Source organism: Electrona antarctica (assembly GCF_951216825.1).
Source record: "Electrona antarctica genome assembly, chromosome: 8".
NCBI lineage: Eukaryota > Metazoa > Chordata > Actinopteri > Myctophiformes > Myctophidae > Electrona > Electrona antarctica.
The window spans coordinates 39,705,066-39,819,490 of NC_136789.1; the positions used below are offsets into that span (position 1 = coordinate 39,705,066).

A 114,425-nucleotide genomic window follows, 5' to 3' on the forward strand; every position below is an offset into this window, starting at 1 on the left:
TGTAAAATTCTCAAATTTGAAAGCACTATATTTCTAAAACTATGAAACATTTCAAAGATTCCTTTTCAGGCAAACATGTCCACCGTAAGATGAACCTAAGTAGGCTTGAATGGGGTTTCTAGGTGTAAGTATGTAGGACTAGTAGCATGCCAAAGTTTGTGCTATTGCCATTGAGAATGCATTGGGCGTTAAAGTTAAATAACTCAGAAACTACAAAACATTTCAAAGTAAAAAGTTCCAGCATGTGTCTCCACAGTAAGCTGAATTATAAAACGTGTGAATGGATTTTCTAGGTGAAAGTGATTTTGACGTGCCACTATCTGCCATTATAAATTTCTCACATTTAAAGCACTATATTTCTAAAACTATGAAACATTTCAAAGATTCCTTTTCAGGCAAACATGTCCACCGTAAGATGAACCTAAATAGGTTTGAATGGGGATTCTAGGTGTAAGTATGTAGGACTAGTAGCATGCCAAAGTTATAATTTCTTTCGGACGGCATACTATAGCATGTCGTTTTTCGTGATTTTGGACTATTTGAAAAAAAGATGAAAATCATGAAAAAACGACATACTATAGTTCATGGCTTCGGACAGCATACTATAGCATGTCGTTTTTCATGATTTTGGAGGATTTGAAAAAAAGATGAAAATCATGAAAAAACGACTTACTATAGTCCATGGTTTGGGACGGCATAATATATGATGTCATATTTTCATGATTTTGGAACACTATGTCAGAGCCAGGACTTGAACCTGCAGCCTCGTGATTACCAGGCAGGCTCTGTACCCAGTGAGCCACTGTGCATGCTGTTCTTAAAAGGCCGAATAGATAATGACAGAAGAGCCAGAGACTTGTTTCCATTGTGGTTCATAAACATTCGAGCGTCTAGAGATAAACAACAGCAAAAGAAACAATAGACAAATCTCCTGTTATTTTATTTTTTGTATTTTATTTTTGTATCAATGTTGTACTCAAAGGGAACAGCAGACTGTGTTGTGGCAGGTAGCAAGTAGATCAGTGACTTAGCACACTGGCTGCATGATCTGGAGATAGTGGGTTCAAACCCCACTCAAATCTTTAATTGCCAAAATCTGCCATTGACCCCCATTCTCAATTTCTCAAATTTAAAAGCACTATATTTCTAAAACTATGAAACATTTCAAAGATTCCTTTTCAGGCAAACATGTCCACCGTAAGATGAACCTAAGTAGGCTTGAATGGGGTTTCTAGGTGTAAGTATGTAGGACTAGTAGCATGCCAAAGTTTGTGCTATTGCCATTGAGAATGCATTGGGCGTTAAAGTTAAATAACTCAGAAACTACAAAACATTTCAAAGTAAAAAGTTCCAGCATGTGTCTCCACAGTAAGCTGAATTATAAAAAGTGTGAATGGAGTTTCTAGGTGAAAGTGCTTTTTTGACGTGCCAATATCTGCCATTGAGCCCCATTGTAAAATTCTCAAATTTGAAAGCACTATATTTCTAAAACTATGAAACATTTCAAAGATTCCTTTTCAGGCAAACATGTCCACCGTAAGATGAACCTAAGTAGGCTTGAATGGGGTTTCTAGGTGTAAGTATGTAGGACTAGTAGCATGCCAAAGTTTGTGCTATTGCCATTGAGAATGCATTGGGCGTTAAAGTTAAATAACTCAGAAACTACAAAACATTTCAAAGTAAAAAGTTCCAGCATGTGTCTCCACAGTAAGCTGAATTATAAAAAGTGTGAATGGAGTTTCTAGGTGAAAGTGCTTTTTTGACGTGCCAATATCTGCCATTGAGCCCCATTGTAAAATTCTCAAATTTGAAAGCACTATATTTCTAAAACTATGAAACATTTCAAAGATTCCTTTTCAGGCAAACATGTCCACCGTAAGATGAACCTAAGTAGGCTTGAATGGGGTTTCTAGGTGTAAGCATGTAGGACTAGTAGCATGCCAAAGTTTGTGCTATTGCCATTGAGAATGCATTGGGCGTTAAAGTTAAATAACTCAGAAACTACAAAACATTTCAAAGTAAAAAGTTCCAGCATGTGTCTCCACAGTAAGCTGAATTATACAAAGTGTGAATGGAGTTTCTAGGTGAAAGTGCTTTTTTGACGTGCCAATATCTGCCATTGAGCCCCATTGTAAAATTCTCAAATTTGAAAGCACTATATTTCTAAAACTATGAAACATTTCAAAGATTCCTTTTCAGGCAAACATGTCCACCGTAAGATGAACCTAAGTAGGCTTGAATGGGGTTTCTAGGTGTAAGTATGTAGGACTAGTAGCATGCCAAAGTTTGTGCTATTGCCATTGAGAATGCATTGGGCGTTAAAGTTAAATAACTCAGAAACTACAAAACATTTCAAAGTAAAAAGTTCCAGCATGTGTCTCCACAGTAAGCTGAATTATAAAAAGTGTGAATGGAGTTTCTAGGTGAAAGTGCTTTTTTGACGTGCCAATATCTGCCATTGAGCCCCATTGTAAAATTCTCAAATTTGAAAGCACTATATTTCTAAAACTATGAAACATTTCAAAGATTCCTTTTTAGGCAAACATGTCCACCGTAAGATGAACCTAAGTAGGCTTGAATGGGGTTTCTAGGTGTAAGTATGTAGGACTAGTAGCATGCCAAAGTTTGTGCTATTGCCATTGAGAATGCATTGGGCGTTAAAGTTAAATAACTCAGAAACTACAAAACATTTCAAAGTAAAAAGTTCCAGCATGTGTCTCCACAGTAAGCTGAATTATAAAAAGTGTGAATGGAGTTTCTAGGTGAAAGTGCTTTTTTGACGTGCCAATATCTGCCATTGAGCCCCATTGTAAAATTCTCAAATTTGAAAGCACTATATTTCTAAAACTATGAAACATTTCAAAGATTCCTTTTCAGGCAAACATGTCCACCGTAAGATGAACCTAAGTAGGCTTGAATGGGGTTTCTAGGTGTAAGTATGTAGGACTAGTAGCATGCCAAAGTTTGTGCTATTGCCATTGAGAATGCATTGGGCGTTAAAGTTAAATAACTCAGAAACTACAAAACATTTCAAAGTAAAAAGTTCCAGCATGTGTCTCCACAGTAAGCTGAATTATAAAAAGTGTGAATGGAGTTTCTAGGTGAAAGTGCTTTTTTGACGTGCCAATATCTGCCATTGAGCCCCATTGTACAATTCTCAAATTTGAAAGCACTATATTTCTAAAACTATGAAACATTTCAAAGATTCCTTTTCAGGCAAACATGTCCACCGTAAGATGAACCTAAGTAGGCCTGAATGGGGTTTCTAGGTGTAAGTATGTAGGACTAGTAGCATGCCAACGTTTGTGCTATTGCCATTGAGAATGCATTGGGCGTTAAAGTTAAATAACTCAGAAACTACAAAACATTTCAAAGTAAAAAGTTCCAGCATGTGTCTCCACAGTAAGCTGAATTATACAAAGTGTGAATGGAGTTTCTAGGTGAAAGTGCTTTTTTGACGTGCCAATATCTGCCATTGAGCCCCATTGTAAAATTCTCAAATTTGAAAGCACTATATTTCTAAAACTATGAAACATTTCAAAGATTCCTTTTCAGGCAAACATGTCCACCGTAAGATGAACCTAAGTAGGCTTGAATGGGGTTTCTAGGTGTAAGTATGTAGGACTAGTAGCATGCCAAAGTTTGTGCTATTGCCATTGAGAATGCATTGGGCGTTAAAGTTAAATAACTCAGAAACTACAAAACATTTCAAAGTAAAAAGTTCCAGCATGTGTCTCCACAGTAAGCTGAATTATAAAAAGTGTGAATGGAGTTTCTAGGTGAAAGTGCTTTTTTGACGTGCCAATATCTGCCATTGAGCCCCATTGTAAAATTCTCAAATTTGAAAGCACTATATTTCTAAAACTATGAAACATTTCAAAGATTCCTTTTTAGGCAAACATGTCCACCGTAAGATGAACCTAAGTAGGCTTGAATGGGGTTTCTAGGTGTAAGTATGTAGGACTAGTAGCATGCCAAAGTTTGTGCTATTGCCATTGAGAATGCATTGGGCGTTAAAGTTAAATAACTCAGAAACTACAAAACATTTCAAAGTAAAAAGTTCCAGCATGTGTCTCCACAGTAAGCTGAATTATAAAAAGTGTGAATGGAGTTTCTAGGTGAAAGTGCTTTTTTGACGTGCCAATATCTGCCATTGAGCCCCATTGTAAAATTCTCAAATTTGAAAGCACTATATTTCTAAAACTATGAAACATTTCAAAGATTCCTTTTCAGGCAAACATGTCCACCGTAAGATGAACCTAAGTAGGCTTGAATGGGGTTTCTAGGTGTAAGTATGTAGGACTAGTAGCATGCCAAAGTTTGTGCTATTGCCATTGAGAATGCATTGGGCGTTAAAGTTAAATAACTCAGAAACTACAAAACATTTCAAAGTAAAAAGTTCCAGCATGTGTCTCCACAGTAAGCTGAATTATAAAAAGTGTGAATGGAGTTTCTAGGTGAAAGTGCTTTTTTGACGTGCCAATATCTGCCATTGAGCCCCATTGTACAATTCTCAAATTTGAAAGCACTATATTTCTAAAACTATGAAACATTTCAAAGATTCCTTTTTAGGCAAACATGTCCACCGTAAGATGAACCTAAGTAGGCTTGAATGGGGTTTCTAGGTGTAAGTATGTAGGACTAGTAGCATGCCAAAGTTTGTGCTATTGCCATTGAGAATGCATTGGGCGTTAAAGTTAAATAACTCAGAAACTACAAAACATTTCAAAGTAAAAAGTTCCAGCATGTGTCTCCACAGTAAGCTGAATTATAAAAAGTGTGAATGGAGTTTCTAGGTGAAAGTGCTTTTTTGACGTGCCAATATCTGCCATTGAGCCCCATTGTAAAATTCTCAAATTTGAAAGCACTATATTTCTAAAACTATGAAACATTTCAAAGATTCCTTTTCAGGCAAACATGTCCACCGTAAGATGAACCTAAGTAGGCTTGAATGGGGTTTCTAGGTGTAAGTATGTAGGACTAGTAGCATGCCAAAGTTTGTGCTATTGCCATTGAGAATGCATTGGGCGTTAAAGTTAAATAACTCAGAAACTACAAAACATTTCAAAGTAAAAAGTTCCAGCATGTGTCTCCACAGTAAGCTGAATTATAAAAAGTGTGAATGGAGTTTCTAGGTGAAAGTGCTTTTTTGACGTGCCAATATCTGCCATTGAGCCCCATTGTACAATTCTCAAATTTGAAAGCACTATATTTCTAAAACTATGAAACATTTCAAAGATTCCTTTTCAGGCAAACATGTCCACCGTAAGATGAACCTAAGTAGGCCTGAATGGGGTTTCTAGGTGTAAGTATGTAGGACTAGTAGCATGCCAACGTTTGTGCTATTGCCATTGAGAATGCATTGGGCGTTAAAGTTAAATAACTCAGAAACTACAAAACATTTCAAAGTAAAAAGTTCCAGCATGTGTCTCCACAGTAAGCTGAATTATAAAAAGTGTGAATGGAGTTTCTAGGTGAAAGTGCTTTTTTGACGTGCCAATATCTGCCATTGAGCCCCATTGTAAAATTCTCAAATTTGAAAGCACTATATTTCTAAAACTATGAAACATTTCAAAGATTCCTTTTCAGGCAAACATGTCCACCGTAAGATGAACCTAAGTAGGCTTGAATGGGGTTTCTAGGTGTAAGTATGTAGGACTAGTAGCATGCCAAAGTTTGTGCTATTGCCATTGAGAATGCATTGGGCGTTAAAGTTAAATAACTCAGAAACTACAAAACATTTCAAAGTAAAAAGTTCCAGCATGTGTCTCCACAGTAAGCTGAATTATAAAACGTGTGAATGGATTTTCTAGGTGAAAGTGATTTTGACGTGCCACTATCTGCCATTATAAATTTCTCACATTTAAAGCACTATATTTCTAAAACTATGAAACATTTCAAAGATTCCTTTTCAGGCAAACATGTCCACCGTAAGATGAACCTAAATAGGTTTGAATGGGGATTCTAGGTGTAAGTATGTAGGACTAGTAGCATGCCAAAGTTATAATTTCTTTCGGACGGCATACTATAGCATGTCGTTTTTCGTGATTTTGGACTATTTGAAAAAAAGATGAAAATCATGAAAAAACGACATACTATAGTTCATGGCTTCGGACAGCATACTATAGCATGTCGTTTTTCATGATTTTGGAGGATTTGAAAAAAAGATGAAAATCATGAAAAAACGACTTACTATAGTCCATGGTTTGGGACGGCATAATATATGATGTCATATTTTCATGATTTTGGGACACTATGTCAGAGCCAGGACTTGAACCTGCAGCCTCGTGATTACCAGGCAGGCTCTGTACCCAGTGAGCCACTGTGCATGCTGTTCTTAAAAGGCCGAATAGATAATGACAGAAGAGCCAGAGACTTGTTTCCATTGTGGTTCATAAACATTCAAGCGTCTAGAGATAAACAACAGCAAAAGAAACAATAGACAAATCTCCTGTTATTTTATTTTTTGTATTTTATTTTTGTATCAATGTTGTACTCAAAGGGAACAGCAGACTGTGTTGTGGCAGGTAGCAAGTAGATCAGTGACTTAGCACACTGGCTGCATGATCTGGAGATAGTGGGTTCAAACCCCACTCAAATCTTTAATTGCCAAAATCTGCCATTGACCCCCATTCTCAATTTCTCAAATTTAAAAGCACTATATTTCTAAAACTATGAAACATTTCAAAGATTCCTTTTCAGGCAAACATGTCCACCGTAAGATGAACCTAAGTAGGCTTGAATGGGGTTTCTAGGTGTAAGTATGTAGGACTAGTAGCATGCCAAAGTTTGTGCTATTGCCATTGAGAATGCATTGGGCGTTAAAGTTAAATAACTCAGAAACTACAAAACATTTCAAAGTAAAAAGTTCCAGCATGTGTCTCCACAGTAAGCTGAATTATAAAAAGTGTGAATGGAGTTTCTAGGTGAAAGTGCTTTTTTGACGTGCCAATATCTGCCATTGAGCCCCATTGTAAAATTCTCAAATTTGAAAGCACTATATTTCTAAAACTATGAAACATTTCAAAGATTCCTTTTCAGGCAAACATGTCCACCGTAAGATGAACCTAAGTAGGCTTGAATGGGGTTTCTAGGTGTAAGTATGTAGGACTAGTAGCATGCCAAAGTTTGTGCTATTGCCATTGAGAATGCATTGGGCGTTAAAGTTAAATAACTCAGAAACTACAAAACATTTCAAAGTAAAAAGTTCCAGCATGTGTCTCCACAGTAAGCTGAATTATAAAAAGTGTGAATGGAGTTTCTAGGTGAAAGTGCTTTTTTGACGTGCCAATATCTGCCATTGAGCCCCATTGTAAAATTCTCAAATTTGAAAGCACTATATTTCTAAAACTATGAAACATTTCAAAGATTCCTTTTCAGGCAAACATGTCCACCGTAAGATGAACCTAAGTAGGCTTGAATGGGGTTTCTAGGTGTAAGTATGTAGGACTAGTAGCATGCCAAAGTTTGTGCTATTGCCATTGAGAATGCATTGGGCGTTAAAGTTAAATAACTCAGAAACTACAAAACATTTCAAAGTAAAAAGTTCCAGCATGTGTCTCCACAGTAAGCTGAATTATAAAAAGTGTGAATGGAGTTTCTAGGTGAAAGTGCTTTTTTGACGTGCCAATATCTGCCATTGAGCCCCATTGTACAATTCTCAAATTTGAAAGCACTATATTTCTAAAACTATGAAACATTTCAAAGATTCCTTTTCAGGCAAACATGTCCACCGTAAGATGAACCTAAGTAGGCTTGAATGGGGTTTCTAGGTGTAAGTATGTAGGACTAGTAGCATGCCAAAGTTTGTGCTATTGCCATTGAGAATGCATTGGGCGTTAAAGTAAAATAACTCAGAAACTACAAAACATTTCAAAGTAAAAAGTTCCAGCATGTGTCTCCACAGTAAGCTGAATTATAAAAAGTGTGAATGGAGTTTCTAGGTGAAAGTGCTTTTTTGACGTGCCAATATCTGCCATTGAGCCCCATTGTAAAATTCTCAAATTTGAAAGCACTATATTTCTAAAACTATGAAACATTTCAAAGATTCCTTTTCAGGCAAACATGTCCACCGTAAGATGAACCTAAGTAGGCTTGAATGGGGTTTCTAGGTGTAAGTATGTAGGACTAGTAGCATGCCAAAGTTTGTGCTATTGCCATTGAGAATGCATTGGGCGTTAAAGTTAAATAACTCAGAAACTACAAAACATTTCAAAGTAAAAAGTTCCAGCATGTGTCTCCACAGTAAGCTGAATTATAAAACGTGTGAATGGATTTTCTAGGTGAAAGTGCTTTTTTGACGTGCCAATATCTGCCATTGAGCCCCATTGTAAAATTCTCAAATTTGAAAGCACTATATTTCTAAAACTATGAAACATTTCAAAGATTCCTTTTCAGGCAAACATGTCCACCGTAAGATGAACCTAAGTAGGCTTGAATGGGGTTTCTAGGTGTAAGTATGTAGGACTAGTAGCATGCCAAAGTTTGTGCTATTGCCATTGAGAATGCATTGGGCGTTAAAGTTAAATAACTCAGAAACTACAAAACATTTCAAAGTAAAAAGTTCCAGCATGTGTCTCCACAGTAAGCTGAATTATAAAAAGTGTGAATGGAGTTTCTAGGTGAAAGTGCTTTTTTGACGTGCCAATATCTGCCATTGAGCCCCATTGTAAAATTCTCAAATTTGAAAGCACTATATTTCTAAAACTATGAAACATTTCAAAGATTCCTTTTCAGGCAAACATGTCCACCGTAAGATGAACCTAAGTAGGCTTGAATGGGGTTTCTAGGTGTAAGTATGTAGGACTAGTAGCATGCCAAAGTTTGTGCTATTGCCATTGAGAATGCATTGGGCGTTAAAGTTAAATAACTCAGAAACTACAAAACATTTCAAAGTAAAAAGTTCCAGCATGTGTCTCCACAGTAAGCTGAATTATAAAACGTGTGAATGGATTTTCTAGGTGAAAGTGATTTTGACGTGCCACTATCTGCCATTATAAATTTCTCACATTTAAAGCACTATATTTCTAAAACTATGAAACATTTCAAAGATTCCTTTTCAGGCAAACATGTCCACCGTAAGATGAACCTAAATAGGTTTGAATGGGGATTCTAGGTGTAAGTATGTAGGACTAGTAGCATGCCAAAGTTATAATTTCTTTCGGACGGCATACTATAGCATGTCGTTTTTCGTGATTTTGGACTATTTGAAAAAAAGATGAAAATCATGAAAAAACGACATACTATAGTTCATGGCTTCGGACAGCATACTATAGCATGTCGTTTTTCATGATTTTGGAGGATTTGAAAAAAAGATGAAAATCATGAAAAAACGACTTACTATAGTCCATGGTTTGGGACGGCATAATATATGATGTCATATTTTCATGATTTTGGAACACTATGTCAGAGCCAGGACTTGAACCTGCAGCCTCGTGATTACCAGGCAGGCTCTGTACCCAGTGAGCCACTGTGCATGCTGTTCTTAAAAGGCCGAATAGATAATGACAGAAGAGCCAGAGACTTGTTTCCATTGTGGTTCATAAACATTCGAGCGTCTAGAGATAAACAACAGCAAAAGAAACAATAGACAAATCTCCTGTTATTTTATTTTTTGTATTTTATTTTTGTATCAATGTTGTACTCAAAGGGAACAGCAGACTGTGTTGTGGCAGGTAGCAAGTAGATCAGTGACTTAGCACACTGGCTGCATGATCTGGAGATAGTGGGTTCAAACCCCACTCAAATCTTTAATTGCCAAAATCTGCCATTGACCCCCATTCTCAATTTCTCAAATTTAAAAGCACTATATTTCTAAAACTATGAAACATTTCAAAGATTCCTTTTCAGGCAAACATGTCCACCGTAAGATGAACCTAAGTAGGCTTGAATGGGGTTTCTAGGTGTAAGTATGTAGGACTAGTAGCATGCCAAAGTTTGTGCTATTGCCATTGAGAATGCATTGGGCGTTAAAGTTAAATAACTCAGAAACTACAAAACATTTCAAAGTAAAAAGTTCCAGCATGTGTCTCCACAGTAAGCTGAATTATAAAAAGTGTGAATGGAGTTTCTAGGTGAAAGTGCTTTTTTGACGTGCCAATATCTGCCATTGAGCCCCATTGTAAAATTCTCAAATTTGAAAGCACTATATTTCTAAAACTATGAAACATTTCAAAGATTCCTTTTCAGGCAAACATGTCCACCGTAAGATGAACCTAAGTAGGCTTGAATGGGGTTTCTAGGTGTAAGTATGTAGGACTAGTAGCATGCCAAAGTTTGTGCTATTGCCATTGAGAATGCATTGGGCGTTAAAGTTAAATAACTCAGAAACTACAAAACATTTCAAAGTAAAAAGTTCCAGCATGTGTCTCCACAGTAAGCTGAATTATAAAAAGTGTGAATGGAGTTTCTAGGTGAAAGTGCTTTTTTGACGTGCCAATATCTGCCATTGAGCCCCATTGTAAAATTCTCAAATTTGAAAGCACTATATTTCTAAAACTATGAAACATTTCAAAGATTCCTTTTCAGGCAAACATGTCCACCGTAAGATGAACCTAAGTAGGCTTGAATGGGGTTTCTAGGTGTAAGTATGTAGGACTAGTAGCATGCCAAAGTTTGTGCTATTGCCATTGAGAATGCATTGGGCGTTAAAGTTAAATAACTCAGAAACTACAAAACATTTCAAAGTAAAAAGTTCCAGCATGTGTCTCCACAGTAAGCTGAATTATAAAAAGTGTGAATGGAGTTTCTAGGTGAAAGTGCTTTTTTGACGTGCCAATATCTGCCATTGAGCCCCATTGTAAAATTCTCAAATTTGAAAGCACTATATTTCTAAAACTATGAAACATTTCAAAGATTCCTTTTCAGGCAAACATGTCCACCGTAAGATGAACCTAAGTAGGCTTGAATGGGGTTTCTAGGTGTAAGTATGTAGGACTAGTAGCATGCTAAAGTTTGTGCTATTGCCATTGAGAATGCATTGGGCGTTAAAGTTAAATAACTCAGAAACTACAAAACATTTCAAAGTAAAAAGTTCCAGCATGTGTCTCCACAGTAAGCTGAATTATAAAAAGTGTGAATGGAGTTTCTAGGTGAAAGTGCTTTTTTGACGTGCCAATATCTGCCATTGAGCCCCATTGTAAAATTCTCAAATTTGAAAGCACTATATTTCTAAAACTATGAAACATTTCAAAGATTCCTTTTCAGGCAAACATGTCCACCGTAAGATGAACCTAAGTAGGCTTGAATGGGGTTTCTAGGTGTAAGTATGTAGGACTAGTAGCATGCCAAAGTTTGTGCTATTGCCATTGAGAATGCATTGGGCGTTAAAGTTAAATAACTCAGAAACTACAAAACATTTCAAAGTAAAAAGTTCCAGCATGTGTCTCCACAGTAAGCTGAATTATAAAAAGTGTGAATGGAGTTTCTAGGTGAAAGTGCTTTTTTGACGTGCCAATATCTGCCATTGAGCCCCATTGTAAAATTCTCAAATTTGAAAGCACTATATTTCTAAAACTATGAAACATTTCAAAGGTTCCTTTTCAGGCAAACATGTCCACCGTAAGATGAACCTAAGTAGGCTTGAATGGGGTTTCTAGGTGTAAGTATGTAGGACTAGTAGCATGCCAAAGTTTGTGCTATTGCCATTGAGAATGCATTGGGCGTTAAAGTTAAATAACTCAGAAACTACAAAACATTTCAAAGTAAAAAGTTCCAGCATGTGTCTCCACAGTAAGCTGAATTATAAAAAGTGTGAATGGAGTTTCTAGGTGAAAGTGCTTTTTTGACGTGCCAATATCTGCCATTGAGCCCCATTGTAAAATTCTCAAATTTGAAAGCACTATATTTCTAAAACTATGAAACATTTCAAAGGTTCCTTTTCAGGCAAACATGTCCACCGTAAGATGAACCTAAGTAGGCTTGAATGGGGTTTCTAGGTGTAAGTATGTAGGACTAGTAGCATGCCAAAGTTTGTGCTATTGCCATTGAGAATGCATTGGGCGTTAAAGTTAAATAACTCAGAAACTACAAAACATTTCAAAGTAAAAAGTTCCAGCATGTGTCTCCACAGTAAGCTGAATTATAAAAAGTGTGAATGGAGTTTCTAGGTGAAAGTGCTTTTTTGACGTGCCAATATCTGCCATTGAGCCCCATTGTAAAATTCTCAAATTTGAAAGCACTATATTTCTAAAACTATGAAACATTTCAAAGATTCCTTTTCAGGCAAACATGTCCACCGTAAGATGAACCTAAGTAGGCTTGAATGGGGTTTCTAGGTGTAAGTATGTAGGACTAGTAGCATGCCAAAGTTTGTGCTATTGCCATTGAGAATGCATTGGGCGTTAAAGTTAAATAACTCAGAAACTACAAAACATTTCAAAGTAAAAAGTTCCAGCATGTGTCTCCACAGTAAGCTGAATTATAAAAAGTGTGAATGGAGTTTCTAGGTGAAAGTGCTTTTTTGACGTGCCAATATCTGCCATTGAGCCCCATTGTAAAATTCTCAAATTTGAAAGCACTATATTTCTAAAACTATGAAACATTTCAAAGATTCCTTTTCAGGCAAACATGTCCACCGTAAGATGAACCTAAGTAGGCTTGAATGGGGTTTCTAGGTGTAAGTATGTAGGACTAGTAGCATGCTAAAGTTTGTGCTATTGCCATTGAGAATGCATTGGGCGTTAAAGTTAAATAACTCAGAAACTACAAAACATTTCAAAGTAAAAAGTTCCAGCATGTGTCTCCACAGTAAGCTGAATTATAAAAAGTGTGAATGGAGTTTCTAGGTGAAAGTGCTTTTTTGACGTGCCAATATCTGCCATTGAGCCCCATTGTAAAATTCTCAAATTTGAAAGCACTATATTTCTAAAACTATGAAACATTTCAAAGATTCCTTTTCAGGCAAACATGTCCACCGTAAGATGAACCTAAGTAGGCTTGAATGGGGTTTCTAGGTGTAAGTATGTAGGACTAGTAGCATGCCAAAGTTTGTGCTATTGCCATTGAGAATGCATTGGGCGTTAAAGTTAAATAACTCAGAAACTACAAAACATTTCAAAGTAAAAAGTTCCAGCATGTGTCTCCACAGTAAGCTGAATTATAAAAAGTGTGAATGGAGTTTCTAGGTGAAAGTGCTTTTTTGACGTGCCAATATCTGCCATTGAGCCCCATTGTAAAATTCTCAAATTTGAAAGCACTATATTTCTAAAACTATGAAACATTTCAAAGGTTCCTTTTCAGGCAAACATGTCCACCGTAAGATGAACCTAAGTAGGCTTGAATGGGGTTTCTAGGTGTAAGTATGTAGGACTAGTAGCATGCCAAAGTTTGTGCTATTGCCATTGAGAATGCATTGGGCGTTAAAGTTAAATAACTCAGAAACTACAAAACATTTCAAAGTAAAAAGTTCCAGCATGTGTCTCCACAGTAAGCTGAATTATAAAAAGTGTGAATGGAGTTTCTAGGTGAAAGTGCTTTTTTGGCGTGCCAATATCTGCCATTGAGCCCCATTGTAAAATTCTCAAATTTGAAAGCACTATATTTCTAAAACTATGAAACATTTCAAAGATTCCTTTTCAGGCAAACATGTCCACCGTAAGATGAACCTAAGTAGGCTTGAATGGGGTTTCTAGGTGTAAGTATGTAGGACTAGTAGCATGCTAAAGTTTGTGCTATTGCCATTGAGAATGCATTGGGCGTTAAAGTTAAATAACTCAGAAACTACAAAACATTTCAAAGTAAAAAGTTCCAGCATGTGTCTCCACAGTAAGCTGAATTATAAAAAGTGTGAATGGAGTTTCTAGGTGAAAGTGCTTTTTTGACGTGCCAATATCTGCCATTGAGCCCCATTGTAAAATTCTCAAATTTGAAAGCACTATATTTCTAAAACTATGAAACATTTCAAAGATTCCTTTTCAGGCAAACATGTCCACCGTAAGATGAACCTAAGTAGGCTTGAATGGGGTTTCTAGGTGTAAGTATGTAGGACTAGTAGCATGCCAAAGTTTGTGCTATTGCCATTGAGAATGCATTGGGCGTTAAAGTTAAATAACTCAGAAACTACAAAACATTTCAAAGTAAAAAGTTCCAGCATGTGTCTCCACAGTAAGCTGAATTATAAAAAGTGTGAATGGAGTTTCTAGGTGAAAGTGCTTTTTTGACGTGCCAATATCTGCCATTGAGCCCCATTGTAAAATTCTCAAATTTGAAAGCACTATATTTCTAAAACTATGAAACATTTCAAAGATTCCTTTTCAGGCAAACATGTCCACCGTAAGATGAACCTAAGTAGGCTTGAATGGGGTTTCTAGGTGTAAGTATGTAGGACTAGTAGCATGCCAAAGTTTGTGCTATTGCCATTGAGAATGCATTGGGCGTTAAAGTTAAATAACTCAGAAACTACAAAACATTTCAAAGTAAAAAGTTCCAGCATGTGTCTCCACAGTAAGCTGAATTATAAAACGTGTGAATGGATTTTCTAGGTGAAAGTGATTTTGACGTGCCACTATCTGCCATTATAAATTTCTCACATTTAAAGCACTATATTTCTAAAACTATGAAACATTTCAAAGATTCCTTTTCAGGCAAACATGTCCACCGTAAGATGAACCTAAATAGGTTTGAATGGGGATTCTAGGTGTAAGTATGTAGGACTAGTAGCATGCCAAAGTTATAATTTCTTTCGGACGGCATACTATAGCATGTCGTTTTTCGTGATTTTGGACTATTTGAAAAAAAGATGAAAATCATGAAAAAACGACATACTATAGTTCATGGCTTCGGACAGCATACTATAGCATGTCGTTTTTCATGATTTTGGAGGATTTGAAAAAAAGATGAAAATCATGAAAAAACGACTTACTATAGTCCATGGTTTGGGACGGCATAATATATGATGTCATATTTTCATGATTTTGGGACACTATGTCAGAGCCAGGACTTGAACCTGCAGCCTCGTGATTACCAGGCAGGCTCTGTACCCAGTGAGCCACTGTGCATGCTGTTCTTAAAAGGCCGAATAGATAATGACAGAAGGGCCAGAGACTTGTTTCCATTGTGGTTCATAAACATTCGAGCGTCTAGAGATAAACAACAGCAAAAGAAACAATAGACAAATCTCCTGTTATTTTATTTTTTGTATTTTATTTTTGTATCAATGTTGTACTCAAAGGGAACAGCAGACTGTGTTGTGGCAGGTAGCAAGTAGATCAGTGACTTAGCACACTGGCTGCATGATCTGGAGATAGTGGGTTCAAACCCCACTCAAATCTTTAATTGCCAAAATCTGCCATTGACCCCCATTCTCAATTTCTCAAATTTAAAAGCACTATATTTCTAAAACTATGAAACATTTCAAAGATTCCTTTTCAGGCAAACATGTCCACCGTAAGATGAACCTAAGTAGGCTTGAATGGGGTTTCTAGGTGTAAGTATGTAGGACTAGTAGCATGCCAAAGTTTGTGCTATTGCCATTGAGAATGCATTGGGCGTTAAAGTTAAATAACTCAGAAACTACAAAACATTTCAAAGTAAAAAGTTCCAGCATGTGTCTCCACAGTAAGCTGAATTATAAAAAGTGTGAATGGAGTTTCTAGGTGAAAGTGCTTTTTTGACGTGCCAATATCTGCCATTGAGCCCCATTGTAAAATTCTCAAATTTGAAAGCACTATATTTCTAAAACTATGAAACATTTCAAAGATTCCTTTTCAGGCAAACATGTCCACCGTAAGATGAACCTAAGTAGGCTTGAATGGGGTTTCTAGGTGTAAGTATGTAGGACTAGTAGCATGCCAAAGTTTGTGCTATTGCCATTGAGAATGCATTGGGCGTTAAAGTTAAATAACTCAGAAACTACAAAACATTTCAAAGTAAAAAGTTCCAGCATGTGTCTCCACAGTAAGCTGAATTATAAAAAGTGTGAATGGAGTTTCTAGGTGAAAGTGCTTTTTTGACGTGCCAATATCTACCATTGAGCCCCATTGTAAAATTCTCAAATTTGAAAGCACTATATTTCTAAAACTATGAAACATTTCAAAGATTCCTTTTCAGGCAAACATGTCCACCGTAAGATGAACCTATGTAGGCTTGAATGGGGTTTCTAGGTGTAAGTATGTAGGACTAGTAGCATGCCAAAGTTTGTGCTATTGCCATTGAGAATGCATTGGGCGTTAAAGTTAAATAACTCAGAAACTACAAAACATTTCAAAGTAAAAAGTTCCAGCATGTGTCTCCACAGTAAGCTGAATTATAAAAAGTGTGAATGGAGTTTCTAGGTGAAAGTGCTTTTTTGACGTGCCAATATCTGCCATTGAGCCCCATTGTAAAATTCTCAAATTTGAAAGCACTATATTTCTAAAACTATGAAACATTTCAAAGATTCCTTTTCAGGCAAACATGTCCACCGTAAGATGAACCTAAGTAGGCTTGAATGGGGTTTCTAGGTGTAAGTATGTAGGACTAGTAGCATGCCAAAGTTTGTGCTATTGCCATTGAGAATGCATTGGGCGTTAAAGTTAAATAACTCAGAAACTACAAAACATTTCAAAGTAAAAAGTTCCAGCATGTGTCTCCACAGTAAGCTGAATTATAAAACGTGTGAATGGAGTTTCTAGGTGGAAGTGATTTTGACGTGCCACTATCTGCCATTATAAATTTCTCACATTTAAAGCACTATATTTCTAAAACTATGAAACATTTCAAAGATTCCTTTTCAGGCAAACATGTCCACCGTAAGATGAACCTAAATAGGTTTGAATGGGGATTCTAGGTGTAAGTATGTAGGACTAGTAGCATGCCAAAGTTATAATTTCTTTCGGACGGCATACTATAGCATGTCGTTTTTCGTGATTTTGGACTATTTGAAAAAAAGATGAAAATCATGAAAAAACGACATACTATAGTTCATGGCTTCGGACAGCATACTATAGCATGTCGTTTTTCATGATTTTGGAGGATTTGAAAAAAATATGAAAATCATGAAAAAACGACATACTATAGTCCATGGTTTGGGACGGCATAATATATTATGTCATATTTTCATGATTTTGGGACACTATGTCAGAGCCAGGACTTGAACCTGCAGCCTCCTGATTACCAGGCAGGCTCTGTACCCAGTGAACCACTGTGCATGCTGTTCTTAAAAGGCTGAATAGATAATGACAGAAGAGCCAGAGACTTGTTTCCATTGTGGTTCATAAACATTCGAGCGTCTAGAGATAAACAACAGCAAAAGAAACAATAGACAAATCTCCTGTTATTTTATTTTTTGTATTTTATTTTTGTATCAATGTTGTACTCAAAGGGAACAGCAGACTGTGTTGTGGCAGGTAGCAAGTAGATCAGTGACTTAGCACACTGGCTGCATGATCTGGAGATAGTGGGTTCAAACCCCACTCAAATCTTTAATTGCCAAAATCTGCCATTGACCCCCATTCTCAATTTCTCAAATTTAAAAGCACTATATTTCTAAAACTATGAAACATTTCAAAGATTCCTTTTCAGGCAAACATGTCCACCGTAAGATGAACCTAAGTAGGCTTGAATGGGGTTTCTAGGTGTAAGTATGTAGGACTAGTAGCATGCTAAAGTTTGTGCTATTGCCATTGAGAATGCATTGGGCGTTAAAGTTAAATAACTCAGAAACTACAAAACATTTCAAAGTAAAAAGTTCCAGCATGTGTCTCCACAGTAAGCTGAATTATAAAAAGTGTGAATGGAGTTTCTAGGTGAAAGTGCTTTTTTGACGTGCCAATATCTGCCATTGAGCCCCATTGTAAAATTCTCAAATTTGAAAGCACTATATTTCTAAAACTATGAAACATTTCAAAGATTCCTTTTCAGGCAAACATGTCCACCGTAAGATGAACCTAAGTAGGCTTGAATGGGGTTTCTAGGTGTAAGTATGTAGGACTAGTAGCATGCCAAAGTTTGTGCTATTGCCATTGAGAATGCATTGGGCGTTAAAGTTAAATAACTCAGAAACTACAAAACATTTCAAAGTAAAAAGTTCCAGCATGTGTCTCCACAGTAAGCTGAATTATAAAAAGTGTGAATGGAGTTTCTAGGTGAAAGTGCTTTTTTGACGTGCCAATATCTGCCATTGAGCCCCATTGTAAAATTCTCAAATTTGAAAGCACTATATTTCTAAAACTATGAAACATTTCAAAGGTTCCTTTTCAGGCAAACATGTCCACCGTAAGATGAACCTAAGTAGGCTTGAATGGGGTTTCTAGGTGTAAGTATGTAGGACTAGTAGCATGCCAAAGTTTGTGCTATTGCCATTGAGAATGCATTGGGCGTTAAAGTTAAATAACTCAGAAACTACAAAACATTTCAAAGTAAAAAGTTCCAGCATGTGTCTCCACAGTAAGCTGAATTATAAAAAGTGTGAATGGAGTTTCTAGGTGAAAGTGCTTTTTTGACGTGCCAATATCTGCCATTGAGCCCCATTGTAAAATTCTCAAATTTGAAAGCACTATATTTCTAAAACTATGAAACATTTCAAAGATTCCTTTTCAGGCAAACATGTCCACCGTAAGATGAACCTAAGTAGGCTTGAATGGGGTTTCTAGGTGTAAGTATGTAGGACTAGTAGCATGCCAAAGTTTGTGCTATTGCCATTGAGAATGCATTGGGCGTTAAAGTTAAATAACTCAGAAACTACAAAACATTTCAAAGTAAAAAGTTCCAGCATGTGTCTCCACAGTAAGCTGAATTATAAAAAGTGTGAATGGAGTTTCTAGGTGAAAGTGCTTTTTTGACGTGCCAATATCTGCCATTGAGCCCCATTGTAAAATTCTCAAATTTGAAAGCACTATATTTCTAAAACTATGAAACATTTCAAAGATTCCTTTTCAGGCAAACATGTCCACCGTAAGATGAACCTAAGTAGGCTTGAATGGGGTTTCTAGGTGTAAGTATGTAGGACTAGTAGCATGCTAAAGTTTGTGCTATTGCCATTGAGAATGCATTGGGCGTTAAAGTTAAATAACTCAGAAACTACAAAACATTTCAAAGTAAAAAGTTCCAGCATGTGTCTCCACAGTAAGCTGAATTATAAAAAGTGTGAATGGAGTTTCTAGGTGAAAGTGCTTTTTTGACGTGCCAATATCTGCCATTGAGCCCCATTGTAAAATTCTCAAATTTGAAAGCACTATATTTCTAAAACTATGAAACATTTCAAAGATTCCTTTTCAGGCAAACATGTCCACCGTAAGATGAACCTAAGTAGGCTTGAATGGGGTTTCTAGGTGTAAGTATGTAGGACTAGTAGCATGCCAAAGTTTGTGCTATTGCCATTGAGAATGCATTGGGCGTTAAAGTTAAATAACTCAGAAACTACAAAACATTTCAAAGTAAAAAGTTCCAGCATGTGTCTCCACAGTAAGCTGAATTATAAAAAGTGTGAATGGAGTTTCTAGGTGAAAGTGCTTTTTTGACGTGCCAATATCTGCCATTGAGCCCCATTGTAAAATTCTCAAATTTGAAAGCACTATATTTCTAAAACTATGAAACATTTCAAAGGTTCCTTTTCAGGCAAACATGTCCACCGTAAGATGAACCTAAGTAGGCTTGAATGGGGTTTCTAGGTGTAAGTATGTAGGACTAGTAGCATGCCAAAGTTTGTGCTATTGCCATTGAGAATGCATTGGGCGTTAAAGTTAAATAACTCAGAAACTACAAAACATTTCAAAGTAAAAAGTTCCAGCATGTGTCTCCACAGTAAGCTGAATTATAAAAAGTGTGAATGGAGTTTCTAGGTGAAAGTGCTTTTTTGGCGTGCCAATATCTGCCATTGAGCCCCATTGTAAAATTCTCAAATTTGAAAGCACTATATTTCTAAAACTATGAAACATTTCAAAGATTCCTTTTCAGGCAAACATGTCCACCGTAAGATGAACCTAAGTAGGCTTGAATGGGGTTTCTAGGTGTAAGTATGTAGGACTAGTAGCATGCTAAAGTTTGTGCTATTGCCATTGAGAATGCATTGGGCGTTAAAGTTAAATAACTCAGAAACTACAAAACATTTCAAAGTAAAAAGTTCCAGCATGTGTCTCCACAGTAAGCTGAATTATAAAAAGTGTGAATGGAGTTTCTAGGTGAAAGTGCTTTTTTGACGTGCCAATATCTGCCATTGAGCCCCATTGTAAAATTCTCAAATTTGAAAGCACTATATTTCTAAAACTATGAAACATTTCAAAGATTCCTTTTCAGGCAAACATGTCCACCGTAAGATGAACCTAAGTAGGCTTGAATGGGGTTTCTAGGTGTAAGTATGTAGGACTAGTAGCATGCCAAAGTTTGTGCTATTGCCATTGAGAATGCATTGGGCGTTAAAGTTAAATAACTCAGAAACTACAAAACATTTCAAAGTAAAAAGTTCCAGCATGTGTCTCCACAGTAAGCTGAATTATAAAAAGTGTGAATGGAGTTTCTAGGTGAAAGTGCTTTTTTGACGTGCCAATATCTGCCATTGAGCCCCATTGTAAAATTCTCAAATTTGAAAGCACTATATTTCTAAAACTATGAAACATTTCAAAGATTCCTTTTCAGGCAAACATGTCCACCGTAAGATGAACCTAAGTAGGCTTGAATGGGGTTTCTAGGTGTAAGTATGTAGGACTAGTAGCATGCCAAAGTTTGTGCTATTGCCATTGAGAATGCATTGGGCGTTAAAGTTAAATAACTCAGAAACTACAAAACATTTCAAAGTAAAAAGTTCCAGCATGTGTCTCCACAGTAAGCTGAATTATAAAACGTGTGAATGGATTTTCTAGGTGAAAGTGATTTTGACGTGCCACTATCTGCCATTATAAATTTCTCACATTTAAAGCACTATATTTCTAAAACTATGAAACATTTCAAAGATTCCTTTTCAGGCAAACATGTCCACCGTAAGATGAACCTAAATAGGTTTGAATGGGGATTCTAGGTGTAAGTATGTAGGACTAGTAGCATGCCAAAGTTATAATTTCTTTCGGACGGCATACTATAGCATGTCGTTTTTCGTGATTTTGGACTATTTGAAAAAAAGATGAAAATCATGAAAAAACGACATACTATAGTTCATGGCTTCGGACAGCATACTATAGCATGTCGTTTTTCATGATTTTGGAGGATTTGAAAAAAAGATGAAAATCATGAAAAAACGACTTACTATAGTCCATGGTTTGGGACGGCATAATATATGATGTCATATTTTCATGATTTTGGGACACTATGTCAGAGCCAGGACTTGAACCTGCAGCCTCGTGATTACCAGGCAGGCTCTGTACCCAGTGAGCCACTGTGCATGCTGTTCTTAAAAGGCCGAATAGATAATGACAGAAGGGCCAGAGACTTGTTTCCATTGTGGTTCATAAACATTCGAGCGTCTAGAGATAAACAACAGCAAAAGAAACAATAGACAAATCTCCTGTTATTTTATTTTTTGTATTTTATTTTTGTATCAATGTTGTACTCAAAGGGAACAGCAGACTGTGTTGTGGCAGGTAGCAAGTAGATCAGTGACTTAGCACACTGGCTGCATGATCTGGAGATAGTGGGTTCAAACCCCACTCAAATCTTTAATTGCCAAAATCTGCCATTGACCCCCATTCTCAATTTCTCAAATTTAAAAGCACTATATTTCTAAAACTATGAAACATTTCAAAGATTCCTTTTCAGGCAAACATGTCCACCGTAAGATGAACCTAAGTAGGCTTGAATGGGGTTTCTAGGTGTAAGTATGTAGGACTAGTAGCATGCCAAAGTTTGTGCTATTGCCATTGAGAATGCATTGGGCGTTAAAGTTAAATAACTCAGAAACTACAAAACATTTCAAAGTAAAAAGTTCCAGCATGTGTCTCCACAGTAAGCTGAATTATAAAAAGTGTGAATGGAGTTTCTAGGTGAAAGTGCTTTTTTGACGTGCCAATATCTGCCATTGAGCCCCATTGTAAAATTCTCAAATTTGAAAGCACTATATTTCTAAAACTATGAAACATTTCAAAGATTCCTTTTCAGGCAAACATGTCCACCGTAAGATGAACCTAAGTAGGCTTGAATGGGGTTTCTAGGTGTAAGTATGTAGGACTAGTAGCATGCCAAAGTTTGTGCTATTGCCATTGAGAATGCATTGGGCGTTAAAGTTAAATAACTCAGAAACTACAAAACATTTCAAAGTAAAAAGTTCCAGCATGTGTCTCCACAGTAAGCTGAATTATAAAAAGTGTGAATGGAGTTTCTAGGTGAAAGTGCTTTTTTGACGTGCCAATATCTGCCATTGAGCCCCATTGTAAAATTCTCAAATTTGAAAGCACTATATTTCTAAAACTATGAAACATTTCAAAGATTCCTTTTCAGGCAAACATGTCCACCGTAAGATGAACCTAAGTAGGCTTGAATGGGGTTTCTAGGTGTAAGTATGTAGGACTAGTAGCATGCCAAAGTTTGTGCTATTGCCATTGAGAATGCATTGGGCGTTAAAGTTAAATAACTCAGAAACTACAAAACATTTCAAAGTAAAAAGTTCCAGCATGTGTCTCCACAGTAAGCTGAATTATAAAAAGTGTGAATGGAGTTTCTAGGTGAAAGTGCTTTTTTGACGTGCCAATATCTGCCATTGAGCCCCATTGTAAAATTCTCAAATTTGAAAGCACTATATTTCTAAAACTATGAAACATTTCAAAGATTCCTTTTCAGGCAAACATGTCCACCGTAAGATGAACCTAAGTAGGCTTGAATGGGGTTTCTAGGTGTAAGTATGTAGGACTAGTAGCATGCCAAAGTTTGTGCTATTGCCATTGAGAATGCATTGGGCGTTAAAGTTAAATAACTCAGAAACTACAAAACATTTCAAAGTAAAAAGTTCCAGCATGTGTCTCCACAGTAAGCTGAATTATAAAACGTGTGAATGGAGTTTCTAGGTGGAAGTGATTTTGACGTGCCACTATCTGCCATTATAAATTTCTCACATTTAAAGCACTATATTTCTAAAACTATGAAACATTTCAAAGATTCCTTTTCAGGCAAACATGTCCACCGTAAGATGAACCTAAATAGGTTTGAATGGGGATTCTAGGTGTAAGTATGTAGGACTAGTAGCATGCCAAAGTTATAATTTCTTTCGGACGGCATACTATAGCATGTCGTTTTTCGTGATTTTGGACTATTTGAAAAAAAGATGAAAATCATGAAAAAACGACATACTATAGTTCATGGCTCCGGACAGCATACTATAGCATGTCGTTTTTCATGATTTTGGAGGATTTGAAAAAAATATGAAAATCATGAAAAAACGACATACTATAGTCCATGGTTTGGGACGGCATAATATATTATGTCATATTTTCATGATTTTGGGACACTATGTCAGAGCCAGGACTTGAACCTGCAGCCTCCTGATTACCAGGCAGGCTCTGTACCCAGTGAACCACTGTGCATGCTGTTCTTAAAAGGCTGAATAGATAATGACAGAAGAGCCAGAGACTTGTTTCCATTGTGGTTCATAAACATTCGAGCGTCTAGAGATAAACAACAGCAAAAGAAACAATAGACAAATCTCCTGTTATTTTATTTTTTGTATTTTATTTTTGTATCAATGTTGTACTCAAAGGGAACAGCAGACTGCATTGTGGCAAGTAGCAAGTAGATCAGTGACTTAGCACACTGGCTGCATGATCTGGAGATAGTGGGTTCAAACCCCACTCAAATCTTTACTTGCCAAAATCTGCCATTGACCCCCATTCTGAATTTCTCAAATTTAAAAGCACTATATTTCTAAAACTATATGAAACATTTCAAAGATTCCTTTTCAGGCAAACATGTCCACCGTAAGATGAACCTAAGTAGGCTTGAATGGGGTTTCTAGGTGTAAGTATGTAGGACTAGTAGCATGCCAAAGTTTGTGCTATTGCCATTGAGAATGCATTGGGCGTTAAAGTTAAATAACTCAGAAACTACAAAACATTTCAAAGTAAAAAGTTCCAGCATGTGTCTCCACAGTAAGCTGAATTATAAAAAGTGTGAATGGAGTTTCTAGGTGAAAGTGATTTTGACGTGCCACTATCTGCCATTATAAATTTCTTTTTAAAGCAACATTTAAAGCACTATATTTCTAAAACTATGAAACATTTCAAAGATTCCTTTTCAGGCAAACATGTCCACCGTAAGATGAACCTAAATAGGTTTGAATGGGGATTCTAGGTGTAAGTATGTAGGGGTCAGCCTTTCGCTTTCCGTGATTTTCACAATTTTTTCAAATCCTCTGAAATCGTGAAAAACGACATACTATAGCATGCCCTCCGAGACCATGGACTATAGCCTTTCGCTTTCCGTGATTTTCACCATTTTTTCAAATCCTCTGAAATCGTGAAAAACGACATACTATAGCATGTCCTCCGAGACCATGGACTATAGCCTTTCGCTTTCCGTGATTTTCACCATTTCTTCAAATCCTCTGAAATCGTGAAAAACGACATACTTTAGCATGCCCCCCGAGACCATGGACTATAGCCTTTCGCTTTCCGTGATTTTCACCATTTTTTCAAATCCTCTGAAATCGTGAAAAACGACATACTATAGCATGCCCTCCAAGACCATGGACTATAGCCTTTCGCTTTCCGTGATTTCCACAATTTTTTCAAATCCTCTGAAATCGTGAAAAACGACATACTATAGCATGCCCTCCGAGACCATGGACTATAGCCTTACGCTTTCCGTGATTTTCACAATTTTTTCAAATCCTCTGAAATCGTGAAAAACGACATACTATAGCATGCCCTTCCGAGACCATGGACTATAGCCTTTCGCTTTCCGTGATTTTCACAATTTTTTCAAATCCTCTGAAATCGTGAAAAACGACATACTATAGCATGCCCTCCGAGACCATGGACTATAGCCTTTCGCTTTCCGTGATTTTCACCATTTTTTCAAATGCTCTGAAATCGTGAAAAACGACATACTATAGCATGCCCTCCGAGACCATGGACTATAGCCTTTCGCTTTCCGTGACTTTCACCATTTTTTCAAATCCTCTGAAATCGTGAAAAATGACATACTATAGCATGCCCTTCCGAGACCATGGACTATAGCCTTTCGCTTTCCGTGATTTTCACAATTTTTTCAAATCCTCTGAAATCGTGAAAAACGACATACTATAGCATGCCCTCCGAGACCATGGACTGTAGCCTTTCGTTTTCCATGATTTTCACAATTTTTTCAAATCCTCTGAAATCGTGAAAAACTACATACTATAGCATGCCCTCCGAGACCATGGACTATAGCCTTTCGCTTTCCGTGATTTTCACAATTTTTTCAAATCCTCTGAAATCGTGAAAAACGACATACTATAGCATGCCCTCCGAGACCATGGACTATAGCCTTTCGCTTTCCGTGATTTTCACCATTTTTTTAAATCCTCTGAAATCTTGAAAAACGACATACTATAGCATGCCCTTCCGAGACCATGGACTATAGCCTTTCGCTTTCCGTGATTTTCACAATTTTTTCAAATCCTCTGAAATCGTGAAAAACGACATAGGCCTACTATAGCATGCCCTCCGAGACCATGGACTATAGCCTTTCGCTTTCCGTGATTTTCACCATTTTTTCAAATCCTCTGAAATCGTGAAAAACGACATACTATAGCATGCCCTCCGAGACCATGGACTATAGCCTTTCGCTTTCCGTGATTTTCACCATTTTTTCAAATCCTCTGAAATCTTGAAAAAACGACATACTATAGCATGCCCTTCCGAGACCATGGACTATAGCCTTTCGCTTTCCGTGATTTTCACAATTTTTTCAAATCCTCTGAAATCGTGAAAAACGACATACTATAGCATGCCCTCCGAGACCATGGACTATAGCCTTTCGCTTTCCGTGATTTTCACCATTTTTTCAAATCCTCTGAAATCGTGAAAAACGACATACTATAGCATGCCCTCCGAGACCATGGACTATAGCCTTTCGCTTTCCGTGATTTTCACCATTTTTTCAAATCCTCTGAAATCGTGAAATACGACATACTATAGCATGCCCTTCCGAGACCATGGACTATAGCCTTTCGCTTTCCGTGATTTTCACCATTTCTTCAAATCCTCTGAAATCGTGAAAAACGACATACTATAGCATGCCCTCCGAGACCATGGACTATAGCCTTTCGCTTTCCGTGATTTTCATCTTTTTTTCAAATCCTCTGAAATCATCTATGAAAAGGAAACACAATGAGCAGAACATTTTAATAAACCATGTAAATACAACAAATTGAGCAGAGCACTCCAGGGACTTGAACCCCGTTCTGGAAAACCAGAAGTACCACACCAGTGCCTTAGTTTGTTTTGTTGTAATTTACAGGTCCATTATTTTCATCTTTTTCTCAAATCCTGCAAAATCATGAAAAACGGCATGCGGTCCGAAACCATGGACTATAGTAGACTATAGCCCATGATAAAAAATGATGACCATGGACTATAGCCCATGGTCTCGGAGTGATTTTCGTCTTTTTTTCAAATCCTCAAAAATGATGAAAAACGGCATGCTATAGTATGCCGTTCAAGATGGGCTATAGCCAATGGGCAAAAATGATGAAAAACGAGGATTTGAAAAAAGACGAAAATCACTCCGAGACCATGCACTATAGCCCATGGTCTCGGAGTGATTTTCGTCTTTTTTTCAAATCCTCAAAAATGATAAACGTCATGCTATAGTATGCCGTTCGAGATGGGCTATAGCCAATGGGCAAAAATGATGAAAAACGAGGATTTGAAAAAAAGACGAAAATCACACCGAGACCATGGACAAACGGCGTGCTATAGCCTAGTATGCCGTTCGAGATGGGCTATAGCCCATGGTCAAAAATGATGAAAAACGAGGATTTGAAAAAAAGACGAAAATCACTCCAAGACCATGGGCTATAGTCCATGGCCTCAGAGTGATTTTCGTCTTTTTTTCAAATCCTCAAAAATGATAAACAGCGTGCTATAGGATTTAGTCCTTGGTCTCTGAGTGATTTTCGTGTTTTTTACAAATCCTCAAAAATGATGAAAAACGGCATGTATAGTATGCCGTTCGAGATGAGCTATAGCCCATGATCAAAAATGATGAAAAACGAGGATTTGAAAAAAAGACGAAAATCACTCCGAGACCATGGACAAACGGCGTGCTATAGCCTAGTATGCCGTTCGAGATGGGCTATAGCCCATGATCAAAAATGATGAAAAACGAGGATTTGAAAAAAAGACGAAAATCACTCCGAGACCATGGACTATAGTCCATGGCCTCGGAGTGATTTTCGTCTTTTTTTCAAATCCTCAAAAATGATAAACGGCGTGCTATAGTATGCCGTTCGAGATGAACTATAGCCCATGATCAAAAATGATGAAAAACGAGTATTTGAAAAAAAAAATCTTTTTTCATCAACCATGAACTAGTATGTTGTTTTTTCATGTCGTTGAAAACCATGAAACCATGAAAACCAATGCCAGACTAGGCCCACCTAGAGCATGATATGGTTTTCAATTTCACATACCAAGTAGCCTTTTGGTAGGCTACTTGGTTAAAATGTATTTAAGTGCCACCCTTTTTCCAAACACTTTTGATTAGTGCAATCATACAGAGTAGGGTAATCTTTCGGTTGCAATTGTAACTCATTATGCGTACATTTTATTTCCCAACTGTGTGTGTTTGCGTGTGTGTGCGTGTGCGCGTGTGTGAGAGAGAGAGAGGGTGGGGCCCCTGAATGAACCCGTTTTCTCATTTAGTGAAGTGGTGGCTTGCTCCCACACAGAGGAATGCTGCTCCGTTACGTAAAACACACAGTAAAATCCTCAGCGTGAATGTAACTCTGAGAGTGTACAAATGGAACCACATGGACCTGTGAGGGCCCATGCGGTTCCATTTGTTCACTCTGAGAGCAAAGACTGTGGATTTTCCAGCGCTGTACTAGAGGAGCAGCCGTTCCTCCACAGAGTCACTATAAAAAGACACATGAGTCTTCCACACTTAATCTATCTTAATTCCATCTTTATGCCAGTTGGAGCCTGTAGACCAAAGAGTGATGAAATACACAGAGAGTTCGAGGACACCGTGGATTTAAAACAAGGAAGTGAAGGTTGCCTTTTGAAACCATGGTTGTAACCTTCATTGGGGATTAGGAACAGGCAATGTCAGGACTTTGGCTGATGCGGAACAGCATTTATAGAGCCAACAGGTTTACCGATTTTGGTACTGTAGTTAATTCTATCTGAAACTCTGAAGTGCATTGATTCCAGTTAATGACCACATGTTGCCAACAGTTACTGTGCATCTTAAACCTTATCATCCCTATTCCGGGGGCGAACATTATTTGCTAAAAATAGCCGATCTATGAGCTCACAGCACATTGTGATCTATTTTAGGGGTAGAGATTTGGGTGTAGGTAGCTAGGACGATCAGAGATCTAGGGGTTTAGGGGTAGAGATTTGGGTGTAGGTAGCTAGGACGATCAGAGATTTGGGTGTAGGTAGCTAGGACGATCAGAGATTTGGGTGTAGGTAGCTAGGACGATCAGAGATCTGGGTGTAGGTAGCTAGGACGATCAGAGATTTGGGTGTAGGTAGCTAGGACGATCAGAGATCTGGGTGTAGGTAGCTAGGACGATCAGAGATTTGGGTGTAGGTAGCTAGGACGATCAGAGATCTATTTTAGGGGTAGAGATTTGGGTGTAGGTAGCTAGGACGATCAGAGATCTGGGTGTAGGTAGCTAGGACGATCAGAGATCTATTTTAGGGGTAGAGATCTGGGTGTAGGTAGCTAGGACGATCAGAGATGTGGGTGTAGGTAGCTAGGACGATCAGAGATCTATGAGCTCACAGCACATTGTGAGCTATTTTAGGGGTAGAGATCTGGGTGTAGGTAGCTAGGACGATCAGAGATCTGGGTGTAGGTAGCTAGGACGATCAGAGATCTGGGTGTAGGTAGCTAGGACGATCAGAGATCTAGTGTAGGTAGCTATAGGACGATCAGAGATCTTGGCCTAAAAATAACATCACAGAATCAAGTGGCATGCAGTTATATGTCGGGCTCCCCCACCCAGAGTTAGTGTCGAAGTGTCCTTGAGCAAGACTCTAGTCTAAACCCCGAAATTGTTCAGTGGTTGCCAGTTGGTGTGAGAAGTGAGGACGCTGGTGTTGACTGTTCGCCGATGGCGCTTCACCTCCCAATGTATGAATGAAGGGACCATTGTAAAGCGTTTGAGTAAGCACTCTATAAAATGCAATACATTAAGATATTCAGGTAAGTTTGGTAGTTTTAATTCAGACGAGACGTTGACAACCACAACCTCTAAAATATGTAATGGCAAAACAGTCTTTTTGTGTACTATAAATGGCATGGTTTGAGAACCAAATGGACCATTACGGGTCAGTAACTCTAACGTAATGGTCAGAGTTTGGACACTCTCATATAGTTCAATTAACACGAGGAATTTACAGTGCAGATATCGGATTATTTGAGGAAGGGCGCTGGTAGAAACTGTCTGTCTGTTTTGAAGTGCCCAGGTAACTTTCTTTTCAGAGTTTACTGACTGTGGTCCCAGAGATAATAACAGGAATTGTATCAAGGGGACTTGAAATGTAAAATGTAGAGAATCGTGACTGCAGTGATTAAATGACTCATACCCTGGACTGATCGTGACTGTGTGTGTGTGTGTGTGTGTGTGTGTGTGTGTGTGTGTGTACTCTGCTTGACAAACAGTGGATGGCATGCACGCTCCGTTACAGCTCGTCCCTGTCGGGTGGAAACCTCATATGTCCAAAGCCGTTACTTTTCAGGATTCACATTCCAAAATAGCCAAAGTAGCAAAATCGGCACGGTCGAAACGCATTTGTGATGCTTTTGTGTGAAGCTGTAGTATGATTAAGTAGGGTGTTCATTTACAGAAAAAAAGCATGAAAAGATAAAATATGGAGATAAGAGGTTTCTGTCCTATAACGGGATATACAGTAGACAGTAGAGTGGGTAGAAGGTCTCCCCAGATGACCTGTTGTACGGCGTCAGTCGCTCAGCTTGTGCTGCCCTCCCTCCTATGCTTTTATAGGCTATTGGATGCGGCAGAATGCCTTTCCACCCGCCACATTTTTGGCCGTGTCAAAATCACACAGCATGAAACCACTTAACTCCTATATTCTTAATTGACCTGGGGTCCCCCAGGGGTATGCAATCCCCCCCCCCCACTATACCAAATCTTTGTTGAAAATAGACAGTACAAGCTCAAAAACACGCAGCAACTCGCCACACGCAGCAATTGGCCGCGTCACGACACTGCCTGTGGAGACTGAAGAGACACACGCACGCACACACATCTTTCTCTTCAAAGCCACCTGCATCAAAGCCTGCTTGTACCTGGCAGAGGAAGAGAACGCATGTGTATGTGTTAGTGCGCGCATGAGGGCTGTGTCGCTATTCACTCATCCACATAATGTCTAGACTGCTGGCTCAGCACGCCAAGCCGTCTTCCATATGCCCGCCCACACACCCACCCACCCACCCACAGGTCTAGTCTGTCTGTCAGGCCAAGTAAAGAGTAAAGGTTAAGGTTAACCCCCTTAGCTGAAAGACGAAGCAGAGAACCCTACTACCGTACATGTTGTATGCAATTATGTTGCAGATTAAACTTTTTCATAGACTTGTTTAACACTACTATCAGTGTTGGTGTAAATTAATGGCTTTTGTTCATTTCCTGATATTTGACCTTGAGCTCTATACTCTGTTTGCTCCTTTTTCCCCTCAACACCAACGACCCGTTGCGAGACACTTTCGGCTAATGTTTCCCATAAACAGGGATGCTAGGGTTCAAATGGTTATGTGAGAAGAGAAAACAAATACAAAGATTTGGCCTGACATAAGATACAAGTGCAGCTTTCAAAAGAAAGTAATATCCATTTCACATAAGTTAAACAGAACAACAAACAAAACAGAAATGGAGTCTCATCTAAAAAAACAACCATGACTGTGGGACAGTGGTCAGTTTGGCAGGAAACCATAAAATATTTAATTTATTAGTTCATACTCTGTTAGTTACATGAAATAAATGTACACGACCAAGTAAAAATCCTAAATGTGCATTCTGCTGTAAAAACTAAAATAAAATGAAATAAAAAATAAAGCAAACATGGCTGAAATAGCACAGACACAAGACGAGTGGAAACAAACACCAAAGATACTCCATGATTAAATCACATGTCATGCTCATGTACCTACTGCGTGGTACACCCATTTCCACACTTTGCAATAACAAAAACAAACATGTTGGTCAGCAAAACCGTGTTAATTTAACACTGGATTTTGTGCAGGAAAGAAACAGAGAAATCTGTACTGATGGATTGTGACATTAGGTTCGAAGAACACAGCTGCGTCTTTTACGCATTAAGTCTACTTAGTTGTGCGTGGGTGTTGCCCGCCGAAGATCTCCAATGGAGGATGGCTATTTTGGGCAAGCCACACCTTCGTATGAATATAAACTAAGCCTAAAAGCCTCTCCGAATGCAGCCAATAAAAGCCATGCAGTGTTTTAGGCACAATGAACGGTGAAAAAAAAAACTATCCTTCATGGATCCCTATGCGACAACAAGCTTCTACTCGCCAATTAAGATTATCTACAGTGCAAAACGAGTGAACTTTCCAAACACATGTACAATGATGTCAACAGCGTAGATTATTTTAGTCAACTGATTAAACAAAACCTTTGGCGGTGGCAATGATGTGCTCTAATCATTTAGAGGCGGCTATCCAAAAACACCGGAGGTCAAACGAACACCACAAGACCTCACTCGCAGCAAACAAACCGGACACACGAGGTGCCGACTGGTGACGGTACACCTCAAAGTATGTTCGGTGGGGAAAGTTGGCGCTCACAAGCAAACGTGTAGTTGATGACAACTGGAGTTCGGTCATGTACAGAATTGTCACATGTAGGTAAGGGTTTGGGAACGGAAGGAATCTGTTATACAATTACAATACCAGTGGTTCTCAAACCTTTGAATTTCAAGGAACACCATAACTCTGAGAGCATAGAAATACACTCACAAAGTTACAGACCTGTAAAGGGTCCATTTGGAATCCCCGATATAGCTCCCAACCCGAATAGCCACCGCCAATGTTGTTGCAACTGCAGCTATAACAGTCTGTGCACGTACGTACACCTCCCTCGAGGGTCCATGTTAATAACCACTCGCATCTAATAGAACTGAAGGGTTGTTCATTTAGCTCTTACTTAGAGCTTCATTAGTGAGACCGCAGACAGTTCAATAAAAGGTGGCCATGAAAAGGGGTTCATTCACGTCAAAAATACCAAAACTTTCAGTCTTTTCCGTTTCACTTACACAAAATAATATGTAGGAATAATGCAGTCGGTAATGTCGTCTCCAAAGTGGTGTTTGCATGCAAATTGTCCTTGTCGGGTGGAATCCTCATTACGTCCAAAACACGGTACTTTTCAGAATCCAAAAATTCAAAAACGGAAAAAGTGGCAGATCGCTTCGCGCCACATTTCGAGCTTGTAGATCTGCTACTTTTGTATGACGCTGTAGTATGATCAAGTGGGGTATTAATGAACAGGAAAAACCCCACTAAACGTTAGAATATGGAGCTAAGAGGTTTCTACAAGGTCTAGTTTCTACAAGGTGGTGTCCTGCTCTCCTCCTCTCATACTGCTGTGGGAACCGGCGAGGAGAAGAAGGCAGGTTGGAGAAGACGGATCAAGATCACCTCTCCGTGGGCTCTCCTTAGTAGATCACCTCTCCGTGGGCCCTCCTTACAGATCACCTCTCGGTGGGCTCTCCCACGGCGAAGCCGAGGCCCAGGTCGTCAGAGAGGAGGAGCTGCTCTCCTGGGGAGGACATGGAAGCTTCCGTTACGATAATGAACCTTTAACCAGAAAAGCAGTTCCTGCAGAAACTGTGTGGGCTCGCTGAAAACCCGCAATGTATATGATTTACACATGATTTGTACAGTAGAAAATGTATTAAAAGCTGAAGAAATGGGCATGTACTAATGACATCAGGGATCTCCATATATGGGCATACAAGGGACACAGACAGACAGGTACAACAGGTACTCTGACAAAGGGTCCCAGGGTTCTGTACTGGGTCCTCTGCGTTTTACAGTATGGCTGTGTGTTGTGCATCTAAACCATTGGACTAAAGAGGCAAAAGTGTAATGCACTCTGCTAGCATGTCATATACTGTACTTTTTAAAATGTTCAACTAGAATGTAATAATGGATGGAATAGGTCCTAAAAAGCTATGATAATTGACAAATATATAGAATCGCTTTAATATATATTCATAGGCAGTAGATATTTAAAATATATAATTAATATACTATATATTTGAAGCAACCACTACACAAACACAAATATACAAACACATATGCAGTAGATATTAAACAATACAACAAATATACAATATATTTGAAACAACCACTTCAAATATATAAGCACAAACAGCTTGATAAATGGTAGTCATTAAGAAATACTATTGTTACTACTATTACTAGTATTATTGGCATTATTAGTATTATTACTACATTAATAATAGTATTGGTTAATAGTTATTACCACTATTATTATATTGTTATTACCACTATTATGATATGGTAGAACTAGATTAAAAAAGCAAAACAATGTATGTGTGTGTGTGTAACTAGTTTAAGGCATAAAAGCCAAATGTGTCTTTTAATTTTTTTGTTTGTTATCATTGATATTTAAGAAGCACAGCATTGTAGAAAATCAGTTTTCCTCTTCTTTTGTTCTTGTTTTTCTGTTCTTTTTGTTTACCTTATCTTTAAGGGATAATTATTTTAATCATTAATAAGGTGGGCATAATACGCTTCGGCTTCAGCCCAAACCTTTTCAGTCAATTGTAACTTTGTTGTTCAACTGCATTGTTTAAACATGACTGAGATAAATAAACTAACTAACATAACTCGGTTTAATTTAATCCGCGGTCCTTTTTCATTGCAGGAAGGGACATTGAGGGGAAAATGTGAAACAGCTTCTGGAGCCTAGCCCTCTGCAGGCCGTGTGACCTTGATCATGGTGTGCTTATTGTCAAGTCAGATTGTGAGACGTGAGCAATGTACACATCTTGACTGTACTGTACCGTCTAGACCAGTGGTTTTCAATCACATCAAGTTCCATTATTCATTCTGCATTCGAGCCACGGCCCTCCATTTGATGACATTTAGCCTCTCAGACCCAAGACTTAGAATATTTTGATGTCATGATTTTGTTCACAATTCCGTGCTGTAATGATGTCGGTACCATTAGGAGAGATAACACATATCAAAATAACAATTATTCTACATTCTCTAATTGTGTAAACCTCTTATAAACTAAGTAATGCAGTTGTTTAACAATGATTTAACTCTTGAGAGCGTACACGGAAACCAAATGGACCCGTAAGCCCTCAGGGCGTCTTACTGGTTAGTCAGCTTTACAACGAGGTACAGCTTCTAAGGACCAGGTGTTCATGGAATGAGCAACACTGCTAAATGTGTGGGTTGAACCCCCACAAAAAAAACCAAAATGGCAAAATGGTTGGAATTCAACCCTTGTTTATATTGGTATTCCTTGGTATTATTATAGTGGAGAAATAATGGACCAAAGTTAAGTTTCCGAACTTTTTGTGCTGAGTTTAGTAAAAAGCTAGAGTGTGTGCTGGTTTAGAGTGGTATCCAAAGGAAAGTGCGCACATCTCTAAAAAAAAAACTTTCAGGTGCTGAACAAAAGGATACGTACAGGAGAAGGAGAAGTAGTCCGCACACTGTTTCGTAGCTCCCACCTTCGTCAGGTATGACGAAGACCCATAGGGGGTCGAAACGTTGTCATCCTAAATAAATACATTTCCTGTGGGAGCTACGAAACAGTGTGCGGACTACTTCTCCTGGTTTAGAGTGGTGACATGATGGTGGGGGGTTGTTTACCTGCCGAGGCCTGAGGCTGGTCTTCGTAGTGGCCGTCGGTGGCCTCGTCCTCATTGTCCGTGTCACAGTCGATGTCACTGTCACTGCTCACGCTCGGCAGCAGGCGCACGCACTGCTTCTGGCCTGCTCCAGCACGTGCACGCACACACGCACGCACACACGCCACACACACACACACACACACAGAGAGAGAAGTTGGATAACTACTGTATAACTATGGCTACACTGCAAAGCAAAACACAGAGTTAATTAACTGTGGTTGTTTTGAGTCACCCTAAAGAGAAGAAACGATCGGCATAGAAACTTTATTCAAGCGGGAAAAACAACATTTAGTTTTGCCCTGTGTGATGCAGCACCCGTCAGAATATGTTTGGATGTACCGTGTACCATCTGGACTGCAGTGTAATCCTACACACATTTAGGCAGAACAAAGCATATTGTCTGGCTACACGCGTACATTTCCATTTTGAAATTATTCAGCTCACACTGCAAATTAAAAGTATTTCCAAAATTCACAAAACTGTCAATTGCTTGAAATAAACAAACAAAACAAGAGCAATTTAAATAGCTCAACACAACTAAGTAATATAAGTGGTTTCTCCAAATTCAACACAAATTGCCACTTTCAAAAATGACAAGCGTGTGTAGCACTTAGTAGAGCAGCCTTCTGCTGTTATGACCTGCTGAAAACGTGACGCTTAGCCTGACAACCAGCTTCTGGCAGTAATCCTAACCCATTCCTCAATGTTCTGCAGATCACCAATATCCTTGGATTTGCATTGTTTCAGTCACCTTCTTCAAATCCCCCATGAACGCAGCATTTACCATGGCGGAATAAATGCAAACGCCCGTACCCAAAGGGAGCATTCAGGCCTTTTCCCGAACTCTGCTGAACTTGAACGCAGCATTTTGCGTTGAAAGAATTTGTGCAGAACTTCATGTCGTACACCGCACTTCCAGTAGCTAAAGAGTGCGGGGTTGCTCCTCAAAACGCTGATATACAAGCTAGCTATTATTGTTATTTTTTTGCTAAAAGTGCCCCTGCTTCTCTAACATTGAATTCTCTGCACGTCCCTGGTGTTTTGAGAGAACTGAACTGACCTTCTTCCAGATGTGACAAGGAGGGGCCCTCCTGTACGGACAGCAGGTGGACACTAGCAGGTTCCTCAGCCTCTGGAGAGCGGTCCGTCAACAGCCCTAGCCTGAGGTTCAGAGAAACACCACCACCATTCTATTCATTTAAAACCTTCGAGAACACATTGAGGGCAAACCTTAGAGTATATATTAATAGAGGCGGCACCGGATTTCTCCTCCCATCCACTTGCATTAAGTTGCTGGGATGGATTGGGCCAAATCGTGAACGCGCTGGCCGTTGACTATCATTGCACGCACTCACGTATGAAGCAGCGGTGGCCGAACGGATTGCAGAGCGGTCTTGATACCGGAAGGTCGCCAGTTCGAATCAGCGGTCCGACACGTTAAAATTACCACCGCTGAAGTGCCCTTGAACAAGGCATTGAACCACTACGATTAAAATGTTCTATGAGCAGGGCCTGGCTGGAAACAAGTTCTTGAGCTTAGCCCAGATACCCTGGGTAAATATAGTAATCATTTCATTTCATTTCAACATGCGCATAGTCAACGGACCAGAATTGGCCCAGTGCTGCAATACCAAATTCGGCCACTATGTACATTTCGCCTCAGGGTTTCCTCCGGGTCTCTATTAATATATACTCTAAGGGGCAAACCCTCAGTTCCAGGGTGCCAAGGTACAGACAGACATACAATGCAGACAATTTAGGCATTTAGCAGACGCTCCTAATCCAGAGCGATTTACAGTAAGCAAGAACAAAAACATGGTAATACATCATCAAATAGTCTCATGAATCATACGTAAGACACAATTCAAATCAACTAAATATGTAATTAACACACATTAAGTGTCATGGACAGAGATCTCCATCTTTTCAAATCCAACCGTTGACTGCCATGGACGGAGATCTCCGTCTTTTAAGGTCTTATATTGATTCAGTTTGAGAACGCGCTATACTACCGTCTATCAGCGTCTCCATGTCTAGGAGATAAAGCGGAAGTGGTCCGTCCATCAGTAAAAAGGTTCCCGATCGTTGACTTCAAGGATAGCTGGAACCTTAACACCCTTTTATCTCGGATTCCATATTCCAATCAAAACGAGCTTTATTTACGGCTAGCTGGTTGCGGTAACAAAATGCATGCCTCGGGTGGTCTGTGGTCCGTGATCTGGGTAATTTTTGCCCCTTGAATAGAGGCACCTCACTGAAAATACCTCAAGCAGTCAATGTGTTAACACATACCCCAGTGTTCTGGATGCAGAGGTGATGGTGGTGGTGGTGGTGGTGGTGCTGGGCAGCACCAGGGTGTAGTGGGCGCTGCTAGCCCCGCCCCCGGCAGAAGAGGGACACTGGCCTCTGTACGACTGAAGCGGAGCCTCCTCCGCTGCTGCCTGCTGCTTGTCTGAGGAGGAGGAGGAAGAAGAAGAGGGGGGACCAGGGAGGGAGGAGGGATGTGGACACCATCAGGAATCAGGCTGCTGCTGCTGCTGGACACCACAGGAGGGCAGGTGCGAGTAAGTCAACACAGTTTGATTTATGCAGAACTTCTCACGGAGAAAACTCGCAAAGTGCTTTACATCCGATACGATAGGGATAAAAACACAGCAATTCAAATATTTTAAATCAAAACACAAAGTGTACAATTAAACTGGGAAACAATAGACGGCAGACTAGTGTTGTAGTCGAGTCCACCAAAAAGCGAGTCCAAGTCAAGACACGAGTCAAAGCCGAGGAGGGGGTAGAGTCCGAGTCGAGACCAAGACCAGATAATTGTTTTCTCATTTGATCAAAACAATGTGAGAGCAGGCAGGCACGGGACGGTCAAGTTTATCCTTTTTTTTGTAGTAGTTTTAGATTTCGTCACCACGCTAGTTTAGTGGGGTGGCACTTTTGAGTATTGCTCTATGGCTTTGCTGCATACTGGCCTTTTGAGTATTGCTCTATGGCTTTGCTGCATACTGGCCTGAAATAAGGCCTTTTGAGTATTGCTCTATGGCTTTGCTGCATACTGGCCTGAAATAAGGCCTTTTGAGTATTGCTCTATGGCTTTGCTGCATACTGGCCTGAGTATTGCTCTATGGCTTTGCTGCATACTGGCCTGAGTATTGCTCTATGGCTTTGCTGCATACTGGCCTGAAATAAAAATGACTAAAGCATAATATATCGTCGCTGTCGGAAGGAAACTTTGTTTGTCTGTCCAAAATCGTACCTTTTTCAGGAAATGGAAAATGGATCCCTCGTTAAATCTTTTCATTGGTTAAATATTTATAAAAACCCACAGACACACTTAACCACTTTAACTTTCACTTGAAAAACAAAAAGAGTTTCACTGAGTTTGTAGATTTTTTTAATAGATTGGCTAAAAGAAAATCTTAAGTTAATGTCACCTAAAAACAAACAAAGAGACAGTGGAATGGAGTGTGTTTTGGTTCCAGCAGCAGTGAATACTGACCCTCTGCTCGGGGACAGAGGAGGTTGTTCTCCATGGCTGCCTCTCCTCCACTCTGCCCTGCCTCTGCTCCTCCTCTCAGCTCCTTGTCCAGGCCGTCCGTGCTGCTGCCCCTCCTCAGCACCAGAGTACCGCTGGCTTCCGGCTTGGGGGACACGCACTTCTTGGCTGCGGAACGACAGCAAGTCTCAGCGTCAACCTCAACACAAAGCTGTGGTTTTCAAACGTTTTTTTTTGTGACGAGGACACCCAAATTGCTATGTTTTTTGACAGCGGAACGCCCGTCTGAAAATGTTTGGTGCCAGGCAGTGACCCCCAGAAGAGAAGATTGATGTTTAAAAGTTTCAAAATTATTCAAAAGTTTCAATATTTTTTGCTATTGTAAAAAACAAAATCGTAAAAGTGACGTGCCGTGAGCTTGTAGATCTGCTATTTTTGAATAGCCAACGTATAAATGGAACCCCCTGGAACCGCCCACAAGGACCCCTAGGGGTCCGGACCCCACTTTGAGAACCAATGTCATTAAGGACCCCCCACCTGAAAACCTTTTGTGTCAGGGATCCCCATAGACAATCTTGCCATTGAGTTAATGACAGGGTGGCAAGTAGCTGCAATTTGCAATTGACATCCAAACATAAAAGTCCGATTGTATTAAACAAAGTCAAACTCAACAAGATTGCAGCTGTACAAAAATCTTGAATTATCCTCTTCCATCTGCAAAGTGTTCCACTGTAGACATGTTATGAGCTACTTCCTGTCAAAGTGTCAGGAAAGCAACGTCCTGCCTCCTCCTGCATTATGTACAATTTCAAAACAGGTGGTACATGGCAGTTGATATCCAACAAGCACTTCCAAACTCCAACACTTTTTATGAAACAAACACTATGCAGATAGAAAGCTTTTTGTACAGCTGCAATGTTGGTGAGTTTAACGTTGTTTAATACAATCAGATAGGACTTTGCTGTTTGGATGTATGGGCTGTCAAATGCAAATTTGCGGCTACGCCAAAGTTGCCATTAACTTAATTGCAAGATATGGCTGCGATCTGTATATGGTCTATACAAGATTTCTGTTGTTAAAATTCAAAGATATTCACAAATGTTTCTTCAAGATTCTTTTGAAAATAGCAGACATGACCTCCATAACACTCTCTGAGAGTGTGCAAATGTACATTTACATACTCCCAGAGTTACAGCCCTCTCAAGGAACCCTGAGGTCCCACTCTGAGAAGCACTGCTCTAGAGCAGTGGTTCCCAGAGTGGGGTCCGGGGACCCCCAGGGGTACTTGAGGGAGTTCCAGGGGGGACCCAGCTAAATGATAATTTGGAACCAAATGGACCCTTTTGGCACCTGACTCTGAGTTAAAGTAACAGTGGTTTTACAATATAAATTGGGGTCCCAGAGATAGAAATGCCATTAAATCAGGGGTCCGTGGCATAATACGTGTGAAACTGGGGGGTCCATGAAATTAGTATGTTTCGGAATCACTGCTAGAGCCGTAAAAATCTTCCCTTATCGGGGTCACTGGCATAATGTTTTCAAATGGGGGGTCTGCGGCCTAATAAATGTTCATTTGGGGGTCCTTGACACGAAAACCACTGCTCTAGAGTGTATGTTGGGGACACGGTGGTCTCCTCACCGGGCCGGCAGTGCTTGGACCGAGCGGCAGAACCTTTCCTCAGCATCTCCAGCTGGCCGCTCTTGTGGAAGGCCGCCGCCAGCTCCGGATCCAGGTGGAGCGAGGGCCCCTGCTCCACGCCGAAGGAAGCCCCCGAGGGCCCCGGCCGGGGCTCCCCCGTCCCCCGCGCCTCCATCACCTGACACTTGATGTCGGACATCTTGCTGCGCACCTCGGCCATCTGGGCCTTGAGGCGGATCAGGACGCCGGAGTCCGGGGCCGAGCGGCGCACGGCCTGCGGCCGACGGTCTCCTCGCTCCTTCCTGGGGTGGTGGGGGTGGGCTGGGGGGGGGGGAATGGAAAAACAATTCAAACACTTCCGATTTAGAAGGCATTCATAGAATCCACCTCAGGTGGATTCCTCAAAATTACAAATATTTTGCTCCAGGGGCCCCCAGAACAAAATATTTTAGTTAATTCTTACAGTATATGTCGTGGCTGTCGGGCAGAAATCTTTTTTCATGAATTAACACCATACTTGACCATACTAGTGTCACACAAAAGTGTCAAAAGTAGCAGTAGCAGCATCTTTGAGCTTGTAGATCTGCTATTTTCCCCCATTTGAATCCTGAAAGGCAACCGTGTTGGACAATGGAGGTTTCCACCCGACAGACATTTTATTTTATTTTATTAATGAGAGCTCCCACACTTTTGGAACGCCCTGCCTGAGCATGTCAGGCATGCGCTGAATGAATCTGTGGCTCGTTTTAAATCCCTGCTTAAAAAATAAGTTTCTCTTGATGCTTAAAGGACCACTTCACCACTTTTCAACATCTCTTCATATAATTGGTCCTCACTAATGTTCATGATAAAACACTACCATTTTTCCTACTCAGTCTGTCTCATAGGAGGGCTTTGGGCAGTTCGGACACCCGTCCACCAGTGACATCATCATTAGGCAGATTTTTTTTAAACAAGATTTGTTTTAAAATATATTTAGATTTTTATTATCGTGAGAACGATGGCTTCAACTTTTGCATTGAAACTTTTCAGGAAAAGAAAGCCTGCCGTTTCTATTAGCTTGGATTCACCATCGATGATGTCACTGGTGGACGGGTTTCTGAACTGCCCACAGCCTTCCTATGAGACACAGACTGAGTAGGAAAGAATTGTGGTATTTTATCCTAAACATTAGTTAGGACCAATTATAGGAAGATAGGTTGAAAAGTGGTGAAGTGGTCCTTTAATCGCCCTGGTGTATTCATCTCATGCTTCATACGTCTCCCGTGCGGTTATCTCTAGATGTGTGTTTACTTTACTGTGCGAAGCCGTTTGTAACCCAGCTTTACTTTACTGTGCGAAGCCGTTTGTAACCCAGCTTTACTTTACTGTGCGAAGCCGTTTGTAACCCAGGTTTACTTTACTGTGCGAAGCCGTTTGTAACCCAGCTTTACTTTACTGTGTGAAGCCGTTTGTAACCCAGCTTTACTTTACTGTGCGAAGCCGTTTGTAACCCAGGTTTACTTTACTGTGCGAAGCCGTTTGTAACCCAGCTTTACTTTACTGTGCGAAGCCGTTTGTAACCCAGCTTTTGAAAAAGTGCAACTCAAATCAGCTTTATTGTATCTTTCGGGTGGAAACCTCATATGTCCACAACGGTTACTATTCAGGATTGAAATACAGCAAAAGTAACTGATCTGCTACAGTTGATGCTTTTGTAACGCTGTAGTGTATGATCAAGGAGGACGTACATTTTAGAAATTGTTAAGAGATGCTGTATGGGGCATGTTTTGCACAATAACAGTCTTTTCATTATGTCTGCCCACGATCTCTGTGATTCATACAGTAGGCTACGTTTGTTTACCTCAGTCACTGATACTAAAATCTGATTTTTAATTTTTTTCTATGAACCTGTGACTTGACACCCATACTGTTATAAAACGAAAATAAAAAGATTTTGAAAAGAAAGAGATGCTGTATGTCCATCTACCAAGTTACAGCATACAAGTTTTACCATCAGTACCACCCTAGGCATCTTAATCTTCAATCTGTTCGCAGGTAGTGCAATGTCGGCATGGTAACGTAGACATAATTTGGCCCTTGGGTGAACCGTGACATTTCTGAATAATTCAATCAATCTATCAAAGTATCAAACCATACACGTCTTCATCCACTGGTGAGTGTAGGGCCATTTTCCTTGACGACTGTCGCTCAAAAAAATTGCAATTATCAATTTAATTGCGTTTCTGCCGTCGTCGAACATTGGAACACTATGAATAGAAATTACATTTCCGTTTGGCTTTTAGGCTTCGTAAACAACAAAAAAAGGTGCACAAGGAAGATATTTACGAAAATAAATGTAATAACTTTAAGCATAAAAAACTAAACGTGAATAGTGGAAAAAGGCGATATACAAGCTCAAAATGGGTCACATCGTTACGCGTTGTAAGCTTGGAGATCTGCTATTTCCACCATTTCTTTTTGGAAAATGTTGCATTGCAAATGTTGGAAACATGGAAATGACTATGCAAAAAAAAAGAAAATACGATTAGACGATTATGTAATAATTGTGACAGGCCTAAAGGTGAGTGAGTGTGTGTGTGTGTGTGTGTGTGTGCGTACCTTGGCTGTGCAGCAGGGAGACAGGGGGGCGGGGCTGTGTGTGTGTGTGTGTGTGTGTGTGTGTGTGTGTGTGTGCGCGTGCGTGCGTGCGTGCGTACCTTGGCTGTGCAGCAGGGAGACAGGGGGGCGGGGCTGTGTGTGTGTGTGTGTGTGTGTGTGTACCTTGGCTGTGCAGCAGGGAGACAGGGGGGCGGGGCTGCAGGCCCCACAGGGCCTCCACGTTGCTGCGTTCCTTCAGGTCCAGCAGCTGGATGAGGATGAGCGGGTCGATGTCCAGCAGGCTGCTGGTGCTGCCGCTGGCCGGCCCCACGGCACCGCAGCCTCCCGCCGCGCTGCAGCTGCGGTGCAGCAGACACACGCTGGGGCTCGAACCACCTGCGGCGCACCCAGAACACACGTTTTAGACACCACACCAAAGCCTGAGGTCCGGCTGAGACACTCAGTCGTTGAGCTTGTAGATCTGGTATTTGTGGCGCGGGACAACCGCCGTACGACTAGGTCTGAACCAGTGGTTCTCAAACTTTTGGCCATACCCTCTAGAGTCATGACCTCATGACCTGAAGAAGATGTAATCTGATATTCCAAACGTTTTTCTTTTGTTGCTTTGCACCCTGTTCTATCATCTGACTTCCCATAGTACCTTTAAACAGGAATATGATTCACCCAAAGCACCTCTCCTCTCATCTCACACCTACATTCTGTGGAATATAAAAAGCCATGCAATCATGATGATTGGATGGCCTTCATGTATTTTATATTGACTCGAACACGATGTATTTTAGAGGTAGTGGGTAATGTAGGTTATTTCAGAAAGTGCACACGTAATTGGTTAGTCCGATACTGCCATAACCAAAAACTGGATCATATCGTCTATGATAATAAACCATGCATTGTTACCGGAGGCCCCTGCCAGGTCCTATATGATAATAAACCATGCATTGTTACTGGTGGCCCCTGCCAGGTCCTATATGATGATAAACCATGCATTGTTACTGGTGGCCCCTGCCAGGTCCTATATGATAATAAACCATGCATTGTTACCGGAGGCCCCTGCCAGGTCCTATATGATAATAAACCATGCATTGTTACTGGTGGCCCCTGCCAGGTCCTATATGATGATAAACCATGCATTGTTACTGGTGGCCCCTGCCAGCTCCTCATTATGATAATAAACCATGCATTGTTACCGGTGGCCCCTGCCAGGTCCTATATGATGATAAACCATGAATTGTTACCGGTGGCCCCTGCCAGGTCCTCAGACAGCTCTCCTTCCTCTGGCTCCAGCACCCCATTGAACTCCACGTCGTTCTCCCCTGACCTGCAATTTACATTCAATGAACCTTTATTGGCATGAGAAAACGTACACTTACATTGCCTCAAAGCCAAGTGTCAAAACATAATGAAAACTATTCAAGAAAACAAAATGGGGAAAGTATATAGTACAGTTGGAGGGGGTACAGTAATGTATTATGTCACAGTGCGACGTTATATATACACTGGGTATAAAGCTTCTTGGAGACAAATGGCAGCAATCTTTTGTGGTCACTTTTGGGACAATTAGTAGCATTTTCCCCAAAACTGTTTAATCCATTGAGACCTGGAACGCATCCATGTCACGTTAGCGTTTAACCACATTAACCATTAACCCATTTTGGGGCGGGAACCCCTTTTGGTGTTTTAAACATTGTTATAATTTAGCTATTGAAAAATAGCAGATCTACAAGCTCATAGCGCGCCACCGAGTGGCGCGCTATGAACTTGTAGGTCTGCTATTTTTTGAAAAATCGTTAAAATGTGCCTCAAATCTTTTTTAAAATTTTTAAATTTCGACGTCAGGCCTGAATGGGTTAATTAATTACTATACAAAAAAAGCCTCAGAAACACAAACGCCTCCATATCCCTTGCGGTATCGTTCCACTTCCGCGTCTACAAGCATTGCATTTTCAACATGGACCGTTTTACAAACTTTCTTTTTCTTTGCGAATGCACAGTTAAATGCCAAACCTGATCTTAAACTAACTCTTAAACAATTCAGATTTAATAATCACAAATGCTGATTTTGCCACTAAATGTATTCTATCGTTTTGGAAAAATGAATCGTTAACATACAAAATTAACGTTTACGTGATTAGTTATCCAAATTGTTACCATCAATCTAAATGTTGGAAGAGCAGCACTGTAGGCATGTTTTCCCCCCCATAGATGTACGGTTCTCTTTTCTTTCATGCTAGGTGGGTGGCAGATAATGTCTGCGTACGGAACTATTGTCTCAGCCAGTGGAGCTCATGGAGAATGACTCACAGCTCTGACTCTCACTCCACAGATATAAAAAGGCAAATAGGCAGGCACTTGGTGTCTTTGTGTGTGTTCGTGTGTGTGCGTTGGGGTGCCTGCCCGCCCATCATCTGGGGCGGAGAGAGAGGAGAGAGGTGTGTGTGTGGGCTGTGGGAGGGGGGGCAGATAGAAACTAGAGTGGCGCTGATGGATAGTGGTAGGGGTGGGGGCGGGGACTCCCTTACAGATGGCCTGAGGGCACCGCACTCTAAAATAGCATCCATTTAGAGAGATTTTATTTCCGGTGTGCGCGTGTGTGTGTGCGGTGAATGTCACACACCTCGGCCTGAGTGTTCGTTGTTCGAAGACGCTCATGTGCTCGTAGGGGGAGGGAAGTCAATTAAGTCAAAATGTCAGACAGCTGGTTACGTTGTGTAAGCGGCAAAAAAACCCTGTTACTTTAACCTATTTAGGACAGGACCCGTCCCGTACAACTCTAATGTCATACCTACCGTATATTTACAAGGACGCAATGACTTAACATGTCAAAAGAGCGCCAGCCAAATTAAAACGGTTATGGTCAGCTTGCACTTACAGTCTGTGATCCAACGTCACGCAAAACATCCTTGCATACCGAGTGCGATGCGTATCATTTATATTCGTAGCAATGTTTTGGCAGAACAAAATGAGTGGAACAGCAGCGGTGAGGGTGATCCCATGATCATTATTTTGAAAAAGTTGAATATGTACAACAGAAATCTTTGGAACACCATCAAGGCCTGCAAACTGCATTTTGGTCGACAAAACTAGACTGACACTAAAACAGTTCAGATGACTAAAATATGACTCAAACTAAAGCAAGTTTAATTCCAAAGAATATGACTAAAACTAAAAAACAAACATTTGCTGCCAAAATGCCAACAATGAGCAGGACTCACATGGTCTCCTCTAAAACAATGAGCGGGACTCACATGGTCTCCTCTAAAACAATGAGCAGGACTCACATGGTCTCCTCTAAAACAATGAGCAGGACTCACATGGTCTCCTCTAAAACAATGAGCAGGACTCACATGGTCTCCTCTAAAACAATGAGCAGGACTCACATGGTCTCTAAAACAACGAGCAGGACTCACATGGTCTCCTCTAAAACAATGAGCAGGACTCACATGGTCTCCTCTAAAACAATGAGCAGGACTCACATGGTCTCCTCTAAAACAATGAGCAGGACTCACATGGTCTCCTCTAAAACAATGAGCAGGACTCACATGGTCTCTAAAACAACGAGCGGGACTCACATGGTCTCCTCTAAAACAACGAGCGGGACTCACATGGTCTCCTCTAAAACAACGAGCAGGACTCACATGGTCTCCTCTAAAACGACGAGCAGGACTCACATGGTCTCCTCTAAAACGACGAGCGGGACTCACATGGTCTCCTCTAAAACAATGAGCGGGACTCACATGGTCTCCTCTAAAACAATGAGCAGGACTCACATGGTCCTCTAAAACAATGAGCAGGACTCACATGGTCTCCTCTAAAACAATGAGCGGGACTCACATGGTCTCCTCTAAAACAATGAGCAGGACTCGCATGGTCTCCTCTAAAACAATGAGCAGGACTCACATGGTCTCCTCTAAAACAATGAGCAGGACTCACATGGTCTCCTCTAAAACAACGAGCAGGACTCACATGGTCTCCTCTAAAACAATGAGCGGGACTCACATGGTCTCCTCTAAAACAATGAGCGGGACTCACATGGTCTCCTCTAAAACAATGAGCAGGACTCACATGGTCTCCTCTAAAACAATGAGCGGGACTCACATGGTCTCCTCTAAAACAATGAGCAGGACTCACATGGTCTCCTCTAAAACAATGAGCAGGACTCACATGGTCTCCTCTAAAACAATGAGCGGGACTCACATGGTCTCCTCTAAAACAATGAGCGGGACTCACATGGTCTCCTCTAAAACAATGAGCGGGACTCACATGGTCTCCTCTAAAACAATGAGCAGGACTCACATGGTCTCCTCTAAAACAATGAGCAGGACTCACATGGTCTCTAAAACAACGAGCAGGACTCACATGGTCTCCTCTAAAACAATGAGCAGGACTCACATGGTCTCCTCTAAAACAATGAGCAGGACTCACATGGTCTCTAAAACAACGAGCAGGACTCACATGGTCTCCTCTAAAACAACGAGCAGGACTCACATGGTCTCCTCTAAAACAATGAGCAGGACTCACATGGTCTCCTCTAAAACCATGAGCAGGACTCACATGGTCTCCTCTAAAACAACGAGCAGGACTCACATGGTCTCCTCTAAAACAATGAGCAGGACTCACATGGTCTCCTCTAAAACAATGAGCGGGACTCACATGGTCTCCTCTAAAACAATGAGCAGGACTCACATGGTCTCCTCTAAAACAATGAGCAGGACTCACATGGTCTCCTCTAAAACAACGAGCAGGACTCGCATGGTCTCCTCTAAAACAACGAGCAGGACTCACATGGTCTCCTCTAAAACAATGAGCAGGACTCACATGGTCTCCTCTAAAACAATGAGCGGGACTCACATGGTCTCTAAAACAATGAGCAGGACTCACATGGTCTCCTCTAAAACAATGAGCAGGACTCACATGGTCTCCTCTAAAACAATGAGCAGGACTCACATGGTCTCCTCTAAAACAACGAGCAGGACTCACATGGTCTCCTCTAAAACAACGAGCAGGACTCACATGGTCTCCTCTAAAACAACGAGCGGGACTCACATGGTCTCCTCTAAAACAATGAGCAGGACTCACATGGTCTCCTCTAAAACAATGAGCGGGACTCACATGGTCTCCTCTAAAACAATGAGCGGGACTCACATGGTCTCCTCTAAAACAATGAGCGGGACTCACATGGTCTCTAAAACAATGAGCAGGACTCACATGGTCTCTAAAACAATGAGCAGGACTCACATGGTCTCTAAAACAACGAGCAGGACTCACATGGTCTCCTCTAAAACAACGAGCGGGACTCACATGGTCTCCTCTAAAACAATGAGCGGGACTCACATGGTCTCCTCTAAAACAATGAGCAGGACTCACATGGTCTCTAAAACAATGAGCAGGACTCACATGGTCTAAAACAACGAGCAGGACTCGCATGGTCTCCTCTAAAACAATGAGCGGGACTCGCATGGTCTCCTCTAAAACAACGAGCGGGACTCACATGGTCTCCTCTAAAACAACGAGCGGGACTCACATGGTCTCCTCGTCGATGTCGTTCTCCTCCGTGTTGCTGGTGGCCGTGGAGCTGCCGGACGTGCTGCTCCCGTCCAGCGGGTTCACCTCCTCCTCCGTCAGGAAGTCCACCTCCAGGTCCCCATCAGACAGCTCCTGGACCACACACACACACACACACACAGTCACACACACACACACACACACCACGTCATCATCCAATGGCACTATAGTGGCCGGTAGAACAGCTGGATGGAAAACCGTGAGGTTACCACCAGTTCGATCCCGGGCTCCCCCTCCCCCCCCCCCCTAGAGTTGGTGTCGAAGTGTCCTTGAGCAAGACGCTGAAACCCTAATAATTTCTCCCCATGTTGGTGCCTTGCATGGTTTCCTCCGCCATCGGTGTGTGAATGGGTGAATGTAATGCACAATCTATGTAAAGCGCTTTGGATAAAGGCGCTATATAAATGCGCCATTTACCATTTACTGTTAACCCATTTTGGGCGGGAACCCCTTTTGGTGTTAGCATTATGTTATGCTAGTGAAAAATAGCAGATCTACAAGCTCATAGCGCGCCACCGAGTGGCGTGCTACGAGCTTGTAGATCTGCTATTTTTGAAAAATCGAAGAACGACTGACATAGAAACATAGCTTTTTCAGAAAACTGTCAGGATGTAGAAGACATTTTTAGAATCTGATCTCAGGTCAGAATGGGTTAAAAGAGTGGGATCAATGCCAAGCGGGTGTTTGACCCCCTTTCAACAAAAAGAAGACGACAAGGGGGAAACGCATGCAGGGAGGAAACGGCACTGTTCAGGTTCAACGTTGAAGGCCTGGGTGGCGGGGGGGATTCTGAATGTCGCTGGTTGGACATCGCTTATTCAATCTCACCACTTAAAGGGGAATCCCACTCATTTTCAACATTTTACTATGTCATTAATATACCTTAGAGTTGTTGTGTGGATTTTTGAAAAATACATTTAAAAAAGATCGAGTCACAAGAAAGCCATTAGGCTTGTTTCCATTGTGGTCCTAATAAAAAAGTCCCCCATTCTGTGTTTCCTAGAACTGTAGGTCTGAAAAAAATCATTAACATGGTGAATCACATCTTGATGACATCATCAAGATGTCGGATCTAGTGTAAGCTTGAAGATCGTCTTTTTCCGTTTTATTTTTGAAGATGTTTGCCTATATTGACATAGACTAGTACACTAGGTTGAAAGTTGTATACTTTATTTTATCATACGATGGCGAGTGAAAATTTACCTGAAATGACGAAGTATAATTTAATTCATCATAAGCAGAAAAGCATAATAATATCATAATCTCTATCTATCTAGATATCTCATAATAATATCGTAAGCATAATGCTCCAGAAAAGCACTTTGAGCAGGGCTTCTCGACCCAAACTCCGTCTCCAGGCCCCTCCAGTGGTGTCTGCAGTCATCCCTCCCTCGCATCTTTCTTTAGCACATCCACGTAGGTAGGTGCCGGACAGCCTCGTGGAACCGATGCATGTGTGTGCGGCTCACACAGCACAAGCTTACTGGCTGGGAGCTTCTTGGTCTGGGAGCTTCTTACTCACTCTTGGTAAAAAAATTAAATAAAATAAAAACCAAATGCAGATGCGTGGTGGTAACGTGCTCTGGTTCTGGTCTATGTTTAGCACTGCACGCAGCACTTAGGAGTAGCACCCCATCTAAGGACTTCAGGGTCCGGAATTCACAGCTGTACAGGGAAATAAACTACATTCGTAGAGAAGGAGCTAAGCTTGGCGTATTGGGGGCGGTTGGACTTCCAGACACTGGCCTTGTCATTCAGCACGCACGCACGCACGCACGCACGCACGCACACGCACACGCACACGCACACACACTAAACTAGATACTTTGATCTATAAGTACATGCACAGAGTGGTGAATGGTTCAGTACCACCGACGGTGATATGAAAACGTGTGATGGAAAATGTCACCAAATACACATTGATCTTTAAACGCTAAACATTGGAAGTAGACAGAAGGGGCGGCCTACGACATTACAAGCCATATTCAAAAGGTAAAGTTGGCGAGAGGATAGTGGCAGACACCGCTACACATAACTTAAGCAACGGATGCAAGCTTAAATCGATTCCAGGAGGAAATGGAGAGACAGACAGGAGAGGAGCTACTACAATGCTACTTCTTTTCTCCCTTTTGTGCATGTGTACCAGCAATGAGTGTCCAGAAGAGAGGGTATGCACAATGCATAGAGCGAGTGGCAAAGTGAGTTTAACGTAGTTTAAAGGAGCATTCAGTGATTTGGGTGATTTGGAAAACCACCCAGTCCGCCCCGGTAACAAAATGTGCACATGCACACGCTCTACAGTGGGGGGGGAAGTGCAACAGCATGTGCACCAAGGCCCACCCCCACACATGATTGGAGGAAGGCCCCTCTCATCCTGATTGGATGAAGGCTTTGCCACCCGCCACCAAAACTGAAACTAGGGTTTTTTGACCCCAGGGGCTCACTGGGGACAGGGAGGAACTCCTTATATGGTCAGCACACTCTATAGTAGGGAGGATTATCCAAATAAAAAGAAAAAATAAGTGATATTTGAATGAAGCAAAATCACTGAATATACCTTTAATGCAATCACATAGGACTTTTTCGTTTGGATGTTTGGGCTGTCAAGGCCAGAAAGTAGTTTTTAGCCAGTCAGTAGGCGTTCCTGCATAACTGATGACGATAATGTCACGCGCATGCCCTCTCTATAGTGGCGCTAGGTTTGGCGCCAACACTCACGTTGGAGTCGTCGTGCTGGGTCTTCTGGTCTTCGTCCTCTTCCTCGCACTCTTTGGCGTCTCCGGCGCTCGCGTGGATGCCGTCGTCGCTCTTCCCCATGCGGGAGTCTCTCTCGGAGGCCAGGGACCCCATGCGGGGGTCTCTCTCAGAGGCCAGGGACCCCGTCCCCGGCCTCATGTCGGGAGGGGACGAGCTGCGAGACGTCTGCCTGCGAAACAACTCGATGGCCAGCCTCTGAAACGAACAAAATAAATAGATAAATCACACTCGTGTGAAGTGAGGGACGCTCTTTATCATCATACGTCATCACATTCCGGCCAATCACAATTGGCACCCTCACTTTTCTGTCCTGACTTTTTATCCTCAGATCCGTGATACACACAGACACAGAAACCTGGTTAAAAATAACAATTGTGTTAATTGTCACACAAACAATTGCAATAAACAATTTGTATTGTGCTTGTATGTCTCTCTATAGTGGCACTATAGGGGAAATAGCTCATCTAACAAACTCTCGAGTTGGTGGCTTGTTGTCGATTGACTGTTTTCATGACATTTGTGCAAAACTACATGATGAAGTAGAACATTCATTTATGACAAAACACTAAACATTTGAAACATGGAGATGCAGGGTCTCTGTGTTGCGTTGTGTGTTTGGAGCTTGTAGACACACCGAATGTTTGGCCCAGAATCGGTATGCTAGGGTTCATGTGGCTAATGACTGACAACTGAATACAAAACCAAATGGCTATATTTAGCCAACCACCCATGGTGCAGAAGAATGTCAAAGCAAAGTGTCTCCAATTAAAGCCCAGAGAAAGGGAAGCTTGTGACATTTATGTCGTAGCAACGGTGACAAGTCAACTTTAAAATCCCACCAGAATCCATTTCAACGAGTAAATTCATAATGGGATGATTAAATGCAATGTTTATTTTTTTTGTTTACATGTATTCATTTTTACATTACTAGTCTAAAATTGGGTTTGGGGTGTGTAATAATACAAGATTAGCAGCTTGAATGTCTAAAAACAGCCCACTGTCTATTCCAAATCACCAGAGTCTGTATTATTAGAGAAGACAAGGTTTCAAACATCGTCCTAACCGGGCTAATTAGAGTACTACTTTGCAGAGCTGAAATTAAACTGAAAATCATTACATAATCAACAATGCTCAAAATAAGGCAGGGTTCACATTGCTCACTGATCATCATGGTACGGTGCGCATGCACGTGCACACACGCACACACACACACACACACACACACACACACACACCTCTTTGAGGTTGTTGATCTGCTGGATGTAGCTAGACTGAGCGGCCTCCAGCTGGCTGATATACCAGTACTGATCTCTGCACTTCTGGAAGAAGGTGGGCGAGCGCACCTGGTACCTGCAATTAGTCACACAATACAAACGGTCAATTCACCTGGTGCCTGCAATGGACACATAATACAAACGGTCAATTCACCTGGTGCCTGCAATGGACACAAACGGTCAATTCACCAGGTGCCTGCAATGTACACACATACTACAAACGGTCAATTCACCTGGTGCCTGCAACACACAACAGTTATGGGATACAAGCAGACAATTCACCGGTACCTGCAGCAACAACCACCTTAAAGTCACTGTTAGGATAGACTGTATTGTCCCAATGGGAAGTTTGGATGGACACAGAGTATCTGCTGTTAAAAATACAAAAACGGTCTGAAGTCTGAGGAAGGGCGAGAGCCCGAAACGTCACAGAACAGTGCAGCATTCGGGAGCAATAAAGAATTCTGAACTGGAGCCCACAGTTTTTGCAAACGTTCTCTTTTAGTCTTCATGTTTTTGCTTAGCACCTGCCCAACTTTGGATGTGGAGGATGTACAGGTCTTAAGTCCTTTTATAAAAACACAAAAGCGAATTGTGACAATTAATGTTATATATCTGCTGTATATTATGAGTCATGTCTCTTGCTGTTGCCTTGTACTGTACTGAGTAAATGCTGTATTTTTGAAGTTTGTCAAGCTGTTTTTCTTTGGATTTATTTTATTGTCTCTGTTTTTGTTATGTATTTTTGTTTTCTTGCATTCACATTTATGTTTGATTTCTGTTAATTTTTTTTGAAAAAAAAACAAAACACAAAAGCGATTATATCATCCACTCCCGACCGGATCATGAACCCGAAAAGGAAAGCTGCACAAGCTAGGTCCATAGCGTTAAAACATTGCGTAAAAACATTGCTCAGTTGTCTCCTCACCGCCTAGTGGATTATTTAACATTTTGGCCAAAAGCTACATTTTAGATGTGAGGTGGGGGCTCAGACTCAAGAGTGTTCCCACTAGGGAAAGTAGGCTTTCAACTCCATAAAACCCTCTTTGTATTGGTGAGTAGCGAAAGTGTACTTGCTGTTCAGCCTGTGATGCGTGCGCATACTCACATAGGCTTCAAAGTCCCATAGCGTTAAGGAGAAGTCCTTCTGACGCCATGGACCAGAGCTACCCCACTCTCAGCTATGAGTCGTTAAGGAGAAGTCCTTCTACCGCTATGGACCAGAGCTACCCCACTCTCAGCTATGAGTCGTTAAGGAGAAGTCCTTCTAACGCCATGGACCAGAGCTACCCCACTCTCAGCTATGAGCCGTTAAGGAGAAGTCCTTCTAACGCTATGGACCAGAGCTACCCCACTCTCAGCTATGAGTCGTTAAGGAGAAGTCCTTCTAACGCCATGGACCAGAGCTACCCCACTCTCAGCTATGAGTCGTTAAGGAGAAGTCCTTCTACCGCTATGGACCAGAGCTACCCCACTCTCAGCTATGAGTCGTTAAGGAGAAGTCCTTCTAACGCCATGGACCAGAGCTACCCCACTCTCAGCTATGAGCCGTTAAGGAGAAGTCCTTCCAACGCTATGGACCAGAGCTACCCCACTCTCAGCTATGAGTCGTTAAGGAGAAGTCCTTCTAACGCCATGGACCAGAGCTACCCCACTCTCAGCTATGAGCCGTTAAGGAGAAGTCCTTCCAACGCTATGGACCAGAGCTACCCCACTATCAGCTATGAGTCGTTAAGGAGAAGTCCTTCTAACGCCATGGACCAGAGCTACCCCACTATCAGCTATGAGCCGTTAAGGAGAAGTCCTTCTAAAGCTATGGACCAGAGCTACCCCACTCTCAGCTATGAGCCGAGGTCCTGAAGCGGTCACTTGTCCAATAACTGCCTCGCTGTATATTATCCCACTTATTACATGGCCGCGTATGAACAAAATCAATAATTTGACATGAAATATAACATTTTAAACGGCTTACAAGTCCCTGCTTCCATAGCAACGTTAACAGAGGCAGAGCAGCAGTGTTGTTGAGTAATAATAGACCATAGCATGTCGTGACTTAACCACTTAAACCCACTATTCTTAGTAAAAAGGACACGAGTTCCAACTGTACTTGGACCGTTGTTTCTCCCCGTCTACACCAGATCTTTTGGCCTTACGTAAATGTTGGCGCTTACGTAAAATTGCCCTAATGTAAATCAAATTATTCAAAGCATATATAGCTTGCTGCTGGGCAGATAATGACAATTAATATATTTTAAAAATATACTTTCGGGAACAGAAATGACAGCTTTCTTTCTTGGCTTTCAGGAGGTGCAGGTCCAGACTCTATATGAAGCATTCAGAGATTGCAGAATAGTGGTCTGGCTACTAGGGCTGTCATGATCATGATGGCTGTAATGATCATGACATTTATTACATCTTTGTCACAAATAATTGTCGAGTAATGATCCCATTGTGCTTTTTTTTTTAGACATAAAAACAAAAATGTGGTTTAGTCTTTTAAGCTTTGAATATCGTCTCTTGTCCGGTGGAAACCTCACATGTCCAAAACTGTTCTTTTTCAAATTCAAAAATAGCAAAAGTAGCAGATCGACAAGTTCAAAACTTTGTATGCTTTTGTTTTGTGAGACGCTGTCAAGTAAAGCGTTAATAAAAAGGGGGGTTTCTGCCTGACAGCAATGATATACAAAGAAATTACTGACAGGTACCAATAATCAAAACAAAATGTTGTACAATGGCCAAAACTAGGGATGCACCCAAAGAGAAATACCGAATATAGGAAACAGTTGGCCAAAAACGAATAGCCAAATATTATATATATTTTTTCCTACCATTGCTATCGTGGCCGTACCTTAAAGCTACCTGATTATGGCTAAAGACATGATTATGGCAAAACTTTACTTAAATAATAATCACTATTATGGGAAACCGAATAGGCCGAAAATGCATTTTTAGCCATTTTTGGCCGAATATTTTCTGCGGCCGAATATTCGGTGCATCACTAGCCAAAACAAGCTAAATCTAAAAAAAATGTATGGACATAATTGATAGCAAACATGCTTCCCTAAAATACATGCTGGCTTCTACGTTTGCTTTTGCAGCAGTTCCAACAGTCACTGCATCATTTCAGAAATGAGAGCACAAAGCCTTCAACTGGGTTAAAAGGCCCTGCCAGACCAGGCATGCTTACCCGCCGAATATGACTCACCATATACTTGACATTACGACAATTATCCAAAACATACTGCAGTTTGTTCGGATTGAATGTGTTGTCCACACCACGGTTTAACCCATTTTGACCTGAGATCAGATTCTATAAAATGTCTTCTACATCCTGACAGTTTTCTGAAAAAGCTATGTTTCTGTCAGTCGTTCTTCGATTTTTCAAAAATAGCAGACCTACAAGCTCGTAGCGCACCACTCGGTGGCGCGCTATGAGCTTGTAGATCTGCTATTTTTCAATAGCTAAAGCATAACATAATGCTAACGCCAAAAGGGGTTCCCGCCCAAAATGGGTTAAATCCAACTAATCTGAGAACCCATCGGCAAACAATAAAGGAAAAACAGCGCCCTCTATTTTTCCTTTCCACCCGCCTGTCTCGAGAGACTGAAAGCCAACGGAGAGGTTTGGGCAGGGTAAGTTAGCTTGCCATGATGCAACTCCAAACGGTGAAAACTGCTCAATAGTCGCTCCAAACGGCGCTGTAAAAAGCCTCCTGTTCGTACCGGAGGACCAGGGTGTCCGTCTGCATGTTGAGGTATCCCTCGCTGGCCAGCAGGTCCAGTCTGAAGAAGCGGTTGTAGCCCCAGCACTCTCCCACCTCGAAGTCCGACGCAAACTCCCTGATGATGTTCTTGGTGGGGTCACTGGACGCCTGGTGGACCATCTCCACACGGTACTCATACCTGAGACAGACAGACAGACAGACAGACAGACAGACAGACAGACAGACAGACAGACAGACAGACAGACAGACAGACAGACAGACAGACAGACAGACAGACAGACAGACAGACAGGATTACAACATTTACAGTGACGATTAGTTGTCATGCAAATTTTAAAGAATCACACCCGTGTGAACTGAGTGGTGTAAAGTCTTATATAGAATGATCAGCTGTGGTCTGACGTAATGTCTGACGTAATGAAATCACACCTGTGTGAACTGGGTGACCATAGCAACCATGCTCATTTTTTGGTACGAACAGACAGACAGACAAACAGACAGACACGTAGACTAACAAAGCCAGTTGTAGGAGTGGTTTACACCACTCAAAAATATTATGGAAAATTCTCTCTCTCTCTGTGTGTCTCTCATTAGCAGGCAGCAGTGCAGCACTATCTCTCTCTCTCTGTTTCTGGCACAACAGCGCCACTTTTGGTACTCATTGGTACTCATGCTCATAGTGACATAGTGGTCACATAGTTAGGTGAACAACGGACATTGCTGTTCGTTGGAGTGGTTGCACCACTCAAAAACGCACAGGGCTTATAATATGACAAATAATTTTAAATATACAAAGTCAAATGACTGTCTGACACATTTGATCTTCATTTTATAATTTAAAAACCCGGTAGCTGATCTACAAGTTTACAACGCTTCACAAAGTGAGTAAGCATGTAGATAGCAGCGAGTTCTGCTATTTTTGGAAAAACATTTTTACCAAATGTCTGCTAAACTAAACCCACTTCGCTGATCTACAATCAGCTCTACAATCTAATCCTAACTCCAACCCAAAATATGTTTAAACCACAACTATTTTTCTTGTGAGGACCAGGGTCTATTACTCAAATTCTACTATACTTTAGGGGCAATTTCTCCCTCACAAATATTATAGAAAATGAGTAATACACAGCACATATTTTCAAGTGGTTGCCCTCAGTTGAAAATAAAATGGATTATTTGACAATGTAACAGACATACTTTGAAGTCTCAGGAAGTCCGGCAGACAGCTCCAAGAACACAGAGAGGTAGTTTCCACGAACGACACCGTTACCATCCTGGACGGCCACGGGCGGACGCATGCACGCACGCACACACACACACACACACACACACACACACACACACACACGATTTAAACAAATAAGAGACATTCAGTATGGACCAATAACTCATAACATCATATTTACATCCCATCCTAAAAATGTAAAACTGGGTTACAGGTCAATAGTGTAATGTATTTATTTCTGGAGACACCTGTCCCTTTACCCTTACACTATTATTGCAATGGCGCTCTAATCTGACCACTGCAATACAGTACTGACTGATGTATGATTCAACCTGACTATTTATTCTACATGTCTGACCATTCATCAATCTATGATGCGTTGATATACTGTACATTCGTTCTATTCTGTGACATCAAACAAATGTATTTCTGGAGGCTTCTGCCGTATTATGCACATGCCAAAGAAGCAGGATTTAACCAATTTAAATTGGTGTTAAGTACAGATGACAACAGGAACTACAATTATGTTCCGAAACTCCATTTCATTAAAGGTTGAGGAACACAGTTAAAAAAGGAGCGGAGTGTTCAATTAAGTGTGAGAGTGTAAAACGGGTAAATCAGGGGTACAATTTGGAAGATTGGACTGTTAAGGGTTACATGAACACAGTTAAATTAACAGCTCCTCATTTTACTACACTGATTACTCACCGGGTAGACTTTAAGTCTCCAACAGAGTCCAGAGATCTGGAGAGGAGGGCTGTAGACTGGGTCTGCCCTCTGCCTCAGAGTACTGCGCACGCACACACACACACAACCGCACACGCACACACAGTTGTCAATGAAAATGATAGTAATTCATGATGACTCACAGGTTAATTAGCAGAGAGACTTGCAGTGTTTAATCACTGCCTTGCACCTGCGATCCAAAGTGCAACAAGTTACATTTAAAGCCATTGAATAAATGGATGCGTTGACATTCATAATACTAACCAGCAGCTATACCAACAGAGAACGATGGAAAACTAGTTTCCCACTGTCTGTGGGTTTGCCATGAGAACACACAACAAAAACATAAATTGCATTACTACGCTTCAAATGGCCCCAACTCGTTGAACATTGTTCCGATCAGCGCAATATTGACAAATATAGATTAGAATTGATAAAGAAAGAAAAACAGGTGCGCTTGGTCTTGCATCTTGTATTTTGGAGTGCCGCTTTTTCCATTTAGTTGGTTTATAGATTAGAATTGCCTCTGTGGTGGACAGTGACGTCACAAACGTGACATACAGACTTCGATCCTCAACTCCTCGATGAATTAAGGCATTCATTTACGTAAAAACATTACTTGAAATATGGAGAGTGTGTGTGTGTGTGTGTGTGTGTGTGTCTCTCTCTTTGGCATCTCCACATTTGGTATCATTTAGATGAGCAATGGACATTATTGCTTAATTAAAAAAAAAAAAAAAAAAAACACGTTGGGGTACAAGATATCGCTCTGTTCTGTACCAAAAATGTAAACTTTCCCATTAATCTGCCACGGTGGAAGTGACGAGACATGATTTACAGTACCTGAAGTTGGCCAGGACGAAAGTGCTTGAGTCATAGGCTGGAACGAGTTCACTGTGGGGACAAGACAGACGGAGACAGAGGCGTTACAGTGACAGAAATGAAGACGGTAGCCGTGGATACTGGTTAACCCATTTAGGACCGACGTAAAAAATAAAATAAAAAGTCGTCTGAAAGTATATATATATATATATATTATATATACTGTATATATATATATTCAAAGATTTGAGCCGCATTTTCACGATTTTTCAAAAAATAGCAGACCTACAAGCTCGTAGCGCACCACTCGGTGGCGCGCTATGAGCTTGTAGATCTGCTATTTTTAAATAGCTAAAGTATAACATAATGCTTGGTTAAAACACCAAAAGGGGTTCCCGCCCAGAATGGGTTAACGTTGGGCATAAAAATCTCTCCTGTGGATTATGACTAATTCGTGCTTGACGTAAAGGCTCGTGTAGCACCTTCACTTCTCCTCGTAGACAGGAGCGTAGGAGGTTGTAGCCATAGTAGAGATCAGTGGGGCAATGTAACTATGTAGATTTACTCAAGTACAACTCTGCGGTACTTTTACTTTATTCAAGTAGTTCCACTCTTCGATATTATGTGCTTCTACTCCACAACATCTCGGAGGCAAATGTCGTACTTATTTACTCCACTACAGTTATTGGGGAGGAATGAACAAAATAGCTGATCTACAAGCTCACAGCACGTCGTGATGCAACACGCTGTGAGCTTGTAGATCAGCTACTTTCACCTTTTTTCTTCTTTTTATGAAGTATCTCCCTGGTTCTATTATAATGAAAAACATAAAATAAAAGGATAAAAAACTAAATAAAGTAAACATGCCTTTTCCTTTAAAGCCCCTACAGACTGGAATACTTTACCAAATAATATTAGATTCATCTCAACATTCCCAGTTTTCAAAAGTGCACTGTCTTCTTACTTTAAAGTTTTATGTTCTTGCTTTCGGTAAATATGCCATTATATCACCATGTTTATTCCTTTATTTCACTATTTTATTTTGTATTACTATTATTATAGAGAGAGAGAGAGCGAGAGAGAGAGAGAGAGAGGTTTATGCCCAACAGCAACGAAACATCACAGAACTTCACAGGTTCTGGGTTGTTCCCGTTACCTGGTGAAGTCAGGAGGGACAGGTGTGGTGACGAAGGACTGCATGGGTTTGCGGTGGACCTGCTGGAACATGAGCAGAATCTCTGGGCTCTTGGAGATCAGTTCACTCTTACTGCAGGAGTGGAGCTGCCAGACACGGACACACACACACACACACACCCACACAAACATACATATGCATCATTATGGACAGGCTACAGGCTCAAAACAGGACATTGTGGGTAGAAGAAATGGCCAAATAGTGATGCGAAGTATGGAGCAGCAGTCTTTCACTGTTCCCGTACGGAAGAAATTGGGATGAAGGCTGTAGTCGACTAAAATTCATAATGTCAGTCATTTCTCAATCTATTTTTATTACAGTTAGAAGCAGGAAATAATGTTTTGAGTGGATGAATTGCTAATCGTATAGCACACATCTTAATATTGAATGCACGTTTTTTAATAGAGCCTGAACAATGAGATTTGTGATATGACCAAATTGGTTACGATGGCACTATGCAATACTGGTGTTGATGTTCAAACTGATTGATAGTTTATTAACAGTCTGCAGGGGAAAAAACACAGGAAAGTACAGTTAAATACAAGGTCTGCTAAGAGGATTCATAACCCAAGACAGCACTATGGCTCGTTTCCATCGGGGTCCTTCATATTCAATTCATCTGAGCATTTAATGACTTTCAAATATACACTACTATGCAAAAGATCATTTAATGGTTAGTACAGTACAGTAGGGGGGGGGGGGGGGTCTTTGACTTTTTACTGGAGCCGCAAGTGCTCTTTGAGCGACTATTGGTAGTGCCTTCCACATTTTCGTGGCATAGGAAAGAAATTAATTTAACACCTTGTTTGAGCCAAATCTTGGTTGGAACGTGATTTGTGGAGCTTCCGCTGGTGTTGCGATTGTGGGCGGCGTTGGCATTTAGGATGCAGTTTGACAGATATTGTACATGGGTGTCTTTGTGGTGTAGCGAATCTTGTAGACCAGGCCCATTGCATGCCGTCTGCCCTAAGTCATGAGGTGCAACAAACTGTTTTTGTATTGTCTTGGTGTCTTTCTGTGTCGTTTTGTTGTGGGTATTTGAACAGAACTGTGAAGATGAATATCCTCCGGGACAATAAAGATTATTATTATTATGCATAGTCGAAGAAACCTTGAATGAGTGCTCCTGTAGGATTTCCTGTACAAACATCTTGTTCTTTGGTTGACTTTTTGAGTGGTGCCACCGCAGCTATGTGTGTCCGTATGTATGCATGGATGTATGTATGCATCCATGTCTACGCGTCCCAGCACGGATGAGCACGGAATGAGCACGGAAAGTTGCAACGCGATAACTCTGTCATTTCTCGACCTTTTCGGATGCGGGAAGGCTCGCCGGAACCGGGCCGGCCACCTGGCCATGTTCCTGGGGGTCCGGATGTTCCGGGGACCCCCCGGGGACCCCCACACGGTAACTCTGTCATTTCTCGACCGTTTCGGACATGGGAAAGCTCGCCGGAACCGGGCCAGCCCCCTGGGCGCGGTCCTGTCATTTCATCTTTTCTTGTGATAACACCACTTTCACTGTGAAGCGGTCAGCCTTGATAAGGTGTCCATTTGACCCAAAGAGAATGGATTCAGTTTTACTTGGCTGTAATGATAGTTTGTTATCAGTGAGCCAGGTGCAGATTCTACCGATTTCAGAGCTGAGGGCTATTTCACCAGCAGAGCCGAGTCATCCGCGAACAAGAACAAATTGCAGTCGCAGGCTGATGTATACTGCCTGCCCTTTAACACATTGAGAGCCCATGCAAAACTGCCCAAAATCACTTTCACCTAGAAAATCCATTCACATTTTTTATAATTCAGCTGACTGTGGAGACACATGCTGGAACTTTTTACTTTGAAATGTTTTATAGTTTCTGAGTTATTTAATTTAAACGCCAAATGCATTCTCAATGGCGAAAACACAAACTTTGGCACCACGTATCAAAAAATAAATAAAAAATATGGTTTTGATTTGTGATTTTTTTTAATAAAAAATAAATAAAATAAAAAAAAATATAAAAAAAAAATATATATATATATATATATATATATATTTTTTTTTTTCAAAGACGTCCACAGACGTCTTGGGCTATGCACGTGCGGTAATACCCAAGACGTCCACAGACGTTTTGGGCACAAAATGTGTTAAGCCTCCCATCTCTATTCTGGGCAAACCTTCAGCTAAAAGAGCTGATCTACAAGCGCCCTCGTGACGCATTATGAGCATGTATAGTAGATCTTCTATTTTCAGCAAAGGGAATAAAGGAGTGGACCAAGTATAGCCCCCTAGGGGACCCCGGTCAATGACGTATAGGGTTTAAAGAGGTTAAGTGAGATACAACTCCTTGGCTACAAACCTGGTGTTCTACTTCTTGTAGGAGAGACTCCAGTAGCTCCGTCTCTTGAGTCAGAGAAGTCTTCTGACCTGTAGGGAGGAAGGAAATTAAGTACATAATGCTACGTTCAACTACAGTGCGGCCGGTTCGGAGTTGAAGTGTTGCTCAAGGGTAGGGTTGAAATAGCAGAGGGAAATCGGTTAACCCATTTTGACCTGAGATCAGATTCTAAAAATGTCTTCTACATCCGGACAGTTTTCTGAAAAAGCTATGTTTCTATGTCAGTCGTTCTTCGAGTTTTCAAAAATAGCAGACCTACAAGCTCGTAGCGCGCCACTCGGTGGCGCGCTATGAGCTTGTAGATCTGCTATTTTTCAATAGCTAAAGCATAACATAATGCTGACGCCAAAAGCAAAATATATATCGTTGCCGTCGGGCAGAAACCTCTCATGTCCATATTTTTACTTTGTGGTTTTTTCCGTAAGAAAAAACAGACACTATATGAAACAAAAAAAAAAAAAAAACATACGATTGATGAGTGTCAATGGAATGCTGAAAAAAACCACTTGTCGCACACTTGTCACACAGCGGCAAGTGGCATCAGTTGCTAAAATGGACATGCTTAGTTTAACAGCGTATTGGTTCATTTGCATAATAATTGCAAATCCTGCATTTTTCGGACAAAAGTGAAATGGGGGAGATAGAAAGTCGATAATAAGAAAATAGGCACAAAGAAATCTTGTTTTCCTGCATTTATGCACCAGTAGTTTTACTATACAATATACAGTAGGGTTGTAACGATATAGTAACTACTAACTGCATCGAAAAATCGTTTTTCATTTCAAGAATCGAAGTATATCGAAATGAAAACAAATTGTATCGTTTGACTTTGTATCGTATTGTCTTGCAATGAAAATAAATCGGTATCGAATCGTTTTGCAATGCAAATAATAAATTGTAACAATACTAAGTACTTGTGCGTTGTAATTAGCAATTTTAAGAAGAAAAAATAAAAAGGGAGTTGAATTACTTTTCCATTCCATATAGCTAGACTTGGTCTGTGAATAAATGTGTGTATTCTCTGTATTCATGTCAAGGTACAGAATAGTTACTGTATCAATTTGAAATAATTGAATGTCCATAATGAACCAATATCGCCCATGTATCATCAAACATGTATCGTGATAGCCCTACTATACAGTGTTGTCCATTTGGTTCCCTTTGTACACAGACATGGCTGGACGTACAGAAGAACACCATGCAGCTGCTCCTCAGATTACACATTACTTCTGGGGATAATGGGCTAGTAAATGAAGCCAAGAGCTACTTAACCCATTTAGGCCTGACGTCAACATTAAAAAAAAAAAAAGCAGACCTACAATCTCGTAGCGCGCCACTCGGTGGCGCGCTATGAGCTTGTAGATCTGCTATTTCTCAATAGCTAAATTACAACATAATGTTTAAAACACCAAAATGGGTTAAGAGAAGTTTCCCCACCCATGGAAACAAATGCCAGACTGGCTACCCGAGTCGGATGTTATCCGTGTGTGGCACTATTGCGCTCCAACGGGGATATACATGTTTTTTTTAATATGGAACGGTTTTGGACATACAAGGTTTCCACCTGACAGAGATGGTATTCAACTAAGTGTGTGGGTGTGTGCGTGCGTGCACATCAAAGGACATGTGTGGATGAGTGTGTGGGAGAGTGGGAGTTCAGAGTGCTCTCTCTTTTTCAATTTTTTCCTTTTCCTAGATGGTGCTTCAATCACGTTGCCCACTAACAACGTACCAGAGGGGAGATAAAAGTGTGAACTGCCACTGGTTGGCCAGACCCTGGAGGAGGAGAAGGTGAATGTGCGCGGTGAGATTTACGAGCGTCTACGAGCACCTGTACCTACCCATGAGGGTGTTGAGCTTGTTCTTACCTACCCATGACTGTTGCTTGTTTTTACAGTTGGAGGCCATCGATATTGTCCTTTTATTTTTGCCGAGGTTTGCGTGATCTGCGCAAAAGGACAGTTAACCCATTTTGGGCGGGAACCCCTTTTGGTGTTTTAAACATTATAATTTAGCTATTGAAAAATAGCAGATCTACAAGCTCATAGCGCGCCACTCGGTGGTGCGCTATGAGCTTGTAGATCTGCTATTTTTGAAAAATCGTGAAAATATTTATTTCAGAAAACTGGAGGATTTAGAAGGATTTTTAAAAATTTTGAGGTCAGGCCTAAATGGGTCAAATGATAAGGGACAATATCGGTGGCACCCAACTGTACCTACCCATGACTGGGTGTTGCTTGTTTTTACCTACCCATGAGGGTGTTGAGCTTGTTCTTATTTACCCTTGAGGGTGATGAGCTTGTTCTTACTTACCCATGAGGGCGTTGAGCTTGTTCTTACCTACCCATGACTGGGTGTTGCTTGTTCTTACTTACCCATGAGGGCGTTGAGCTTGTTCTTATTTATCCTTGAGGGTGATGAGCTTGTTCTTATTTACCCTTGAGGGTGATGAGCTTGTTCTTACTTACCCATGAGGGTGATGAGCTTGTTCTTGAGCTGGTTGTCCAGGCGAGCGATCATCATCTCCACGGCGTTGCGGATCTCCCTCACACGCTCGTCTTTCGCTCCCCTCACCGCCTCCACGTTGCGCTCCTGCCGGAAGGAGGGGGGGGATTTGTATGGGTCACAAATCGTGGAAAAATACGATTTTCTCTCCATATATTCTGTCCTATCTCACTGTTTGATTATGCCCGACGAAGGTCAATAGACCAAAAATTTGCAATAAATCAAACAAACTTCTAATCTCTCTTTTCGGTCTCGACCTGAAATGTTTGGGAACGACTGCTGTAACATTGGGGAATCAGGAAGAGGCAATGTCAGAAGCCGAATGTTGAGCAGCATTTATAGAGCCAACCAGTTCACTGAGATCATTATCTATTCATTATGTACCACTTGGTACAGCAACTTCCTTTTTTGTGTGCAGACATTTGGGGACTATAGATTCTTTTAGACATTATTCTTGTACTGACATTTATTAAAAACTGTTTTAATTGGGATAACATATGTCTATGATTTTAATGTTGCCATCCTTGCAGTGACATTAAATGAAATAAATGTTTAGTTGCTGTATTTGTTAACCGCTTTAGAAAAGCAATAGGCAACAGTCAGTCAGGAAGCAGTTCTTTAGGGTGATGTTACATCAGGGTGGTAGACAGTCCGCTCGGTGTTGTGCCCAAAAACACCCTGTAAAGCTGTTCTAAAACTCACTCTAAACCATGTCTGAAAATTGATAACTTACTGCCATCTAGTGGAAACTGGTGTAGTCTGCAACAACTTCAAAAAGCTTACCCTATATTAAAATGGGCTTAAGGGAGGACCCCGGTGGGCCATGTCGTCACGCTCATGTCACTATGACTCATCCATAAGCGTGTGAGAGAGCTCCCAATGCAGCTACGCCCAAATATGGAGTGCATTGTCTAACTTCACTGTGTCGTCAATGGCATCAAAGGCGCAAACAAATCAGTCAGCGACAAGGACTGACAGATACATAGATCTCCATATATGGGCATATCGGTCGGATTGGCGGTGCGACGTAGGTGCGAGTGCCATGTAGTGGCCAAAAAAACACCAGTTCTAACAAATAGCCAACTTATGGCTATGACACAGAGGGAGAAATCTTCAATTTAGTACAATTAGAGAAGATTTGTTATCACAAGCTCTATAAAAGACATTGTGTGAGGGTCTTACTTCTGATGGCATATTGACATCCGTAATCATGTCAAATATACTGTACAGTAGTACTGTAAATATACTGTACAGTAGTACTGCAAATATACTGTACAGTAGTACTGTAAATATACTGTACAGTAGTACTGTAAATATACTGTACAGTAGTACTGTAAATATACTGTACAGTAGTACTGTAAATATACTGTACAGTAGTGTTGTAAATATACTGTACAGTAGTACTGTAAATATACTGTACAGTAGTACTGTAAATATACTGTACAGTAGTACTGTAAATATACTGTACAGTAGTACTGTAAATATACTGTACAGTAGTACTGTAAATATACTGTACAGTAGTGTTGTAAATATACTGTACAGTAGTACTGTAAATATAATATACTGTACAGTAGTACTGTAAATATAATATACTGTACAGTAGTACTGTAAATATACTGTACAGTAGTGTTGTAAATATACTGTACAGTAGTGTTGTAAATATACTGTACAGTAGTACTGTAAATATACTGTACAGTAGTACTGTAAATATACTGTACAGTAGTACTGTAAATATACTGTACAGTAGTACTGCAACGTATCCACAAGCTATTGTAGTAATTGCATCTAAATGCAGCTCCAGGGGTTCCTCACCACTTCCTGCACCAGGCTGATGAGCTCCATAAGGCGGCGGCGCAGTTTGGCGACCTCTTCGTTGACCTTGGTCACGTGCTGCTCGTAGATCTCCACCAGCGGCTTGAAGGTGTGACCACCATGCTGGACGTGGCACACAACACACAAACACAATGAAGGCACACGCGGAAACAGTGGTGGGACATTAATTGATCTTAGATTAATCGAGATGCCGACATGGACGATTATTAATCGATTCACAAATGTCAAAAATCTTATTTTATTATTATTTTAAATCACACCCGTGTGAAGTGAGGGGCGCTCCGAAATATAATCACCACAAAAGTTATTCCGCTCAATCACTTTTGGTGTCTTCACTTTTCTGAACTCACTTTTGTACTTTTCTCAGCCAATCAAATAATCGCTATGGGTGATCAGCCAATCACAAACCCGGAAAGCTGGACCTAGGGCTAGCGCCCCTCAAAAAATATGATTTGATATGATTTTACAAAGGACTCGTTTATCTTCCTGTGAGCTGAGAGGTTGTTGATGTTGTCCAATATAACCTTCCAGTTGTTTTTATTATTGATACAAGATAATGGAAGTAAATTAATGTGTTTTAAGTACGTATCATTAGAAAGCACTTTGTTTATTAGTCACACAGTGAGGGGGAAATTAATCATGTATTGGCATCGTGATGCATTGGTAATCAAATTGTAGCCCAATTAATCAGAATTAATTGAATTGTAGCCCTCAGAATCGAATCGTCAGGTACCTAGCAATTTACGCCCCAGTAAACACAACATGGAGGCCATTCTGACATTTTCTTAACTGTTCCGTTTCCAGGTTTGTTCAGTGTAAATGCATTTGAAATCCAGGACGTTTTGTCCGGCACAAAACATTTATAGACTGAGAAAACAAATAATGGATAACACGTTGCTGTCCGGAGAAAACCTCAAAACTAAATTTTTTAGTTTTTTTGATTTTTTTCCCCATAAATTAGTGTTATTGAACACCCTTTACGTTGCGTGTTGTTTCGGAAAATATTGAACCAATGGAAAGTAGTAAAAAAAACGCATTGGACAAAACCTCTTAACTCCATTGGACCCTGAAACTGTCTGCTAAAACAGCTAACTCCACCACCTCTCTCCTTCTCATGCAAGTAATTGACAATATCTAATGTCACAACACCAACTTTGATGAGGCAGTATTGCATAGTTAAAAAATTCCTTAAAAATGTATATTTTTAATTTCCTGAAAAATGTATATTTTTCATTTCCTAAAAAATGAACATTTGAGTTATGAGGTTTCCTCCAGACAGCAGAGATATAATAACACATAATCTCAGACAAATAAAAAGGAAAAACAGAGAGGAACAGAGAGAGTGACACGGTGAAAAAGCAGAGAGAAACAAAGGGAGAGATTATTAAGGTCCTTAAAGATGATCAGTTAAAACAAGACATTAACCATGGCACAATAGTCAGCTAGACAAACTGCTTTAAAACATAAAGAGACGATTACAGTCTAGGCTCTAGAGTCTACTCCATTTCAGTTTTATACGTGTTATGCTTCTACAGTAGGTCTGTTACTGCAGGGGTTCTCAACTTTTTGGCTGGGGCCCCCGAAAATGCCATTGGCCATGTCTCGCGAGCCCCACCCCCAATACAAATTGACCGCTACAATAACCTTTATAATAGAGAAAATAATAATATATCATAAATAAATACTGAAACCAGATATAAGCATTAAGGAAAGTTTATGCATGCACTATGTGTACTACAGTTGGAGGCCATCGATATTGTCCTTTTCTTTTTGCTGAGGTTTGCGTGATCTGCGCAAAAGGACAGTTAACCCATTTTGGGCGGGAACCCCTTTTGGTGTTTTAAACATTATTATAATTTAGCTATTGAAAAATAGCAGATCTACAAGCTCATAGCGCGCCACCGAGTGGCGCGCTACGAGCTTGTAGGTCTGCTATTTTTGAAAAATAGTGAAAATATTTATTTCAGAAAACTGGAGGATTTAGAAGGATTTTTTTAAATTTTGAGGTCAGGCCTAAATGGGTCAAATGATAAGGGACAATATCGGTGGCACCCAACTGTATGTACTCCAAATTTCCATTTTCCAGCCATTCAAAAAATTTTAATAATTTGGGGACCCCCCCAAATTATTTGTTTGGGGGGGTCCACAGGTTGAGAACCCCTGTGTTACTGTATGATAACAATAGTTTAACTATACGTTGTATCCATCAAGTAGCCAATAAGCATTACATCAAGTCTGTCAAGGGAAGCATGCACACACTCCTCAGTGTCTATCTACTGTAACCACATGCATCACAAGTCCTGCATTCACTTTAGCAACAGCAATGAGTGTGCATTTACCATGCCTCCCCATAGCGCACACTGGTGGCAGATGCACTTCTTACAAGTCCAACAGAACACGCTCAGCTTCTCATGGTGGCTATCACATCTGGAATAAAAAAACAGTTATAGAAATAAACAATAGTTGGAGAGTGGAGTTTTACGTGCGTCTATAAGTTGAGACAGGCAACAAAACAGAGCTGAAACTTCCTTAGTTCATCATTACTCCGAATTGAGGAATCAAGCGAATGCAGAGGAGCTAACGTGTTAATCGTATAACTACAGGCTTATTTAGTCACCAACACAACAGGAAAATTGCATTTAATTAGGGATCCAACAATCGATTATTTTCTTTTACCTTTTCTTTTTTAATCAACGAAAACCTTTGTAAATCGATTAGTGTGATTAACCACTGGCATATTTGTTATACTTTATCTTACAGTTTTTATACTTTGTCTTACAGTAGCATAAACAGCAAAAATAGCAACATCAGCCGTTTCTTGATGATACAAAATGCAGTGCACACTAATTTGAAATTATCAATATGGTGGGAAAAGGAAAACATGCCATATCCTATCCTCAAGTAATTTGACATATTCTAGTTCAGATCAGATTTGATATTACAGCCCACAGTTTTCCAAGGGAATAACTGCTAGTAGGAACATTCATTAAAGATTCTAAGTAAACCCTGCTGCCCGCACCGATATCTCTTGCTATGCACCAACTTGGTTGGTTGTTACCCTGCAAGCGTGGGAGACCCAAGGTGTCAGGGTATCATAGATAGTAACAAGTCAAGAGCAGATGGGCAGATTTTCTTGGTGGGAAACCCCAAATATATCAGTGGGTTTTGCACCAAAAAGAACATAGAAGACAAGACAAGATGTTCAGGCAGGGTTCACCAGGTGACTGTGTTTGTTCAATTCATTTACACCACAATTTGTTCTTACATCCGTCCATTTGTTCTCAAGTTATTTTTGTTCAACAGACACAAACAGGCAGGGGCAAAACCCTGCCCAGCATCCATGCGAGCAGAGTAATTATATTTGTCCATAAATCTATAGTATACTGTACACACACATGTACAGTTCAAACCCAAATACAAAAAAATTACTAAAACAAGCAAAATGTGCTTCCTGAGTAATGGTGGACGAGGGAACAGTGGGACGGGGCCGGAACAGAGGATCTATCGAACATCGATAGCAGGGGAAGATAAAATGATAATGGTCACTGACTTGTCTTTGTCATTCTCCTCATGCTTGGAGAGGTTGCAGAGCTGCAACGTGTCCAACTGCTGTGTCACCTCTTCTGCCCAGCGACAGTTCACCAGCTCCCTTAGCTGTAATGGAGCCCTGGGGATGGGGACAGACACACACACACTCTCTAGGTACTCTGCAAAAATAAAGCTATAATCCAAAACCTATGTCAGATTTATTATGCATTTAGCGGTACTTTGTTGCTAAGCAGAGCTGTGCAAGCTCGCAACGCTTTGGTGACACAGACACAGTAGATTGGCAAATGTCAATACAGTATAGGGCATTGGATATAAAGTTAATTTATGACTTTGACCTACTGTATGGAAAGGGTTCCAAAACTTTTCAGGCCACCACCCCCCAAAATAATCACATTTTAATGGGGACTCCACCCTGACAAGCACTCGTAATTGTAGGCATTACATTTAGTTTGACTCGGTTCCACAGATAAATATTGTGAACATAGACAAACCACAAGCTCACAACGCCATCAGCCATTTTCACAATGTTTGCCTCTTTCTTGTAGTATTTGGTATCAAAAAGGTCTTAAAAGTCCATAAATTGTCACTTCAGAAATGCACCGATACCCTGTATGCAGTATGTCAGTTTGCTTACTGTTGAGTGAGAAACTGAGAAAACAATGTACTGTAGCACATTAAGCTAATCATGTGGGGACCCCCAGTTTGGGAACCCTTTAGTTTACCTACAGTTGGAGGCCATCGATATTGTCCTTTTCTTTTTGCTGAGGTTTGCGTGATCTGCGCAAAAGGACAGTTAACCCATTTTGGGTGGGAACCCCTTTTGGTGTTTTAAACATTGTTATAATTTAGCTATTGAAAAATAGCAGATCTACAAGCTCATAGCGCGCCACCGAGTGGCGCGCTACGAGCTTGTAGGTCTGCTATTTTTGAAAAATCGTGAAAATAGGATTTAGAAGGATTTTTTAAAATTTTGAGGTCAGGCCTAAATGGGTCAAATGAGAAGGGACAATATCGGTGGCACCCAACTGTATGATAAACCGAGCATCAAGGGTTCTTTACAGGTGAGGATTGTATTGTGTTACTGTGTGACTGCAGTGAGTAGGTAACCATCAACTGGCTCTTACCGGCAGTGTGGGCACTGGGCTCTCTGCTCCGTCAGCCACCGCTGTGAAAAGGACAATGTTAGGTTGCATGAATGAATCCTTTCATGAAGATGACACTGTATTGTTGTTCACTAGAGCGGTGCCCGTGGGGCCTCTACGGCGGTGCCCGTTGGGCACTGGCCTGCTTGGAATGATGCAAGTTGGAAATGAATGCCCCCCCCACGCACCCAGATATGTCTGTTATGGAGTTCTGTGTCAGCCATGCCCAAATATGGAGTGTTGTACGTACAGAGACTTGGTGCGTTTATAGATCGATGTGTACATGCTGAGCACAGCACATAGCCAAATGTTGGAATTATGGATGCACAATAATAACATTTTGGTCGATATCCTGAAAGGGACAGATTTATCAATACCGATATTACAATACATGTTTCCAGTGGGGTTTACCTAATACCTGATTATGGCTGCATGTGCATTGTGTAGACATCTTAAAACAGTGCATTGTTTTCAAACTACTTAAACTTTGTAAAGATTTAACATTTGCTTTTATATACTCTACAGACCCTTTTGAAAGCTTCCACAAGGAACACTGATTGAATCTGCGGCCTTCAAACGTCACAAAATACTTTTTTTACAATGCCGATTTTACCAATGTTGCATATGTTTAAGTAAATATTGGCTGATGATATGATGTGATGAACGATTAATCGTGCAGCCCCAGTTCAACACCACCAGGGACCTTGTGCATAAAACTAAACGCAGTATGAAATCCATACTCAAATTCAACATTTGGCCAAAAACAGCCAAATGAGCCAAAGGTCAACCCAAACCATAGAAGGGCATACCATTATCAACCCATAGAGGGCAGGATCACTGGAATTTGTACAGGGAACGGTGAGACCTACTTTGCAATAAATACTCAAAAGAAAAGGTGATTTTGTGTGAAGTCGCTACTTAAAACCGGGAAAGCATGTGTCATTTTAGATTTTAGTGTCGTTATAAAAAAAAGAATAGCAGATCTAGAAGCTCACAGCGCATCACATTGTGCCGTGCTGCGAGCTTGTACAGCTGCTGTTTTTTTGAGTGGTGCAACCACTCCAAGGAACAGCAATGTCCCTATGTCCGTCCCTATGTTTAGAGTACCAACAGGGGGCACTGTTGCACCACTCACTTTTTATATTTGTGTGTGAGAACTACAGATTCAGAAGGCATCAGGTCTTAATTCAGTATGTAAGTCCGACGTCATTTTGTAGTGCTACGTTACGTCCGGGTCCAAGTGGCACCAGCTCCCGTCCGCATCTCATTGTAAATAGAATATCTAAACGCGTGAATCTTTTTACAATGACGTTATTTTTCAGAAAGGAAGCCATTGAGGGTTAAAATGGGTCTCAATGCTTCCAACTCGAGTAGAATTATTAATGTTTTGTACAAGTTTCCATGACAAAAAAAATGATGTGGAGACAATAAAGACTAGTATTATCATTATTATTGAAGGTGGTACTGGTAACAGTCCATTTGCTCAGTAAAATATTTCGGGGGCATATTTAGAATGTTTGCAGGCTTGAGTATGTTGAATCTAGTTTGCATTAATGAGGAATTAGTTCACACAATTAAATAAAATGGCGATAGTATTCCGTGTGGGGCATGCGGCCTGTCACAGCCAGATTTGGGAGAGCAGCGCAGCTTTGTTGTTGCGAGGAAAGCGGTAAAATGAGACTTTCGTGGTTGTTTTCGTCTCAGATTTAGTCCGACGGAGCGTCACAGTATAACTCTATGGGGACACAAAAGCGACACAAAAGTAGGACCCGGTAGTATCTCAGGAGGGGGCGCTCACGTCACAGCTAAAATACTGAATGGGTCGAGAGACATACTGTACAGTAGCATAGCACCCCACTAACCCATTCTGGACGGGAACCCCTTTTGGTGTTTTAACTAAGCATTATGTTATACGTTAGCTGTTGAAAAATAGCAGATCTACAAGCTCATAGCGCGCCACCGAGTGGCGCGCTACGAGCTTGTAGGTCTGCTATTTTTGAAATATCGTGAAAATGAGGCACAAATCTTTGAATATATATTCTTTGGGATGTGTTGACTTGGTGGGATTCTCACCCGTATGCAGCTGAAGCAGCAGAGTTTGGAACAGTGTGGACACAAGCGAGCGTCCCTCAGCTTCTCCATGCAGATGAAACAGCGGAACACCTCCGCAATACTCTGCCGGACACAAAGGGAGACATTTACATTCTGAAGAGTCAACATGGGGAATAATGAAGGAACAGGTCAGGGAGGTATTCTGTCTGGCAGCAATGGCTCTGGAGGTAGAGCAGTGGTTTGGGCACGGGAAGGTTCCCGGGTTCAATCCCCAGCTCCTTACCTCCGCCCTGGCTTAAGTGTTGAAGTGTCCTTTAGCAAGACACCGAACCCCTAACTGCTCCCAATGAGCGTGGTGGCCTCTGTGCTGTTGGTGTGTGGGTGAATGTCAAGGCACATTGTGAAGTGCTTTGGGATAAAAGGTGCCATGTTGACTATTTAACATGAATGTAGGAAATAGAATTCCGAAAGAAGAAATTGATCATTTTAGGCTTTATTTACCGATATTCTCCACAAAAAGAGAGAAGCTGCCCCATGTTTCGTTTTAAAATGTCTACTTATGGAGAACCTAAGGGATCCCATCAATTCTACTTGGCATGATCTGAAACTAAAGACATGACAAATCTCCATTATAATAAGACACCACATAAAGTATGACACATACCTCAACACTTTGTTCATCCATTTCCGCTAGTTTGGTTCTCTTGATGGAGGAGAAATCAAAGGCAGTCTCAAACAAGAGCCTGGAAAGAACGATAGTTATGATACGATGAGATGTTACAGTAGACGAACACACTATGCCATTCTGTGTCTTGCTCCTGTGGCTTCACGCGCTAATGTGACAAAGGTGACAGATAGTTCACCGACTGTAACGCTGTATATTGTAACCAATAGCCTGCATACAGTATGCATGATAGTATATAAGTTACAGTTGGGTGCCACCGATATTGTCCCTTATCATTTGACCCATTTAGGCCTGACCTCAAAATTTTAAAAGATCCTTCTAAATCCTCCAGTTTTCTGAAATAAATATTTTCACGATTTTTCAAAAATAGCAGACCTACAAGCTCATAGCGCGCCACTCGGTGGCGCGCTATGAGCTTGTAGATCTGCTATTTTTCAATAGCTAAATTATAACATAGTTTAAAACACCAAAAGGGGTTCCCGCCCAAAATGGGTTAACTGTCCTTTTGCGCAGATCACGCAAACCTCAGCAAAAAGAAAAGGACAATATCGATGGCCTCCAACTGTATATTGGTGGGGCGCCCGCTGGCCAAGTGGTCCAGGAACATGCCACATATAGGCTTCGTTTGGCCCGACAGCGTGTTGCGCGTTCGAGTCCCGTTCATGACAACCTTTGCTGCATGTCTCTCCCCTTCTCTCTCTCCCTCTTTCCCGTCCATCTTCACTTGATACTATAAAAAAAGCCAAAAACAAATCTTTAAATAAGTATGCCATATGTTGGCAATGTTCATATGTTATTTAGACATGTAGATACGTTTGCTCAACCACACAGAATGTTATTTAGAAGATGTTTAAACGGATGTTGGGTTACCTAGTATCCTAGTTACTTTAGTACTTAGGCTAATTGTTTTCTTTGCACTCTTATTAATTTGACCGCCAGTCGTTTTGTTGACTAGGGTTCATGCCATTTACTCTGATCTTGCACTTTGTATATGTCACTCTGGATAAGAGTGTCTGCTAAATGCCCAGTGTAATGTGTAAACTGTATGACCGCAGGCAATGACATCATTTATTCATCACGTAGATACTGTAGCATTCCATCACTGCAGCACCCGTGGGTGGCCATGTTTGACATAATGAGGGAGGGCAATGACGCACATCTGGGCTGGGGATAATATGTTTACATACCGGTACGCCTAGCCTTAATGACAACGAGAAATTTGCATTTGATCAACATTTATTAATTTAATAAATGCATTAACCGTGAAACATAATGGTATCCTACTGGGATTCCCAGACAGTCTGGGGAGGGAGGTGGCTGAGAACACAGCAGGTGACTAGGTCCTGGTTATTGGCCTGCAGCGCAGCCCCACGTCTTTATTGCTAAATAGAAATAATAGTCAGTTTTACAATTAATTGAGTAAGTGCTACTGCCATCATGGGTTTGGCCAAAATCATTCGCAAAGCCCCAATGCTGTTGCCACCACTTGTTTCCTTGGTTGCACCAAATGTCAACAAAGAGTTCAACAACTGTTTACATTCCTCCATGCAGGGGGGTGATGGCCAACATTATTCTACAATGCTAATCATGCTGTGTGTCTCATACACATTAGTTTGACCATTTTATTTTGATGACTTTGTTTTGTCTTTACATGTCTTACACGATCAAGCCATATCTCAATACTAGAATTGTATCTAAACATGACAAGGGTTGAATTTTCACGTACATAGCAACTTCTTGAACCCAATTTAAAATTCCCATTACATTTAGCTTCAAAGCCTGATAATGTATTGCAATTTAGACAGCCTATCTGTACTGAGGTGCATGCATGTTGTTTTATTGCATACGTACACTGTACAGTACCACTTAGCCCGTCTCCGGACCCCCCGGGTTGAGCTCCTTTGGACCCCTACCTAAAGTCATCAAAATGTCAGAAACCTTAACGTAGGGTTCCGAAAGGAGCTAAGTACCACTCTACAGCTGTCATGGTGCATGGTTTTTATATACCATTACTGTACAGTACCACTGTACTGTTGTCATGGTACATGGACTTTAGGGAGCTGTATTACCTCTCCTGCATTTGCACTGCACCATCATGATGCCAAAATCAATTCAAATTTGTAATGATGTTATCATGTCATACAGAAAACGAGGCCCAGCATGCATGTATAAGCTACAAACAGCTGTATGGTCTACTCTATATTACATACACAATCAAATAAAAACTGTGCTAAACTACATTTGCTGTTGTACAGTGCTTTTGATCCCTGCTGCAGAGCAGATGTGCATGGGACCTGAAAATGGGATTCCTGGTTACCTGCAAACATCACTGGGCCCTGCAGATAACCTGGTTATGGTTAGCTATACTACAAACATCACCATGAGCCCTGCAGAGAGACTGCAGCATCCGACGCATAGTGACAGCTTGACACTGTCTGCAACCATTTGCTACAGCAACTCCACATTTTAAACTCACGTTGTTTACATTATCGTGGAGCGAAAGCACTGTGGGTTTAGCTGAACAACACAAAGGAAAACATTGTAGAAATGTGTTCATGTATCGCATTAAAATATCCATTAGCACGAAGGCGAGCTAGCCCCCTTGTTACATCTGAATGGGCGACCTATCGAATTATCCCATGTTCCTAGCTAGCTGGGTCAAGTACAATCATGGCTCAAAATGGGGTTTTGACATTAACTATATAATTGTGTGTGTCACAGCATTATTTAGAAATAACATTAATCAACGACCATAAGATAAATACGACATGGTGGAAATTATCTTTGAGCCGAATGCAAATTAAAGCATGTGGGGCACCGAGGCTAGAGGCAGCGAGTCACACAATTCGATAGGTCGCTGTTCGCGGTGTAACAGCCGTTTAGCCAGCAGGTAGCTAGGTTACCTTTCTCAGGAGGACTCGGGTTGCTCTCTCCTTCCCTCCCTCGTCTTCCTTTCTGTGTTGTTGTCCGTCAAGCTTCCTGAATGACACCTGACCAGCAGATCAGCAGTAACGCTGCATCATGTCCACATAATACCAACAACACTTTAGCCGCAGTCGTTTTCTTCACTACTTCACACTGACTGACTGTTCAGGCAACGCATTTGGCTTTGATATCAGGTCAGCAACATCACTGTCTGACTGGGTCTGTCACAACAAGATGATTAAAGTAGTCACAATACTTCCGGCTTTTACCGTGTTGCCCTCCACAATAAAAGCGCATATGCGTGTGTGTGTGTGTGTGTGTGTGTGTGTGTGTGTGTGTGTGTGTGTGCGTGTGTGTGTGTGTGTGTGTGTGTGTGTGTGTGTGCGCGTGTGTGTGTGTGTGCGCGTGTGCGCGTGTGCGTGCGTGTTTATTAACGTGTCATTGACTGTCAAAACATTTTGATTTTGGAAAAATGTAATACAAAGCGACACATGCAACTCTGATGGATAGGCCTACTGATCCAATTACAGCACAATAAGTTCTTACAACTATAATGCAAATTGAGTGAATATCTTATTTTATTTTGTGTGCCCAGGACTTTATTTTTAGTTTAGTATAAAAACAATTCATAGCTACTGTCATCACATGTTATCTAATTTTGAGTGATTATATTTGGATAAGATCACACATTGATTTACGAATTTACAATTTAGGCATTTAGCAGTTAGCAATGTTCTTATATTATGCATGTATGTTGTAGGCTACCTCCAGTAACATTGACCCAAAGACATTTATGGAGCAAAAATGCATTTTGTTTGGTGATCAGACTGAGATGAAAGTAGCCTACAAGTACAACACAAGCGGAGACTAAAGTTGCAAAATGAACGAATAAAAATAAACTGACATATTTTACCACATATTCTATAGACTGTTCTTGTCAAGGAAACCAAAATGTATTTGCCTGTGGCTGTATAGTGGACAGGAACCCCCATACGAGAACATTTGCATTGAGAAACTTTCTTCACCTAACCCTATTGTAGGCTATTTTTGAATGTGTAAAGTATACAAATAGGGTTACAGTGGTTAAACTGATTGTGATGCTATTCACACATTTTGCTGGGGACCCTTGAAACCCTGTCAAGGACCGCTGGCGGGGTCCCCAGACCCCACTTTGAGAGTCTAAGGCACTGGTTCTCAAAGTGGGGTCTGGGGACCCCACTTAGGCTTAGACTATACTGCGAGGAGCAGCACAGTAAAATAACTCTTCAGAAGGCGCTATAGAACCACTGGTGGAACTGGCCTACATATACAATCAAGAATGTCTTTCGTTTTTTCATGTCCCATGGTGAACCTGAATAGATTGAGTCTAGCTGCAGAGAGAGAGAGAGGCTCTTGTCCTAGTTCACACAGCACAATTTAGTATCAGTATAAGCCTGGGCTGCTGGGCACTATCTCTATCTTTCACAGGAGGCACAAATGGCTTTCCTAAATCCATCCATCCTCTTATGTGGCTAATCTAATTCTACAAAGATAGAATGAGTGGTGCATTTGGTAAAGGCTGGAAGATCACTTGCACAGAGACAACAGTCACGGACACATTTGGTTCAGACCAGGCAAAAGGCTATACAAGACAAGTAGGGCAGGCTACATTTTGAGTCTTTCCTTTAACATGCGCCTTCCCCCTTTAAAGGAAGTGTTAGAGTGACCCTAACCAAAATAAAGCCCTGAAACAGTCTTTTATCCCATACTGACCGTAACCACACACACACACACACACACACACACACACACACACACACACACACACACACACACACACACACACACACACACACGAGGCCTAGGATGTGGAACCAGAGCAAATGGGAAGGGAAGTGAAGCAGAGTTGAAAACATTGCATGATTCCTCTATAAACAGTGGTCCAAACAAAATCCACACTGCGAAGTCAAAGACATTCTAAAAATTAAACTTGTAGAGTTTACTGTATAAATAAAACAGACACCTAATTTCATGTGTGGAGAAGCAATGCATTGTAGTGTTTCCATACCACCACAAGGTGTCTGTCGATATGACAAAGATGGATAAAACTGCAAACCCTGGATCCAAGACATTTTATTCATAGCACAAGCATTCAATTCAACACATCATTTTGTATCATTGGTACCGTATACATTATAAATAATGGTTTCATAATCTGACAAATACATACAGATTTGTAGTCCCAAAAACTCAAAAATGATTTTTTTTACAGATATACCGTATAATAATAGGTAACAACATTCAAATCAAAATTCAGTTACGATTATACACAGAATAGGTTAACAACTTCACTTTAAGCTGTCTGATGCCAGTCATTGTATTAAAACTAAACTAAATAAAAAAACAAAGGAAGGAAATGTTTTCAAACTCATTTAAAAATGAACAAAGACAATAGTATTAGTGATTAAGGCTTACATACCGTATCTACTACTGCTTAATAAGGCAGTTATGGACTGAGGCTCAAAGTGTCTTTAGTGGAGTACCTGTTAGCATTAGCTTATAGCAACTATGTGACTCTTCTGAAGTTGTATCCCTTTTAAAGTCGTGAATGATTTGTACAGCCCAGTATTATGTTTTAATTATGGGTTTTAGTATCGTATCGTAATCTTGAAAACACGTAGATATTGTTTGAAGACATGTGACATACTACTCATGTAGTTGAAAACACGTTTTTTTTTTTTGTTATGCACTGCTCTAATATAGATTATTAATTTTTCTGTGTTTCACACATACAGTTTGTATATTTATCGATCTTCAAATGTTAATTTGAAGATAATCCTCTAACCTCCCACGTGTACCCTTCATTTTAGTCAAATTGTCATTAACGAGCACTCGAGCAGACCATGCAGAATCAGACTAAACAGGAAAACAGGAATTTTGTTTGGTCTCTCGCTCTCTCTAAAATAAGTTAATTAAAAGTTACTGTTACTGTGTACACTACACCTATCAGTAATGTTCAGTGTGGGAAATATTGCAAGTCAATATTGAGAAAATAATCTAATTTAAAATAGAGCGGAGATATAAAACAATTCAGCAAAATTAAAGAAACAAGGAGTGTTCTGGGGCCGAATGTATGAAGTGTATGAAGTGTCGTTCCGCAAAAAGTCCACAGACTTGGCTGCCACTACGCCATAGTTTACTGTGGCACCCAGCTTAGTTCATAGTAAAAAAAAAAGTCCATAGACTTGGCTGCCACATGACGTCACGGGGGGCACACACAAAGCGTTGGAGCGGCATTGTCCATGTAAATACACTCAGTGTTAAATATCATGTGGGTGTACAGGGTCAACTGTCAACAGTATAGGACAATAAATTCCCTTTCCTTTTGATTTCTTTAGGCTATACACACTGTAAAATTATGAGCCTCAAGTTAACCACTTAAACCCTCGATACTTGGAGTTGGGCTTAGATTTGTCCGGGGTCGGCTCTGAACTTGGTCCGCTCTTTTTTATCCCCCTACAACAACTTGACGTCTTGTAGATCTGCTACATTTGGTGAACCACCAAGTGATCGGAGTGTATTCAGGTTTGACAAACCTGTGGTTTTGAACAGCGGCAAAATAAACGTGGTAGGGAAACCCGTTTCCCTCGTCAGTGAAACAAACTGAAATCACAAACTGAAATCACCAGCAGAAGATGACTACATTCTGCAGAGCTCATACTGCATCGTTTGGCAGTCAGCAATTTCCCAATATGTCCAGCTAAAAATAAATAACCCGGTTTCCCTCAGCAGTATGAGCTCAAAAACTAATCTTCTATGACTACAAGGTTGTTTTTTTCCTCATATGTGAATACCATGGAGTGACTGCAAAGACCTGAAACTTACAAGATTTAGGCCAGAGATAGAACAAGAATGTGCCGTGGATATCTGCAGGAAACCTATTACAATGTACTAGTTAATTTCATTAATAGATGTTAGTACAGGAGTATGCATTCAAAGGCATAGTGGTCCTGTTAATATTTGGTTCAGTGCAATACATCGACCCCCTTGCTATTTAACCACGTAAACGCTATACTTATTTGACCAGAGTCTTGTTTTTGCTCTACACTAATTCTTTTTTGCTGAGAACAGGCCGGACATTTGTGCCCAGCACAGGGACACAAGGTTTCAAGTGGTTACATCTCGTTTACCCAGCGAACATCTGGGGCGTGAGAGGCGGCGGCAGCCGGTCGTTCTCCATGTTGTCGGCGTCGATGGCCGCGGGGGCGGGCGGCCGGATCTCTAGGGGATACTTCTCCAGGATGCCCTGCACCTCCCGCTCCACGCTCTCCTGCCAGGACAGGAGGTCGCTCTGCAGGCTCTGAGCGGCCTCCATCAGATTCTCCTGCCGCCTGTCCAGGCCCGACAGCAGCTCCAGGTTCTGGTGGAGCTCGGCCAGGACGGGGTTCACGGCGGCGCGGTCCGCCGCCGGGGCGCCGGTCTGCGGCCAGCCGTCCTCCGACTCGGGCCGTCGCGGGGAGGCTTGACCCGACATGTAGCGCTCAAACTCCTCCGTGGACAGGTTGAGAGACTGGGCGTCCAGCTTTTCGATGAAGGCCACGGCGCAGCACTGCGTTGATGTGACACACACACACACACAAAACATCGTCGTTACAAATCTTATGATCTTATTACTGGAGACCGACCGATATTGACAGTAAAATTATCGGAAGCTGATATTGTGTCCTGACTTTTAACTACTTTCAACCTGGAGTGCCTATATTTTAGGCACATCATAAACCGTAAATTGTTGTGACACTTTATGAGGTTGTAAGCTTCTAGAGCTTATAGATAGATATTTACTTGTTCATTCATTCTTTTCATAGATTGAAGTTCAGCATAATACTTAAAGAACATGAAGGCGTGTACACACACACACACACACACACACACACACACACACACACACACACACACACACTGACCAGGTTGGTGAAGTAGTATCCATCCTCGCCAGTCATCAGCCGGCTGGGGTTGCAGAAGCGTGTGATGTACTGGATGTTGGACTGAAGACGAGGCGGGTTGGCCTTCAGCACGATGTAAATGAGGGCAGGGAGGAAGTCGTCGGCCGACGCCGGCTCGTTCTTGGTGATCTTGATGGCGGTGAAGATGTGCTTGCTGCAGCGCGTGATGCACGCCAGCTTATCCCGGGGTACTCTCTTGGAGTCCATCTCTATGATGTCTGAGGAGGAAGTGACGGGTTTGACAGACACACATCAGCAGCTACAAAGAAGCTGTCTGATCACATCACCAGGACTTCTGGGACCCCCAGGACTGCTGCTCCTACCAGGGCCTCTAGTACTGCTGGTTTTCTGTCCTACCAGGACCTCTAGTTTTCTGTCCTACCAAGACACTGAACCCCTAATTGCTCCCGATGTACATGCAGGTTGGTGCCTTGCATGGTTCCCTCTGTCATCGCCCTATGAATGTGTGTGTGAATGGGTAAGTGTAATGCACAATCTATGTAAAGCATCTTGGATAAAGGAGTTATAAATATAAATGCACCATTTACCTCTAGTACTGCAAGTTCCATCCTACCAAGACCCACAGTACTGGTGGTTTTATATCAAACAAGTTCATTGCATTCACTTGATTTAAAGGAGCATTCAGTGATTTGAGTGATTTGGAAAACCACCCAGTCCGCCCCGGTAACAAAATGTGCATGTGCACATCGATCATGATTGGAGGAAGGCCCCTCTCATCCTGATTGGATGAAGGCTTTGCCACCCGCCACCAAAACTGAAACTAGGGTTTTTTGACCCCAGGGGCTCACTGGGGACAGGGAGGAACTCCTTATATGGTCAGCACACTCTATAGTAGGGAGGATTATCCAGAAAAAAAGAAAAAATAAGTGATATTTAGATTAAGTCAAATCACTGAATATACCTTTAATTAGTGCTCGAGTCACAAGTCGGAATGACATGGACGGTGATCAGGAATCTTGCAACCAAACTATGGCTTTTTACAATGAGTAGAGCAACAATGGACATGCAATGGAAATTCAAATTCAATAAGGTACAGTATGCACACTAATGGTTAGCCTTGTCCTGAGGCATTGAAACTGTTTCTACGCATGGCATGACATACAGCAGTGGTTCACAAACTGGGGGTCCCCAAATTATGTTGGGGGGTCCCCAGATGATTAGCTTAATGTGCAACATTGTCTATTTTCTGTTCAGTAAACAAACCAACATACTTTTTTTTTTATATCCTACAATTCTTTTTTTACTAATTTCTTTTCACCCAGTGTCAATTGTCAATATTGTCAATGTCTCCTGCGTGCTACAGTTGGGTGCCACCGATATTGTCCCTTATCATTTGACCCATTTAGGCCTGACCTCAAAATTTAAAAAAATCCTTCTAAATCCTCCAGTTTTCTGAAATAAATATTTTCACGATTTTTCAAAAATAGCAGACCTACAAGCTCGTAGCGCGCCACTCGGTGGCGCGCTATGAGCTTGTAGATCTGCTATTTTTCAATAGCTAAATTATAACATAATGTTTAAAACACCAAAAGGGGTTTTGCGCAGATCACGCAAACCTCAGCAAAAAGAAAAGGACAATATCGATGGCCTCCAACTGTACATTCGCTCTGCCAACCTGGGGAGAGCAATGGACTGACCTCATGCTTCCTTCAATGCATGACGGCAGGCCAGGGGAGGCAATATAGAGACCAGGATTTCTGCATGTTTTTTATGAGGGTACCTGCCCTAAAGTTACTTTTTAATACGTTAAAGTTACTTTTGAATACCAAATTGGGCAAAATTGTCAAAGATTGTGAAAATAGACGATCTACAAGCTCACCTCACAGTGCGAAGCGGGTTGAGCTTGTAGTTTGGCTAATTTCACAATATTTATCTTTGCTACTAAATGTAATGCCTACAATTCCAAGTGCTTGTCAGGGTGGAGGGTCCCCAGTACAAATATGATTATTTTCGGGGATCGCAGCCTGACAACTAACAAGTTTGAGAGCCCTTGGGGCAATTAAGACAAGCAACACCAGCATTGTGCTGTCAGACCTGTTATTGCTTTGACCACGTTGTCAGACACCTCTGGCTGCTCCTCATCGAAAGATACAAACAGCATCTGGATGTCCACCCAGTGCAACGCCCTGGACACAGACACAGACACAGACACAGACACACACACACACACACACACACACACACACACACACACACACACACACACACACACACACACACACACACACACACACACACACACACACACACACACACACACACACACACACACACACACACACACGATGGGTTAGATAAAGTACAGGCACAAATCGTCATCTATACATATTATAGCTTGCTTGTAATGCATAAAGCCATTATTGACTCACAATCTCTGGGAGCGTGATTAGAAACAGCACACTGAGTAACCATATATACTAACCTATCTAGAACTTGGGGTCAACTTGATCAGTGACATAGGGAAGATGTACAGTTGGGTGCCACCGATATTGTCCCTTATCATTTGATCCATTTAGGCCTGACCTCAACATTTTAAGAAATCCTTCTAAATCCTCCAGTTTTCTGAAATAAATATTTTCACGATTTTTCAAAAATAGCAGACCTACAAGCTCGTAGCGCGCCACTCGGTGGCGAGCTACAGTATGAGCTTGTAGATCTGCTATTTTTCAATAGCTAAATTATAACATAATGTTTAAAACACCAAAAGGGGTTCCCGCCCAAAATGGGTTAACTGTCCTTTTGCGCAGATCACGCAAACCTCAGCAAAAAGAAAAGGACAATATCGATGGCCTCCAACTGTACTGCAGGCCAAAAAGTACACCGTCCTTATGTCACTGATCACATGACCCCATGTTCTAGAGACCTCCAGTTCTAGGCTACACAGAAGGGTGGGGGGGGGGGGGGACTTATTTATTATTTACACACAACTCCTCTGACATAGTTCAATGTTGAAAACGATAGTTCAAAATAAAAGTACAAGAATGATCATGTAGCGAATATCGTTGAACTGTGTTTTTCTATAAAAGGCGACTCACCTGATCCTGTGCTGCGTTGCCAGATCTTTCTTCTCGTCGTCGCTAGTTTCTGGACAGAACACAGTCTTATACAGACGGGTCATGATGTATTTCTCCACCTGGTCCATGACTCGCTCCACTCGCTCTGAATTGCCTTAGGGGTCACATTAGTCCATGTTACCGACTTATTCTATCAAACTCTGTATGGGCCATATTAAAGGGTAAGCCTAATGTATACTCTGTAGTAGTAGTACAAATTAACAGGTTCCGTCCATCCGACGTGTCCACACGTCCTAGGGAATCCATCCGACGGATTCAAAGGACGTGTGTACACGTCCTAGCGCATCTTCAATGATATCAGGCGAGAGAATAATATTCAGATTTTTTTTCTTTTTTTAGTTCGACCCTAAGGCCACCGTACGCTTCGCTCTTCGTTCACCAGCGGTCCCAGTTACCTCCTAGTGTACCGCGGCAGAAAGAATGCCTCGTCTCTCCTAATCTAGAGCGCTCGCCGTGGTTTTGATCTGATGGATACACTAAGCTCTTCATTTCTGACTTCTCAACTGCCTCTCGTTCAAAATAAGAACGCGATGGATTATTTAAAACGAGAGAAAGGTAAGCAAGCCAAAAAATATCTGAGTTTTTTTTCCGGAACAGAAAGGGGGGGGGGGGGGGGCTTTACAGAAAAAAGCGGCCATGTCTTCCCGGCACCCCAGAGCTCCTATTTTGAAGGAATCCCGGGGCTGATTGTATTTTCAAATTAACATGTCGCACGCAACAACTTGAAAATCAGTTTGTCGGCAAGTGCCCGCCGTTCAAGCATAAATGATGCAGATACAAATACAGAAAGAACTTTTGCCATTTATAGGATACTAGACCTGTGCCCATCGGTCACCAGCTTACTTACAACAGACAGACAGACAGACAGACAGACAGACAGACAGACAGACAGACAGACAGACAGAGACGTGTTGCATTTATAGTTCGACATAACATCTCCTGTTTACTTCCCGTATCTGCGTGAAGTGGGTGGACGCCTTTTTAGGATATTCTAAAATTCTTTAGCCCCATGGTCACTGAACTAAGTGTTGGACCAGACCGCTACAAGCCACACAATATTACCAAGATGTTTATACTAAAATGGCTTTTATCAGAGAGACAAATCAGGAGAAAATGTAGGATACTTTATTATTGACTTTTCTCTGTTCCAGCAACACACTCTCGCGGAATCTAGCACCAGTAACCATAGGACGTTCGTGAGATTTTCCATCTGTCGCCTACTTAAGACACCATTTGTAGGATTTGTGTACCATTAGCCACCTCTAGTGGCTCCAGACGGGATGATGCATCTTCCTAAATTAACAATCTTGTAATGTAGTTTTGGAAACCCAATAACATGGCAGACAACGTCTTTGACCCAAGATTCTCTGTATCCCTGTTCAGTCACACCAGTGACGTGACACATGATTGAGTCTGAATGAGCCAATGGGCGTGGCTTTGCAGGAACATGACCGTCCCGTCTGCTCGTTTACATTCATGAGTTTTATACATATATACGTTTATTTATACATGATGGAAGGTGAGTTACATTTGTTTGTTTGTTTGAAGGGGGATGGATTTTTTTAAGTGGAACTTGAGCTCTATAGCCACGACCTGAAGACGACGTGTCTGTCGAAAACCGGTCGGCGTTTGGTGGCTTTTAATTGTTTTTAAAATGTATAGTCCTGTCGAGTGAATAAAGGCTTTTTAAATTAAATTAATCCTTGCTCTAGGGTGTGCTTGAAGCTGTCCCGATGGGACCCCTCTTCTCCGGGAACGAACTGGAGTCTCCTTTATCGTTTAACTCCGTGGCACGTTGCGGCACGAAGATATTTTTCAGAGGGGGGTCCGCAGCCAAATACCCATTAATTTTGGGGTCCTTCGCACGAAAACGTTTGAGAACTACTGCTCTACATTTACCCATCCTAGCTACACTTAGACAGGGCAGACTGGGGGTGAACCGGCAAGCTTCTGATAAATAGACATTCTCTCTACCCTCTCAACTATGGCCGCCGTTACCTAACCTTACCCGATAGTGTATCCTCGTTATCCGCTTTAGTAATAATTAATCGTGTGATAGATACAGTTCCTGGTCAAGTCAAGAAGGGGAGAGTCTTCCGAACACCAACCTTTAAAGTGGGTCATCAAGCGGTCCGACATGTTCTGGTAGAAGTCTTGAACACACTCTGAGAGTTCATCTGCACCAAGGTCCTGTCAAGACAAAAGGTCACAAGGATATGAGCCATAAATACTGGTAAATAAGTCATTGTTCTATACTATTACCATGAAGTGCATACAGACATACAGACTGACAGAGTACAAACTAACTACTACACATCGAGACGGGCACAACAATGGTAATAGCCTCTGTTCTTTGATTCTTTCTTCTGCTCAACAGTAAAAAAACACACCAGTTATGGACAGTTCAATTCATTGGTCGGGTTATTTTTTGTATTGAATACCAAAATGATGACCAGATGATTGATAAACATTTAAAATAAAATAACTTTGCAAAGAGAATTTCCGCACATCCACTTCGTTCATATGCAGGTGCGTTGGACAAAAAAAAGCAATCATGAACAAAAATCCCGGCAGCATCGGTTTTATTCAAAGTGACATGACATTTTGGTCCCTCCGTGACCTTCACTCTTGACACTCAAGAGTGTGGGATTTTTGTTCATGAATGTTTGTTTGACGTATGATTGCGTCAAATAGAATTTGTTGTGTGACTTCACATGGCAAGTTTCAAATAGGTGGAGTAAAGGAAGCCGCATAATCGCAGAATGTAGTTTTCAGCGGTGAAGTCCCACAAATGTATACAAGGAAAATCCTGATGGTTACATCGTCCCTGTTTTGTCGATCTGGCCCCGGGCATGAGGTGACAGAGTCTCCTGTATCTACAGTATGCATACAGGTTCAAAAACAATTCACAAGATTAGATGACAATGTGTTGGGCCTTGTGTGGTTCTAGGTTTTCTTTTCATTTTCATGAGTCTTTTGTCTCTTGATGTCTCTTCCCGAAGTCCCTTCTCAACATTTTGTTTGCTATAGTGTAAAAGTATAGTAGCCTAGTACTACCAGGAACACTGATCTGCTGCCAGGTCATTATTAAAGTATAGTAGCCTAGTACTACCAGGAACACCGATCTGCTGCCAGGTCATTATTAAAGTATAGTAGCCTAGTACTACCAGGAACACTGATCTGCTGCCAGGTCATTATTAAAGTATAGTAGCCTAGTACTACCAGGAACACTGATCTGCTGCCAGGTCATTATTAAAGTATAGTAGCCTAGTACTACCAGGAACACCGATCTGCTGCCAGGTCATTATTAAAGTATAGTAGCCTAGTACTACCAGGAACACCGATCTGCTGCCAGGTCATTATTAAAGTATAGTAGCCTAGTACTACCAGGAACACCGATCTGCTGCCAGGTCATTATTAAAGTATAGTAGCCTAGTACTACCAGGAACACTGATCTGCTGCCAGGTCATTATTAAAGTATAGTCGCCTAGTACTACCAGGAACACCGATCTGCTGCCAGGTCATTATTAAAGTATAGTAGCCTAGTACTACCAGGAACACCGATCTGCTGCCAGGTCATTATTAAAGTATAGTAGCCTAGTACTACCAGGAACACCGATCTGCTGCCAGGGTCATTATTAAAGTATAGTAGCCTAGTACTACCAGGAACACTGATCTGCTGCCAGGTCATTATTAAAGTATAGTAGCCTAGTACTACCAGGAACACTGATCTGCTGCCAGGTCATTATTAAAGTATAGTAGCCTAGTACTACCAGGAACACTGATCTGCTGCCAGGTCATTATTAAAGTATAGTAGCCTAGTACTACCAGGAACACTGATCTGCTGCCAGGTCATTATTAAAGTATAGTAGCCTAGTACTACCAGGAACACCGATCTGCTGCCAGGTCATTATTAAAGTATAGTAGCCTAGTACTACCAGGAACACTGATCTGCTGCCAGGTCATTATTAAAGTATAGTAGTCTAGTACTACCAGGAACACCGATCTGCTGCCAGGTCATTATTAAAGTATAGTAGTCTAGTACTACCAGGAACACCGATCTGCTGCCAGGTCATTATTAAAGTATAGTAGCCTAGTACTACCAGGAACACCGATATGCTGCCAGGGTCATTCCTGTGTTAGCCTGAAGAGCCCCGTGCTTTTCTAGGCATACTGGGTCGGATCAAACTAGCGCTGGAAAGCTACTCCGCCTTCCTCTTGGTTCACCAACCTATGTGCCCACCTCCCCACCCCCGCTGTAATGTTTTGAAGGTCCACCAGACAGCGGAGAACACTGACGTCACCACATTTGGAGCGACGCCCCTCTGCACTCTTATTGGTTAGCGAAATACAAGGTTCACTCCCACGCCTTTTCCTGCTGGGAAAGGCTTTTTTCCCCCTTTGAAAACAAAATGTCTGCGGTCCCCGAAGCAATTCCTGTGTGAAGTCGTCACACTGACTGCACCACTCAATCCTCTGATATGATTTGTTGGGGTGGGGTCTGGGGCAAAAATTACATTTGCTGCTGTTGGAGAAAAAAAAGCAGCAGAGCTAGTAAAGAGCCCTGTGGGACCCCGGTCAACTAAGTATAATAGTGATTAAGTGGTTAGTTTTGCATGAGGGCAGACCTTTTTGTTGGCCATGCTCTCGATGAAGGCCCGGCACTGCTTGTGGATCTCCCGGCCAGGCTTCTGTAGGTTCTTCAAAAAGTCCATAAAGTCCTTGGAGACCCGGTCCGTCTCCATGCTGGCCTGGCGGCTGATGGACGGGCTCGGTGTCTTGCCCTCTTGGGTTTCTGTGGAGGAGGAATGCTTTGTTTAGTTGCTTCAATCTTCACGGCTGGCTAACTATGACCTTATTGAGAGACCTCTGGGATGGGATGTTCACAGCAGAACAATTAGTGAGTCTTTTCATACTGTAGCAGCAAATGAGATTTCTGGAGCAGAATACCAAGCATTCAATCAACTGTTGGTGTTCGATGACACAGATGCATACAGTATGGTCTTTGTTAAGTGATATTTTCCAATCAATGGGTGGGGTTTGCTCTCCGGACTGTATTGTAGGGCGGGGCTATTTGAATCAAGTATCATGATCTTTTTTTACCAAATAGCTCAATATCAATATTGCGACAACAGTCGATCTACAAGCTGACACTGTGTCGCATCACGACGCATTGTGAGCTTTCTGATCGGCTATTTTCACTATTATTGGGTTACCGGTAAGTGTTGTATGCCATAACACAATAGTATGAAATCCCAGACGATGAGATCTAGTCACATATCACAATATCGATACAATAACAATATATTGCCCCCCTAGCCTGTACATACCTAATGCATCTATCATCCCAACATCCCTGGATCAAATCTGGTTCGAAGACCCACGATAAAGGATCACGCTACCCCCCTGTCCAATGCTTTACTTACTGTCTCTCTATTGCCCATCTCTAAGAAAGCACAAAACCAATAATATTGGAGGAAAGCCAAACACCAATGGAGACAAATTGATGACATACTGTACTAATGGCTTCTCACAGAGAAGGATGATCTGGGGTCTAATAGTCTAGTGAGTCAGAGGTAGGGGTTACACATGGCTGCTATGTACTGTAAATGCACTACACAGTCTTTTCCATTTTCGGCAACGTAACTGGAAGAAATATTATAGAATGAGTGAATGAGCAGGTGCTAAGAAAAGCATCATGTATCAGAGCAGACAGCTCTCACCCCCTATACCGGGAATATGAATTCCTGCCATCCGGCCAATGGTTAAAGACCCCTGTTACAAAAACAAACAGGTACAAATTTTCATTCATACCTACCTCCATCCGAGCCATCAACAAGGGAAGCAGGAGGAGGTAGAGGTAGTTACACTTGGTGCACTTTAGCCCTGGTTGCACTTTATATTTAATGTAACATTTGTATCTTGTGATAATGTATACGTATGTCTGTTGTTATGTATGTTGTACTGTTTGTAATGTCTTTGAGAGCTTTTACTATCTGCTGTAAAACGAAGTGCCCAGTTTGGGACATATGAATAAACTTGACCTTGACCTTGACTCAAGGCCTGTAGGACATCATGTGGTGTATTTGTTTGCCTAATTGGGCACATCCAGTGCAACACATCCAGTGCAACACACACACACACATACACACACACACACACCCACCTCTTAGTCTGGCCACCAGCGCTGCCAGTACAGCCACAATGTGAGGGGATACAATGACAGTAAACGATAAGTGAGCAACATCCAAATCAATGAAACATTAAACACACAAAACAAAGTGACACACTACTGTACATAGTTCATAATATGCACACGGCCAGGACACTAGCCGGCAGGCCTGCATCACAGCAAACCCACTGCAAACCATAGGAGGCACCAGCAGTCAGTCTACTATGGCATTCAGCTCCGTTTGCAAAGTTGAATGACATTCTGAACCGAACCATCTATATAAACATGAGCTACTGCAGTTACTGCAGAAGCGACAGTCTCCTAGCTAAGTAAACCTTTGAGAGGACAAGAGCTTCTCAAAAGTGTCTCCCTTTCTCCGAGGGTTAAGCCGTTACCTTCAGTGGGGGAACCCATTTCCCAGGAGGGGGTAAATATTCCTCTCCAGTCTCTATGGCTCTTCTCCTCTCTCTCAGAGGGGGCTGAGAACAAAATGGGAGGAATGGAGGGGCCAGGGGAGGAAAGACGTGAGGGAAAGCCAAAGAGCACGATGTGGGACCAAGTGAAGGCCAAAGTAGGAGACAGGTTGTTTTGAGACGGGGGTGAGGTGGTTTAGGATAATGGGAATGAATGGTTACAATGGTCAAGCCACACACACACACAGACACAATTGGAATTGCAATGAATTACACATACAGGTGTTAGGTGTAGAACCCATTAAAAGTGAAGAGACGCAACAGTAAAGAAAGAATGAACAAAACATACATAAGGAAGACAAGAGTAAAACAATGATTGAATGCATGTTAATGAAATACGGAGGAACGAAAGCAAAGGTGAAGCGTGATGAATGGTGGAGTGATGAATTGAATGTACCCTCCTAAATAATCAGTTACCGTTAGGCCTTCTTATTCTTGTCCCTGATGTCCCTGTACCTTGGTTGGGGACAATGCCCAGAGAGCACTGACCAGCAGATAGATCATTTCTCCAGGCAGGACTACACATGGACATATACTGTATGACATCAACTTGCGGTGGGAGCGGTCTCTATAGAGTGAAAGACGTACTATTACTAAAATAAATACAATATTTATGGTGACTGTTTTTCATTTCAAATTTTAGTTATAGAGGGCAATTATAATGTATTAACCCAGCAAGCGCGGTCAGGACCTGGACGAATTAGTGACGTCTCGATTGGGGCCAGATCAAGTCAAACCAAGAATAGTTAGATCTGGCCCAGAATGTCACCTGATTTCAACCAACATACAGTAGATTTCGCCCACTAAGACGGATGTCCCTGGATGAATCAGAGAGTCTGATAGAGGCCAGATCAACTTAAGTCATATCATAACTGGTCAGATCTGGCCCAGAATAAGCTATATTATTTCAACCGGTGAAGACGTCCTGGAAATGACGTAAAGATCATGCCCATATGGGCTGTGATCTGGCCTCATCCTGTACATCACCAGTCACCAGAGGACGTCCATCATAATGTCAGCATGACGTCATTTGGCTTGCTGGGAAGCAATACAAGTCTTATTAGCCATGGATCCTTTTAAGGATCTGCGGATACAGTAAATTGTCTGGCTTGGCATTTTGGTACTTACATTTGCATAACAATTAAGTTGTCAGGCTTGGTATTTTAGTGTGTATAAATTAAGTTGTCAGGCTTGGTATTTTGGCGTGTATAAATTAAGTTGTCAGGCTTGGTATTTTGGCGTGTATAAATTAAGTTGTCAGGCTTGGTATTTTGGTACCTGTGTGTATAAATTAGGTTGTCAGGCTTGGTATTTTTGTACCCGTGTCTAAAGATAAAGTTGTCTGTACCTTTCTTGGGGGCTGTGCGGGACGACGGGCTGAAGAACTTCTTGACAGTGGTCACTTTGCGAGTCTTCTCGTTGGTCTTCTTCTCCTCGAATTTGGAGAAGGGTCCCAGAGAGGCCTGGCTGGGCTGGGCCTGTGGTGGCAGGGCCTGGGACTGGGACGGAGCCTGAGACGGAGGAGCCTGGGCTCCCTGGATACTGGCGTAGGCTGCCTCCTCCTCCCTCTGCAGCCTGTGTGCAGTCACCACAACCAAACCATCAGCATCACGATACAACATCACATTCTAGGGCTGTCAGGAGGATTATGACGTTTTACTGTACTCAAATAATTGTGATTAACGATTTAATTGTGTTTGTCGTTGAACATTGGAACATTATGAATAGAAATTACATCTGTTTGGCTTTAACGCTTCGTAAACTAAAGGTGCACAGGGCAGATATGACATATAACTTTATACTTGATACTATACTAAAAAAAACAATAATGGAAATAGCTCATCTAGAAGATCAAAACGCGTTGATCTGCTATTTCTATTTTTCAACATAAATGATTATGGCATTTAAAAAATAATTGTGATAATCTCAAATAATTGTGTCAGATCTACCACATCCTAGTAGTAGTACTGTGGTTCTCAAACCTTTTAATTTCAAGGACCCCTCATAATGAGAAAGGTTCCATTCAGAGCACCCTTGGAATTTAACTACTTTCAATCTGACGTCCCAATTTTGGGCATGTCATCATAGGCGATGTCATCACCAGCTCAGTGGCCTTGTGGTTAGAGTGTCCGCCCTGGGACTGGAAGGTCGGGGTTCGATCCCCAGCCGGGTCATACCAAAGACTCTGAAAAATGGGACCCAAAGCTGATGCTGAGTGCTTGGCACTCAGCATCAAGTCCCTGCGACATACTAGCGTCATGTCCAGGGGGTGTACTTGTACATCATGTCCAGGGGGTGTACTTGTACATCATGTCCAGGGGGTGTACTTGTACATCAAGCTGCCTCACGCTACAGAAACAGGAGAGGCCCTATGGGCCTCATGGCTCGGCAAGGTTTACTACATCATAGACGAAAGGTTTCTAAAAGGCTAAAATAGCAAAAATTAACGAATAGTGTTGTGATGAATATCTTCACACAAGAACAAGTAAATAATCATGCTTTTTGAGGAAGCTGCAGCACTCAAGTTCAGTTAAGTTCAAACTAGTTTTGCTGCAGAAGAACCACTTGAGGTGACAAGCAGTGAAATGCAATTGTGGTAAGGCAGAAATACTCTGCTAACAAACATAATAGTAACAATAAATAAAATGTATGCTAAAAAGATAAGTTACTACTACTTTATAACCACAGCTGAGATGAGACATCAGTAGAATGAGTTCGGGGACAGTCACCATGAGACAAATGACGTACTAATTATTATTACGTAATTATTGTTTCGCCATTTTCAAATGGGAAATGTAATCGTGTTAGCAGTAACTATGCCGTAATGTTGAAGGATGCTAGGTAACTTTGACAAACGTTTGACAAACTACAAAAAATGTCAGACTTTTCAAGCATAGGAAAAATACATTATGTGTATTGTATGCCATGCATTAAACTGGATAAAGTGCTGTCAGCAGCATTTTATTATGTAATGTAAGTTATTTGTCTCGTCAGCGACTACTTCTCAGACGAGACAAAGAAAGGTCTTAGGGAACTCTTTTGGACAAACCACAAATTGTTTGATTAGATTCCAGCTGAGAGTGAGAAACTGAGAAAAAGGAACTGAAAATCTCAACCACGAGGAAAAAGTGAAATTTAAAAGTCCCAGAAATAATTTTTCCGTTTGATATTTATAAGACCTTTTTCTTAATTTATTATGTCAATAATAAGACAAAGGTGATGGTGAATGATGTGATGTTCACTATCTGATGAATATGAATGTACTGTAGCTGTCTTGTAGTAGTCTTGAAAAGTAGAACCAGAAAGAACAGCAAAACTACTTCAGTCTTTCGTGAGCAAAGGCGATTATTGAGAACTACATAGTTCTGTAGTCAGCGCAGAAGTGCCATTAATCAATGAATCGTTAATATTGAATTATAGTAATCGATTTTCATTTTGGACACTTTTACACATCCCTAGTCTTAATCACACAATGGGATAGTTTAGCTTCCATAGTGTGTGGAAGGGGGTACAGGTTTAGACATACTATTGGTCCGACTGTCATTAGACCGACAACCTACCCCAAACCCTAACCTAACCCTAACCGCAAGCACGGGAGCAGTGAATGTTCGACCGCATGTCCGACCGTTGTTTCCGCATGTCTGTCCGTTGGTGTGTCTAATCTGCGTGTGCATCCCGTGGAAGGCCGGTCTTACTTCTCAGCCAGGGCCCAGTCCTCTTGGATCTGTTTCTGGCGGGCCCGTTGGTACTCCTCTCTCCAGCACTTGGAACACAGGCCCTGCCATGCCACGTTGCCATAGTAACCACAGCCCTTCGTACACAGCAGCTCCGACTGGTCCACGTGGATCCCACGCCTCTCTGTCCGTTGACTCATGGTGCTGGGTGGGTGGCCTGCCTGGTGAGGAAAAAAAACATGAGCTCACACTCCTCACATCATCGGTTTGCTTATTCGTTTCCATTTTCCTTCTAGATGTGCCACAAACTAAGCCATGTGTGACTTTGTTTTGGAAAGAAGTAACCTTAGTATATTCATAGTTATTAATGTATTTTTGTAATGATTCATAAGGATTCATATTTGTGACTATACTGTCTGTATGTACTATACTGTATGTCTTTAGTTAATAGAGTTAGTGTTTACAACCTCAGTACTCGGAAAACTCCAGTGTATCCACTAGTGGATGTAGCATCCTCATGACTTAGTTCAGGTGTTACTACACAAATAGAAAATCAAATATATAAGCAACACAGTTATCAGATATCAAACTCACCCGAGTACAAACTACAAAGCAGAACATGATACTGTACATTATCCAGCTAGGGATGGACAATTAATGGCCGATGTTGATGTTGGCTTTAAAATCGGTGTCGAACCGATATCAAAATAATATAAATCGGGTTTTAGCCGATATTTTATTTCATAATTATGTTTGAGACTGAAAAAGCCTTTTGTAACGTTGAAAGCTGCAGATTCAGTTTTCTGGGGAAGCTTTTCAAGTTGATTATTATTTATTTTGAATAAAATACATGCAAGTTCATGTTGGAATATATGCCTTTTTAAGAAAGGACATTTTAACTTTACTCTGTTTTTATACAGATATTTGACATCGGTAAATATCGGTTATCGACCATAACAGCAATGTGGAGTCAACATCGGTTATCGGTATCGGTCAGAAATATCACATCGGTGCTTCCCTATAAAATCCAGCTGAGATCAGAATTCTACCACTGACAAGACTGGGAGGTACAGTTTGGCTGAAGCTAGAGAACATTAACAAGTCAAGGCTCAAGAAGTCAATATCCAACAATACCAGACATGCCAATTAATTAACCATTTCAAAAGGCAACATTTGTCTCCCACACTTTTTACAGTCCTAAACCAAAGATTATATTTTAAAAACTGTTGAATTAAACTGCACACACTATAGAAACAGTGCTCCTAGTACCCTCTCCTCTCACTCAATCTGAATGAGACGAATGAACCACTCCATGAGAATATGATAATAGCTATATATCTATAGGCTCACAACGTGTCCTATCCGTGATATACTGTGAGCTTGCAGATTGCTATTTTCTGCAATCTGCAACGCTGTGGTACAATGACATATAAATCATCTGATCTACAAGCTCACAACCCGTGGGTGTGCTTGCTTGTAGATCGGCTTTTATCCACGAAGACAAAATTGGTGTTGAAGGCAAAAAAAAGGAGCAAACCTAGGATAGACCTGGAGAACCCTGGTCAACTAAGAAGTATATAGGGTTTCAGTGGTTAAACACAGTGACACATGCACCTGGCGGAGATCTGCGCTCTGCAGAGCAGCCCTCTCTAGTTGTGTTTTGTTTGTATAACTGGTATAACTAGCTATGACTAGCTGCATGATAGAAACCTAGCCCGTCTCCGGACCCCCCGGGTTGAGCTCCTTTGGACCCCTACCCCGTAGGGTCCGGTATCACCGGCTTCAAGCGACATGCGGCTTGAAGTCGATGATAAGTAACCCTACGTAAAGTCATCAAAATGTCAGAAACTTTAACGTAGGGTTCCGAAAGGAGCTAGATAGAAACCCAGAGCTGTACCAAAGGCCCTGCCAAATCATTTGGCTAACATTGGATAACATTTATCCCTGACAGAAATTAGAATGTGTTCCGATCTCAATAGTACAATACACAACAATTTAGGGAAGTTAACCACGTTTTTAAACCAATTGTGTTCAATTCCATGTAGATTTATTTAATATATTAATTGTTTTGGTTTGGGTTATCAAACAGTAAATCAATGTTTAAATTGAGGTTATAGTGGTGAGATTCGCAAAATTACAAATACAACCCTATTTCGATTTTCGACCTAGAAATCCAGTACACCCATTGATAGCTTAGCCAGCTAAGCTACACAATGCTAACCCCACACAACAACATAGCTGAATTAAACCTCGTGCTATCTATAACGTTAACTGACGGGAGTTTAAAGAACAACAACAGGGTCTAACAGTCGTTCAATACTAGTTTATAATGTCGTTTATTGACGTCGTTACATTCTCACCTGTCTTTGTTTTCAAGGACGACTTCCACAATGAATGTAAACAACAGCCTGATCTGTCCTGCTGCTGTTGCCGCAGACTGCGCGTGCGTCACCTGTCATGGCTGTCAACAAAAAGGACAGATCTACAAGCTGTCAACTTCGACCCACAAGGCGTCGCGGTCAGCTTGTAGATCTGTCCTTTTTGACGCACGATGGAATGCGATGAGGTGCGTTCACTAGTACAGTACTACAGCCCGGAATTTACACACTTCTCCTCCAGCTACCGTCCGTTTCTGTCTGCAGTTCTGCAATCTGCAACTCTTGCATCAGAGCTAATTTATAAATAAAGTGCTGTAAATTAAAATCAAAGGACCACTGAGAGACCACAGGGACTGTCACTAGATCATAATCATGATGATGATGTTGATGATCATGTCAATACTAATATAATATTTACAAATTATAGTTTATGCTGCAATCTCTGAGTCTGATGATGATGATGATGATGATGATGATGATGATGATGATGATGATGATGGAGATATTGAGAGAGGGCATACACAGAGAATGCTGATTAATTCATTTGTCAGCAATTTGGTATTTTATTTTACACACAATGGAATTTGTCAATACTAATATATATTGACAAATTATAGTTTATGCTGCAATCTCTGTGATCAATGATTGCCATCAGAATATTGAGTTAGGACTATATTTAACTTGTTTTAACAAGAACATTGCTGCACCTTTAAACCACAACAAACTGAGTTCAGGAGTAAATCCATCCATCCATCTTCAACCGCTAGTAGTCGGGTCAAACTGTAGGGGTGTAGCATCAAAAGTCCTACTTCAGACACTAGGCCTACTGCTTGAAGACGGCCAGGGATTAAAGACGTGTGTTCAATACAAAGTTACAAACTGATGGCTTGAGTTGATATATGATTTATGCTCTGTAGCTATTGTCCTATACTTAGCATACATGAACAAATAAATAAACAGTCAAACGTACACAGACGGCAGACGCCCTCCGGAACACAGACGGGCTGCGAGCCTGCGGCTGAATAGGGACCTGGTTAAATACCTACTGTAGGCCCTGCACAGACCTCATCAAATAAGAAACAATGGCTCAAAAATACAAGAAAAACTTTTAGGCAATAATAACTCAAAAACAAACGATTTTAGAGAGGGGGGGTGTGAATGAGTCAGAGACCTGCCTAAAATTATCAGGTGACTAATGCTGATCCTTTTCTTTCTTGAGCTCTCCCATCTTCCTTTCTTCCTCTTCTTTGAGGTTTTAGCTGCTACCTTCTTGGCGGCATGGTGCTTCTTAGCTTTCACCTTCTTTGGTCTTTTAGCCGCATCGGTCTGAACCAGAGTGCCTTATGCCACCAGGCTCTTGAAGGCCCCTTGCTGTTTAACCTCTTAAGTGGTTACATCTTAAAAAATCAAAAGAACAGCTAACTGTTGTTTACTCTTAACTCTTGTTTACCCAGCGATCATCTGGGGCATCAGTGGCGGTGGCAGTGGGTCGTTCTCTGTGTTGTCGGCATCGATGGCCATCAGCTTCTCCTGCCGCCTGTCCAGGCCCGACAGCAGCTCCAGGTTCTGGTGGAGCTCGGCCAGGATGGGGTTCACCGGGGCGCCGGTCTGCGGCCAGCCGTCCTCCGACACGGGCCGCCGAGGGGAGGCTTGACCCGACATGTAGCGCTCAAACTCCTCCGTGGACAGGTTGAGAGACTGGGCATCCAGCTTTTCGATGAAGGCCACGGCGCAGCACTGCGTTGATGTGACACACACACACAAAAAACATGTGGTTACAAATCTTATGATCTTAGCCGATATTGGTTTAACCCCCCTCCAAACAAGCCAAATTGACTGACTTCTATGTAAACCAAGATTAATTTGCCCCCCCTCTAAATAGCCAGCCCATCCATAGCACCCCCAGTCACAATTTTCTCACGCACGTGCGCGCGCACGCACGCACGCGCGCGCGTGCACACGCACATGCACGCACGCACACACGCGCAGCCGCGCGCACACACACGCACACACATGCATGCACACGCATGCACGCACGCACGCACGCGCACACACACACACACACACAAACACATAAACATTTAACATTTATTAATGGCATGCCCAAAATAGGGACACGAGCTAGGGTTAATGTTAAGAAATCCAAAACCTGCTCTAACTTATATGACCAAAAAATGGGGAGATCTGATCAACCTTTTTTGTCTGTCCACACAAATCTTAATTGGATTATTGAAAGATGAGCACACTCCTCAATGTCATAACTGAGAATAAACATTCATTGATTTGCACTTTTTTAAGAGCCTTTCTCAAAAAGTACAAGAATGATCATGTAGCGAATATCGTTGAACTGTGTTTTTCTATAAAAGGCGACTCACCTGATCCTGTGCTGCGTTGCCAGATCTTTCTTCTCGTCGTCGCTAGTTTCTGGACAGAACACAGTCTTATACAGACGGGTCATGATGTATTTCTCCACCTGGTCCATGCCTCGCTCCACGCGCTCTGAATTGCCTTAGGGGTCACATTATTCGACCATGTTACTGACTTATTCTATCAAACTCTCTATAGACCATATTAGATAAGGGTGACTAAGCGCCCTAATTTATACTCTGTAGTACAATGATGTTTGTCGACATGAACACATTTTCAAATTAACACGTCACACGCAGCAACTTGAAAATCAGTTTGTCTGCAAGCAACCGCCGTTCATTTGGGAATTATTAAGATAAACAAATGCAGATAGAAATACAGAGAGAACGTTTGTCATTATAGGACATGATGAGTGATTCTTTGTCATCATTATTCTTTGAGACACACATATGGGTATTTCAGGGCGTGTCCGAATCCGGCATTGCTTCATGGGGTGAAAACAATAACACAGCTTACCATTGGAATTGTATAGGGAACATATACATGGTTACATTTGATGTTTTTTGTTTTTTTATCATAACGTTCCTGGGATTTAATGGTGGGTCATGTTTATACAAGTTTATACTCTATGGATGAAGCTTCCGAGCACTAACCTTTAAAGTGGGTCAGCAAGCGGTCCGACATGTTCTTGTAGAAGTCTTGAACACACTCTGAGAGTTCATCTGCACCAAGGTCCTGTCAAGACAAAAGGTCACAAGGATATGAGCCATATATACTGGTAAATCACTGTCAATGTACTACTATACTATTACCATGAAGTGCATGTCAAGACTGACATACAGACTGACAGACATAGGTCAAACTAGACAGGCACAAAAAAGGTAACAGCCTCTGTTCTTTGATTATTTCTTCTGGTCAACAGTCAAAGACGCACCAGTTATGGGCAGTTCAATGCATTGGTCTGGTTAGTAAGTTGATTTTGTATTGAATACCAAAATGATGACCAGATTGATTGATAAACATTTTAAATAAAATAACTTTGCAAAGACAAATTTCGCACATCCACTTCATATCTACAGGACATGTAGATATTAAATCCTGCACTCGGCAGTATCCATTATATTCAAATTGACATGATGTTTAATTTATCTACAGTATGCATACAAGTTCAAAATCAATTCACAAGATTAGATTTATCTCTATTAGAAATCCCTCAATAGTTTGTTTGCATACAATAAGAGACCAAAGTCCCTTCAAGCTTAATTAGATTAGATGACAATGTGTTGGGCCTTGTGTAGTAGGGGTAGTGTCTGTCCATGGTTCTAGGTATGATTTTCTTTTGTCTGTTGATGTCTCTTCTCAAAATCACTCCTCAATATTTTTCAATTATAGCAAATTAAACCTTTGTTTGCTATAGTTGAAACGTATAGTAGCCTAGTACTACCAGGAACACTGATATGCTGCCAGGGTCATTCCTGTACACTGCACCACTCCCCTGATATGATTCGTTGGAGTCTGGGGCAAAAAAATTATTTGCTGTTGCGGGAGGTGAAAGCAGCAGAGCTAGTAAAGAGCCCTGTGGGACCCCGGTCAACTTGATTAAGTGGTTATAGTTTTGCATGAGGGCAGACCTTTTTGTTGGCCATGCTCTCGATGAAGGCCCGGCACTCCTTGTGGATCTCCCGGCCAGGCTTCTGTAGGTTCTTCAAAAAGTCCTTGGAGACCCGGTCCGTCTCCATGCTGGCCTGTCGGCTGATGGACGGGCTCGGTGTCTTGCCTTAAAATGACCCGGAGAGGAAAAAAGATTTAAAAAAAATATCAACAAAACAACCCAAATAATAGATTTGGGATAAATTCAGGAGAAATATATTTTGAGTCTGAAATCTATTCCCAGAGAGCTCCAAAATAACTTTCACATAGCTAGGCATATTACAATTTATTACAGATAATTTTGAAGAGTGATTTGTTTTCCAATAAAGTGTGAGCTGTTTGTCTCTGTTGGGCAGGAGGGTAAAAAAAACACTGTTACAGCTCTTTTATTCTACCTACGTATGAGGGCGGATTCTGCCAATGCGTTTTGTTTTAGTTTTTTTAGTTTTAGTTTAGTTAGAAATCCACAAATGGCAGCAAACTGCTCCATTCCCATTGAAATGCACTGGCAGAATCCACCCCCATAGGTATAATACAAGTGCGGTGCCCTAAAACAGCTGTGTTTTTGTTTAGTTTTTAGTTTTTTACAGTAAGTGCCAAGTGGTATAATGCAATAACTGGTTATGAAATCCATTTTACAGCTGTATTCTTACTAATTAATGGCTGTAATTTAAACATTTAAATGAACCCTATAACAAAATCAGGGTTAAGGCTAAGGCTCATGCAAACTGGACGGAGTCAGGGTAATTAAGCATAAACAAGGCTTAAGGATGTCAACTCCGAAATCATGAACAATCTGATGGTAGATTGTTCAAGTAAGAAAAATGTACTAGTTTAAGTAATAAAAGTGATTCAAGGAAAGGGAGTGTTGCAAATATACCCTTATTGTGCTTCCAACTATTTTACTTTGAACTTTTCCATCAGTGAAAGTCCTCTATGTATGAAGTGTAGTGTACAGGTATAAGTACAGTATCAGAAAGCAGGTCAGAGAATTAGCTTAAAAAGATGCTTTGTCTTGTCTGTCACACAACCTCACCATTAGAGGGCACTATAAGTATGCGATCTGTGCATAGCATGATGTACAGTAGACTGTAGAGGTCTGCACACTGTTCTTAAGCTCCACAAACGTACTGTATTACTGGCACAATGTTTCAACCTTTTATTTAGGGTGTCATCAGTATTATAGTGACAGACAAAGGAACAATTTATACAAAAATAATTGGTTAATGATAATATATAACACCTGGGAGTAAAATATCTTTCATAAAACTGCATGCAATTACTGGGGCGAGGAAAAGTAATAGTTAAGTTAAGTAATAAGTAACTAGTTACTTTTGGCAGGGCGTAATAAGTAAAGTAATAATATTACTTTTTTTTATATAGTAACTGAAATAGGAAACCGTTTTTGAGTAACTTTTCCAACACTGAACACAGCCATGTTATTTCATTTCAACAACATGCACAGTATGGTATTGTACAGTATATGAGCTTCATTGTTCAATATTATGTCTGAATAGAGGATGAAAAATATTTTTCATAAAACTGCATGCAATATACTGGGGTTTGGAAAAAAGTAAAGTAAAGTAATTGCAGGCCCTCGGCCGTGCGCCAAAGGAGGGTCACACCACACAGGTCGATCAGCGAGCCGTCCACCAGTTCCTGAGACTCGCTGTCCACCTGGACAGAAACATGAGAACATTTTGGTTGATGTTTTTGTAGACAATAATGCATATACTGATGAACGTATATTTTACATCATTTGTCAAAAGAACAACATAAAATAAATTTGGGAGCTTATTTCCATGTTGTAGTATACTTTGAGTGCTTGCACAGTATGTGCACCTGTGGAGGGTAATAAAATACAAATAAATAAATAAATACATAAATAAATACATAAATACTTTCATACTATTTTGAGCCGCGCTAGCCGCTCTCACGCCTGGCTTTGTGTGTGTGCCACGCGTGACTTCATGTAGCAGCCAAGTCTGGACTATTGCTTTAAGTATTCTCCCCAGTATGGATGCCCCTCACTTCACACAGGTGTGATCTTTGAGGGGCGCTATCCCCTCCTATATGTCCAGCTTTTACTGTGTGTGCAAACACAAACTTAGTCCTACACAAACATTAAATGTCATTGACAATGCATGGACAATTTTGAGTGTTCGTATAAACACAAACATTGTGTAACATTAACATTGAAGACGAAGGTGAGGACGCAAATAATGATTGGCCGGAATGAGATGATGTATGATGATGTACGATCATTTTATTACAATAAAAAAACGATATAACTAAAATGGCAAACCCCAACATGGGCACATGGGTTACACTTACAACTCAACAAAATGATGGTTAGGCATAGCTGATATTAACCCCATGAACCCCCAGATCATTCCTATTCTGGGAATGGTAAATGGTGCATTTATATAGCGCCTTTATCCAAGGCGCTTTACAGAGATTGTGCATTACATTCACCCATTCACACACACATTCATCCACTGATGGCAGCGGAAACCATGCAAGGCACCAACCAGCACATCAGGAGCAATTAGGGGTTCAGTGTCTTGCTCAAGGACACTTCGACACTAGCTCTGGGGGAGCCCGGGTTCGAACTGGCGACCTTGCGATTACCATCCAGCGACTCTACCCCACCGCCGCCGGAATGTCACAATAGGCGAACATTCGATGAAAACAGGCCAAAGGGTTTTGTGTAGAGGGCAAAAAAAATAATCATCCTCATCATTGCTTTATTTACATCAGTGCTGCAGTCAAAAAAATATCCATGTCACATAAATCAGCGAGCAGAGCAACACCTTTATTAATATTATGTGATCTTCTACCAGGGTCATACATGTTATTATGTGATCTTCTACCAGGGTCATACATGTTATTATGTGATCTTCTACCAGGGTCATACATGTTATTATGTGATCTTCTACCAGGGTCATACATGTTATTATGTGATCTTCTACCAGGGTCATACATGTTATTATGTGATCTTCTACCAGGGTCATACATGTTATTATGTGATCTTCTACCAGGGTCATATATGTTATTATGTGATCTTCTACCAGGGTCATACATGTTATTATGTGATCTTCTACCAGGGTCATATATGTTCCAAAATCCAAAGTAGACTTTATTGCAAACTTTATTCTCTTTGGATTCTGATCTCAGCCCAGCACCTGGTTATTAGTGAGTGGATGTGCACCGTGTGTGCTTTATTTTTTGTTTCTTTATTTATGTATGAAACAAAGGGAGAAATGTGGTGCACTAAAACTAAGTCAAAACAGAAGTTTGTGTCACCCTCTGATTTCCGTTTGGCGTACCTCACACTTAGATTTTGCACAATGATGTGCTCTGCCAAATATAGTGTAGATTTATTTTAATCACTTGTGTGTGCAAGTGTACGTAGGCTACACTGTTTTGTTGTGAACATGTAAGTACTAAGTAGCCTTGCCGAGCCATGAGGCCCATAGGGCAGGAGCCTATCTCCTGTTTCTGTAGCCTGAGGCAGCTTGATGTACAAGTACACCCCCTGGACATGACGCTAGTATGTCGCAGGGACTTACCCCCAACCCAACCCTTGGTGCTGAGTGTCAAGCAGGGAGGCTCAGGGTCCCTGGGCCTTTTGGTATGACCCGGCCCGGGGATTGAACCCCGACCTCCCAGTCTCAGGGCGGACACTCTAACCACAAGGCCACTGAGCTGGTTGTGAACATGTATAATGTATATAATCATCACCAGCGTCCCCCGTTGCCGAGCCGAGCCTGCCTCCCGGAGGGTGAAGGCGCTGCCGCACACCGAGATCTCCCTCCACGCGCCGAGCTCAGAGTCCTGAGTGAAGCCATGCAGCGGGTGCATCACCAGCACGCCGTTGGTGGTCAGTCCGTCCATCTGTCCATCAGGCGTCTTCCATGTAACTGCGTTGTCCTGCAGGGGGAGGATGACAGTGGTGAAAGAATCCTCAGATTATTTTACTTACGAAAAAGCAGCAATACCACATAATGCTATATTTGTTATTGCTGTCGGGAGGAAACCACCTAACTCCACTTTTTTGCATAAATAAGTGCTATTGAACACCTTTTATGTCTGTGTGTTGGTTAAAAAAATATTGAACCAATGAAAAGTAGTAAAGAAGCGCTTCGGACAAAACCTCCTAACTCCATTGGACCTGTCTGCTAAGCTAAAGCAACTAACTGCACCACCTCTCCCCCTCTCATGCAAGTAATTGACAATATATAAAGTCACAACACCAACTTGGATGAGGCAGTATTGCTTCGTTTTCAAAATATAAGGTTTTCTTCATTTCCTGAACAAATTATATTTATCATTTCCTGAAAAATGAAAATGTTGGAGTTAGGTGGTTTATTCCCGACAGCAGTAGTACAAAAGTATTGGCATCCAAATATGTGTACTTATAGTAAGTAAAAGTACCACACTTTCTCAAAATAGCAGTCAGATTTAACAACACGTCGCATTGCAACGCAATGTGATTGCCTATTGCCGAGGTATTCATTTTGAATGCATTTTGTTCATAATGGATCATTCAATTAATCAGTTATTAATTAAGTTATGAATCCCTGCACACGCAGTCACACACAGATACAATCGTGTATGAGACGTTCCATCTGACATTTCATAACCTACACCCAGATGTTCTTGGAGGAGTCAAAGCCGGCGGCGTAGATGCGTGCAGAGTAGGGCGGGCTCCTCTGGCAGATGATGCGGCAGGCGAATCGCGAGATTTGGCTGTCGCCATCGGGCACTGTGTCCGTCACCACAAAGTCAATGGGACTCTCCGTGGACCGACTGATCTGTTATAGACAAACACACAAGGGGTTGCACAGTACTCACAGCTTGTGTACAGTACACTGTTTTCTTTTGCTTTGATTTGTTGTATTTGTATTTATGCTGTAGGCGATCAGCAATGCCGGTAACCAGTGTAAAAAAGAAGTGTATATCTGAATAATTGTAACTGTATGAAAAGGTGTGATATCATTCATTCATACACTGTATTAATATAACCACAGAACCACTTGGGCCCTAGTGTCCCTATTTTGGGCATGTCATTATATAGCAGGACACTTATCGCTCATCTATCAATCAGGAGAGAGAACCCCACAAACACCATTCGTCAGCTTCAAATTGATGTTCTATACTTTTTTTTTATACAATTTTGTCAGCTCATTGTTTGGTGAAAATATATGTGCTGAAAAAATATCAGAATACAGCATGCACAGATCCAATCCAATCCAATCCAATCCAAGTACAGAGAGCAGAGCATGTTTATTAATGATCAATCAATCGATTGTGTTCTAATTGGATCAGTAGTCACTAACGTAGTGTATATACCTTTATATACCTTTTTTGGTCATATTATCAATAGAATGTTAGTGTTTTGGCAATTACTTGGGGGCCCTCTTGCAACAATGTTCTCGCGGCCCACAGGTTGCAAATCGCTATACTAGTGCTAAATATAATGTATGATGTGCAATGGATCGTACGGACCTGAAACATGTCTGTGTCGCTGTCAGGAGCGTATTGCACTACGGCCATGGAGACTGGGGAGACAGTGTAGGATATGCTGTGCTGGTCTATGATGCTGATCGCCTATATGGAACACAGAGCAGTTCACAAAGGACTCAACAACCTCAGTAAGTCAATAACACCACCATCTTATGTGCAATCGTTATTTTACAAGTCGTGCTGAACTCAAACACTTAAGACTCTCCAGCATATTTAAGTGTTCATGTCAGTAAGATCTATTTACAAGCTTCAATGAGTTTTTGAGCTTTTTGAATGATTTAAGTATAAAATAGGGCTTAAATGTTTAATGACCAATAATGATTTGCCTCTAACATGGTGTGTGATTCTGAAGTGGCCATGCTGCATTTTCATACTAAAAAGTATTGTTATGATGCTAATACTTTTGAACTTTTTGGTATTTGTTACTTTTACTAGAATCCCAAATCTGAGTGCTTCTTCACCAGTGTCTGTACCTTAGCTGCCTTTGGGTTGCAGTCCATGTGTACAGTGCTTGATTGCACACCGTTGGCCGTGGGTCTCTGGCACAAAGCGAAGTCGCTTTTCATCCTGACCTCGTCCCCGCTGGGCAGGAAGCCGTACCTGCGAACAGAAGTTTGCAGTAAACACGAGCAGAGTTCACTGTTGTTTTTCCCAAATTACCCTCCATGGTGGCTAATAAACCAACAACATTACACAAGTCCCACTCCAACTGCAATATCGTCACTGTCGGAATAAACCTGTCCGAAACCGGACTTGTCAATAATACAAATACAAAAAAAATCTATAGTTATTAAGTCATGAGTTCTTGTCAACAACAAACAGACAAGCTAAACCACTTTCACTAGTGAAAACAGTCAAATCAACACGTTCACACTGTGACACCGTGTGGCGTGTGGGCTTGAAGATTGGCTATTTTCTCTACTTTTTCCCCACGTTTGTGTGACAATGTAGGGCATTAATAATCACACCAAAAATAATGAAACATGGAAGGTTTCTGCCTGACAGCAATGAATGTAAAACCAATACGCTACATTTCTTTGCTTGAGCAGCCTTTGGTCAAAGCAACACCACTGTTACCGGCAACCAATGGCATTATTGGAGTAAGTTCGCTTTGTTTTATTATTTAAAATAAATATATTTGAAGCCAACATTTGCATTGAAAATAAGAATATTGATAGCTTAATTTATGTAATTTTGGTGAGAATTGAAATCCCCTTGAACTAATAAGGAATAAGTCTCAAATGCCAATCAATCAGTAGTTGAATTCAGTCATGAAAACAGTCCAGTAAACCAAAGCAACCAAACCAACTTAAGCGATGCTGTAAAAGACCCATTTGTGTTTCAGCAAAACAAAATCACTGACCACATTCACACAGTGGCCATTAAGCTGTTATTGTAGGCTGAGGGTGGCCTATAATGCTGATGAGTTACCGCAGTGGGAAAGAACATGGTCAATAGAGGCTATGCGCGTGACATCGTACCCGGAAGTTATGTGGGAACGCGTACAGTAAAAAAACCCACTTTCTGGCCTTGGCAGCCCATACATCAAAACGGAAAAGTCCTGAATCCAGTTTGGAAGCGCTCGTTTACAATAACGCATTAATGTCCTGCTGCCTCCTGCATTATGTGCAATTTGGTACGCAGGACCGTTGAGTGATTTCCAACGAGCGCTTCCAAACTCTATATGCCCCATGCTGCTCACTCAGTCTAGATGAGGGGGTGTGTCCCGGTAGAAAGGTGACGCATGTGCATAATCTCTATGTATGGCTGTGCACAGCTACTGTATTGGAAAGAAGTTGAGTCGCTTCCTTACTTCATGTGTTACCAATGATTCTAATGAATGCTCTGTTCCATTTAGTGCACAGTGGATGTCAAACCTTTTAATTTCGAAACAATTGGAAGCACCTCAGGGAACCATGACGGTAGCTGTCCATTATGCCCCACGTAACCTGCAGACATCACAAGAAAACAGCGGCCCCTGTTGGTACCCTAAACATAGGGACATACAGACACAGGGATGGACATAGGGACATTGCTGTTCCTTGGAGCGGTTGCACCACTCAAAAACACATGTGAGGGTTCATTCCATAATGAGGCATTCTCTACTTAACGACTTAAGCCCTGAATATACCTGAATATACAGCAAAAATATAGCCAATCATCACAACCACAACGTTTCAAATCCGGAAGCTTGTGAGCTTGTTAATCTAAATATTTTGGAACATTTTCTACAGTTTTGAATATAACAAAAATGTTTGAAAGTTTCCCTCTACAAACAGGGACACCAAAATACACCAAAATATCTCCTGTTTCCTAAATAACAACATAATTTGGGTCCCAAGCAAACGTTGAATTTCCCTTTTGGGTCTTGAGCTAATAAATAAATAATCAGGTTGTGAACATAATTTGTGGCTATAGACAATTCAATAGTAACTACCTTTATATAAAACATAGGTTCTCTTTGCAATTGATACATCAACAGTACATCTAGCCTTGTTGGATGCTGCCCGTGCTCAGCTCTTGTTTATCTTATGTTGTGATGGCATTATGAGGACTTATGAATGCTTAGAACTGTAATAATACAGTGTTATAAACAGATTACAATTGCATTTTGTGACCGAAGGTCGCAGATTACTATGAATAACTACTTGCAAAACCCGCCAGTCGGACGGTTGGTCGGTCGGTCACGCCTCGTGACATCACGCCTCCATATATGGTCACGCCTTGTGACATCATGCCTTCATATATGGTCATGCCTCGTGACATCATGCCTTCATATATGGTCACGCCTCGTGACATCACGCCTCCATATATGATCACGCCTTGTGACATCAGGCCTCCATATATGGTCACGCCACGTGACATCACGCCTCGTGACACGTCACGCCACCATATATGGCCGTCTCTCCATATATGAAGATCACGACACTGGCCTCATAAAACCCTGGATAACCATACATGGAGAAGACTGGATTATCACCTATAGATCTGCATAGGAGCCGGCCAGCAACTCTACTACATCTGACCTCAAACCTCAAACCCTTAGATCTCCATACAGTACATACAGTATATATCCTGTTCTGACATTCCATATGTTGATCCATCCCCACCTTAGAGTATATATGAATAGAGACGGCACCCGAGTTCTCCTCCCATCCACTTGCATTAAGTTGCTCAAAAGCGCATGAGGCAATTTCACTGTGCATTCTGGGTAGGAACAGAGTGCATTCTGGGATGGATTGGGCCCAAACACATGAACGCGCTGCCGCTGACTATCATTGCAGGCATTCAGCGTTCACGTGTCATCGTGAACGTGCACAATGATAGTCAACGGACCAGCGCGTTCATGTGTTTGGGCCCACGCTGCAATATCAAATTCGGCCACTATGTCCATTTCGCCTCAGGGTTTCATCCGGGTGCCGTCTCGATTCATATATACTCTAAGATCCCCACCCGTCCTTCCTCTTCGATGTCTCCCTTTTGACTGATACCTGTCCATTCAAACTCTACGGGTTTGCCCATAATGTATTAGTGTGGCTGCGCCCGGCAGCCAGCAAAAACTAGATTCTCAACAGGCCCTCATCAAACCCTGAAGACACGCTCCATACTGTATATGGCCAGTACAGAATTCATTCCATATGTTAATCTGACCCCCCAAGCCAAAGCGCCAGCGCTCGCCCAGCAGTCTGCCGTTACCCAGGCGGATGTGTGCATGCGACCTCGCCCTTTAGGGCGTCTTACTGGTACATTATAAGTCATTACACAATGCTTTATAACACGTTATGATTGTTATATGGGGCGGCGGTGGCTCAGGGGTAGAGTTTCCAGATGGTAACAGCAAGGTCGCCAGTTCGAAGCCGGGCTCCCCCAGAGTTAGTGTCGAAGTGTCCTTGAGCAAGACACTGAACCCCTAATTGCTCCTGATGTGCTGGTTGGTACCTTGCATGGTTTCCGCCGCCATCAGTGTATGAATGTGTGTGTGAATGGGTGAATGTAATGCACAATCTATGTAAAGCGCCTTGGATAAAGGCGCTATATAAATGCACCATTTACCATTTACCATTTATAAAGCATTATGAATATGTATGATGCTTATAACTATACAGTGTTATACGTATATTATAATGCATTATAAGTGTGAATGTTTATAAGTCATTACACAATGCTTTATAACACATTATGATTGTTATAAAGCATTATGAATATGTATGATGCTTATAACTATACAGTGTTATACGTATATTATGCATTATAAGTGTGAATGTTTATAACTCATTATAAACATTGATGCATGTACACTCGTACAGCATATTACTATTTACCTTTCGGGTCCAGATAATGGAGGAGGAAGGGGGATTGGCAGTGTCTCCTTTGTGTATTTGTTGTCACATGCATTTAGTCAAACCTCATGTGGTTTGAGGTTTGTGTCACATCACATCATCTGGGGCATCAGTGGCGGTGGCAGTGGGTCGTTCTCTGTGTTGTCGGCATCGATGGCCATCAGCTTCTCCTGCCGCCTGCCAGGCCCGACAGCAGCTCCAGGTTCTGGTGGAGCTCGGCCAGGATGGGGTTCACCGGGGCGCCGGTCTGCGGCCAGCCGTCCTCCGACTCGGGCCGCTGCGGGGAGGCTTGACCCGACATGTAGCGCTCAAACTCCTCCGTGGACAGGTTGAGAGACTGGGCATCCAGCTTTTCGATGAAGGCCACGGCGCAGCACTGCGTTGATGTGACACACACACACACAAAAAACATGTGGTTACAAATCTTATGATCTTAGCCGATATTGGTTTAACCCCCCCTCCAAACAAGCCAAATTGACTGACTTCTATATGTAAACCAAGATTAATTTGCCCCCCCTCTAAATAGCCAGCCCATCCATAGCACCCCCAGTCACAACTTTCTCACGCACGCACGCACACACACGCGCGCGTGCACACGCACATGCATGCACACGCACATGCATGCACGCACACACGTGCAGCCGCGCGCACACACGCACACACATGCATGCACACACACGCACACACATGCATGCACACGCACGCACGCACGCACGCACGCACGCACGCACGCACGCACGCACGCACGCACACACACACACACACACACACACACACACACACACACACACACACACACACACACACACACACACACACACACAAACACATAAACATTTAACATGTATTAATGGTATGCCCAAAATAGGGACACGAGCTAGGGTTAATGTTAAGAAATCCAAAACCTGCTCTAACTTATATGACCAAAAAATGGGGAGATCTGATCAACCTTTTTTGTCTGTCCACACAAATCTTAATTGGATTATTGAAAGATGAGCACACTCCTCAATGTCATAACTGAGAATAAACATTAATTGATTTGCACTTTTTTAAGAGCCTTTCTCAAAAAGTACAAGAATGATCATGTAGCGAATATCGTTGAACTGTGTTTTTCTATAAAAGGCGACTCACCTGATCCTGTGCTGCGTTGCCAGATCTTTCTTCTCGTCGTCGCTAGTTTCTGGACAGAACACAGTCTTATACAGACGGGTCATGATGTATTTCTCCACCTGGTCCATGCCTCGCTCCACGCGCTCTGAATTGCCTTAGGGGTCACATTATTCGACCATGTTACTGACTTATTCTATCAAACTCTCTATAGACCATATTAGATAAGGGTGACTAAGCGCCCTAATTTATACTCTGTAGTACAATGATGTTTGTCGACATGAACACATTTTCAAATTAACACGTCACACGCAGCAACTTGAAAATCAGTTTGTCTGCAAGCAACCGCCGTTCATTTGGGAATTATTAAGATAAACAAATGCAGATAGAAATACAGAGAGAACGTTTGTCATTATAGGACATGATGAGTGATTCTTTGTCATCATTATTCTTTGAGACACACATATGGGTATTTCAGGGCGTGTCCGAATCCGGCATTGCTTCATGGGGTGAAAACAATAACACAGCTTACCATTGGAATTGTATAGGGAACATATACATGGTTACATTTGATGTTTTTTGTTTTTTTATCATAACGTTCCTGGGATTTAATGGTGGGTCATGTTTATACAAGTTTATACTCTATGGATGAAGCTTCCGAGCACTAACCTTTAAAGTGGGTCAGCAAGCGGTCCGACATGTTCTTGTAGAAGTCTTGAACACACTCTGAGAGTTCATCTGCACCAAGGTCCTGTCAAGACAAAAGGTCACAAGGATATGAGCCATATATACTGGTAAATCACTGTCAATGTACTACTATACTATTACCATGAAGTGCATGTCAAGACTGACATACAGACTGACAGACATAGGTCAAACTAGACAGGCACAAAAAAGGTAACAGCCTCTGTTCTTTGATTATTTCTTCTGGTCAACAGTCAAAGACGCACCAGTTATGGGCAGTTCAATGCATTGGTCTGGTTAGTAAGTTGATTTTGTATTGAATACCAAAATGATGACCAGATTGATTGATAAACATTTTAAATAAAATAACTTTGCAAAGACAAATTTCGCACATCCACTTCATATCTACAGGACATGTAGATATTAAATCCTGCACTCGGCAGTATCCATTATATTCAAATTGACATGATGTTTAATTTATCTACAGTATGCATACAAGTTCAAAATCAATTCACAAGATTAGATTTATCTCTATTAGAAATCCCTCAATAGTTTGTTTGCATACAATAAGAGACCAAAGTCCCTTCAAGCTTAATTAGATTAGATGACAATGTGTTGGGCCTTGTGTAGTAGGGGTAGTGTCTGTCCATGGTTCTAGGTATGATTTTCTTTTTTCTGTTGATGTCTCTTCTCAAAATCACTCCTCAATATTTTTCAATTATAGCAAATTAAACCTTTGTTTGCTATAGTTGAAACGTATAGTAGCCTAGTACTACCAGGAACACTGATATGCTGCCAGGGTCATTCCTGTACACTGCACCACTCCCCTGATGATTCGTTGGGGTCTGGGGCAAAAAAATAATTTGCTGTTGCGGGGGGTGAAAGCAGCAGAGCTA

General features: G+C 41.3%; 2 protein-coding genes across 4 annotated transcripts; both read right to left on the reverse strand.

The window, feature by feature from the left end:
- Positions 1-30,981: 30,981 nt before the first annotated feature.
- trim37 (tripartite motif containing 37) lies at positions 30,982-77,316 on the reverse strand. The gene is made up of 25 exons (XM_079508285.1): positions 77,057-77,316; positions 74,133-74,211; positions 73,490-73,591; positions 71,399-71,439; positions 70,276-70,392; positions 69,065-69,152; positions 66,705-66,827; positions 64,856-64,979; positions 62,349-62,416; positions 59,968-60,092; positions 58,833-58,883; positions 57,972-58,053; positions 57,236-57,312; positions 56,038-56,217; positions 52,276-52,390; positions 51,002-51,235; positions 48,243-48,376; positions 43,957-44,039; positions 42,884-43,096; positions 40,121-40,441; positions 38,485-38,649; positions 37,275-37,434; positions 36,043-36,143; positions 34,942-35,064; positions 30,982-32,845 (listed from the first exon to the last, which is right to left on the reverse strand). Exons 2-25 carry the CDS (start codon positions 74,151-74,153, stop codon positions 32,778-32,780), a joined length of 2,916 nt encoding a protein of 971 aa, XP_079364411.1. The 5' UTR covers positions 74,154-74,211; positions 77,057-77,316; the 3' UTR covers positions 30,982-32,777.
- Positions 77,317-79,174: 1,858 nt separating this feature from the next.
- Positions 79,175-97,933, reverse strand: rabgef1 (RAB guanine nucleotide exchange factor (GEF) 1). Of its 3 annotated transcripts, XM_079508236.1 has the most exons (10): positions 97,835-97,933; positions 95,496-95,695; positions 93,149-93,375; positions 91,723-91,806; positions 89,784-89,950; positions 87,264-87,345; positions 85,117-85,249; positions 84,116-84,207; positions 82,022-82,278; positions 79,175-81,666 (listed from the first exon to the last, which is right to left on the reverse strand). In XM_079508236.1, the coding sequence occupies exons 2-10, from the start codon at positions 95,672-95,674 to the stop codon at positions 81,244-81,246; spliced, it is 1,644 nt and encodes a 547-aa protein (XP_079364362.1). In that variant the 5' UTR covers positions 95,675-95,695; positions 97,835-97,933; the 3' UTR covers positions 79,175-81,243. The 3 variants fall into 3 exon arrangements, with proteins under 3 accessions (XP_079364362.1, XP_079364363.1, XP_079364364.1); XM_079508237.1 differs by lacking the exon at positions 91,723-91,806; XM_079508238.1 differs by lacking the exons at positions 91,723-91,806; positions 93,149-93,375; positions 95,496-95,695; positions 97,835-97,933 and adding an exon at positions 91,322-91,535.
- Between the last annotated feature and the right edge of the window lie 16,492 nt (positions 97,934-114,425).

What these genes read in the sequence shown, in the direction of transcription:
- rabgef1 (XM_079508236.1), bottom strand. Translation starts at nt 95,674, where the DNA reads ATGAGTCAACGGACAGAGAGGCGTGGGATCCACGTGGACCAGTCGGAG. An exon ending in GACTGGGCCCTGGCTGAGAA is followed by an intron (nt 93,376 to 95,495) that starts GTAAGACCGGCC and finishes GACTGCACACAG; the next exon opens with GCTGCAGAGGGAGGAGGAGG. An exon ending in AGAGCATGGCCAACAAAAAG is followed by an intron (nt 87,346 to 89,783) that starts GTCTGCCCTCAT and finishes TTGTCTTGACAG; the next exon opens with GACCTTGGTGCAGATGAACT.
- trim37 (XM_079508285.1), bottom strand. Translation starts at nt 74,153, where the DNA reads ATGGATGAACAAAGTGTTGAG. An exon ending in GCCCAGTGCCCACACTGCCG is followed by an intron (nt 70,393 to 71,398) that starts GTAAGAGCCAGT and finishes CCCCATCCCCAG; the next exon opens with GGCTCCATTACAGCTAAGGG. An exon ending in CTTGTCACATCTGGAAGAAG is followed by an intron (nt 35,065 to 36,042) that starts GTCAGTTCAGTT and finishes GTGCTGGAGCAG; the next exon opens with GCCAGAAGCAGTGCGTGCGC.